The sequence below is a fragment of the Oryctolagus cuniculus genome, chromosome 7 (genome assembly GCF_051225735.1).
Source record: "Oryctolagus cuniculus isolate XC-2025 breed Fujian yellow rabbit chromosome 7, ASM5122573v1, whole genome shotgun sequence".
Classification (NCBI taxonomy): Eukaryota; Metazoa; Chordata; class Mammalia; order Lagomorpha; family Leporidae; genus Oryctolagus; species Oryctolagus cuniculus.
Genome location: NC_142873.1, coordinates 82,473,683 through 82,617,861, shown reverse-complemented (window position 1 = coordinate 82,617,861; position 144,179 = coordinate 82,473,683). Strand labels below are relative to the sequence as shown.

General features: G+C 41.9%; 3 protein-coding genes and 1 long non-coding RNA gene across 6 annotated transcripts; 2 read left to right on the top strand and 2 right to left on the bottom strand.

Moving 5' to 3' along the window:
• Positions 1–31,260: 31,260 nt before the first annotated feature.
• LOC100358539 (guanylate-binding protein 2) lies at positions 31,261–45,221 on the bottom strand. Of its 2 annotated transcripts, XM_002715873.6 has the most exons (11): positions 45,020–45,221; positions 42,415–42,622; positions 39,647–39,774; positions 38,703–38,812; positions 37,303–37,499; positions 36,482–36,724; positions 35,466–35,746; positions 34,615–34,827; positions 33,721–33,823; positions 33,326–33,519; positions 31,261–32,266 (listed from the first exon to the last, which is right to left on the bottom strand). In XM_002715873.6, the coding sequence occupies exons 2-11, from the start codon at positions 42,602–42,604 to the stop codon at positions 32,150–32,152; spliced, it is 1,776 nt and encodes a 591-aa protein (XP_002715919.1). In that variant the 5' UTR covers positions 42,605–42,622; positions 45,020–45,221; the 3' UTR covers positions 31,261–32,149. The 2 variants fall into 2 exon arrangements, with proteins under 2 accessions (XP_002715919.1, XP_069934227.1); XM_070078126.1 differs by lacking the exon at positions 39,647–39,774 and having other exon boundaries at positions 45,020–45,196.
• A 13,136-nt stretch (positions 45,222–58,357) lies between these two features.
• On the top strand, positions 58,358–79,637 carry LOC100349257 (guanylate-binding protein 5). Its single transcript, XM_002715513.5, has 11 exons — positions 58,358–58,620; positions 59,667–59,875; positions 60,385–60,512; positions 63,706–63,815; positions 64,039–64,235; positions 64,582–64,824; positions 65,860–66,140; positions 67,734–67,946; positions 74,531–74,633; positions 74,921–75,102; positions 78,409–79,637. The coding sequence occupies exons 2-11, from the start codon at positions 59,686–59,688 to the stop codon at positions 78,523–78,525; spliced, it is 1,764 nt and encodes a 587-aa protein (XP_002715559.3). The 5' UTR covers positions 58,358–58,620; positions 59,667–59,685; the 3' UTR covers positions 78,526–79,637.
• A 35,698-nt stretch (positions 79,638–115,335) lies between these two features.
• Positions 115,336–116,609, bottom strand: LOC138850617 (uncharacterized). The gene is made up of 2 exons (XR_011390593.2): positions 116,130–116,609; positions 115,336–115,620 (listed from the first exon to the last, which is right to left on the bottom strand). It is a non-coding gene; the product is annotated as an uncharacterized LOC138850617 (long non-coding RNA).
• A 23-nt stretch (positions 116,610–116,632) lies between these two features.
• LOC138850612 (guanylate-binding protein 3) lies at positions 116,633–138,697 on the top strand. Of its 2 annotated transcripts, XM_070078114.2 has the most exons (11): positions 116,633–116,732; positions 120,500–120,695; positions 122,926–123,053; positions 124,804–124,913; positions 125,525–125,721; positions 128,414–128,659; positions 129,627–129,907; positions 131,128–131,340; positions 136,634–136,736; positions 137,039–137,232; positions 138,051–138,697. In XM_070078114.2, exons 2-11 carry the CDS (start codon positions 120,506–120,508, stop codon positions 138,273–138,275), a joined length of 1,887 nt encoding a protein of 628 aa, XP_069934215.2. In that variant the 5' UTR covers positions 116,633–116,732; positions 120,500–120,505; the 3' UTR covers positions 138,276–138,697. The 2 variants fall into 2 exon arrangements, with proteins under 2 accessions (XP_069934215.2, XP_089156560.1); XM_089300434.1 differs by lacking the exons at positions 122,926–123,053; positions 124,804–124,913; positions 125,525–125,721.
• The last annotated feature ends 5,482 nt before the right edge of the window (positions 138,698–144,179 follow it).

Genomic DNA, 144,179 nt, shown 5'->3' with positions numbered 1-144,179 from the left:
AGGAGTGGGATGGCTGCATCATATGGTAGGTCTATATTCAGATTTTTGAGGTATCTCTATACTGTCTTCCATAGTGGATTTACCAGTTTACATTCCCACCAACAGTGGATTAGGGTACTATTTCCCCCACATCCTTGCCAACATTTGTTGTTTGTTGATTTATGTATGAAAGCCATTCTAATGGGGGTGAGGTGAAACCACATTGTGATTTTCATTTGTATTTCCCTGACAGCTAGTGATACTGAACATTCTTTCATGTGTCTATTGACCATTTGGATTTCCTCTTTTGAAAAATGTCTGTTTAAGTCCTTTCCACATTTCTTAACTGGGTTGTTAGTTTTGTTGTTGAGTTTCTTGGTCTCTTTATATATTCTGGTAATTAATCCTTTATCAGTTGCATACTTTGCAAATAATTTATCCCATTCTGTTGGTTGCCTCTTCACTTTGTTGAATGTTTCTTTTGTAGTATAGACGCTTCTCAATTTGATATAATCCCATTTGTCAATTTTGGCTTTGATTGCCTGTGCCTCTGTTTTTTTTTTTTTTTTACAAGAAATTTTTGCCTATACCCATGTCTTGCAGGGTTTCCCAAATATTCTCTAATAATTTAATGGTATCAGGTCTTTAATCCATTTTGAGTGGATTTTTGTGTAAGATGTAAGGTAGGGATCTTGCTTCATGCTTCTGCAGGTGGAGATCAGTTTTCCCAACACCATTTGTTGAAGAGACTGCCCTTGCTTCAGGGATTGATTTTAGCTCCTTTGTCAAAGAAAAGTTGGTTGTAGATGCGTAGGTTGATTTCTGGCATTTCTATTCTATTCCATTCATCTATCCATCTATTTTTGTTTCAGTACCAGGCTGTTTTGATTATAATCACCCTATAGTATGTCTTGAAATCTGATATTGTGATGCCTCTAGCTTTGTTCTTGTTGTATAAGATTGCTTTAGCTATTCATGGTCTCCTGTGTTTCCATATGAATTTCAACATAATTTTTTCTAGAACTGAGAGGAATGTTCTTGGTATTTTGATTGGTATCGCATTGAATCTGTAAATTGCTTTTGGTAACATGAACATTTTGATGATATTGATTCTTCCAATCCATGAACATGAAGATTTTTCCATTTTTTTGGCTCTTCCTCTATTTTTTTCTTGAATGTTTTGTAATTTGCATCACAGAAATCTTTGACATCCTTGGTTAAATTTATTTCAAGGCATTTTGATCTTTTTGTAGCTATTGTGAATGGGTTTGATCTTAGAAGCTCTTTCTCAGCCGTGGCATTGTCTGTACACAAAAGCTGCTGAATTGATCCCTTAATCATTACATAATTTTTGGGTCTCTTTTAGCAGTTTTTGTGTTAAAGTCTATTTTGTCTGATATTAGGGTGGCCACAACGCTGCCCTCCTCAAGCATCTTTTTTAAGGCTGAATGAGTAGTGACAAATTGGTCCAATTTCTGTTTGTTGTGGAAGGTCTTTATTTCACCTTCATTCATAAATGAGAGCTTTTCAGGGTACAATATTCTGGGTTGGCAGTTTTTTTCTCTTAAGACTTAGAATATATCTTGCCATTCTCTCCTAGCCTGTAGGGTTTCTGATGAGAACTCAGCTGTAAGTCTAATTGGATGTCCTTTGAAAGTAATCTGCCATTTCTCTCATGGACATTTTAGAATATTTTCTTTATGTTTTACTGTGGTGAGTTTGATTACAATGCGTCATGGTGAAGATCTCTGGTCATGTCAATTAGGAGTTCCATGTGCTTCCTAGACTTGGATGTCCCTTTCTTTCTCCAAATTAGGGAAGTTTTCTAATTATTTTATTAAAGAGGCCTTCTAAACCATTCTCTCTTTCAACACCTTCAGGAACTCCTAAGACCTGTATGTTGGGTCATTTGATAGTGTCCTGTAGATCTCCAACAGTGTTTTTACTTTTCTAGTTTCTTCTTTTTTTTGGTCTGACTAAAATTTCCAGATATTTGTCTTCTAAGTTGGATATTCTTTCTTTTGCTTCACTGAGTCTGGTATTAAGGCTTTCCACCACATTCTTTATTTGTTCTGTTGAATCCTTCATTTCCAGGATTTCATTTTGATTTCTCTCTAAGATCTCAATTTCATGGGAGAAATTTTCTTTCATGTCATGTATGCATTTCATTAGTTTGTGGACTTGCTTCTGATTACTTCTAAGTAATCATATGATCAATTTTTTAAATTCCATTTCTGGCATTTCTTCAATCTCTTCATCTTCACATTGTAGTATTGAAGTGTTGTGTTCTTTGGGGGGCATCATATAGTCTTCCTTATTCTTGTTTTTTGTGTTGCTGCATTTATATGACATTATAGAGATACCTGTTGGTTTCTTTTTTGCTTTTTTTTTTCCCCCTGTGATGGCTTTTATCTTTGGACTAATCCTCTGTGGCTTAGTGGAGTGTCCAGTTTTTCAGTGAATACCCAGAGGTGTGAATTGGGTGTGGCTAGGGAGCTCTGTTCAGTGCTCCAAGGAGAGGGGACACCAGGTTGGGTTTTGTAAGTCTCATTTTTTTTTTTCAATCAGAGGGGAGGTTTGTTCTGCTCTGTTGGTGTAGTCTCATGCTCACCTCCTCTCCTTAAAGGAGACCAGTGCCTGGGCTCTACTCCCAGTGGATCCAACATTCATATGTGCTGTCTCAACAACCACAACAAGGATCTGTGCAGTCCTTGGTATGAGCATGGATCCTTCAGCAATTACCCTCACCTGGGAATCAGGGAACCCTGAGTGTGTGGAGCTGCCCACAGTGACTGCCCAAAGTCCCAGCTGTACCCTACACCCTCCCAGCAGGCACAGTGTTCTCACACACAGTGTTCCCGGCACTCAAGCCTCTCTCAGTCACAAGCACCCAGCCCTCTGTCAGTTCTCCCAGCCACACTCAGGCATCTCCCTTCAGCTGGTTGCTGGGCATGCAGACACAAGCTGAGGCAGCTGTTACATATGTCCAAAAGGGTGCCTTCCCTCTCTCAACTTGATATAGGATGCTGGTGCAGTGTGGTCAAGGAGAGAGAAATGTGCCTCTTTTTTTTCTCCCCTAGTTTGGCAGGTACACTGTCCCCCACAGGGCCCCAAACCATGCCTATGCCAGGCTCTTCCCACAGCTTTATTGCCAGTAGTTTGGGCTGCTACAGACTGGTCTTACCCCACTCTCCAAAGCTGGTGCTGAGGCTCTCAGCTGCTGTGGTCTCAAGTTGTGTGCATCCATACCCTCCACATAGGTCCATAGCATTCCTCTATTTTGCGTGAAGTTTCCTCTGCTATTTTCTCCCTAACTCTTCCCTGAAAGCGTACTCTCTCCACTTTTTTATTTATTTATTTTTTTACAGGCAGAGTGGACAAGGAGAGAGAGAGACAGAAAGGTCTTCCTTTTGCCATTGGTTCACCCTCCAATGGCCCCCGCGGCTGGCGCGCTGTGGCCAGCGCACCGCACTGATCCAAAGGCAGGAGCCAGGTGCTTCCCCTGGTCTCCCATGGGGTGCAGGGCCCAAGCACTTGGGCCAACCTCCACTGCACTCCCGGGCCATAGCAGAGAGGTGGCCTGGAAGAGGGGCAACCGGGACAGAATCCGGTGCCCCGACTGGGACTAGAACCCAGTGTGCTGGCACCAGTAGGCGGAGGATTAGCCTATTGAGCCGCAGCGCCGGCCACTCTCTCCACTTTTTTAAAACTATCTTTCCTTAGACAAGAGCAGTAAGCTCACTCCCTATTCTGCCATCTTGTATCTGGAAAAGTAATTTATAGATTCAATACAATTCCTATCAAAATTTCAAAAACTTTTTTATAGAAGTAGAAAAATCTGGTTAATCTCATAGGAATTCTCAAGTGATTCCTAAGTATCCAAAATAATGTTAAAAAAGAAGAAAAAAGGTTGGAAATCTCACACTTTCTGAATATTGAAACTAGTAAAATGATGGGAATTGAACAGTGTGGTAGTGGCATAAAGAGTGACAGATGTGATAGGATAATGATCCCAGAAATAAGCTCTCACATATCTGGTCAAATAGTTTTTGATAAGAATGCCACATACATTCAGTGAATAAAGGAGAGTCTCTTAAGCAATTTATCTGGGAGAATTGTGTATCTACACACAAAAAGCAAAAACAGTTGGAGCATTATTTTATATGATATAAAAATTGGGGGCGGAGCCAAGATGGTGGAATAGTGAGGGTGTGCACTGATAGTCCGGGAAAAGATAGTTCAATAAATGTGGAGATACTGTAGTCTTAGGAAAAGGCTCAGGAAAAAATTGCAGGGGAAACTCTTCTGGATCTAGTGGATGTGGCATGGAGGACCTTCGGGGAGAACAAGGACACCCATGGTGTGGAAGACCAGCCTCAGAGTCTGCACGCAAGCGCTGGAAGGGGAGGTGAGACAAAAACCTCGGTAACCTGAGACATTGGCGGGGAAAGGCAGAAAGAGCCTAGAGGGAATGAGGCTTGAAGCCCCACTGGGGAAAGTTCACCAGGCTGACTGGAGGAGAGAAAAATAAAATGAATAAATTAGGGGAACTGGCACGGACACTAGCCTCTCTCTCCACTCACCTTACAAAGGTGAGCAAGACAAAGAGTGGGCACCATTTTGGACATATGTAAAGTGGCGCCCGCCATCAGCCAAGCAGAAAAACCTGACTCTGGTGGGGAGAAATAACAGGAGGTTAGGACCTAGTGAAAGTGTGCAGATAATGAACTGAGACTGAAAATCTGAGGGTGGGCGAGAGAATTCACTGAGTACACAAACTCGGTAACCTTGGCAACCAGGTGAGAGACTGCTGAGAAATTTGAGACCACACTGAGGGCTGCATAAACCCTTTGTGTGGTCTCTGGGGTAGAGCAGCTGAATACCCACAGGGGCCAGATTTCATACATTGACAACCCTCAATTCCACTCAGCTGTGTGGAATTACTTCCCTTCTGAGTCAAAAAAAAGAGAGAGAGTGAGTGAGCGAGAGAGAGAGAACAACCTGGTTGAGTCACCTTTGGCACACCATTAACCCTGAAGAACCAAACAGAGCTCTCTGGCCACACCCATCACAGCCTCTAAGGATCCATCAAAAGCAGACAGTCCACTTAATCTAGGGTCATAGTATAATGAGAAAAAACACGAAAGCGAAGAAACCAAAGAATATCTCCAATATGCCAAACAACAAACGCAGAAACTGAGGTAACAAGAAAAGGAAGACAGTATGACGCCCCCAAATGAAAAAGACATCCCAATTCAAGATTATGAAGATGATGAGATAGAAGAAATGCAAGAAGCAGATCTCAAAAAATTGATAAAAACATTAAGAAGTTCTCAAAAACAAATTCTTGAACTACAGAAATCCTTACTGGACAGGATAGAAACTTTCTCTCGCAAAAATGAAATATTAAGGAGGAATCAAAATGAAATAAAACAACTAGTAGAACATGAAACTGTGATATTGAAATCATAATGAAATGAAGAATCAATAATGAAATGAAGATCAAATGATAAACACATTAGAGAGCCTTAAAAACAGAATGAGTGAAGCAGAAGACAGAAGATTGGACTTAGAAGACAGAGCACAGGAAAGTATACAGTCAAACCAAAGAAAAGAAGAGGAAATTAGAAATCTAAAAAATATTGTTGGGAATCTACAGGATACTATTAACCCAACATTCAGGTTCTAGGAGTTCCTGAAGGCATGGAGAGGGAGAAAGGATTAGAAGGCCTTTTTTAGTGAGATACTTGCACAGAACTTCCCAGGTTTGGAGGACAAAGACATCCTAGTACAGGAAGCTCATAGAACCCCTAGTAAACATGACCAAAAGAGATCTTCACCACGACACGTTGTAATTAAACTCCCCACAGTGAAAAATAAAGAAAAGATTCTAAAATGTGCAAGAGAGAAACGTCAGATTACTCTCAGAGGATCTCCAATTAGATTCACAGCTGACTTCTCATCAGAAACCCTACAGGCTAGAAGGTAACAGCAAGATATAGCCCAGGTATTAAGAGAGAAAAACTTCCAGCCCAGAATATTATATCCTGCAAAGCTCTCATTTGTGAATGAAGGTGAAATAAAGAGCTTTCATAGCAAACAGAAATTGAAAGAATTTGTCGCCACTGGTCCAGACCTGTAAAAAATGCTTAAAGATGTGCTACACACAGAAACACAGAAACACGGCCATCACTATGAAAGAAGGTAAAGGAAGAAAACCTCCCAGTAAAAGATCACAGGAAGCTCAAGGCATATACTAGAAAATATCTTTGGCAAATGGCAGGGCAAAGTTACTACTTACCAATAGTCACATTGAATGTTAATGGCCTGAACTGTCCAGTTAAAAGACACAGACTGGCTGAATGGATTAAGGAAGAAAACCCATCTATTTGCTGCTTAAAAGAAACACATCTTTCCAACAAAGATGCATATAGACTGAAAGTGAAATACTGGAAAAAGATATACCATGCCAACAGAAACAAAAAACAAAAAGCAGGCGTAGCCATCTTAATATCAGATAACATAAACTTTAACACAAAAACTGTTAAAAGAGACAAAGAGGGGCACTATATAATGATTAAGGGATCAATTCAACAGGGAGATTAACTATTATCAATGTATATGCACTTAACTACAGGGCACTGGTTTATTTAAAAGATTTGTTAAGGCACTTAAAGGGAGACTTAGATTCCAATACAATAGTACTGGGGGACTTCAATACTCCACTCTCAGAAATAGGCAGATCAACCAGACAGAAGATCAACAAGGAAACAGCAGATTTAATCGACACTATTGCCCAAATGAATCTAACAGATATCTACAGAACTTTTCATCTTAAACATAAAGAATTTACATTCTTCTCAGCAGTGCATGGGACCTTCTCTAGGATTGACCACATACTAGGCCATAAAGCAAGTCTCAGCAAATTCAAAAGAATTAGAATCATACGATGCAGCTTCTCAGACCACAGCAGAATGAAGTTGGAAATTAGCAACTCAGGAATCCCTAGAGAGTATGCAAACACATGGAGACTGAACAACATGCTCCTGAATGAACACTGTGTCATAGAAGAGAACAAAAGAGAAATCAAAAACTTTCTGGAAGTAAATGAGGATAACAACACAACATATCAAAACTTAGGGGATACTGCAAAAGCAGTGTTGAGAGGAAAGTTTATATCAACAGGTGCCTACATCAAGAAATTGGAAAGGCACCAAACAAATGAACTTTCAACGCATCTCAAGGATTAAGAAAAACTGTAGCAAACCAGACCCAAATCTAGTAGGAGAAGAGAAATAATTAAAATCAGAGAAGAAATCAACAGGATTGAATCAAAAAAAAAATTACAAAAAAATCAGCCAAATGAAGAGCTGGTTTTTTGAAAAAATAAATAAAATTGACACCCCATTGGCCCAACTAACTAAAAAAAGGAGAGGAAAGAGCCAAATCAATAAAATCAGAGATGAAAAAGGAAACATAACAACAGGCACCGCAGAAATAAAAAGAATCATCAGAAATTACTACAAAGAGTTGTATGCCAGCAAACAGCAAAATCTATCAGAAATGGATAGATTCCTGGAGACATGCAACCTACCTAAATTGAACCATGAAGACATAGAAAACCTAAATAGACCCATAACTGAAAGAAACTAAAACAGTAATAAAGGCCATCCCAACAAAGAAAAGCCCAGGACCAGATGGATTCACTGCTGAATTCTACCAGACATTTAAAGAACTAACTACATTTCTTCGCAAACTATTCAGAACAATCAAAAAGAGGGAATCCTCCCAAATTCTTTCTATGAAGCCAGCATGACCTTAATCACTAAACCTGAAAATAATGCAGCATTGAAAGAGAATTACAGACCAATATCCCTGATGAACATAGATGCAAAAATCCTCAATAAAATTCTCGCCAATAGAATGCAACAACACATCAGAAAGATAATCCATCCAGACCAAGTGGGATTTATCCCTGGCATGCAGGGATGGTTCAATGTTCACAAATCAATCAATGTGATACACCACATTAACAAACTACAGAAGAAAAATCATGATTATCTCAATAGATGCAGATAAAGCATTTGATAAAATTCAACACCATTTCATGATGAAAACTCTAAACAAATTTGGCATAGAAGGAACATTCTCAATACAATCAAAGCAATTTATGAAAAACCCATGGCCAACATCCTATTGAATGGGGAAAAGTTGGAAGCATTTCCACTGAGATCTGCTACTGGACAGGGATGCCCACTCTCACCACTGCTATTCAATGTAGTTCTGGAACTTTTAGCCAGAGTTATTAGGCAAGAAAAAGAAATTAAATGGATACAAATGGGAAGGAAGACTCAAACTCTCCCTCTTTGCAGATGATATGATTCTTTACTTAGGGGACCCAAAGAACTCTACTAAGAGACTATTGGAACTCATAGAAGAGTTTGGCAAAGTAGCAGGATATAAAATCAATGCACAAAAATCAACAGCCTTTGTATACACAGGCAAAGCCACAGCTGAGAAAGAACTGCTAAGATCCATCCCATTCACAATAGCCACAAAAACAATCAAATACCTTGGAATAAACTTAACCAAGGACGTTAAAGATCTCTACAATGAGAATTACAAAACCTTAAAGAAAGAAATAGAAGAGGATACCAAGAAATGGAAAAATCTTCCATGCTCATGGATTGGAAGAATCAATATCATCAAAATGTCCATTCTCCCAAAAGCAATTTATAGATTCAATGTGATAATAATGAAAATACCAAAGACCTTCTTCTCAGATCTAGAAAAAATGATGCTGAAATTCATATGGAGACACAGGAGACCTCGAATAGCTAAAGCAATCTTGTACAACACAAACAAAGCTGGAGGCATCACAATACCAGATTTCAGGACATACTAAAGGGCAGTTGTAATCAAAACAGCATGGTACTGGTACAGAAACAGATGGATAGACCAATGGAACAAAATAGAAACAACAGAAATCAACCCAAACATCTATAGCCAACTTGTATTTGATCAAGGTCTAAAACTTATTCCTGGAGTAAGGACAGTCTATTCAATAAATGGTGCTGGGAAAACTGGATTTCCACATGCAGAAGCATGAAGCAAGACCCCTCCCTTACACCTTACACTAAAATCCACTCAACATGGATTAAAGACCTAAATCTATGACCTGACACCATCAAATTATTAGAGGGCATTGGAGAAACACTGCACGATATTGGCACTGGCAAAAACTTCTTGGAAAAGACCCCATAGGCATAGGCATCAAAGCCAAAATTAACTATTGGGATTGCATCAAATTGAGAAGTTTCTACTGCAAAGGAAACAGTCAGGAAAGTGAAGAGGCAACTGACAGAATGGGAAAAATATTTGCAAACTATGCAACAGATAAAGGGTTAATAACCAGAATCTACAAAGAGATCAAGAAACTCCACAACAAAAAACAAACAACCCACTTAAAAGATGGGCCAAGGACCCCAATAGACATTTTTCAAAAGAGGAAATCCAAATGGCCAACAGGCAAATGAAAAAATGTTCAGGATCACTAGCCATCAGGGAAATGCAAATCAAAACCACAACGAGGTTTCCCCTCACCCCAGTTACAATGGCTCACATACAGAAATCTACTAACAACAGATGCTGGCGAGGATGTACGGAAAAAGGGACACTAACCCACTGTTGGTGGGAATGCAAACTGAAAGCCACTGTGGAAGTCAGTTTGGAGATTCCTCAGAAACCTGAATATAAATAACCCTACCATACAACCCAGCCATCCCACTCCTTGGAATTTACCCAAAAGATATTAAATTGGCAAACAAAAAAGCAGTCTGCACCTTAATGTTTATTGCAGCTCAATTCACAATAGCTAAGACCTGGAACCAACCCAAATGTCCATCAACAGTAGACTGGATAAAGAAATTATGGGACATGACTATAGAATACTATACAGCAGTCAAAAACAATGAAATCCAGTCATTTGCAACAAGATGGAGGAATCTGGAAAACATTATGCTGAGTGAAATAAGCCAGTCCCAAAGGGACAAATATCATATGTTCTCCCTGATCGGTGACAACTAATGGAGCACCAAAGGGGAAATTTGTTGAAGTGAAATGGACACTATGAGAAACAGTGCCTCGATCAGCCATTGTCCTGACTGTTGATGAACAACTTAATACTTTATCCCTTTTAGCGTGTTTTTTTTGTTGTTGTTGTTGTTCTACTTAATACTATTGGTTGAACTCTGTGGTTAACATACAATTATTTTTAAGTGTTTAAATTAAACTGAAAAGTGAGGTCTGTTACATATAAGAGTGGGAATATGAGGTGGAGGAGATGTACAATTTGGGACATGCTTAATTGGACTTGCCCCAGTTGATAGAGTTAGAAACATGCCAGGTGATTCCAATAGAATCCCATCAAGGTGGCATGTACCAATGCCATCTCACTAGTCCAAGTGATCAGTTTCAGTTCACAATTGATTAGAATGATAGGACTAAGAGTCAAAGAGATCAGAAACAAGACTAGTGTCTGCAAATACTAACTGATAGAATAAAAAAGGGAGTGAACGATCCAACATGGGAAGCAGGATACACAGCAGACTCATAGAATGACAGATGTCCTAAATAGCACTCTGTCCTCAGAATCAGCCCTTAAGGCATTCAGAACTGGCTGTGGAGCCCATGAGATTATTTTAGAGATGGAAAGCCAAGACACTGTGGCAAAAAAAAAAAAAACAAAAACAACAACAACAACAAAAAAAAACAAAAACACAACAACAACAACAAACCAACAAACCTAAGTGACAGATCTCCGTGAGTGAGATCCCAGTGGAAAGAATGTGCCATCAAAGAATGAGGTACCTTTCTCTGAAGGGAGGAGAGAAATTCCACTTTGACTATGACCTTGTCTAAATAACATCAGAGTCTGCGAACTCCAATGGCCTCCATAGCCTTGGCAACTCATGACAAGAGCCTAAGGTGATTACTGACGCCATAAACAAGAGTGTCAATTTGTTGTCAACAACAGGAGCCACTGTGAATTTACTCCTCATGTAGTATCTCTGTCCTAAATGTGCTATACATTGTGATTTAATGCTATAACTAGTTCTCAAACAGTATTTTTCACTTTGTGTTTCTGTGTGGGTGCAAACTGTTGAAATCTTTACTGAATATATACTAAATTGATCTTCTGTATATAAAGATAATTGAAAATGAATCTTGGTGTGACTGGAAGGGGAGAGGGAGCGCGAGAGGGGAGGGTCGTGTGTGGGAGCAAAGTTATCGGGAGGGGGGAAGCCATTGTAATCCAAAAGCTGTACGTCGGAAATTTATATTCATTAAATAAAAGTTAAAAGAAAGAAAAGCATACCCAAAAAATTGCTATTCTAAAGAGAAACCAGAAATACTGGAAATTAAAAATTCAATTGACCATATAAAAAAAATGCTGTGGAATCTCTCAGCCATCGAACAGATAAAGTAGAAGAGTGAATATCAGAAGTCGAAGACCAACTACCAGAAATGATACAGTCAGACCAAACACAAGAAGAAGAAATGAAATTAAAAATCACAGTTGGAGATTTACAAGATTCAATCACTGGGGCTGGCACCATAGCTCACTTGGTTAATCCTCTGCCCATGGTGCCGGCATCCCATATGGGCGCCGGGTTCTAGTCCCAGTTGCTCTTGTTCCAGTCCAGCTCTTCATTGTGGCCCAGGAGGGCAGTGTAGGATGGCCCAAGTCCTTGGGCCCCTGCACTCGCATGGGATACCAGGAAGAAGCACCTGGCTTCTGGCTTCAGATTGGCATGGTGCCAGCCATTGCAGCCATTTGGGGAGTGAACCAACGGAGCAAAGACCTTTTTCTCTGTATCTCTCTCTCACTGTCTATAACTCTACCTGTCAAATAAATAAAACAAAAACAAAAATAAAAAAAAACAAAAGATTCAAACTTTGCAATGTCTCAATAATAGGAGTCCCTGAGGATGTGGAAAGAGAGAATGGATTAGAAGGCCTTCTTAATGAAATAATATCAGAAAACTTCCACAATAGTCATAGAGACTTCAAAATACAAGAAATACACAGAACTCCAAACAGACACGACCAGAAAAGGAATTCACCACAACACATTGTGGCAACACACAGCTCAGTGAAACACAAAGAACAAATTTTAAAATGTGCCAGAGAGAAACAACAAATCACATTCAGAGGTAATCCAATCAGAATCACCCCGGACTTATCATCATCAACCTTACAGGTAAGGAGGCAATGGCATGATATATTCCAAGTTTTAAAAGAAAAACACTGTCAACCCAGAATACTGTACCCTGCAAAGCTATCATTTATGAATGAAGGGGAAATAAGGATTTTCCATGACAAACAGAAATTGAAAGAATTTGTATCTTCATGCCCAGCCCTACAACACTGGCTCAAGGATGTGCTGCGCACAGAAACACAGAAACAGGAACTTCACTACAAAAGAAGATGAATGTAGAAAATGACCAGCTAAAATACAAACAAAAGCCAAAATACATAAACTGCTCACTGAAGGAAACACTGCAGGAAAAAAAGACAGTATTTAATAATAGCCACATTGAATATAAATGGTCTCAACTCTATAGTTAAAAGACACAACTAGCTGAATTGATTAAAAAAGAAAACCCATTTATCTGTTGCCTTCAGGAATCACACCTCACCAGCAAAAATGCACACAGACTGAAAGTGAAAGGATGGAAAAAGATATTCTAAGCTAACAGAAACCAAAGAAGAGCCAGTGTGGCCATTCTAATATCAGACAAAATAGACTTTAATACAAATGCTATTAAAAGAAGGACACTATATAATGATTAAAGGATCAATTCAACATGAAGACATTACTATTATAAATGTATATGCACCTAATTACAGGGCACCTGGCTATTTGAAAGAATTATTAAGGGACTTAAAGGGAGATATAGACTCAAATACAATTGCATCGTTGGGGCAGGAAAAAGGGGCGATGAGCTTGGTGGCCAGTGGCTGTCACAATAGTGGCCTGTCTCTAGGAAAGTGGCCCCATGATTTGGGTCACTAATGAATGTTTCACTCCAGTGTCCACCATGAAGTCAATGGTCTGGCCCCCCATTGTCATTCTGATCATGGGCTTCTGGGGGCCTAGTAAAATGGAGCCTGGTCTGTCTTAATCATAGTTTTCCATAGCGGCCAGGCCCACAATGTCTTCTTCAGAGGTCTTGTTGAGTCATTGTTGTGCAGACTGATAGCATCCCTGGATCACCTGTCCTCTCTCTCAAGGCTGGTGTGTGCAAAGATAATTTTTTGTTCGCTGAGGACATTCACTTTTCCAATGACTTTTTGGTAACAGTATGCACATTGGTTTAGTCCCAACTTGGCCTCTGGATGTTACTGTTTCTCCCACCAACTTTTTTTTTTTCAGCCTTGCCCGGGACCCACTGGAGCCCTTTTTAAAAACTGTTCTTGAAATTGACTAACTTATTAATAATTTCAATATTAAAATCTTGAGGGTCCTTCCTGTGTATTCAGAAAAGACTTCTGAAGATCAGCTCAAAGAAAACAGGCAACATGGTAAGTTTTTTTTTTTTTTTTTAGTATATGTGCTGCCTAAGTGAGCACAACATGTTAAGTTTTTAGCATTTATTCAGTGAGAGAAATACACAGGAAAGTGGGCTCTGTTTAGGGGAGAAAGAAGTCTCGAGGAGCAAGCTGGGTCCATACCAAGCAGAGAGAAGGTCCGGAACCAAGTAGAGCAAAGTGTGCAGTTAGGAGCAGCCATAGGTAGTGTAGCCTGGGCAGGAAAGCTGAGGCAGAGAGGTGGCCAAAAGGCCACAAACCTGAAGGTATGGGACAACAAGGGAAGGCCCACCATGCTCCAGGCCTCTTATTCACTTCCTGAGGGGAGTGGTTACATCTTCCGGTAGGTGTGCATACAGGTTAAGTCAGCTAGGGGCATGAGAAAGAAAGGAGGCAGGGTGAAGATATGGCCTCCAGCACACAAATCTAATCAATTTAATCCTATCTGCCTGCCTAGATCATTCTGATTGTTCCACCAACGCTTCAGCAAATAGGTCAGCTTTTTTGTTTTATGTTGTTTTGTTTTTGTTTTATCTTGCAGGCAGCTTCTTGGCAGGCCTCCTAGTCCCAATTGACAAATACTTTGGAAGCTACCTCCGGTAGTGTTCATCCCAGAAAAACCTTCTAGCTTTTTCAGTTTGTGCCTAATGTCTCCATGGCCTTGGCTGACAAATGCAGCATTAATCATCCTCTGATTCTCTGCTGCCTTGGGATCAAAGGGAGTTTAGAGACAGAAGGCCTCACAAAGTCGCTCATAGAAAACACTCTGACTCTCCCCAGCTCTTGCAGGACTTCTGAGACTTTGCTCGTGTTTATAGTCTTTTTTCCTCCTTCACACCCTTTATGAGAGTCTCTTGATAATACTCAAGCTGTTGGAGTCTCTGGTCTTCTCCAGGGTCCCATTGGGTTTCCTTCTCAGGGAACTGTTCTTGGGTGTAGACCTGAACATTCATGGCTTTTTCTGGGGCACTTTCTTCTAACCATTGTATTGTCACCTGGGTAACCCAGGGACATTCTTCAGTATTGAACAAGGTCAGTAGAAGCTGATGACAGTCCACCCAAGTGGGCCTGTGAGTTTGAATGATGGACAACATCAGATCAATGGTAGCCTGAGGTTTCTCATGAACAAGTGGATGCGATGTTTTCAGTTTAGGAGGTCAGGATAATAAAAGGCTGATATATAAATATGTGCTGTCCCCCTTGAACCTGGCTATCTTTATCATAATAGGCCCCCAGGTCTCTCTTAATGACATCTATAGGGTGCTTTAGCATTTTTTTTTTTTTTTAGTGGGAGGTAAAACAGCAAGGTTTATTAGGGAAGGGACATCCGTAAGGACGGATGGGCACCTCTTCAGACAGAGCCTGAGAGGGTGCCCAGTTGCTTGGACTGGGCGGGGGAAGGAGTGAGGTTACATGGTTGAGTGGAGAGATTACACCTGGCCAGGCCAGGTGGGTGACTCAGCAGAGAGGCAGAGGGCTGAGTGTGCAGTCCGGTTGAGGCCATGGTTTTTAAGGAGATGGGTCTTGCTTCCCCACCTGTTCCTCTTGGAACAAAGGGATTTTTGGATGCAAATGTTAAGAAACTTCTCCCTGAGTTTTGCAAATGTTAAGAAGCTTCTCCCTGAGTTTTCTCTTGAAGGTCTGAAACAAAGGACTTTATGGATGCAAATGTTATCAGACTGGAGGAAGGGAGCAGGGTGTTTGAGATGCAGATACTGGGCTGCACCTGGGCGATTGTGGAAGATTTGTCAGGCAGAAGGGGTGGGGACCCCCCCACCTGGCAGGTTATCAGGTGGAAGGGGGCAGGGCAGGGCAGGATGTGAATACCAGGCTGCCCCTGAAACACCATCGGGATGACCTTGAGATGCAGCATATGCTGGACATAGATGTCTTCTCTTTAGGCCTTTATGTCACACACACATAAGCTCATAACTGACTTCCTACCTAACATTCCCCCCTCAAGAGGTAATACCCAAAATTCTCCTTTGGGATTATGGATGGAGTTTCGTTTTCTGGAACTTCTTCAAAGCTGGCATATGGGCATCGAGGGGGATTTGGGTATTTCCTCTTGCTATCTGTCTTATGGTGTGCAACAGTGGCCTTGGAAAGACTGTGCTGCTTGGTCCAGAGGGCTGCTCAGGTCATCCAATGGAATGGGCTGGAAGCCTTGTCTGACGACCATTTGGAGTTCAACAGCTTTTAGTCTGTTAGAGACAAAATGAACAAGGGCATTAAAAACACTCAGTGCAAAGAGAAGCAGCAAGATTACAGAAGTTATTGGGCCAAGGAGAGGAAATAGCCAGGATTTCCATGGCCAGATGTCAGGCCAGAAACCCCAGGCCTGCTTTGCCTGGTCCTGGAGCTGTTTGGCTTTTTCCAGGAAAAGTACGAATTTGGATTTGTACCTGTCTAGTCTGATTGACCCAGAGACAACATTCTTCCTGGAGCATGGCACAGATACCTCTCGGAGCAGCAGTTAGCATGTCCAATATTTCTTTCTTTCATAACCTCTTGTGACTTCCACACACCCTCTTCAACTTACTTGAAACATTCCATCATTTCCATTCCAATCTAGAGTAAACTAGCCATCAGGATGAAGTCATTCTTACAAACCATGTCCTTTCCTTATTAAAAAACTCTTTCCTTCTTATCTTTATCATTCTTACCAATCCCACATTTCTATACTCGTGATGTTTTCCATAGAGTCTGGTTGGCTCTTTCTACCTTACTGGAAGACTGAGGTCTCCATGCAGTGTGAAGGGCTGGGTTATTCCCAGGGCCTTACAAATCCCTCGTGTAATCTGGGAGATGAAGGAAGGCCCATTGTCGCTTTGTAAAGATTTTGGAAGACCAAAGCGTGGAATAACTTCCTTCAGGAGACTTTTGGTCACTTCCTGAGCTGTTTTAGTTCTGGTTGGGAAGGCTTCTACCCATCCAGTAAAGGTGTCTATAAGTACAAGCAGGTACCTATAGCCTTGACAGAGGCTGTGTAAAATCTGTTTGCCAGCCTTCCCCGGGGTAAGTTCCCTTTTGCTGTATGGACCTCTGGGAGTTATTTTCTCTTGCCCTTACCTAGTTTTAGAGCTCTGGTTAAGGTGATCAATTCTGCTAACTGAGCAAAAGTTCCTGGGGGCAGAGCACGCTTCAATAACATGCCATGCCATAACTGTTGCATACCCTGAGAAGCAGGTCCCATCTGACAAAGCCACTTCCATCTATGAACCAAACTTCATCTGCATTAGTCAGGGGGCTGTCTTTTAGGTCCCTTCTGCTGGCATAGATCAAGTCTGTAGTCTCAGCACAAGAGTGGAGGGGACCACTTTCCCCTGGAACTGGCATTAAAATAGCTGGGTTAGAGTAGAGCAATGCCTTATTTTTACCTGAGGGTTTTCTAGAAAGAGGACCTGATATTTTAGTATTCTACTATCTGCGAGCCAGTGAGAGCCCTTTTGCTCTAATAGAGAATTTATTTGATGTGGGGTATAAAGGGCGATATCTTGTCCCACTGTAATTCTAGATACCTCCTCTGTCAGCAAGGCAGCTGCTGCCATTGTCTTTAGGCAGCGAGGCCATCCTTGTGCAGCCATGTCTAAGGTTTTAGAAAAGTAGTCCACAGGTTGCTTAACAGGTCCCAGATCTTGAGTTAACCCTCCTAAGGTGACTCCCTGCCTCCCAGTGAAGTACAGCTGGGAGGGTCTCTCTGGGTTTGGCAGTCCTAGCACAGGGGTTATAGTCATAGCATCCTGCAGCTGAGCAAAGGCTGTGGTTTGCTCTTTCCCCCAAAGGAGGGGGCTCTGCTTTAGCTGCCTGTTGAGAGCCTGGTTTAGGAACTGTGCTGTTTCCCTGTATCTAGGAACCGGATAGAGAAAACTGGGACTGCCTGAAGTTTGCAGAAGTAGGAATTTGCTGCATGGCCCATATCCTCTCTGGGGCAGGTTTTCTCTCCCCAGGGGGTGAGGATAAGGGTTAAATAATTAACACTCTAATGGACTGTCTATGCTCCCCCCCCCCCCCCCCGGATATCTAGTAGCCAGTTTTGCTAGGAAGTTAAGCCAATGCACAAGACTAGAGTCTCAGGCTGGGAAAGGAGACAGACTAACAAATCATTTACATTTAACCATCTACATTATGGACTATTGTGCACCCCCTTCAAGAGATAGGCCCTTTAAGTCCTCAGTGAGGACCTGTCCAAATAGGTGCAGGACTATCTAAGTTAGCTGTTACGGAAAGCCCTGTTTTTAGGAAATGGCAGGGAGGGCTTTCTAAGCTTAATACTATTGGATAGACTTTAAAGGCCTAGCTAAGTGTGTGAGGCCCAGACCTATCCATGGGGTGCTGGAAGAGAATTGCAAGAGATGCAACTCTCCTTTAAGGGAGGCACCCTGTTGACTTGCATTACATGGCTGGACTAGGAGGAGAGCTGAATAGGAGGCTGATAGAAATAGGCAACTTGCATTTCACTGACCCTAGGCCATCCCCTCAATAATAGTGGCTGGAGCTGGAAGCTGGGCAGAGGCTGGGCTGTTAGAGTCCGAAAAAGCCCGCCGCCCAAGGAATGACTCCAAGAGACCTTTCTCTCATGCAACCAGCAAAGGGTTAAAGATTTATTGATTATCCAGCATGCTGGGGCTGTCTGATCATACATGAACAGAGCAGCCCCGAATAACCAAAGGTTAGGGTTTATAAAGGCAAAAACCGCAGAACCAGGAAGGGGGGGAATGCACGGTTACTATACACAGTTGCTAAGATCAAAAGAGAGTACAAAAAAAAAAAAAATCCAAAGAGAGTACATAGTTACTGGGGTCAACATAACCTAAGACCTAGGTGAAATTAATATCCATCATAATCTTGACAATACCAGTTACAATCGTACAATTATCATTTATGATCTTGACATTAATTCAAATTATGTGTAAGACATAGACAAATCACATCTTTATCATTAACCCAGGTGCAACCTTTCTACTTTCAAGCTTGAGCAAGCATGCTAGGGGGTTTTTGTGCTCTGCCAAGGGTGATGTAGTGCACTGCTATTGTCCGACTATTTGAGATCATGGTTGCAAACCAGAGTCTCACGGTGGGGGTTACTTTCCCAGAATGCAGTCTCAAGTGCTTCAAAATGGAGTCCCTACTGTCAAGGTGCTACTTCAGGGAAGAGCCAAAGGCTTTTTAGCTTGGGGCCACAAGGTCTGCAGTTCTGAACCAGGAGTCCTTTGACACCCAGGGCAGTTCCGCGTCCAGTGGCCTTGCTCTTGGCAGAGCTAACAGAAGGCAGTTGCTGTCATGACAGCTGCTTGCCCAATGCCCTGGTTCCTTATATCAGCAAGTTTGGGGTGCACTGGCCTTGCTGGGTCTCCTTGACGGCAGATCACTGTGTAAAGCAGCCATTAATTGGCCTATTGCGTATCCTCTGCTGCTAGTTTGCTTCTCGTTCTCCTGGTCTCTAATAAAGTAGACCAAGGAGGCAGCCTCTATGATGTCAGTCAAGGGGGTGCTCAACCCAACTCTGATTTTGGGAGATTTCTTTTAATATCAGGGGCGGCTTGAGTTAGGAACCTATCCCCTAATATGGCATTTCCTACAGCAGAATCAGGATCTAAATCAGTATACTTATCAAGACCCTCTTTGAGCCTTTCTAGAAAGGCAGCTGGATTTTCCTGTGGTCCCTGTTCTATCATTGATAGCTTATTAAAGTTCTTTGGTCTTGCCTTACTTGCTGCCCTTAGACCTGCTAAAAGACAAGCCAGCATGTGGTCCCTTCTTTTTCTTCCCTCAGGGGTATTATAGTTCCATGAAGGTTCCTTAATTGGGACTGCTGCCTCCGCGATTGGGTGTCCCTCATCCTGCCTATGCAAGGCATTTGCATAATCATTGGCATGCTGCGACACCATTTGCTTTTCCCCATGAGTTAGGGTAGTGTTTAGAAGGAATACTACGTCCTTCCAAGTAAGCTCAAACATGCCGGTAATCTTATGCCATCCCTCTAGCCACCTGTTGGGGTCCTCAGTGAAGCTTTGCATTTCTGCTTTCATCTCATTTAAATCCTGCATTTTAAAGTGGACTCGTATTTTGGTGGGGCCATTGGGTCCTATCACTTCCTGTAAGGGAAACATTCCTGCACCCTCCCCCCTCACGCTGAGCTCACACCTGTGCTCGGGCTCCTGCTTGTGCTCAGCCTCAGGCTAGGGCTCTGGCTCGGCCTTGGCCTCAGGCTCGGGCTCTGGTTTGGCCTCGGGCTCCAGTTCAACCTTGGGCTCAGTCTAGGGCTGGGGCTCCGGCTAGGCCTCGCCCTCGGCCTGGGGCTGGGACTCCGCCAAACCTCTGGGCAAGGTGGGGCTGTTGGCTCCACAGAAGGCTGAGGGCGTGATGGCTCTGGGGCATCTAGGGGAGTGCTAGATGGTGGCTCCTTTGGCTTAGCTTTACAGTGGACTCCTGATAATAACTCAAATGAAGTTAACATTGCTGAGTCCAGTCTGCAACTTTGACAGAGCTCATGATCTTTCCTGAGTGCCATAAAGACCTGCACATAAGGGATTTCTGTCCATTTACCGTGCTCACGGCAGTATAGATATAAACAAGAAATGGTATTAGAATCTAGAGTCCTGTTTCCTGGCCACACTCTCTGATCATTTAGTTTGTATTGTGGCCACACGTTGTTACAGAGAGAAACTAGCAATTTCTTCTTTAAGACCCTTGGGTGGAACCGAGACCAATTTCTGAGACTGCATCCTAGTGGTGAGTCATGTGGTGGCAAGGAGAGCTGGTTTCCCATCTCCGATGTCTTCTCAAACTCCCTCTGTGGTAGCCAAAAATGTTACCGGAGAAATTGCAGGCTTCTTGTCTTCGCGCAAGAAAGAATTCAGGTGTGAGACAGAGAGTAGTGGGAGGTAAAACAGCAAGGTTTATTTCGGAAGGGACATCCGTAAGGACGGATGGGCACCTCTTCAGACAGAGCCTGAGAGGGTGCCCAGTCGCTCGGACTGGTGGTGGTGGGGGATCGAGGTTACATGGTTGAGTGGAGAGATTACACCTGGCCAGACCAGGCGGGCAGCTCAGCAGAGAGGCAGAGGGCTGAGCGCCGCTTTAGCATTTATTAAGAGAGGTGCTGCCAGCTGGTTCCTCTTCATTCGGAGGGTATGGGGTTAAGACAGGTGGCTCCAGGATGGCTACAGTCTGAGGTATCTCTAGTGACCTCATGAGAGGGGCAGCTTTGAGAGAGTAACCTCTGGTGAGGTTCCAACCTCAGGGGGAAAGGTGGTCCCTGGCACAAGTGCAGGGGTGCATTTGGTAGCGGATGGTATAGTGGTGCATAAGGAGGGGAAACTTCTGACTCCTCCAATACAATGGGCTTCTTGGCTTGGTTCCTGGTATTTGGAAGGGGCCATGTGATTTTACAGTTGTTTTTTTTTTTTTTTTTCCAACAAGTCTTCAGCCAAGCTATGGGAACTGATTGGGGTGGCCTGGTTTTTTAACCATTACCTGGTATATCTTGCTGACTACCAACTTATCTAGAGTCCTCAGATGGCCATCCCACCCTGAAGGAGGACCAACCTACCTCACAGAAGGTTCAAAGTTTGTCAGGGAGCAACTTTACACCATAGTCTGCTGAATGTCCCTTTTTGAAAATTTTTTTACCATACATTCTAAAGAAGTACATGTGCTCTGTTTGCTACCCATTTCCTCCCTCTAAAAAAAGACACTCATGCACAGAGAGGAAGAAGGGGAGGGGTGGATACCAATGGAGGAAACGCACACCTGCTTCGTCTGTCATGGAGACTACAGAACTGTGGTTCAAGACTCTGCAATTGCTTTGGCCTTTTAGGTGAGGCTCAGCTCCCCTGATGACCGTCTCGTTCAGTCATCATCTACACACACTCAGACTACTTCTCCAGCCCGTTGCCCAGTGCCTTAGAGCTGTGGTTTCATCTCAGTGCTCCACTCCAGTGTCTTATGAGATTAGTAGGGCAACTCTGGGAGTTGATCAGGCTCCCCTCTGCCATCTATGGCAGGTCCTCCAAACCAACTGAACCTGAGTTTCTGCCAGATCCGATGGACAGTGCTCCTGAGACAAGTTCCTGTGCCCGTGGGTTCCATTGTGCTTGCAGGGTTGGGGTCCCAGCATGCTGAGAGAGAACCATTCCCTGAGTGGTCTGCTGGTGTCAAGAAAGTTCACTCTACCCCCAGTGCCAGGGGCCCCACACCCCTGAAAACAAAGGAAGTGGAAAACCCACATCTGATCCTAGAGAAACCCCCAGAAAAATGTAACATGATTCATGTACTGAGATAAGACACCAGGGCCTTTTGACAGGAAGTAGACTTTTATTATGCTGGCATAAGGCCCAGGTGGAATTTTGTATCCAAAAGCCTGAACCCTAAACAAAGAAGGGTTTTTCCTTGTATATGGATTTAGCCTCTTTGTCTCCCTTATATGGTTACATGCATACATTTGATTGGATATTCTACTGTTCCACGGTGGCCACAGGAATTGGGACAGTACTTCACATGGGTACATAGTTATTTATGATGTTTTTCTCCACACATATATTGAGCCATGTGCTATCTGGCAAGTGTTAACATCATTGTTCTGTACTAACAAATAGAATTTGAAGTGATTACACATAAGCAGGTAGTAACTACAGCTAAAGTATTTATAGGCAAGCAGCTAACAACTGCCTTTCATTTCCAGGGCAGTGCAAGGTGTCTGGTGTAGTAACAAATCTTCCCAGCCAGATGAATCAATTTACAGGCTTTTATTGGGATTCTGATCTCAGGCGAGGTTCCCCGGTCCCAACAGGGTGGGGGCCAGGGAAGTCCTGCGTCAGAGGTTGGGAGGGCTCCTTTTATAGACACAGGGTGTGGGGGTTAAAGGTTGAGGCAGGTCTGATCCTCATTGGTTGATCTTTAGGCTCCCGCGGGGACCTTGGCAAGGACTTTTCATTCCCAGAAGTGCGTGTAGGGACTCTCCATTCCTGGAAGTGTGGGCCTTCTCTCCTGCGGATCCCGAAGCTACCAGACAGGTGCCTCCCTTATTCTTTTTCTGACCTTTCGAAAGCTTTACCACAGCTTTAATCATGTCAGAAGCAAGTTTAATTAAAATACAGAGGCTTCACCACAGTCCCAATCCTCCTCCCTCCCTCCCCTCTGTTCCTTTCATCAGTTTCTGCAAAAACATAATTTTATTTATTCATTATTTATTTATTTATTTATTTAAGCGGTAGAGTTACAGACAGAGAGAGGGAGAGACATCCACTGATTCACTCCCAAATGGTTAACAATGGCCAGAGCTGAGCCTATCTGAAGCCAGGAGCCATGAGTTTCTTGCAGGTCTCCCACGCAGGTGCAAGGGCCCAAGCACTTGGGCCATCTTCTGTTGTTTTCCCAGGCCATAGCAGAGAGCTGGTTTGGAAGAGGAGCAGCTGGGACTAGAACCAGCACCCATAAGGGATGCTGGCATGGCAGGTGGAGGCTTAGCCCAATATGTCACAGCATTGGCCCTGTAAAAACATAATTTTGATCCACTCTCTATTCACAGGTTTAATTCACCACTAACCATAATATTCAAAGAGAATATCTGTATTTCTAGCTGATACACTTTAGGTTCTCAGTTTTTCCATTTGGTGGATAAAGAGGAAGAGAAATAGGAAAAGACAGAGGAGTGTGGATGTGGGGAGCAACTCGGACTAGACTAAGTTACTCGAATTAAGACTTATTCTATGCATCTGCTCTCCCACAATATGGCGCTGAGAAGGGAGTAAACAGCTTCTACACAGCTGCCTCTCGCCAATTTGATTGACTGAGATGCAGGAGCTGATCTTGCTCCTGATTGGAGGAGAGCAGCGTACTCGGCGTGTGGGTAGCAGAGTTGGGATTGGTGGAAGAGGACTATAAAGGAGGAGAGAGACACCATGCACCGGGAACATCTAAGGGGAACATCCGAATAACATCTGAGCAGCCCCCAAGAGAGCCGGCCGGCGGTGTGCCGCTCCCCCGCGGAAGTGGGGAAAGTGGTAGGGGGAACCGCCCTTCCACGGAGGTGGAAGGGACGGTAGCCAACCCGGGAAGAACCAGCAGCAAACCTGGGGAGGGCCGAGCAGACAAAAGAACAGCGCAGGGTCCTGTGTTGTTCCTCCGTGAAGAGGGGGAGCGACAGTGGAGTTGGGGGAAATGTAAGGTGGACCTGTGAGAAGAGAAGGTGGCGAAAGTAGCAGGTGAATGTAGCAGATCAACTGGGAGAGGAAAGCCTAGATGGTCAAAATCATATGAGGGCTTGGGGAGGTCAAGGAAAACAGAGATCTTCCTTTAGTGATGCACCTTAGGGGGCTCTTTAAAAGGTAGCCCTCTGGTAAAGTAGTGGGCCATATCCTACCTAAGGGGATAAGGAGTGGGGAGCACTAAGATATTAACCAGTCTGAACTCTTTAGCTAGGGAGAAATCCACTTTGAAACAAAGTTCCCATGAGTGGTTAGAGAGCCTGCTGGTCTAGGGGGTGGAGAGGTAGGGGTTAGGGAGGATTGCCTTTAACCCCTCAGTGGGCTGCACTGTTCTTGCTCTGTCATGAAAATAACCCATAGGCAGCTTTTTAGCAGGAACACTGAGCAAGCTCCCTCTCTAGCACTGGTCATTTGTGCCCCTCATCAACACAACAATGACAACAAAGAGAAAGCCATCATGTGTTTCAAACTCCAGTTTCACCCATATATCTGAAGCCTACTTCCCCAGGAATACAACAGTGGCTCTTGGCAGGGTATTGCCCCCAGGTGACACCAGGATTTCATCCAACATCCTGGGCTACCTTGGGCTCAGCTTCAGTCTCTCTTGGTTGTGGCTGTTTTTTAACTAAATGAACTGATCCTAATTAATCCCTTCCCAGCCTGCTTTACAGGTGGAATAAAGATGGTCTGAGAGAAGCAGGAAGATTGCAAAATGTGAATGGAATGGCTTCTTTGCTCTCTCTTCAAAGGGAGACTTTTATTTGACTCCTCCACTGTCAAATTTCCTTAGATTTTCCCCAGTGACCAAATAATGGGGAAAAAACAAGTTCTGTAACAGATAAAAAGTAATGTGAAACTGAAAGTACTTAGTGCAACATCCATTTTAGGAGTTTCCCAAACTGTGCTAGGGACACAGTTTGGCCTCTCAAAGAAATATACAGCTGTTATGAAATATAAAGACAATATTGCTACATACAGTATAAAATAGTAACAAATAAGTAGAATGTGCTGTGTGATGCTCATTGTTTCATCAAAGAATAAGCTTTCTTGTATCTGAAGCTGTTGAATACTTGAGTGTTTTCAAGCTATGTTTTCTTTTCGGGTGAATCTTGTAGAAGGAATGTTTTAAGCACACAGGTGAACAACTTTTTCTAATAACTTACATGGGCTGTCTGCCTCTGGTTATGAGAAAGGTAGAGAAATCTAGGATGGAAAATGGAGGAGGGCAATCATGAATATCTTAGGGTTGTTGGATAAGTTGCAGGAGCAAAGTGTGTGTATGCTACTAACTCCTGTGTGTTAAGTCCTGCATATCATTGGAGATGGTCACTAACCTGAAGACATGGCAATGAGTTGAGTTTAATGTAGGGCACAGTGATCAGAGCAGTGAAGGAGTGGTCTGTGTCAAGTGCATCAGATGCACTGACTCATCTTCTCAGTCTCACCTTTGACTAGCTGGGGCTTGGTGGGCAGTTCCCTGGGGACTGGGGCTCATCTCAGATTGATAGCATCCTGCTCTAAGACATGTGACACTCATGTCATCACAGCAGAATACATGGGTTGTGGGATTGGTATTCCCCACCTTGTAACTATCCCTCCTGGCCTCTCAGACATGTTGAGTTTGTCTTACCTTAGGGCCATTACACCTGGTATCCCCTCTGCCAGTTGTGGTGCTTCCCTAGATACCCATGTGACCTACCCTCCTACTGCTTGAGGTGTTCACTGAAATGACACTTCATTGATGATATATAACACTGGTATACTCTACATGACCAGCTCTTATCTCTTGTCCCTGCTTCTCTTTTCTGCGTAGAACTTGTGGTCATTAGCCATTCTGTGTGTTTTAAATTGTTGCTTGTGGCTTGCTAGAATGTTATCATCCAGAAGGCAGGAATTTTTGTCTCTTTTGTCTATAATTTTTTTGTCTTTGTTTTAATTACTAGCACCTCAAAACCCTGCCTTACAGGGGCCAACATTGTGCTGCAGCAGGTTAAGTTGCCTTTTTTAATATCAGCATCCCATACTGAATCACTGGTTTAAGTCTTGGCTGCTCCATTTCCCATCCAGCTCCCTGCCGATCAACTGGGAAAGTAGCAGAAGATGGCCCAAGTGCTTGGGCCCCTGACATCCTATGGGAGATTTGGATTGAGTCCCAACCTCGTGGCTTTGGCCTGGCCCAGTCCTGGCCATTGTGGTTATTTAGGGAGTGAATCAGTGGATGGATGGTCTCTCTCTCTCTCTCTCTCTCTCTCTCATTCTCTTTCAGTCTTTAGTTTTCTGTTACTCTGCCTTTCAAATAAGCTAATCTTTAAAACAAGTGTCTGACATATAATAAGCCTTCGATAAGTGTTTGTTGATTGAATGAACCAAAATTGTGGAAGTGAACATGTGGGGTAAAGGTTATGTTTTTATTAAAGATTTTAAAGACATATTATAAAATTTGACTCTCAAATTGTGTCCTGACCCTCTCACTCTTCCAAGTGTTTATCTGATCTTCACCTCCTCCCCAATAGATGGGATCATGCTTTTTAACCTTACCTCAACTGACACAATGTTGTTTAAATAGGATCCTTTCAATTACTACTGAAGAAGAACATAAATAAGAATATATATTTATTTCACCACATTTTCATCTCATAGTACAAAAGCATCCTTGAGGCAATGAAGCCTGAATTGCTGTTATATTCAGAAGTAAAATGCATGTGGTATCTACTGCATAGCAATGTGCTATTCTTTCTTTTCTATGTGCTTAAATTGTAGGTTGTAGTATCTACAATTTACAGATCAACAAGCACAGTTAAAGATGTTTAATGGCTTTTCAGTAGGAGTTTATGAGGCCACAAGGTGCTGACAGTTGGTTTGCTGACAGTTGATTTGGGGTTTCTTCAAATGACAAGTCACTGAGCTAATAGAAGATCAAATTAGGTTCATTTATAGCTCCATATTCTGCCAAAGTGGACTGAAACTTTCTGGTTTCCATGCATTCAAAGACTTGTTAGTCTTATGAATGAAAAGTCTGGGTCCTACTCCCCTTTTTTTGTGAATAAAGGATTTCTGGTGTTAATTTGGGACAAAATGAAGCTTTTATTTATTGTTTTTGAACCTGATGTTGTATTGAGACTGAAAGTAGCAGTAGGCTCTCAGTTTCTTGGAAATAGACTGGATGTTAAGAAAATGGCTCCTTCCTGAGTACTATAATAAACTGTAAATTTTGTGTATTTTGTTTTTATATCCAGGGACTTTTTCTTCTGAAGCCTGAATATGAGTGAGCTAATTTCCTCCCTTTCCAGTTGAGTTGGTTGTAGTCTATGGAACCTTTGTATCCTTCTAATAGAAATATGTGGATCATATTAACTCAATTGAGTTTTATTGCCCTATAAAATCATATCTATATCTTTGATAACTGGTTTCAAATGCTGTTATAAATATTAGGGTTTCAAGGATGGATTCAATTTCAGGAATGAACTGTTTTTATAATCAGCTGCTTTCATGTAAAAGACAGCAGGCAGTAGGCTCCTGAGTGCATAGCAGTAGGAATCATTAATTCAAAGGGTCACTGGGGTAAGATTGAATGGAGTCAGGATCTCCAAGTTGGAAACACAATTAGCCGTGTGCATGTGGGTATATAAAGAGCAAAAATATGAGGACTACATTGACTCAGTAAGTGCCTTAAGTAGAACTTACCTGAGTGGATAATTTGTTGAGTTTTATTATATGTGGATTTTTCTGGAACAATCTGTAATCTTTTGTTATTCTTTGTATTTGCACTGTGGTGATTTACATTAATTGGTTTTTGAACCAACCTTGCATGTCCAGGATAAATCCCACTTTGTAGGAGCACATTGTTTTTTATATATTGCTTGATTAGCTTTGCTAATAATTTGTTGAGGATTTTTGCATCTATGTTCATAAGAGGTAATGATCTATATTTTCTCTCTCTTTTCTGGTATTGTGTTTGTCTGAATTTGGTATCAGGATAATTCTGCCCTCATAGAACACATAAGGAAATTATCCCCTATCTTCTATTTTCTGAAAGAAACTGTGTAGGGTTGATATTCTTTTTTTCTTTGAATTCTTAGTAAAATTTGCCAGCTAAGAGAAGCCATCTGGATCTAGAAAACTTATGTTCAGATTTGTTTTCCTGCAAAATTGTCTTCTTTATAAGTTACAAGGTAATTGTAGTTATCTGTTTTATCTTGGGATTTTTAGTAGTTTGTGCTTTTAGAGACATTAGTCCTTTCATCAGAATTCTCAACTGATACACACAGAGTTGTCAGATTGTTAATTCTAGTGTGCCGGTTTGATGTATCAAAGATGAAAAGGATTTCCTAAATATTTTTTTTAGGATTTCCTGAATATTTATGTGTGTTTTTATTTTTTTGGTAGGGGTAGCTTCTTCGGCTTAGTTGGTTCTTTTTTTTTTTTTTTTAGTTTTTTTTTTTAACTTTTATTTAATGAGTATAAATTTCCAAAGTACAGCTTATGAATTACAATGGCTTCCCCCCCATAACTTCCCTCCCACCCGCAACCATCCCCTTTCCCACTCCCTCTCCCCTTCCATTCACATCAAGATTCATTTTCAATTCTCTTTATATAAAGAAGATCAGTTTAGCATACATTAAGTAAAGATTTCAACAGTTTGCTTCCACACAAAAACATAAAGTGTAAAATACTGTTTGAGTACTAGTTATAGCATTAAATCTCAATGTACAGCACACTAAGGACAAAGATCCTACATGAGGAGTAAGTGCACAGTGGGCTTAGTCGGTTCTTGAGCCTGGACATTTGAAAGGCAGATTTCTCTGGAGGACTTATGGGCTTCGGTCACGATTTCACTGTTTGGTGAGTTTCCTTTCCCTAAATAAGGGGAAACTGTATTTCCTGTTGCTAAACCCATAGGTTAAAGCATAAGTAGTTATCACTTACCAACAGAAGACTAGTGTTCTAAACTCATGACTTCTTTTAAAAAAAGATTTATTTATTTATTTGAAAGGCAGAGTAAGAGAGAGAGAGGGAGAGACAAAAGAGAGATCTTCCATCTATTGGTTCACTCCCAAAATAAACACAACAGCCAGGGTTGGGCCAGGCTGAAGTCAGGAGCCTGAGATTCAACAAGCTCTTGAGGCCCACTCTGCTGCTTTCCCAGGCACATTAGCAGGGAGCTGGATTGGAAGTGAAGCAGCTGGGACTGAAACTGGTGTCCATATGGGATGCCAGCGCTGCAGGCCATGGCTTTAACCTGTTGAGCCACAATACCAGAATCTCAAATGATTTTTGAAAAAGGAACACCATCAGGGTCATGAAACATAGGTCTCAACCTGTGGTAGCATTGGCATATTGAGTATGTGTCATCCTTCTCTTTTTATTGTTGCAACCAATGAAGTACACCAACTCATAGTCAGAGGCAGGGAGGGGTCAGGGAGTCTTTCTATTTAATGAGTTGCTTTTAACATGCAGCAGGACTGAGGAGCACTGGTGACAGCAATAGGCATCTATGGAGAGTGAGCTTATTGTTGCTGTTCCTGGAAATACTGTTTAAAAAAAAATCATGAAACCAATAGTCACATGACTTGGAATCTGTACTGGACTTTGATGTTACCAAGCTAGAGAAGAAGTAGCAGTTTCGCTGAGTCTCAATTTTCTTATTTGTATGTGGTTAATAAAGAAACCATTATACAGTTTTTTTTAAATTTTTTAAATTTATTTATTTTTGACAGGCAGAGTGGATAGTGAGAGAGAGAGAGACAGAGAGAAAGGTCTTCCTTTTTGCCATTGGTTCACCCTCTAATGGCCGCCACGGCTGGTGCACTGCAGCCGGCACATCATGCTGATCCGAAGGCAGGAGCCAGGTGCTTCTCCTGGTCTCCCTTGAAGGTGCAGGGCCCAAGCACTTGGGGGTCCTCAACTGCACTCCTGGGCCATAGCAGAGAGCTGGCCTGGAAGAGGGGCAACCGGGACAGAATCCGGCGCCCCGACTGGGACTAGAACCCGGTGTGCCAGTGCTGCAGGCGGAGGATTAGCCTATTGAGCCATGGCATTGGCCTATACAGTTTATTTTTTAAAAAATTCATTTTATTTGAAAGGGGGTCACACACAGAGAAATTTATATTCCATCTGCTTGTTCATTCCTCAAATGCCCCACAAACCAGGGTAGGTAGGGCCAAGCTGAAAACAAGAACCTGGAACTCCATCCAGGTCCTCCACGTGGGTGGTAGAGACCCAAGTACTATAGCCATCACTTGCTGTTTATTAGCATATTAGCTGGAAACTGGACTGGAAGCAGCTTAGTGAAGACTCAACCAGGCTTTCTGATATGGGACATGGGTGTTGTAAATGGCCACTAATGACACTGCACCAAACATCTGCTCCCCATTATTTTTAGTTTGAAGACAGTTTATTTTTATTCTATCCCTGAGTTTCTTCAACTAATAAAATATATTTCCTATATTTCTCTGTAGCATCTAGCTTAAAAAAGAAAACAAAGTATATCTACATAAACATTCCATCTAATATGCTGTCTTATCGGGTCTCTTGTGAAATTTCAGTTCAAGGGAGCAAATACTGTTTGCCAGTCTCAGACCCAACTGTGCAAGGAGGAATTTGCCATCTGATGGGCACAGGAGAGGTTCAAAGTGATAAAATGAGAAAAAGGAGGGTTGTTCATGTGGAGTTAACGGCAGTTGCTGCTTCCCTGACCTTTTCTGAGCAGGTAACATTTTCAAGATGCTAACATATACAATCTAATCCATGTGATTCTTTTAAGTAACACAGGCAGGGGTATAAAACTTTAATCAGTGCTTCTAGAAAGCAGAATTCTGCAAACGGTGGCTTGTGAGTGCTTCCTGTTTTTGATAAAAAGGTTTTACTGGAATGTAGCCAGGCTCATTCATTTCTATATTGTCTCTACAGCTGCATTTTCTCTATGTGCATGGTTGGGTAGTTGAGACAGGGGCTAAATGATCTGCAAAGCCATAAATTGTTGCTATCTAGTATTTTGCAGAAAAGTTGGCCAATCATTGCTAGGAAGACTAAAACCTTATTGTTTTGTAAGAAACTGTAAAGAACACTCAATTAGGGATAAGGCTAGTGAAATATGTTTTATTTTCAGCTTGAAAATAATTACTAATAACTTTAAGAAAAGACAATTGTTCACCTAAACTTTTTTTTTTTTTTCATTTTTCTCTCTTCTTGAGAGGGAGAGTTACATACAGAAAGAGGGATAGACAGAGAGAGAAGCTGGGATCCAAGAGTCTCCTCCAAGTCACCCATGTGGGTGCAGGGGCCCAAGCACCCAGGCCATCTTCCATTGCTTTCCCAATCCATTAGCAGAGAGCTGAATTGGAAGAGGGGTAGCTGGGACACAAACCGGCACCCATATGGGATGCTGGAGCCACAGGCAGAGGCTTAACCCACCACACCACAGTGCCAGCCCACCTAGACTTTTGGCAATTGGATATAGTCTACAAATACCAGGTAATAACAAGAGCAACACTTTATTGGTGAAAAATATAGAAAACATTTCAAATACATGCTCTTTGAAGAAAATCACAAGGATGTCAATTGTTAAGATGAACCACTAGGAAAACACTAGGCTAAACTTTAGTATTGTAAGTCATCAAGTCATTAATACTTTTGTTTTCTCACATGCTACCCATAATCATTTAAATTCAGCCTTTGAAAATTATGCATTCCTAAATACTTCATGTATAAGTGCCATCATGTTACTGAGCTTAATCCAGTGTCATTTATCCTAAATTCTAAAGGGTTCCATTAAAGTTATAATCTGGGTGAACCGAGAAAGAAAGGGAAGCTTCTTGCCTTAGCTCATGTGACCCAACTCTCCATGTTGATGATTTCTTCCATCTTCCTGTGGAAATTATTCAGACATTCTAGAGCTTATATAAAGTAGTTTACTTTGGCTTGGAATCCATTAGTGAAGATTATCCACTGCCCCTACCCTATATTATTGCTCATAGACTATAGCTTTAACATAACGCAGAACTTCATATTATCTTCAGAAAAAATTAAGATGGCTATCCCTGCTTCTGTGACCATGGTAGAGTTTTCTAAACTGATGTCCAACTACGTCCCAAGTCTTTTATCCATGACTTAGCTCAGAATATATTTGTCAACCGGAAGAATAGACATCTCCTGAATGATTCCTCTGTGGTATCTCCTGTATTGGTAGTGAGGCAAAATCATTCTTTGCTACAGAATTTACAATCTTTTTTGGAAGAACATGATTTCAACTGTTATACTTCTATGTCTTTGGTGTTGTGATGCAAGGCCTAAGGATTTGCAAGTGAGGTAACACATGACACTATGCCTTGGGTTAGGGAGACAGGAAAGACCCATCCCTAAGGTCCTTAGCTTATAACACATCTTCTCCTTGGTGGTCTCATCTGCCTGCGGAGACTCTCTATCTCATTAGTAAGTCGTTTGCTCTCATTTGCAAATCCCTCATTCATTAGTCGAGCTTGTTCCTAAAAAGTGAAAATGAAACAGAATACAGTTAGTTTTAAGCAAACCCCTCTGTGTAATTTCTGCACTCATTGAGTTTTTAGTTCTTAATTTCTCTTTGAAACTTTCCCTACCCTACCCCTAGTAATCAGTGCACTTTTTCTTGGGCATCTGAACTCTGTGATTATTTCTCCTGGGTCCATTGACTAAGAGAGAGTTTCAGCTACCACACCTCCTGACCCACTCATGAACCTCATTACCAGTTTTGCTTTCCCTCCTATTCATCGTACATGATGTTAGTTGGAAACCTCAGTCATGCATTTGGCTTCAAATCTCATCTCTGCATTACTGAACTCTGTTACTCATCCTCCTACATACATGTTTATATCTCTACACCTAACCCTGAAATAAAGTATTCTCAAAATCTGATGAAGCACCTGATGTGTATCAGGATGTTAGCCCTCTAAAATGTGGTGGCAGGGTTGGCAGGAGATAGGCAAGAAACTCAGAGTCCTAGAGTGGCCACATTGAATTTCTGCATGTGATTTTCTGCACAACATAGACTCAGAGCAAGAGGGCATTGCAGACTCACCCAGGTGCGAGAACTAAGGAGTCTTGCTCAGAAAATTCTCATGGAGTGACAGTCACATCAGATGCAACATAAAAAAAAATTACTGTGGACTCCACTAAGTGGTGGATGTTTTACTAACTCTATGATATTAGGAAAGTTATTTAGTCTTTTCTGAACCTCTGTGTGCTTTCCTGAATATAGGGATCTAGTCATTGCTTGCATACGATTCAGTAAGAGACACAGATTAAGACAATTTTGTGATACATCACAGATAAGGGCAACTGTTAACTGAAGGACTCACCAGTAAAGCATGGATATGGCACAAACACTGATGTGTTAGTTATCAGATAGGGGCACAGACAGGCCAGTAGGCAGGCAGGGATTGAAGAGTGCAAATGAGCAAGCAAGGTCTGTCTTTGGGCTTTGTGTTCCCCTTCTGCACAGTTTTTGTGGTCAAGAAGAAGGAGAGAAAGCAGAAAAGCAGAAACCTGAAGGTGATGCCATGGAATACCTGAAGTTTAAGGGCCAGAGTCCTCTCCTGCTCTTGTAGCATCTGGACCCGGTCTCTCTCCATCTTGTCAGTCAACTGTTTCACATGCTCCTGATAACTCTTCTCTTTCTGCTCCATCATCTGCTGATTCTTTTTCTGTAATTCCTCCAACATTTTTACGTTAGCCTCTGCAGCCTCAGCCTTCACACGTTCCACTGCAAAGGAAAAGGAAGAAAGAAAATGTTCATGGGGTTATCATTGCTGCTGGCTAGATAGCCCCTCCTCAGATGTGACTTCCACTTGTAAGACACATCTCTGCTCTTCTTTCTCCAGTTTAAAGACATCAGGTTCATGCAGTCAAATTATATAAATTGTAAGAGATTATGTGAGTATCTACACTCTTTTGAGTCACTCACCTTCAATATCCTTTTCTTTCTCTGTGAGGGTCTGGTCTGTCTGCAGAATTGCATCAATGGCCGATTCCTTGGATTTCAAGTATTTCTGCAGAGTCTCTTCAGCCTTAGAACCCAGAGGATAGAGTTGGCATAGGAAATGACTGGAAGCATTTCTCCCCGTCTCTCAGCTCTTTTTCTATAAGAATTGCTGCTCTTGGCCCCAGTGAACCCAGTGTTCAAGATTCCATTTCACGATGCAGACTCAAACTCTAGGTTGGCTAATCAATCACAACCCCACCTCCCTAATCAGTTCCTAAAAGGGAGCCGATACAGATACTGGGGAAAAGTGACTCTGTGGTTTTAGATTGCGGGCTTTAAGTATGGAGCTGTTGGTGCTGTGGTCCCATAGGAGTGAGTTTGCTGGAGAATGAAGCTATCCAGGAGAAGGCAGATCAGAGTAGGAGGTGGAGGATGTGGGGAGGGAGGGAGGCACATGTGGAGGTGTGGGAAAGCAATGGGCAGAAAGACAGATGATGACATAGTTGAAAATCTTGGATCCAGTTGGCCTTCATTGCCAGTTTGAACCTCAGACTGATGAATGGTCATTTTTGTTTAAGGAATTGTTTTTGAGTTTCTCTCCCTTGCAAACCACAATCCAGCTGTAATAATGGACGATAACAGCAGTTTCATTGTTAATCTCATGAGTCAGTTTATAAATCTATTGCTAATTGCATGTACTTTAATGAGTACCAGGTACATATCTGGTGTAACTGAACTCTTGTATATGTCATTGAATAAAAAGATGAATGCTAGGCAGACAGTAATGTATGTCTCTTTGCAATTATACTTGGTCATATTGATGTTTCAAGGAGGCATATTAACAGTTTCCCATAATCAAAGAAAACTCATGGTTACCTGTATCCCTTTCCCAGGTGCCTGATAGTATTGTTCTTTCAGTTCTTGCATCCTCTGAATCAAGAGGCGATAGCCCTTCGGTTTAGAAAAGACCCCTTGCTTCATACTTTCTTCTAGAGGTTGGAAAATGTCCTGAAGTAAAGCTGAGCAACGCTCTGATGATGCTTCCATATTCTGATTTACAAAGTCATTCTGCTTTTTTTCTAGCTGGGCCTTTCATGGAAAAATAGGAAGCAAAAAGAAGAGCATGGAAGAGAGGTTAGCCTGAGCTCAGAATTTTGAAAATACTTCTTTGAAAAAGGTCTATTTCCCCTAGAAAATTATAGGTACTGTCTCAAGACTCGATTCTTCCTCCTGATCCCAATTCTGTACTAAAGTGTCTTTCTCGTGGGAGGTGAAGTTCACAGTAGAGATTGCTAGCTTCATGCCACATCTTAGGAAGTAAAGGTCAACTTTTTTTCAGATTGGACAAATGACTGCATGTAGAATAAATGTAGTGCAACATAAGCCTTCTCAAGAAACTAACAATAAAATTTTCTTTGGCCTTGGCTAGACTTTCAAATCAGTCTGATACCAGTGGGTATGTAATCTGATTATAGGTTTTGATTATTACTTATATGCACTGAATCCAACTAAGGGGAGGAGTATTAGCTTATTCGTGAAAGACACATGTTTCAAAGCCTTATGTCTGTATAAATAAAATTCTCATCTGATTATTATTATTATCAAAAGATAGCTCTCACCATTTTAAAATCTATTGATAATCACCTCTTTCAATATAAGAACCCATTTCACTTCCTAGTAGTACTTTGCTTTCATCTATATCTACATGAACTTAGGAGAAAAGTTACCGCTAATTCCTTTTGAAATGAATGGTCAACATCTTTGAAGGAATTCTTGATGAAGACTTCAATGGCTTCTCTCTCACTGGTCCTATGCAGATCCAGCAGCTCCTGGAGGGTTTCTGTGGGCAGCTGCACCTTCTGGCTCATCTGCTGGTCATAGTGAGCAATGGCTTTTCGCACTGCAGCTGAGTTCTCTATCTCGGCCAAGGCCAGCACTGCGTTCTCCATGCAGGGCAGATCCCCACTGCTGATGGCACTGACATAGGTCAACACCAGGTTCTCCAGACCTACAAATGAAGCACAAATGGTGATGTTTGTTGCAGGTTGAGTGAAGACAATGCTGCCATTCTGTGTAATTCTGAGCATTTCATTTCCCATCCATTTGCCTCACTGCATCAGTGTCCACAGGGTCACCTGGAAACTCGCTAGAAATGCAGAATCTTTGCTTCTGCTCAGATTTCCTTAATCAGACCCTTCTGTTTAGCAAGATCCCCAGATGATAGGTATTGTAAGCACAGCAAGCATAGGGAATCTGGTTTCTAGATTACATAGGCCTGTGGTTATTGCATATTTGCATCCATTTTAACCTCAAGCATGGTTGTGTTGGGAGGCATACCACTTTCATTTCACCATCAGCCTTGTCCATAGTAAGCCTGTTTTGATCACTATTCATGGAATAATTGATGCTATGCTGTATAACAGAGTAGTCACAAGCCACATCTAGCTAAGAAATGTAACCATGTGACCTGAATTTTTACTTTGCTTTCATTTTAATTTATCTACATTTAAATTTAAATAGGCACACTAGTCTAATGACTCTCAGATTGGATAGTGCATGTCCAGGTTACTTGGAAAGTTTTGAGCAATACAGCTTTTCATTGGTCCTTTCTGCCTTTCTCACCAGGGAATTCTACCAACAAAATCCATTAGAAATGCAGGTGACATCTGAAATTTAACACAAGAATGGTGGTAGATTTGCATTTTTTAAAGCTGAAGCTGGAGGGACCAGAAAGGGGACTTACGAGGGCCATCAATCCTGATGCCTCCTGAAAGAGTTTTAGTCTTGGAATTGCTGAAGATGTAGGAACAGAATTCGGCCACTTGTCGCACAAATTCTGGATCTAGTTCATCATCGTGCATTGTCTCGAGCTGGCCAAGCTTCTTCCGGTGCGTAGGTCTATCGAAGATAAAGCATTTCTTCTTTGGGAAGAACATCCGGATACAGAGTCTTGGCAGATTAAAATTTTTAATTTTTTCACCGGTGCCTAGGGAACATAAAAGGATTTGCCTAAAATAAGTGTTTACAAACTTTCTGTGAAGAGCCAAATATACATAGTTTAGGTTTTTCTGGTCAGATGGGCTTTCTTTATGTACTCCATTCGAGTATTATAACATGAAAGCAGCCATAGACACTACATAAATGAATGGGCATAGCATTTTGCAATGAACCTTATTTAAGAAAAAATGGCATCACTGTATTGATAATATTACTTGTGTGGTGTCATTGATCAGTACTTGGACAAATATTCTCTTCATGCTTTAGTTGATTTTCTTCAAATATATGGATTCATTTTACTCTGTATTCTTTAGATAAATACAGAATCACAGACCCTAAGCAAGGAGACAACATTTACCAAGTCATAACAAAGTGAGATGTGAGATAAAAAGAAAGTTGCTTTTAGAACAAGGGAGAAAATAATTTAAAATCAAATTGATATTAAACAAGCATTATTTTCTTGGAATTACTAGCTGGAAGAAATAAAAAGCTGTAAATATAAGAAAACTCAAAAATTGTAATGTCTGGTGTTCTGTCATCCCCATTTACTGGCCACACATCCATTACCATGCTTTAGCTTGAGTGAATTCTCCAGATACTGGTCTGCTGAGATGGCTTGTCCATCTACTTCCAAGTCCAGGGAAAAATCTCTCAGTGTCCACACAAAGTCTGGGAAGAAGCTCACAAAGTCAGATGAATCCTCCACCTCATTTGCATCAGGTGAGGATTTTGCTCTTATGCGATCTGTCAGTTCAGTCACATAGCTGAGTGTTAACTAAGGAAAACTGGTGAAAATAACCATATCCCAATTCTGTATTAGTTCCACATCTTCCCAAACATTCATTGTGCCTTTGTTCTCACCTAGGTATCAATTCTTCACTAAATACTTGGCTTCTTTCCCTTGATTTGAATTGTTTTCTTAAATGATTTATTTATTTAGGTAAAAGAGTGACAAAAAGAGATGCAGGGTAGGAGGGAGGGAAGGAGAGAAAAAGAGAGAGGGAGATATATCTTCTATCCACTGGTTCAATCCCCAAATGGCTGAAACAGCCAGCACCAGTCCAGGCTAAAGCCAGGGACCAGGGATTCCTTTCAGATCTCCTATACAGATGGCAGGGACTCAAGTACTTGAGACAAAACTTGCTGTTTCTGACATGGGATAGACAGGTAGTTAGATCTGCAAGGCTGGAAGCCATAAGCCTTCCCCAACTCCCAACCCCTTGACAATCAAACCACCCCCTTCCTGGGATGAATCTCCTTCACCTGGGACCTGGGAGGTAGACACCATGTAAATAGTCACTCTGCCCTACAGCCTCATAAAAGAGGTTCACATCTGGACATCTCTTTCTCTCTCTCTCTCTCACCTCCCCCTCTTTTACCCCCTTTCTCTTCTGGTCCCACTTCCAATTCATGATGGGTATCTCTAGGTGTGGGGCATTCCATGTTCACATGTGTTTATGTTCACTTTCTCATCTTCTGATTAAAATTTATCTTATATATGCCAGCATTAAGAATCCCATTATGCTTGGCAAGAGCCTGTAATAAAAATTAAACCCTATTTTGTCTAAAACATAATGGTGTCTGTCTGCCAGGTCCCAGGTGAAGGAGATACATCTTGGGACAGGGTGCTTGATTGACAAGAAGGAGGGGACATGGGCAGGAGGGTGAGCAGGCTATAGTGGCTTCTGGCTTCCAGCTTCACAGACCTAACTAGCTGCCTCTCCAATATCATTTCCAAGGTGCATTAGGAGGAAGTCGGGTCAGAAGCAGAGTGGCCAGACTCAAAACCAGGCCCTCAAATATGGGATGTGGACATCACAAGCTGGGGCTTAACCTGCTGTACCTTGAATTACTTTTTATGTTTTTTGTTTTGTTTTGTTTTGCACTTGCTTTAAAATCTCACAGCTGGATTATTAGTGCAGATCTCCTCTCGGAATCTGTGCTAATTTGGACCACAGAAAGGATACTGCAGTTGGTCCATGGCCTGCTGGTTGATGGTTCCCATGCTATTGTAAACAAAGGTGCTGCTCAGGAGGATTGCCAGGGCAAAGATCCAGGAGTCATTCTGATTGTCCCCCTGAAAGTCAGAACACATTCCATCAATTCATTCTCGTGGCACTTTCCAGATCAGCAGTAAAAATATACTCACCTAATTGGAGTGTTTTTTTAAAGACTACCTATAAAAGGAACCTAAATCCAAAGAAAAATGGTTCTCTGTTGAACTTTGACTTTTGATATCTTTTGTTAGAATTTTTGGTTTACACTAATTCTCATGAGGCCTTCTTATGATTATTGGCGGACAATTATAAAACAGACATTCCAAGACTTGAAACATAATTAAAATTTATAATTTTATATTTGTATAATAAAAATGATTTAAGTAAGATTTATAATATTTGTAGCTATTTAAGTGTGAAGTCATTAGGCATTTTAACACATTAGTAATCTTATATAATACCCAAAACAATACTGCAAAGCAAATATAGATCTTTTATATCCATTTTACAAATCAGAAAGCTGAGGCTAAAGAAGTCAACTTGCTAAAGCCAATGAACTAGTGAGACTGTTTCAATTTAAACACAGAGTTATGGGGCTTTACAAGCCAAATCCTTAACTGAAGGTCTCTGTCAAGTAAGACAGCTTATTTGTGGTACCTTTTGGCACCTGGGTAAACTTGCTTAGTTTATAGCCTGTTAATAGTTAGAACACTCTCAACTGACCACCAGGCTCTTCTACTAGGATTTTGCCTATGAATATTTTCCTCACCTCTGGTTGCTGAACTAATTCTCATGCAGGTAAAAAGAAACAGATTTATGATGGTTGAATGCAAGCTCTTATTTAAGGAAAACCACGTATTTTAGAGGATGTTCAGGAATGAGGAGTTAATCCAAAATTGATGCCCATTCTTTACCTTCTCTACATCTCCCAAACCCTCAGTGTCAAGCAGAACTAGGGCATGGTCTGGCTTCTTGGGGTGGGGCACACACCACATCCAGATGCCCTTGGTGTGAGACTGTACCGTGGATCCCAGAGAGAAGCCTGCAGAGAGGAGAGGCATCAGAAAGGACACATGCATGGTTAGGAGCCAGGAGTTAGGGAAATTGAGATAAATGTTAGTATAATAGAAGTTATGAGAGATATACATATCCACAATCAGTATTTATGTCACATATAATAATCAGAGCAAAAGGAAAATTAAGGTACCCAACATATGAAAAAAATGCAGCACACATTCATGATAAAAAACAATCAATGAATTAGAAATAGAAGGAAGTAAACATAACATAGTAAATGCCATATATGAGAAATTTGCATCACATTCAATGATAAAAACAAGAAAGCTTTTTCTCTGAGATCATACATAAGAAGAGAATGATGTCTTTTGCCATGTTGTTCAACATAATACTGGAAGCAAAAAGGAAACTCTGTAAGAAAATTTAATAGAGGGCATAACAATTACAAAGGGAAAAATGAAACTTTCTGTTAGCAGATGACCTGCTCTTATATGTAGAAAACGTTAAGTAGACCACAAAACCCTGTTGGAACTAATAAGTGTACTCAGCAAAGTTGTAGCGTACAAAATCAGTGTATAGAAATGAGTTGCTCTGTGAACAATCAGATCAGTCTTACCAGATGTCATGACAGTGTCTTCAGCATGAAACCACAGGATTAAAAACAAATTACAGGCTCCTGGCTCCAAACATTTTTTAACCTATTAAACCTTGACTCAGTTTTGGACCCTCAGCCACATGGTGGTGGTCGAAGCACCATATGACCTCAGCAGCACATCTGCCATGTTGAACCAATCAGAAAATAATCTTTTTTCGTATAACATCAGAAGAATAAACTACTGGATCTGGTGTTATGACATAGCAGGTAAAGATGCTATCTACAACAATGGCATTCCAATTGGGTGTTGGTTCATGTCCTGACTGCTCCACTTCCAGTCCAGCTCCCTGCTGATGGCCTGAGGAAGCATCAGAGGGTGGCCAAGTGCTTGATCCCTTCATGGAGACTCAGTTGAAACTCCTGGCTTCAGTCTGGCCCAACTCTAGCTATTGTGACTATTTGGGGAGTAAACCAGCGGACGGAAGATTTCTGTGTCTCTCCCTCTCTGTCACTCTGACTTCCAAATAAATAAAGAAACCTTTTAAAAATTTATTTTTATTATATATTTATTTTTAGGCAAAATCCTTTATCCATGGCATGGTCATCATGAATTGGTTCAAGCAAGGCCTGCTTTGAGTTATTTGTTGATTTTTTTTAAAAAATAACACTCCTGGTGGACAAACCAGCTTCAACAAAAGCCAAGCCCTAGATAATAGCCTACATATATCCATGCAGCCTATCCCACTCCTTCTCCTTGACTCCCTATCATGCAGAATAAATAGGCACATATAGATTTGAGGCATTGTTGACATAGGTAATGAGATTTCTGGAATTTTGCTTTACTGAGCTAAAGATTATTTCTCCAAAATCACTACTGGCCAATCTCATGATTTTCATGAAATTTATTTAATCAAATTTCAGAAGTGAAATTGGAGAAGCAGTAGGGCTGTTTGATTTAAAGCCTCATATTCTAGAGTCAAGTTGACTTTGGTTTTAATTCAAGAGCTACCATTTATTATTACTACTTAAACTTTTACTCAAGCAAGTTTCATAACTTCTGAAAACAATAATTTCATCCTAATAAAGGACAACAATAGCTTGTATTTTATGTGATGATATAATTATGAAAACTAGCCTAGTGCCTATGGCAGAGAAAATGCTTGATATATAATAAACCTTTTTTTTTTAAAAAGATAAACTACTTAGGCATAACCTTAACTAAGGATATGAAAGACTCATATAGATAAAACTTAAAGACCTTCTTGAAAGAACTCAAGACATAAATAGCTGGAAAGATATCATTAATGGGTTGGCAGCTTTTGTATTCTTAAAATGTAACTACTACCCAAAGTAATTTACAGATTCAATACAATGCCCATCAAAATTCCATAGATTATTTTTTTAGAAGTAGGAAAATCTGTATAATTTCAAGGATTCTCAAGAGGGATCCCTAAATAGATGGGTCTCGATCTGGTACCCATATAGAATACTGGTGTAGTAGGCAGTGGTTTTACCCACTACACCAAAGTGGGGCCCCTGAGTACAGATTTTCTGTCTCAGAAGATGAGATGAAAAAGTTGTGTAGATTGATGGAGGTGATGGCTGTACACCAATGACCATTTATTAATGCCATAGAATTGTACCTTAAATACAATAAGAAGGCTAAATCTTATGGCACATATATTTTACATAATAATAAAAATTTCAGTACAGATTGAACAATGTTTAACCTTAGACATCTAATCAAACTTGTCACTTCAAGAACATTTTGAATGTTCTGTAGTTTATTATGCATGATTATTGTGTACATTAATTATTTTATTACTGTCTAACTCTAAAATATGAACAATTTTTGCTTGTAGAAGGAAAAACTAAGGCATCCTGGGAAGAGGCAAGGAGCCGACTCTCATCTCCTGGTTCACAGTCCAGATAAAAAGACCAGCTGTGGTCCAACCATTGACTTTCAGTGTTCACCCCCGTCCTCATCCTGCTTGCCTCACTTCCCCAGACTGGGTGGTGACAGTGTGAGTGGAGAGAGAGGAGAAAAAGAGTTTAGCTGCTGCCACTCACCCTTTTTCTTCCCAGCCAGCTTGTTCATCAGGTAGGACTTGCCCGTGCGGTAGAGGCCCACAATAGCCACCACCACCACAGGCTGCTTGATGGCAGACAGGATCTTCAGAGCTTCCTGATTGACCAACAGTTGTCCATTAATGTTTTCAATGAGGCACATGGGGCCTGGCATGTGGATCTCTGAGGTCATTTTGGAGTATCACTTTGTCTGCAAGGGAAGAGGTGAAATGAGTTAGAGTTTCCAGTCTTTTGTCTTCACAAAGTGGAGTCATAAAATTCCATGGCATGGCCAAAGGTTTTGTGTGAGCCAACAACATAGACAGGGGAAAAATATGTACTATTTTAGAAAATCATGTAACTGTTATCAAAGCAGTTCATTTTAAAAATGTAGTATGACAATGGATGATCAACATTTAATCAGTCCATAACTCAAAGCTTCTATTTGACTTACTGTGTAAAACTTTTGGATTCTTATTTCAAAATTTAGGGATGGGTATTTTGCCTATCAGTTAAGTTGTTGGTTAAGATATTCATTCCTCACTGGAATGCCTGTGTTCAATTTCTGGCTGCGGCTGAAACCAGACCCTGGAAGCTATTGGTGGTAACCATAGTCATTGGATCCTTGCAACCCATGAAGGGTACTGAGATTGAGTTCTTGGATCCTGGATTTGGACTGCCTTAACCCTGGCTATTGCAGGAATGTAGGGAGTGAACCAATTAAGTGAGCTCCGTTTCTCTCTGTCTCTCTTTTCCTAATCTCTCTGCCTCTCTCTAGTAAGTATATTGTTAAAAAAATATTTATTTATTTGAAAGGCAGAGTTACAGACAGGCAGAGGTAGAGGGGGGGAGAGAGAGAGAGAGAGAGAGAGAGAGAGGTCTTTCATCTGCTGATTCACTCCCCAAATGGCTGCAATGGCCATAACTGGGCCAACCTGAAGCCAGGAGCTAGGAGTTTTTTCCAGGTCTTCTGCGCGGGTGCAGGGGCCCAAGCACTTGGGCCATCGTCTACTGCTTTCCCAGGTCATAGCAGAGAGCTGGATTGGAAATGGAGACCCCAGGTTGAACCAGCGCCCATATGGGATATCAACACTGCAGGCACTGTGACCTGGTGAATATATGAGTAGGCCCCCATCCACAGCCTTGGAAGGAGCTTATGACAGAGCAGTGCCCTGAAATTTGAGGTTCATATGCTTCATAATAAATTAACTTCTAACTCAGTGGAAGTATGAATGTACAACTGCATATATTGAATTGCTGCTTTTAAAAAAGACTTTTCAATAAGGATCAAAAGATCAATCTGCAGATCAAGAAAAGTAGACATAGGAGTAGACATTTAATTTACCAGTCAGGATGCCTGAGTTTCACATTGGAATACCTGGCTTTGAGTCCTGGCTTCAGCTCCTGACTCCAGCTTCCTGCTAATGCATACCCTGGGAGGTGGCAGGTGATTGCTACAGTAGCTGGTTCCCTGCCATCCACCTAGGAGACCTGGGTTGAGTTCCCAGTTCCTGGTTTTCACCCCAGTCTATCTCTAGCCATTGCAAACTTTTGGGGATTGAACCAGTGGATGGGAATACTTGTTGTCTCTGCTTCTCAAATAAATTAAAAAATTCAAGAAAAAAATCTAGATAGGAAGTTATTCAAAGAAAATATCTGTATTTCCTGTCATTGCTTATTTTATTATTTTTAAAACATTTTATTAATTTAAAGAGAATACATTTCATGTATTTTACCGGTACAATTCTAAGAAGATAATCATATTTCCTTCGCTTCCTCCCTCCCTTCTCTCCCCCTCTCAAATCCCTAGTCAACACTTAAAGTCTCAATTTTTCCATTTGGTAGAGAAGGAGGAGAGATAGGAAGAGAAGGAGTATATCTGTGTGTGGGGGTGGGTGGGTGGATGGGGTGGATAGGGAAAGGAGAAAGCGGACCTGTGAGAAGAGGTGAGAATAAAGCATGTCCCTGCCAATGTACTGGAGGAGGGGGCAGTGGGCAGCAGTGCCTGGGTCAAAATTGTCTGGGGTGATGTGTGGTCAAGGTAAACAGAGATCTTGCCTCCAGGGATGCTCTTTAAATAGAAGCACTCTGGTAAAGCAGTAAAAAGGCATAAGGAGTGGATGGGCCTTTCTGAGGGAAAAAATCCGCTTTGAAAACAAAGGTCAGCAGTGTGATTAGAGAGAGGGCTGGGCACCTGAATCTTCTCAAACCCTGGGTTTCAGGGGTTTTTGCATCTCAGTGACTGTTCTTTGTCATGTAAATAACCCAGGGGCAGCTTTTTCAACTATAGGAGTACTGAGCAAGCTCCCTGTAGCTTAATGGGTTTAATCCTGCAATGATAATAAAGAGAAAGTCAGTCCTCCTGCATTCAAATTCCAGTTTAGCTTGTGTCTCTGCCACCTGGTTCCACAGAACAGTAGTGGCCCTCAGGCAAGCATTGCCCTGGATGACAGATACCCTGTGCCACCTCGGGTTCAGCTGCAGCTTCTCTAGGTTTCATTCACTTTCCAGGAAACAAACTGATTCTATTCTACCCCTTCCCATGCCTGCCCTGCTTGCTTTATAGCTGGGAGGAGGCTGCTCTGAGAGAAGTCAGAAGAGCTCTTACCTGTTCTTTGCGCAGCGTAGACGGAGTGGCTTCTTCCACTGCTCTATCTCAGTGGATTGCTGGATTTATATTTCACCCCTCTAACTGTGACACTCTCTGAGTTTTTTCAGTGAGCAAATAATGAGGAAAAAGCAACATCTGTCATAGGTTTAGAGTAATGTGAAACTGAAAGTACTCAGTGTAGGCAGTGACTCAACAACCATCAGGAATTTCCAGGGTTGTGCAAGGGACAGGATTGGTGATTTTCTCAACCATGATCCTTACCTTATGTCGTAAGAGATCGCAGAGACATTTTGCTGTTTTCACAATGCCCATCAGATATTGAATATCATGGAGCATGTTTCCTGATTAGGGGTCACTTCAGAAATCCCAGTACGAGGAGCACCTTATTATGTTTTGAGGTCTGATCTAAAATCATTGATCCACAGTAGGTGAGGCTGGTTTTCCCTTAGAGAGGCTGTGTGAGGGGCAGGACATGCCTAGCATATTGATGGACTCCCAGCTCTTGCACTTAACACCAAGCATGCAGTTAAGAGAGGGTGCTGTGTATCCTGTGGGGGTTCCAGGCCCCATGCTGGCTGCTTCACATGGATTATGGTAGCTTTGGGATCAGCGAGGAGGGAAATCCTATACTTCTGGGAATGGAGAGGCCTACTTCTGGGGAAGAAAGTCCTTGTAAAGGTCAACCAATGAGGATCAGACCCACCTCAACCTTTAACCCCCATGCCCTGAATCTATAAAAGGAGCTCTCCCAATCTCTGACATGCGACTTCTCCAGCCCCTACTCTGTTGCTCTGTTGGGACCGGGGAACCTCACCCGGGAGCAGAACCCCAATAAAAGCCTGTGAATTAATTGATTCGTCTGCCTGGGAAGATTTGTTATGTGCCGGACACCTTACAGATTACACACCTTAAATCTTAAAAGAAATATTTCCCTATGGCTTTAGAGAAACCAATGCACACACAGATTTTATCCTTTATCTGAAATCATAGCATCACAAATAATTTGAACCCAGGCAGTCTTGATCCCATATCCTATTCTTGAACCACCTCACTAAGCTGCCTCTCTCTGTAGCTAAGTGACTAATGTGAAAACAACAGCTTTTATGATTGAATTGTTTCCTGCATAAATAAGTCAATGTGTCTAATTCAGTCCTGACTATAATAATACAGAGTAAGTGAAATTGTCTCTGTTTTATAATGAAAATAAGACTATCAATATGGCTGCAAATTTTAAACTCTGTATACTCTTAGACTCTATGCTGTTCTTTAGCTTCCTGATTGCATTTCTAAGGGAAGAAGAAAGGAAGAAGAGACACAAGGTTCTCTGCTGATCCCACAGTACCCTGGTATTGCTCAACATGCAGAGGCTGGAGGCTGCAGGGCCAGATTACTGGCATGTCTAGCCTTCTCCTCTCTGGAAGCATAGGGACTAAATTCCTGGTCAGTGGGATCAGAGGTTAAGTTCTCCCATCCTCCACCCACAGAGTCAAAGCCATGGTCCGTGCAGAGCAGGCTCGGAACACCTGTCCTGATTACCCTTCCTCTGGTTCACTTTTATGCTAAGAGAGGCAAGAGAAGATCAGAGATTACCACCACTGTCCAGTGGAAGGAGCGTGACTCAGACTCACAGAGGGAGGTTGCCCATAAAATTGGAGCTCTGAAGTGCTCTTCAAAGGAACTGACTGTATTTGAAACTGTGTTCAACTCTAGAGGCTTGAAAACATGTATTGCTTTCAGATGTAGTTGATAAAAAAATACTAACAGAAGGTTTACAGGCAGAATGCAAGTGATCTTAGATGTAAATACCAATCCATATAGAAACATGAGGAGCATCATTAAGGAAATGATATAATTATAAAAAACAGTGTAATGCTTTTTTTCTTCTCTCTCTTCTTGATTTTACAGAAATCTATTGCATAAAAGGCTTTATCATCTTTATTGCAGAGCCCATAACATATAGAAATATATTTGATGATAATAGCACAGAGAAGGCACATAGGAGCATAACTGTATTGGAGTGAAAACTGACACCAGATACTAACTCAAATACAGGTGAATTAATGGACCACAAATTGTAAGTTAAACAGCTTTATAAATTTATTTTATCTTCTCCAATTTCTTTTTTATTTAAGATTCATTTAGTTCTTTGAAAGGCAGAGTTACAGAAAGGGAGAGAGGGAGAGACAAAGAGAGATTTTCCATCTGCTGATTCACTACTGAAATGGCTGCAATGGCCAGAACTGGGCTGGGCTGAAGCTAGGAGTGAGGAGCTTCACCCACATCTTCCATGTGGGTGCAGGAGCCCAAATATTTAGGCCATCTTATGCCTAAATGGCTTTCCCAGGCCATTAGCAGGAAGCTGGATGGAAATGGAGCAGCTGGGACTCAAACTGGCATCATACGGATGCCAGCACTGCAGGCGATAGCAACTGTGTGCCAACAAATGAAGTTATATGAGATGGACAAATTGGTAGAAAGACACAATCTTCTGAAATGGCCTCAAGAATACATTGATGATCTGAATAAACCAATAATAAGTAAGGAGATTGTGTTATTAATTAAAGAGTATCAAAAATTTCAGGCCTAAGTCTATGAAGTATCTAATGAAGAATTAATACAAATTCCTCACAAATTTGACAAAAACATGGAAGTGGATGGAATAATTTATAAGTCAGCATGAGACAAATACTACAGTGCTACCCCATGTAGGGATATCATAATTAAAGTGATGTAATAAGCCAATAATTAATATCTTTATTATCTACATTTACTTTGTTATGAAATGAAAGACATTTCATTCAGGACTTGTGGGATGTTCTGTTGTCATTCTTGAAGTTCTTTAATGTGAAGCACTGATATTACTTTAGTTGGGCCTACTTATGTCTGCATTTGGCTTGAGATAATACACAGTATTCAAATTTTAAAATAATTGAAACATTTGAGATCCTGGACAGCCTATTCAAGAACCAAAAGTCAGCATATAGTGTTCGCTTAGTAAGTTGTTTTCATCAGAACAAATTGATTTACAGCATATATTTTTCAAAATGAATAATCATATCACAAACTTTCAAAACATGTTGAAGACTCCACAGAGCTTAAGAATGCTTGAGTTTATTTGGATTCATCTAAATCAAATATAAAGGCAATTACCAGTGTCTTGAGGAACATTTGCCATTATTTTGGATGAGTAGTGGTAATTATTACATGTTAAATGAGGCTTGCTCAATAGGAGGTCATGATTAAAAGTTACATTCTTCAAATAATGGAAATGTCATGAGAATCATAAAACTACTTGGTGAATTTGATCTATGTTTGGATGAACACTTGGAAAATGCAGAAGTTAAAGAAAAACACAACCAAATGTGGCATTTGATCAAAATAGATTAAGACAAAGTAACCAAAAAAGTAGAAAACATGAAAACATGTATTAACTGTTAAACCATTAAACCAGATTTTAAATACTATTCCATTATTGTAGATCTTTTTTTTTTTTTTTTTTTTTTTTTTTTTTTTTTTTTTTTTTTTTTTTTTTACAGGCAGAGTGGACAGTGAGAGAGAGAGACAGAGAGAAAGGTCTTCCTTTGCGGTTGGTTCACCCTCCAATGGCCACCACGGCCGGCGCACTGCACTGATCTGAAGGCAGGAGCCAGGTGCTTCTCCTGGTCTTCCATGGGGTGCAGGGCCCAAGCACTTGGGCCATCCTCCACTGCACTCCCGGGCCACAGCAGAGAGGTGGCCTGGAAGAGGGGCAACCGGGACAGAATTCGGTGCCCCGACCGGGACTAGAACTCAGTGTGCCGGCACCGCAAGGAGGAGGATTAGCCTATTGAGCCACAGCGCCGGCCTATTGTAGATCTTTTATAAGTTTGAACAAATTTAGATCAATTAATAACCATTGTGAGCTGAATTTCTGATAGCAAACTGTGAAGATTTGCATTTTTTTCATCTGAATTACCTGAGATGTAATACAACTAAATACAACAATTTCTATGTGACTGCAATATGCTGGTTTTTTTTTTTTTTTTTTTGACAGACAGAGTTAGACAGTGAGAGAGAGAGAGAGAGAGAAAGACAGAGAGAAAGGTCTTCCTTCCGTTGGTTCACCCCCAAAATGGTTGCTATGGCTGGTGCGCTGCGCTGATCTGAAGCCAGGAGCCAGGTGCTTCCTCCTGGTCTCCCATGTGGGTGCAGGGCCCAAGCACTTGGGCCATCCTCCACTGCCTTCCCGGGCTACAGCAGAGAGCTAGACTGGAAGAGGAGCAACTGGGACAGAATCAGGTGCCCCGACCGGGACTAGAACCCGGGGTGCTGGCGCCACAGGTGGAGGATTAGCCTAATGAGCTGCGGCACGGGCCTGCAATATGCTGTTTAACTGTACTTGTGGGCAGCGGAATGACTGTCATGTGAAGATACAGCTGAAATGAAAATTGAAGACAATGTGATACTTGCACTTTTTATAAAATGTAAGTAAGTAAGCAGAATGTGCTGTATGGTGCTCATTTGTTTTTTACCAGAAGCTAAGCTGAGCTTCTGGAGCTACCTGGAGCCATTGAATAGTTTTTTCCAAGCCATGATTCTTTTTGGTAACACTTGTAGAAGGAGTGCTTCCAGCACACAGCTCAATCTTTTCTTCTTTTTCCAATAACTTACATGGAACATCTGCTTCTAGTTATGAGGAAGGTAGAGATATCTAGATTGGAAAGTGGAAGAGGGAGATGCTGAATATATTATGGTCTTGGGATAAGTTGCAGCAGCAAAGTCTGTGAGTATGCTAATAACCCTTATGTGTTAAATCTTGTATAGATATGGCCACCAACCTGCAGACATGGCAATGAATTGAGTTTAAATGTAGGGTACGGTGAACAGAGTAGCGAAGGGGTGGACTCAGTCGGGTGCCCCGGATGTACTGACTTATCCTTTCAGTCTCACCTTTGATGTTATCTGGGGCTTGGTGGGCAGTTTACAAGAGGCTGGGACTCATCTCATACTGATACCTGATTGCAGCTTGCTCCAGGCCTTGCGATACTCGTGTCTTTACAAGAGAATATTTAGGTTATAGGATGGGGATTGGTGTTACCCAACGTGTAACTGTTCCCTTCTGTTCTCTCTGAGACACGTTAAGCATCTATTAACTTTGTCTAATAAAAACTAATCCTTGCTGGTGCCGTGGCTCAATAGGCTAATCCTCCACCTGCGGCGCCGGCACCCCAGATTCTAGTCCTGGTCGGGGCGCCGGATTCTGTCCTGGTTGCCCCTCTTCCAGGCCAGCTCTCTGTTGTGGCCTGGGAATGCAGTGGAGGATGGCCCAAGTGCTTGGGCCCTGCACCCCACAGGAGACCAGGATAACTACCTGGCTCCTGCCTTCACGTCAGTGCGGTGCGCCGGCTGCAGCGTGCTGGCTGCGGCGGCCGTTGGAGGGTGAACCAACGGCAAAGGAAGACCTTTCTCTCTCTCTCTCTCACTGTCCACTCTGCCTGTCAAAAAAAAAAAAAGAAAAAAAAAAAAAAAGAAAACTAAACTAATCCAACCAAGCTAAGTATATAACAATGGATGAATGGATGAATGGATAAAGAAAATGGGTGTGGGTGTTTGGTGAAGCAGTTGAAGCAGTTAAGAAGCTTTTTAGGATGCTGCATCTCATGCCTGAGTTCAAGTCACAGCTCTGCTTCTGATTCCAACTTCCTGGTAACACAAACTCTGGGATGCAGCAGATGATGGCTCATGTACTTGGGTTCTTGTCACCCAAACGGGAGATCTGTATTGAATTCATGGCTCCTGGCTTTGGTCTTACCCAGTCTTGGCTGTTATAGGCTTTTAGGGAATGAAGGAGAGAATGGAAGATCTCTGCTTGTCTGTCGTCTGCATTTCAAACAAATAAAAAGTAAGTAAGTAAAATAAATTAAAAACAAGGGATATATGCTGAATGGAATATTATTAAGCAAATAAATCAATACAAGAAATTTAATTTGTGTCATATACGTATATATATATACACACACACACCCAATGAAATATTATTAAGCTTCATTGTGATACAGTGGGCTAAGCTGTTGCTAGGGATGCATCTCATATTGCAGTACTGATTGAGTCTTAGCTACTCCACTTCCTATCTGTCTTCCTGCTAATGTGCCTGGGAAGTAGCAGATGATGGTTCAAATACTTGAGTTCCTGCCACACACATGGAAGACCCAGATGGAGTTCTTGGCTTCTGGCTTTGGCCTGACTAAGCCCCAGCTGTTCCAGCCATTTGGAGAGTGAACCAGCAGATGAAAGATCTCTCTCTCTTTTGCCTTTGTCTCTCCTTTTCAAATAAATAAATAATATTTTAAAATAAGGAAATTCTTATATTTGCAAGAACTTGGGTGAGAATGGAAAACATTATGGTAAGTGAAAATAAGCCAGGAATGAGAGGAAATATTGCATAATTTCACTTACATTTGGGATATAAAAATGTTGAAATTATAGAAGCAGGGTTGATTACAAGATGTGGAGGAAATTAGGTGATGTTGATTAAAGAACACAAAGTTTCAGGTAGACAACAGAATTAATGTTGCATTTTCTTGCATAGCATAGTGATGATATTTAATGATGTGATGTGTGTATCAAAATTACCTCAAAGGATTGTATCGTACAAAAAAAAACCTCTGGAGGGTAACATCATAATCAGTTCAATTTAATCATTCCATAACATCTACCTTTGTCAAACTACATTTTTTTCTCATAAATATATACAATAATTACTTGTCAAGCCAAAACAAAATAGTTTAAAACTCCACTATCTAGATCAGAGACAAATGTAATAAGGAGAAGCTCTGACTTTAGGAATCTACAAGTTTATCAAGTTCAAATATAAAATATGAAAAGTGTTTGTTCAAAGGGTCAGGAGAGGTAAGCAATGCTCTATAAGAACTGTTAGGGGATTTGGCAAGTAGTGGAAAATAACTAGCAGAGCTTGATAGGAGAAGTATTTCATTGTTGTGAGGCATTCTTAGCAAAAACTGATCAGGGAATATGTTTAGTTTTGTTGTTTGCTGTCAAATGAACAAAAAAAAAAGAAAAAAGAAAACAAGTTTTGCAGTTAATTCTCATAGTACAGCTCATTAAGGACAGAGGTTCTATATGGGGAGTTGCACAGTGGCTCCTGTTGTTGATTTAACAATTGACACTCTTATTTATTTATTTATTTATTTTTTTATCTTTTTTAAAATTTTTTGACAGGCAGAGTGGACAGTGAGAGATATAGAGAGAGACAGAGAGAAAGGTCTTCCTTTGCCGTTGGTTCACCCTCCAATGGCCGCCGTGGCTGCAACGCTGCAGCCGGCGCACCGCGCTGATCCGAAGGCGGGAGCCAGGTGCTTCTCCTGGTCTCCCATGGGGTGCAGGGCCCAAGCACTTGGGCCATCCTCCACTGTACTCCCTGGCCACAGCAGAGAGCTGGCCTGAAAGAGTGGCAACCAGGACAGAATCTGGCGCCCCGACTGGGACTAGAACCCGGTGTGCCGGCACCGCAAGGTGGAGGATTAGCCTAGTGAGCCGCGGCGCTGGCTCGACACTCTTATTTATGATAGCTACAGCTATCAAAAGGAAATTGGGCTGAGAATTTCGTGTGACACAGTTTAGAAAATAGCACAAATAGCAAAAAAAAAAAAAAAAAAAGTGGTAAGAGACAAAAGTCAGTGTAAAATCACTGCTAAGAGATAATCCAAAATTTTGGTTAAGACAAAGCAGGGAGTAAGAAATGAGCAATTGTGGACCCTTGGTTCCTTTCTCACTTACTAAGGGAGGAAATTGGTACTTCTGCACATGCCTTACCTTCTTTTCATTGATGCCCAAATCTGGCTTTGCAATCAAAGAATATTTCACTATGGAAATGAAGGATTTGACCTAAGAAGGGAAGAGCAAAGGTTTTTAATGACCCCTTTGATGACCCCTTTGCAAGTCCTGGTTATATTTTGAAAGAACAGAAGTTGGATCTCCTACTCCTTCTCTGGAAGGTGAATGTGAGGAGTTTTCCCAGGCACTCATAGTCCACCCTGACTTCTCATGATGTCCTCAGCATGTTTTACTCTTTCAGTAAAAGTGTTTACTGCCTTGATCATGCATTTTTGTATTAACTGCAGGCAGGGTTCTCAATATATTCTACCCAACTGAGGTGTACTCTAACTGCAAAACTTGTTTTCTTTTCTTCTTTTTTTTCATTTGACAGGTAGAGTTATAGACAGTGAGAGAGAGACAGAGAAAGGTCTTCTTTCCATTGGTTCACTCCCAAAATGGCCGCTTTGGCTGGCGCTGCACTGATCTGAAGCCAGGAGCCAGGTGCTTCCTCCTGGCCTCCCATGCGGGTGCAGGGCCCAAGCACCTGGGCCATCCTCCACTGCCCTCCCAGGCCACAGCAGAGAGCTGGACTGGAAGAGGAACAACCGGGACTAGTACCTGGCACCCCAACCGGGACTAGAACCTGGGGTGCTGGTGCCACAGGCGGAGGATTAGCCAAGTGAGCCATGGCACTGGCCGAATTAACTGTAAAACTTGTTTTCAAACAGTACTTCTTGATTGGTGTGCCTGTGTGCGTGCAAATTATGGAAATCTTTATTTAGTATAGAGTTGATCTTCTGTATATAAAGTTAATTAAAAATGAATCGTAATGAAGAATGGGATGGGAGAGGGAGTAGGAGGTGTGATGGGAGTAGGGGTGGGAGGGTGAGTATGGGGGCAAGTACTACTATATTCCTAAAGCTGTACCTATGAAACTTGTATTCATTAAATAAAAGCTTTCTTTAAAAAAACAGACCTTATCTTCAAAAAAATAAATAAAATAAAATAAAATTTATGCAGAGGAGGGAATGCGAAAGGCACAATTTTGATAGGCTTAGGCTGGCCTTTGAGTACTTTCCTACCTATTTATTTATAAGGTCTTTTCAGGAAGTTCAGGCAGGAGTTTGTTGGGAGGTTTTGTTTTGCAATTTTCTTCACCAATTGAATTATGACACCTGACTTAGTTAAGCATATACTAGTTCTCTTGGGAATTCAACTTCATCACCAGGTCTTCTGTTGTTAGCTTTTACACACCCAAGGAAGAAATGGAGAACTCAACAGATGCAAAATATACAAGCTAACTTTAGTTAAAAATCACCTCTAATTCTCAAACTTTACTTCTTACATTTCTCTCCCAGTGGTCTTTCTGCAGATAAATATACCCTTCACAGAGCTGTTTCCAATGTCTATTTACAGATAAGTTTATTTTTGCTACAACACTCTTACTTATGACGTCAGTGATCACCCGAGGCTCTTGACATGACCTGCCAAGGTTATGGAAGTCTTTTTTATCTACACTCTGTCAGTATTTAGACAGGACCATAAGCAAAATAGAAGCTCTTTCCTCCCTTCAGAGAAAAGTACAGCCTTCTTTGATGGGCCCTTCTTTCCACTGGGGTCTCACTCAAGAGATCCTTCATGTAGACAATTTTTTGCCACAGTGTCTTGGTTGTCCATGCCTGAAATGCTCTCATGGGCTTTTCAGCCAGATCTGAATGCCTTAAGGGCTGATTCTCAGGTCAGAGTGTATTTCAGAGTGTTTCTCATTCTATGAGTCTGCTGTTTGGATTGCTTCTTGGGTTTGGCCTGGCCCAGCCCCTGCCAATGTGGCTGTTTGGAGAGTGAATCAGTGTATGGAAGATCTCTCTCTCTCTCTCTGTAATTCTGCCTTTCAATTAAATAAAAAATAAATCTTAAAAGAAGTCATCTTAGTTTCTCATCATAATCAGGGTAACTTAAAATCACAATAGGCAGGCTGGTGCCTAGGCTCACTTGGCTAATCCTCCACCTGCAGTGCCGGCACCCGGTGTTCTAATCCCAGTTGGGGCACCGGATTCTGTCCCGGTTGCTCCTCTTCCAGTCCAGCTCTCTGCTGTGGCCCGGGAAGGCAGTGGAGGATGGCCCAAGTGCTTGGGCTCTGCACTCATATGGGAGACCAGGAGGAAGCACCTGGCTCCTGGCTTCGGATTGGTACAGCACGCCTGCCACAGCGTGCCAGCTGTAGTGGCCATTTGGGGGTGAACCAACGGAAGGAAGACCTGTCTCTGTCTCTCTCTCTCTCTCACTGTCTACCTCTGCCTGTCAAAAAAAAAAAAAAAAATCACAATAGGCAGTCAGGTTGGTCCCAGAGGAAAATGAGGAACTGGGAGAGTCCCCCTAAGAAGGTGCTATATCCTACTCCATGTTTCTCCCCAAAAGTAGCCTTCAGCAAGAGAAAAGTGCCCATTCAACCCTTCTGAGTTTCTAGTTGTATCATGAGAATAGAAAGACATTATCTCTCCCACCCTTCTGAGGACTCCTTTGTTTTATCATGAGCAAATCAGATTAAAAATCAAGACTTTTGATGGATTTTGTTACTGATTGTTAACTGATTGAAAGTTTTTTCTGCCAAATTGTGCTTAAAATCCATACTACAATCCTATGGGTTTTGCCTCTCTTGAAGCCCCCTTCTGGCCATTTTGCCAGGAAGTCTCTGACTTATATAAATTTTGCTTTTCTCTCTTCTGCCTCATCTGCACGGAAATTCTTCTTCCACATGAGACAAAGAACTACGGTAATCTTTTCCCTGCTGCCATTTCACCATTAACATAAGCATTTGCAGCATGATAAAATAGATGCCTTGGAACTATCTTTTCCCTTCCAGGAATCTATTTTAAAAGTAATTAAAGAGGAGTGGCAGCATATTGACAGGCAACTGCTGTCACTGGCATGCAAGTGTCTGATTTCTTCTAGTGAGGCAATATGTATATTATCAGTTCCAAAAGTAGGTGATGAAATCCTAGGGTTTGTTTGAAACTGTTGTGGGGTAACCTTAAGCCAAATTTTAATATTTTGGGTTCTTGTCTTAAGCTTAGAGAAGCATTCTAAGCTCAGGCACAAAAGAGACAAGCAACATGGTACACTTCAGGATTTGTTTGGGGAAGTGGGAGAAATACACAGGAATGTGATAGCTTTATGAAGGGAGAGAGGAGTCAGAAAGATTATATGGGAAGTTCCATACTGATAGGATAGATAGGATTAAATTGATCAGATTTGTGAGCTGGAGACCATGCCTTCACCCTGCCCCCTTTTGTGATCTCATGCCCTTACCTGACCTCACCTGTATGCTTACCTGCCAATCAGATGACATAACCACTCCCCTTTGGAAGTAAATAAAAGGCCTGGAGTGCTGGGGCCCCTGTCTTGTTGTTCAGGCCTCCAGATGCTCAGCCTTGTGGCTGCCCCTTTCTCTGTTTTCCCGCCCATGCTACATTACCTGTGGCTGCTCCTAACTGCACACTGTGATCCACGTGGCTCCTGGCCTGCCCTCTGCCTGATATACCCAGCCTGTGTTTCTAGACTTCTTTCTCTCCTAAATAAAGCCCTCACTTTCCTGTGTATTTCTCTCCCTAAATAGATGCTAAAACCTTACCATAGTGTCTGATTTATTTGAGTTGATATTCAGAAGAATAGACAGTAAGGACCCTCAAAATATTAATCTTAAAATAATTAATAAAATTTTGAGTAAAGGTCCCCAATTTCAATACTAAACTCTCAGGAGGCAGGCCAGGGGCCATGTATGAGAGTCTGTAGGCCAGAGGCACGCAAAGGAGCCCTTCAGGCAGGAGAAGGGCCAGGAGTGGCTGCAAAAATGGGCAGTACAAAAGAGGCATGCAGGAGAACAGGGGTGGGCCCAGTGTGCTCCCCAGAGGCTTATCCACTTCCTAAAGGGGAGTGGTTACACAGCCTGATTGACAGGTGAGATTATTAGGTAGGAAGTCAGAAATGAGCCTATGTGTGTGTGTGTGACAAGGGCCTAAGGAATTGACATCTACAGCAATCCAGCATCCACATCTCAAAGTCATCCTGATAGCCTTCCAGTATCTGTACTTCAAAGTCCCACCCGGATCCTGATGACCTTCCAGGGAGTCCTGCCCCTTCTACCTGGCCTGATAAACATCCCTCCTCTAAGACATGACACCAGCCAGGCTTCCCCTGACTGATAACTTCGGTGGGAAAAACTCAGAGAGGAATTTTTCATATTTACACCCAACAAGTCCTTTGTTCCAGAGGAGAAGAAGGAGAGGGGGAGAGAAGAGGCTAGAAGGCAAGACCCATCCCCCTAAAAACCCCAGCCTAAATGTGAACTATGCACTTCCTCTCAGGTCCTGTCTTACAGATGTCTCTACCCTAATAAACCTTGCTATTTTGCTTTCTACTGCTATCTCACACCTGAATTCTTTCTTGTGGGAAGACAAGGACCCTCTGCTTCTCCAGTAACAAGATCAGGTAGGGGCAAGGGGGCGTGGTTTCCAGCTCATGAATCTAATCAATCTAATCCTATCTCCCTGATTGGGCCCCTTATCAAAACCACCCCAAAAGTAGGTATTCAGACATCCTCCACTGAACTTTGTGATAAACACTTTGACTTAGTGCTCAGTAGAGCATACAAAGCTGCAGCAAATGATTCATGGGTTATATCCCAGTCCACGGACAATACTTTGAGAAACACTGCTCTAGATGATAAATATTCTGGGATGGTGCATTTTGTCAGGTGAACTGAAAAGATGGAGCTTTCTTTGATTTTTAAAATACTTTTAAGGTATTGTGTTTCATGGATGATTAGGCTTAATCTATACTCTAAAAGCAAATTTAAATGACTTTTTTTAAAAAGCAATAAGAAATAAACTACTGTATAAAGTAGGATTTTATTCCTGTTTTCATTTCTGTGATTGTAAGATAAGGCACTCTAATTGTAGAGGCATTGTGGAAAATAGTAGTCCTAAGCATATCAAAATATGGTCCTTTGGGTATCCCTTTAGCCATTATCATATTCTTAGACTACACATGTCCATTTTTGAAGCTTTCTGGGAGTGATTTTGTTTGTTATTTGTCTTCTGAGCTGTACATGTATACAAGTACCTACTAAGTACTATGTGATTCTTTTAAAGTGTGTTACTGTAGAGTGCTTCTGAAAATTCAATAAAGTTGTTAAATCAGAAAAAAAAGCAAGAAACTTGACCCTATGTAAGTGTATCAAACATTTCAAAAAATTAGACCCCAAAAATTTTATGAGGTTTCTTCCTGCCCTGCTTCTAAGCTGAAGATAAATATCAGATTTCAAGCTAGGTAAAATACCATACACTTAGAAACATTATCAAGAACCTCAAAGTTTTCTTTTCAGTAGCAACATAGAATTTCTGAGAAATCCGACCAAACCCTCCAGCCCAGCAATTGTCAATATTCAGAAAATATTGTTTGTAACTGCCTTTGCTTTGCAGTTTCAGTTTCCTACAAGCAAGTTTCCCAACGTCATTTCCCACTTTCGGTTTCCCTGTGCTGCACAGTTAACTGTTGGTGGGGAGTTGGTGTGATGTGGGGAGGAGAGGGGATGGGGAATCCCAGGAGGTGGGTAAGGATGAAGTACATTAGAAATCATTTCAGCTACACTCACACTGGGCACAGCAGTTAGAACTCTCATTAGTTCTCGTCAAAGCAGTTTCTTATCAAGTCCTCGTCTAAGCTGATTCCTTGTCTGCTCTGAAAGATCTCTGCTCCCCGCTGATTTTATTGCTCCAGTTAAGGTAAGACTGGGCAAAGGTGGGAAGAACTGTACAAGGTTCCCTTTAGTTTTAAAATTGGTCTGTCTGGGATAGAAGGAAGTCTAACTGGGTGTGGTGTATTGGGACTCAGAAAATATTAAGTCATGGTGTTATCAGAGCAGAATCCATCAAGTGCCAATTACATTCGCTTCTTGCTAAATTAAATATACATATATGGGGAGACCAACCTGTGAGTTTAAAATATCCTGAAACCGCTTTTCTCCCTTTGCCATCTCATGACTTCTAAGCGATTATAATTGCTACTTAGGCTACTTTTCTCTTTATTAAAACCTGGTTAAGCTGGTTCAAACTTTAGTCTGCAAGTCTGATGAGCTATGATTGTTATTTTCGTGAGAAAGAGTAATGAATGAGATACAAAGTAAATAGCTTGCTAAACTGCTAATATGAAGATTCTTCATCTCCCCCCAAAAAAGAAAGAACAGGAAAAGTGAAACCCAGTCTGAACAGTGAAGAGGTTTCCAGACAGTAATGTATTTTGAGCCTTGATCTTGCTCTTCCAAAGTGGGTTTTTCCTATAGCTCTGAGTTTTTTGTTTCTTAGTACTTGTTAACCCTTTATTGTGCTGAATTCTGTCTCTACTCTGCTATTGCCTCTAATATCATGATTTTTAAAGCAAATTTTATTTATTTTTACTTATTTACTTGCTTAAAAGGCAGAGAGAGGCAGACATTGTAGGGCAGTGGATAAGTCACTAGTCCACTCCCAAATGCTTGCAATGGCCAGGGCTGTGCTAGTCTGAAGCCAGGAGCCTGGAACTCTACCTGGGTCTCCCACAAGGGTGGGATTTCCCTTTGTCCACCAAATAGCTAGGAGCCAGTAAGGTGGTCAAGAGTATGAAGGATGTAGTGTTCTACTGCAACCCACATTTGCTAAGCTATTTTCAGCTTTTAGAAAATTCTTCAGCAACAGGCCATGCTGGGGGAGCATATGCCCAGGTTCAGTAGACAAAATGATTTTCTCGGTTTAAACACTAGATATTCTGGCCCAGCTCATCTCTTCCCTTGCAGACAAAGTAACGTCCTGGACATGGCCTTGGAGATCCTCATGGCAGAACCCGTGTGCCTCATTGAGAACACCAGTGAGCAGTTCATGGTCAATGAGGAGGCCGTGCAGATCCTGTCGGCTGTTACGCAGCCCGTGGTGGTGGTAGCTATCGTGGGCCTCTACCGCACGGGCAAGTCCTACCTCATGAACAAGCTGGCTGGGAAGAAGACGGGTGAGCGGCAACAGCTATGCTCTGAGGGTCTCCTCTGTCCACCCACACTGTCACCACTCAGCCTGGGGAGGAGAAGGGAGAAAGGCGGGGAGGGGGAGGGGCACTGAAAGCCAATGTGTGGAAGGCACTGGTCTTTTTATCTCCTGGGAGACAAAGGGCAGCTGTCTGTCCTGATGCCTCACACTGTGTTTTTCATTTGCCCTTAACAAGTCTCTGGGAAAGAGCATAATGTGCACCCCTCATAAAGAGTGAGCTATCAGGGAAGTAATTTCCATAAGTATAATTATAAACTATTGACATTTTAGTAGTATGGTGTTCTTTAAAAAATAAAATTTCCAGTCTATGATGTTTGATGTTATTTTTCTATTCCTTTATTGTAATTCAGAACCAGATTAGTTGTGCCTTCCGTTGTTTTTCCATCTTGCTTCCCCTAAATCCTTTTTCAGTGATCAAGACAATCCTTATTTCCAGAGCCCCTCCCCTATTACAACATCTCCACTTCTCTGCAGGCTTCTCAGTTGGGTCCACCGTGCAGTCTCACACCAAGGGCATCTGGATGTGGTGTGTGCCTCATCCAGAGAAGCCTGACCACACCCTAGTTCTGCTTGACACAGAAGGTCTGGGTGACGTAGAGAAGGTATGGCTACGGGATTCCTTTTTGAATTACCTTTCAGCATTCTTTATCCAGGGAAGTTTCGGTTTTCCTAAATTTATATTCCCACTTGACCAGACAATGGCCTTTAAAACAATTATTTACTTGAAATTAGATAGGCAAGGATCTCTTACCTGCTAGTGCACTCCCTAAATGCCAACAACCAGGGATGGGCCAGGTTGAAGCCAGGAGCTGGGAACTCAATCCAAGTTTCCCAGATAGGTGAAAAGGATCCAACTATTGGATCTTCAGCTACTGCCATCCAGGTTACAGAGTTGGAACTGGAGGCGGAGCTGTAAGTGGAACCCATGCACTCTGATATGGAGTGTGGACATCCTAAGTGGTGGTTTAAATGCTACACCAAAACACCCACCCCAGAATATACATTTTCCTTTCCTTTTTTTTTTAAGATTTTTATTTATTTATTTGAGAGGTAGAGTTACAGGCAGTGAGAGGGAGAGAGAGAGAAAAAAAGGTCTTCCTTCCGTTGGTTTACTCCCCAGATGGCTGCAACAGCTGGAGCTGTGCTGATCTGCAGCGCAGATGCTTCTTCCCCATCTCCCATGTGGGTGCAGGGTCCCAAGCACTTGGGCCATCTTCTATTGCTTTACCAGGCCATAGCAGAGAGCTGGATTAGAAGAGGGGCAGCTGGGACTAGAACCGGTACCCATGTGGTATGCCGGTGCCACAGGTGGAGGAAGCATTGTTTTCAGATGCATTGTTGGCAATTGTTTCACAATCTTTAACTGAAAAAGCAACCTTAATTTTTTTTAACTTTTATTTAATGAATATAAATTTCCAAAGTACGATTTATGGATTACAATGGCTTCCTCCCCATACCGTCCCTCCCACCCACAACCCTCCCCTTTCCCACTCCCTCTCCCCTTCCATTCACATCAAGATTCATTTTCGATTATCTTAATATACAGAAGATCAGCTTAGTATACATTAAGTAAGGATTTCAACAGTTTGCTCCCACACAGAAACATAAAGTGAAAAATAATAGATGATTTTTTTAAATGATGATGAAATCAGATCAGACTTATTGTCATGTTTAATCCCAGTGAGAGTTGATAATTTCTTTCTTTTTTTTTTTTTACAGAGGATCAGTTTAGTATGCATTAAGCAAAGATTTCAACAGTTTGCACCCCCATAGAAACACAAAGTGAAATATATTGTTTGAGTACTCGTTATAGCATTAAATCTCAATGCACAGCACATTAAGGACAGAGATCCTACATGAGGAGTAAGTGCACAGTGACTCCTGTTGTTGACTTTACCAATTGACACTCCTGTTTATGGCATCAGTAATCTCCCTATGTTCCAGTCATGAGTTTCCAAGGCTATGGAAGCCCTCTGAGTTCTCCGATTCTTATCTTGTTTAGACAAGGTCATATTCAAAGTGGAGGTTCTCTCCTCCCTTCAGAGAAAGGTACCTCCTTCTTTGAAGACCTGTTCTTTCCACTGGGATCTCACTCACAGAGATCTTTTGCCAGAGTGTCTTGGCTTTCCATGCCTGAAATACTCTCATGGGCTTTTCAGCCAGATTGGAATGCCTTTAGGGCTGATTCTGAGGCCAGAGTGCTATTTAGGACATCTGCCATTCTATGAGTCTGCTGAGTATCTCACTTCCAATGTTGGATCACTCTCCCCTTTATTTATTCTATCGGTTAGTGTTAGCAGGTACTAGACTTGTTTATGTGCTCCCTTTGACTCTTAGTCCTTTCATTATGATCAATTGTGAACTGAAATTGATCACTTGGAATAGTGAGATGGCATTGGTACATGCCACCTTGATGGGATTAAATTGGAGTCCCCTGGTATGTTTCTAATTCTATCATTTGGGGCAAGTCAGCTTGAGCATGTCCCAAATTGTACATCTCTTCCCTCTCTTATTCCCACTCTTATGTTTAACAGGGATCACATTTCAGTTAATTTTCAACACTTAAGAATAACTGTGTATTAATTACAAAATTAAACCAGTCATATTAAGTAGAACAGACAAAAAAAAATACTAAGAGGCATAATGTATTAAGTTGTTCATTAACAGTCAGGGCTATGCTGATCAAGTCACCGTTTCCCATAGTGTCCATTTCACTTCAACAGGTTTCCTTTTTGGTGTTCAGTCAGTTGTCACTGATCAGGGAGAACATATGATATTTGTCCCTTTGGGACTGGCTTATTTCACTCAGCATGATGTGTTCCAGATTCCTCCATTTTGTTGCAAATGACTGGATTTCGTTGTTTCTTACTGCGGTATAGTATTCTAAAGAGTACATATCCCATAATTTCTTTATCCAGTCTACCGTTGATGGGCATTTAGGTTGGTTCCAGGTCTTAGCTATTGTGAATTGAGCTGCAATAAACATTAGGGTGCAGACAGCTTTTTTTGTTTGCCAATTTAAATTCCTTTGGGTAAATTCCAAGGAGTGGGATGGCTGGGTCGAACGGTAGGGTTATCTTCAGGTTTCTGAGGAATCTCCAGACTGACTTCCATAGTGGCTTGACCAGTTTGCATTCCCACCAACAGTGGGTTAGTGTCCCTTTTTCCCCACATCCTCGCCAGCATCTGTTGTTGGCAACCTTAATTTTTACAAAAAGTCAACAACATATGGGTCAGTATAAAATTATTCAGGCAAACAAAGAGTTTTCAAAGTTCACATATCAGTCATTATTATTCATCTGGTTTAACATTTGCAGGTAAGGAATCTGTTTTTGATGACTGGTATTCTGTGAATGTTATAAAACATGATTTGGGGCCTGCACAGTGGTGTAGTGGGTAAAGCCGCTGCCTGCAGTGCTGGTATCCCATATGGGTGCTGGTTTGAGGCCCTGCTGCTCCATTTCAGATAAAGCTTTCTGCTATGGCCTGGGAAAGCAGAAGGAGATGGCCCAGGTCCTTGGGCCCCTGTACCTGCCTGGGAGACCTGGTGGAAGCTCCTGTCTCCTGGTTTTGGATCGACACAGCTCTGGCCATTGTAACCACCTAGGGAGTGAGCCAGTGGATGGAAGACCTCTCTCTTTCTCTCTCTCTCTCTCTCTCTCTGCCTCTCTGTAACTCCGCCTTTCAAATAAATAAATAAATCTTTAAAAAAAAAGAAAAGAAGTGATTGGTTACCACCAGGTGACTCTGGGTTGCTTTAAGAAAGAAATGATTTAAATTTGTTCTCACTTCTAGGCTGATGACAGCAATGATATCAAGATCTTTACACTGGCGATCCTATTGAGTAGTACCTTTGTGTACAATACCATGAGCAAAATTGATCAGGGATCTATGGACCTACTGAAGTATCCTTTTGTAGAGAAGTTTTAGTTTCAAAGTCTATCTGTGTGACCTCATGAATCCTCAAAATGAAATATAACAAAAACACTGAAAGTACCAAGACAAAAGCCCATATATGAGGGCCCCATGTTTATTGATTAAAGCAAAATCAAAGTCTGGGGATACAGTCAACTGAAAGGGGCTCAGCTGCAGTCCTGTCACCACCACTTTTCCTTAGCTGCGTGTCAGCAATGTGACAGAACTGACAGATCTGCTGAGGGTGAGAACCTCACCTGACCCAGATGTGGGTGAAGACGCTGCTGGCCATGTGAGCTTCTTTCCAGACCTGGTGTGGACTCTGAGAGATTTCTTCCTAGACCTTCAAATAGACGGGCAGCTCATCACAGCAGATGAATACCTGGAGAACTCACTGAAGCTGAAAGAAGGTGACAGGGACTTCAGGGTTGGGAATGGGGAGTTTAACCCAGGAAGTGATCCGTTTAGGACAGGTGGTTAAATGTAAACTTTCTCATATTGACTCACCTATCTCTTTCACAAAAGAAGTTTAAAATACCATCAATTTAGAATGAATTAATATTAATAATAAATTGCATTAGTCCCATACACTTGGAACAAATTTCTTTTTTTCCTTTTCCTAATTATTCACTTTTTTTCTTAAGATTTCTATCTCTCAGTAACATCAGATGGAAAGGCATTAACTTGATGTATTTAGATCATTGTTCAACACGATGTAAATCCTATGCTAAATAAATACCATTTTTCCATATTTAGGTGATGATCAAAGAACTCAGTCCTACAATTTGCCCCGTAAGTGTATAAAGAAGTTCTTTCCAACAAGAAAATGCTTTATCTTTGACTCACCCACTGACTTGAAGAAGCTTTCCCAACTTGAGACACTGAGTGATGATGACCTGGAACCTCTATTTGTGCAACAAGTGGCAGAATTCTGTTCCTACATCTTTAATCATTCTATGACCAAGACTCTTCCGGGAGGCATCAAGGTCAATGGACCTCGTGAGTACCTTTTGTAGGATTTTCCTTCAATTCACTCTCTTGAGTAAGGGACACATTTAAGACAAATGTGTAAGCAATTACAGTCATGGAAATCATATGTATCACATGTCCCAATGGTTGTCAAAGTCCCAATAGATATTTCTATTATTGTTTTTAGAAAGGCCTCAAACATAAAATAGGTATATCATTTGATGATAGAACAAGTGAAATACATTTTTCCCATAAGTGATCCACTATTGAAATAGACTAATCCACACAAGTTGGCAGTATTTATTCAACAAATATATTGGTTCCTTATTATGCATCATGTCCTTTGATAGGTATTGTATGAGCAAGAGATCCATATTCTCTGTAGAAATAGTTGGTTGATGCAAAATTAAACAAAGGCCCAAAAGTCTAAAGCCCACGAAGAGGTTTAAACAGATTTCTTGTTCTAGTATTTTCTAAGAATTCTGTCTTAGAGCTCTGTAAATAATTGCTAGATCATAGAGGGAAACAAAAAAGTGCAAACAAAAAAGTGTAAATGATAAGGAAGTTAAACAGGAAAGACTCAACAAGAATATGGAAAACCAGTTCCAAATTACTCGCTTCACACTTTATTGGTGAAGGTTAATCCTGCATAGCAGTGAGCCCATGTTAAAGTGAAAAAGAAAATTGAGTTCTGAAGAGAATAGAAAATTGAAGAAAAGGAAAAGAGAGGGCAGATTAAAAAGAATAAGGCATTGAGTATTCTAATAAAATGAGTATGCACGACTTTTATAAAATTATTTTCTTCATGGGAGAAGAATGAAATATGGATGAATCGTCTCATACATCTTGAGATTTTCTTCTTTACACATTATTTCTTTTCCCAAAGAAGGAAACACTTGCCTTGTTGATCACACTATTTCTTACAGGAACCTATTTTGTCCACTTGATCAAAATACTGAACAATTTCATAAATAGAATGTTAAATTAACATTTTCAGAATTATTCAGTATAGTTCATGGCCTCTTTTTCTGCAAATTAATGAAAGCCTGGTTTCACTCTGTGAAGGTCTAGAGAGCCTGTTGCTGACCTACGTCAATGCCATTAGCTGTGGGGATCTGCCTTGCATGGAAAACGCAGTTCTGACCTTAACCCAGAAGGAGAACACGGCTGCTGTGCAAAAGGCCATTGCCCACTATGACCAGCAGATGAGCCAGAAGGTGCAGCTGCCCACAGAAACCCTCCAGGAGCTGCTGGACCTGCACACTGCTTCTCGGAGAGAGGCCATCGGAGTCTTCATGAAGGACTCCTTCAAGGATGTGGATCAAAAGTTTCAGAAGGAATTAGAGGTAGTTATTTTTTGGTTTTAGTTCACAAATATTAAGTTCCAGATCAAGGCAAAGTATTGCTATAAATAGTAAAACATGACTTCATTAAGAAAAGGAATTTCTACTACACTGGGAAATAATGATAGTCAACCACATGTTTATGATGCCACTTTTACTGTAAAAACAAACAAGCAAACAAGTAATACTCTGTGCTCTACATATTCTGAGCTTTTTGATACCAGCTCAAGGTTTTGACTACTTGTAATAGAAATTAGCAAGGAGCCATTGTTGAACCCAGACAAGGCCTATTGGTGCTTATACCTGAGCACAACAAGAATATGCCACTGATGGACTCTCCAGAGGGAAGATGAATGGGAGATGTATCAGGCTGGGGAGATGTAGTCATGTGCTCTTGAACTCTGACTTAGCCACCTTGGTACTGGGCACTTCATTGTTCTCCACAGGCTCACTTGCCTCTTTTGTACACGCCATATTCAAAATGTCAGTGCTGCTCACTACCACCTCCACACGAAGGTCATGTATCCACAGTACTGGTCACATATCCACTATTCACAGCATGCATAGATTGAAGAAGTCACTAACAGGGCAGTAGGGGGTCTTTTGCAATGAGAGTCTGGATGCTCCCTGCTCCTGATTGGTTTGGAGTTGGGTCGAGTAACCTTTGGTGGGAGATGGATACACATATGGCTTGGGAGATGGATATGTGTTCAAGACGGGAGGGGCTTGATTTAGTGAGCCCTATTTCTGTTGTCTCTCATTTTCCCATATGCAAACTACTTTATCATGTTATAGCCATGGACTTATTTGAACTAATTTTAAACCTATAAATGATTGTATTTACAAAGTATTAAATTGGCTTTTAAAAAAATCTAACATAAAGAATTGTAAATTCAATACATTAAAATGGTACAAATGATGTATCTGAGTTTTATAAAATAAACTACTATAAGTCCAATTAGTTTAAAGCACTTTAAAATTTATTTTTTTGGTTTGAAAGGTGGGGGGGGGGAGAGATTGAGAGAGAGAGAGGGAGAGAGAGCAATATCATCCATCTAATATTTCACTCTCCAAAGAGCTTCAGTAGCCAGTAGCCAGGACAAGGGTCATGGCCAAAGCCAGGAGCCAGGAACTTCATCCTGGTCTTCCACAGAGGTGGCAGGGGCCCAAGCAGTTGAGCCATCTTTCACTGCCTTCCCAGGCACATCAGCAAGAAACTGAATTGGAAGTGGAGCAGCAAGGACTTGTAGCTTTACTATGATGTGGGATCCCAGGTTCAGTAAAACATTAAAACGAGAAAAATTGTGAAACAGTAGGCTAAGTTTAGAAACAGAGCAGAAGACTACATGTCTGTGGTCTGAAGATCACCCATAAAGGAAAAATAACAAGAAAATGGGATTTCAGGAAATTTGAAACTGAAAAGTAAATGCTAGTTTTCTAAAGTATCATCATTGGAACTTTTCCAGGTTTCATGGGATGGTTATAGTTTTGTTTGTATTCCTCTGTGCTTCTAGAAAAAAATATAGATTCTTTTTGAAAACCCATCCAGAAACACTGAAATGATGCTAACATCTTCTGGGTTTTGTCTCTTTGTAGGCACTACTGGATGCAAAGCGTGATGACTTTTGTAAACGGAACTTGGAAGCCTCATCGGATCTTTGCTCAGCTCTGCTTCAGGATATTTTTGGTCCCCTAGAAGAAGCAGTGAAGCAGGGGACTTATTCGAAACCAGGAGGTCACAATCTCTACCTTCAGAAGACAGAAGAGCTGAAGGCAGAGTACTATCAGAAGCCCAGGAAAGGGATACAGGTATCCCTGATTCGATTTATTAATTATGGAAAATGCATGGGGCAGCTGTTTATAAAAATTGAGGACAGGAGGAAAGACACCACTGTAAGTTCAGATGAGGTTTTTGCCTCTGCCAGAGGTTACTCTTTCATTAAATGAACATGCATAGAAAAATATGTGCCTGGTACTGGTGTTCCTAAAGCCAAAGTTATGCTTGAATGATATCCCTGGAATTGCATGGAACCATTACCATAGTCATCAGACCTCTGCTCAGCCATCAGCATTGATTGCCACAAAGGGATCTTTTTGGTTACCCAGGACAGAATGCCAATAATTGAAACTAATTCTAGAAAAAAAAAAAAACCCAGTAATTGATTAGCTTATAAAAGCCCAAAGCAAAGTTTTAATTTTGTTTCAAATGTAGATACAATTCAGAATGTAAAGTGTCATCAATTTCCCTTTGTTTTGGTTTCCAATCCCCCACTTCTTATTTCTGTTCCCTTTCCATGACTAATGGCTTCACTGTCAGGCAGACTTAGCCCCATGACAACAGCATTGACAGTGCTAGGTCCAACTTATTATTCCTTTTTTAACCTTTATTTAGTAAATATAAATTTTCAAAGTACAGTTTATGCATTACAGTGGCTTCCCCCCCCCTATAATTTCCCTCCGACTCGCACCCCTCCCATCTCCCGCTCCCTCTCTCATTCCATTCACATCAAGATTCATTTTCAATTATCTTTATATAAGAAGATCAATTTAGTATATATTAAGTAAAGATTCATCAGTTTGCACCCACACAGAAACACAAAGTGTAAAATACTGTTTCAGTACTAGTTATAGCATTACTTCACATTGGACAACACAATAAGGACAGATCCCACATGAGAAGTAAGTACACAGTGACTCCTGTAGTTGACTTAACACTTTGACACTCTTGTTTATGGTGTCAATAATCTCCCTAGGCTCTAGTCATGAGTTTCCAAGGCTATGGAAGCCTTTTGAGTTTGCCGACTTCGATCTTATTCTGACAGGGTCATAGTCAAAGTGGAAATTCTCTCCTCCCTTCAGAGAAAGGTACCTCCTTCTTTGATGGCCCCATTCTTTCCACTGGGATCTCACTCGCAGAGATCTTTAATTAAGGTCTTCTTTTTTTTTTTTTTTTTTTTTTTTTTTTCCAGAGTGTCTTGGCTTTCCATGCCTAAAATACTCTCATGGGCTCTTCAGCCATATCTGAATGCTTTAAGGGCTGATTCTGAGGCCAGAGTGCTATTTAGGACATCTGCCATTCTATGAGTCTGCTGTGTATCCTGCTTTGCATTTTGGATCGTTCTCTCCCTTTTTGATTCTTCTATAAGTTAGTATTAGCAGACACTAGTCTTGTTTGTGTGATCCCTTTGACTCTTAGACCTATCAGTGTGATCAATTGTGAACTGAAATTGATCACTTGGACTAGTGAGATGGCATTGGTACATGCTACCTTGATGGCATTCCATTGGAATCCCCTGGCATGTTTCTAACTCTACCATTTGAGGCAAGTCCGATTAAGCATGTCCCAAATTGTACATCTCCTCCCTCTCTTATTCCCACTCATATTTAACAGGGATCACTTTTCAGTTAAAATTTAAACCCCTAAGAATAATTGTGTGTTAATTACAGAGTTCAACCAATAGTACCAGAACAAAAAAAAATACTAAAAGGGGTAAAGTATTACATTGTACATCAACAGTCAGGACAAGGGCTGATCAAGTCACTGTTTCTCATAGTGTCCATTTCACTTCAACAGGTTTCCCCTTTGGTGCTCAGTCAGTTGTCGCCAATCAGGGAGAATATATGATATTTGTCCCTTTGGGACTGGCTTAATTCACTCAGCATGATGTTTTCCTTAGAAGTTCTTCCTCAGCCATGGTATTGCCTGTGTATACAAAAGCTGTTGATTTTTGTGCATTGATTTTATATCCTGCTACTTTGCCAAACTCTTCTATGAGTTCCAATAGTCTCTTAGTAGAGTTCTTTGGGTCCCCTAAGTAAAGAATCATATCGTCTGCAAAGAGGGATAGTTTGAGTTCTTCCTTCCCAATTTGCAACCCTTTAATTTCTTTCTCTTGCCTAATAGCTTTAGCTAAACCTTCCAGAGCTATATTGAATAGCAGTGGTGAGAGTGGGCATCCCTGTTTGGTACCAGATCTCAGTGGAAATGCTTCCAACTTTTCCCCATTCAATAGGATGTTGGCCGTGGGTTTTTCATAAATTGCTTTGATTGTATTGAGGAATGTTCCTTCCATACCCAGTTTGCTTAGAGTTTTCATCATGAACGGGTGTTGTATTTTATCAAATACTTTCTCGGCATCTATTGAGATAATCATATGGTTTTTCTTGTGCAGTCTGTTAATGTGGTGTATCACATTGATTGATTTGCGCACATTAAACCATCCCTGCATACCAGGGATAAATCCCACTTGGTCTGGGTGGATGATCTTTCTGATGTGTTGTTGTATTCTATTGGTGAGAATTTTTGAGGATTTTTGCATCTATGTTCATCAGGGATCTTGCTCTGTAATTCTCTTTCAATGCTGCATCTTTTTCTGGCTTAGGAATTAAGGTGATGCTGGCTTCATAGAAAGAGTTTGGGAGGATTCCCTCTTTTTTGATTGTTCTGAATAGTTTGAGAAGAATTGGAGTTAGTTCTTTTTTAAATGTCTGGTAGAATTCAGCAGTGAATCCATCTGGTCCTGGGCTTTTCTTTGTTGGGAGGGCCTTTATTACTGTTTCAATTTCTGTCTCAGTTTTGGGTCTGTTTAGGTTTTCTATATCTTCCTGGTTCATTTAAGTAGGTTGCATGTGTCCAGGAATCTATCCATTTCTGATAGATTTTCCTGTTTGCTGGCATACAAGTCCTTGTAGTAATTTCTGATGATTCTTTTTATTTCTGTGGTGTCTGTTGTTATGTTTCCTTTTTCACCACTGATTTTATTGATTTGGGTTTTTTTTCTTTTTTTTTGTTAGTTGGACCAATGGGGTGTCAATTTTGTTTATTTTTTCAAAAACCCAGCTCCTCGTTTGGCTGATTTTTTTGTAATTTTTTTTTTTGATTCAATCCTGTTGATTTCTTCTCTGATTTTAATTATTTCTCTTCTCCTACTAGATTTGGGTCTGGTTTGCTGTGGTTTTTCTAGATCCTTGAGATGAATTGAGAGTTCATCTATTTGGTGCCTTTCCAATTTCTTGATGTAGGCACCTATTGATATAAACTTTCCTCTTAACACTGCTTTTGCTGTATCCCATAAGTTTTGATGTGTTGTGTTGTTATCCTCATTTACTTCCAGAAAGTTTTTGATTTCTCTTTTGATTTCTTCAGTGACCCAGTGTTCATTCAGGAACATGTTGTTCAATCTCCATGTGTTTGCATATGCTCTAGGGATTCCTGAGTTGCTAATTTCCAACTTCATTCTGCTGTGGTCTGAGAAGCTGCATCGTATGATTCTAATTCTTTTGAATTTGCTGAGACTTGCTTTATGGCCTAGTATGTGGTCAATCCTAGAGAAGGTTCTATGTACTGCTGAGAAGAATGTAAATGGTTTCTGTGTAGGATGAAAAGTTCTGTAGATATCTGTTAGATTCATTTGGGCAATAGTGTCAATTAAATCTGCTGTTTCCTTGTTAATCTTCTGTCTGGTTGATCTGCCTATTTCTGAGAGTGGATTATTGAAGTCCCCCAGTACTATTGTATTGGAGTCTAAGTCTCCCTTTAAGTGCCTTAACAAATCTTTTAAATAAACTGGTGCCCTGTAATTAGGTGCATATAAATTGATAATCGTTATATCTTCCTGCTGAATTGATCCCTTAATCATTGTATAGTGCCCCTCTTTGTCTCTCGTAACAGTTTTTGTGGTAAAGTTTATGTTGTCTGATATTAAGATGGCTATGCCCGCTCTTTTTTCATTTCTGTTGGCATGGTATATCTTTTTCCAGCCTTTCACTTTCAGTCTGTATGCATCATTGTTGGAAAGATGTGTTTCTTGTAAGCAGCAAATAGATGGGTTTTGTTCCTTAACCCAATCAGCCAATCTGTGTCTTTTAACTGGACATTCAGGCCATTAACGTTCAATGTGACTATTGATAAGTAGTAACTTTGCCCTGCCATTTGCCAAAGATATTTTCTAATATATGCTTTGAACTTCCTGTGATCTCTTGCTGTGAGGTTTCCTTCCTTTACCTTCTTTCATATTGATGACCGTATTTCTGTGTTTCTGTGTGTTACACATCTTTAAGCATCTTTTGCAGGGCTGGACGAGTGGTGACAAATTCTTTCAATTTCTGTTTGCTATGAAAAGTCTTTATTTCACCTTCATTCACAAATGATAGCTTTGCAGGATATAATATTCTGGGCTGGCAGTTTTTCTCTCTTAGTACCTGGGCTATATCTCGCCATTCCCTTCTAGCTTGTAGGGTTTCTGTTGAGAAGTCAGCTGTGAGTCTGATTGGAGATCCTCTGAGAGTAATCTGACATTTCTCTCTTGCACATTTTAGAATCTTTTCTTTATGTTTCACTGTGGTGAGTTTGATTATAACGTGTCGTGGTGAGGATCTCTTTTGTTCATGTTTACTAGGGGTTCTATGAGCTTCCTGTACCAGGATGTCTCTGTCCTTCTCCAAACCCAGGAAGTTCTCTGCAAGTATCTCACTAAAAAGGCCTTCTAATTCTTTCTCTCTCCATGCTTTCCGGAACTCCTAGAACCCTAATGTTGGGTTTTTTAATAGTATCCTTTAGATTCCCAACATTATTTTTTAGATTTCTGATTTCCTCTTCTTTTCTTTGGTATGACTGTATACTTTCCTGTGCTCTGTCTTCTAAGTCCGATATTCTCTCTTCTGTTTCACTGACTCTGTTTTTAAGGCTCTCTAATGTGTTTGTCATTTGATCTATTGAATTCTTCATTTCATTTTGATTTCTCTTCACTATCACACTTTCCTGTTCTACTAGCTTCTGCGTTTCATTTTGATTCCTCCTTAATATTTCATTTTCGAAGGAGATTTTCTATCCTGTCCAGTAAGGATTTCCGTAGCTCAAGCATTGATTTTGAAAACTTCTAATTGTTCTTATCATAAATTTTTTGAAATCGGTATCTTGCATTTCTTCTTTCTCATCATCTTCATAATCTTGGCTTGGGGTGTCTGTTTCATTTGGGGGTGTCATAGTGCCTTCCTTGTTCTTGTTTCCTCGGTTTCTGCGTTTGTTGCTTGGCATCGTGGAGATATTCTTTGGATTCTTCTTCCCTTGCTGTGGTGTTTTTTCTTGTTATACTATGACTGTATTAAGTGGACTGTCTGCTTTTCATGGAGGCTTAGAGGCTTGAGATGGGTGTGGCCTGAGAGCTCCGTTTGGTTCCTCAGGGTTAAGGGTGTGCCAAAGGTGTCACTCCCAGGTTAGGCATGGTAAATCTCTCTCTCTCTCTCTTTCTTTCTTTGATTCAAAAGGGAAGTAATTCCGCACAGCTGAGCGGAATTGGAGGTAGTTAGCAGGTGAATGATATACCCACAGGAGCCAGAGATCGGAAGCTCTTTCCCAAGGACCATACAGGGAAGCTGTACTGCCCTTAGTGTGGACTCAAATTCTCCTGCAGTCTCCCACTGGATTGCCAAGGTTACTGAATTGTAGCATCTCTGGAGAGTACTCACATGAATTCCATGAGTTCTCTCACCCACTGTGTCTTTTTTCACAGTCTCAGTTCATTAGCACCACACATTCACTAGGTCCTAATCTCCTGTTATTTTACCCGCCCCAGAGTCAGGTTTTTCTGCTTGGATGTGGGCAGGCGCAGCCCTGAGGTCGCCCCGCTTATGATGTATGTCCAAAATGGCGCCTGCTCTTTGTCTTGCTTGCCTTTGAGAGGTGAGCAGAGAGAGAGAAACTCGTGTCCATATTGGTCACTTTTTTTTCTCTCTCTCTTCTAGTTAGCCTCTTGAACTTTTCCCCAAGGGGTTTAAAGCCTCGTTCCCTCTAGTCTCCTCTTTCTGCTTGCCCGCTGGTGTCTCAGGCTATTGAGGTTCGGCTCACCTCGCATTCCAGTGCTGGTGTGTTGATTCTGCCACTGATGTCCGGAACCATGGGCTCCCACGCTCTCCACGCAGGTCCACTGTGAATCACTAGTTCCGGAAGAGTTTCCTCTGCTGTTTTTTCCCCTACTCTTCCTTGAACCTGCAGTATCTCCAATTTTATTAAACTGTCTCTTCCTGGACTATCAGTGTGCTCCCTTCCTATTCCACCATCTTGACGCTCTCTCACTTAGTTATTCCTTAGTGCCCTCAGTCTCAGGAGGGAGTAAGAGCATCTTTCCCCAGAATCCATAACAGTTTTCCAAACACCTAGTAACTGTATTTTTCTATCTGTGAATAAATCCTTTGCATATGGTGGCCTTGAGTGCTCAAAGGGGCCTGTTGGGGGTTTATGTCCACCTTGTGGCAGGAGCAGCTTGGTGGATAGTTCCAGCAAGCACAGGTTGAGCACCTCCTAGGAGGAAGAGAGTTGAGAAGATGAAGAAATAGACAGCATTGATAATTTATCACCATTCCCTATGCCTGACTGCATGTTTTTGGCCTCCTAGGCTGAGGAAGCTCTGCAGGAGTATTTAAAGTCCAAGGAGTCTGTGAGTGCTACAATTCTGCAGACAGACCAGGCTCTCAGAGCCAGAGAGGAGGAGATGAAAGGTGAGAAGGGATGGAAGCAATGTAAGATGAACAGAAATGTCTACATTTGAACTTGGCCTGGCTCGCCTGGGATAATTACACTGCGGTGGGAATGGCAAAGATGCATCTTAGCCCCTCAGGCCACATCTGAGTGTGGCATGAGGAGTGCATTCTGGTTACCTGGGATGGAGAAACAGGCCCTGGGGACTTTCCCAAAGAAGTCGGACAATGAACAGGGAGATGTGGGAGGCAGAGGGAAGGGGCACGTTCATCCTGGAGGGGTCTGACCTTCTCCACTCTCTCCTCAGAGGCACGCAGGCAAGCGGAGGCTGCAAGGGCTGAAGCAGAAAGGTTGGAGGCCATTCAACGGGAGAACCAGCGGCTGATGGAGGAGCAGGAGAGGCGCCACCAGGAAGAGGTGCGACAAATGGAGATGAACAGAGCACGGATGTTGCAAGAGCAGCAGAGGGCCAAGGAGCGCCGGCTCCAGGTACTCATCAGTTATTTCATCTCGGGTTTTTTGCCATCTCTCCCCATACTGTGATGATGGGTGAACCACTGGGCGGGGTGAGAGGGTCCAATGTGGTAGCTGAGAGCCAGGATTCTGGAGCCATCCTGCTGCATGTGCATCTGAGCCCCACCTCCTGTTCAATAACAGCGACTTCTAAAAGTTTATGGGGAAATGGAATGAAAATACAAGTTCATTTTGATGCAAAATATTTTTTACAAGCCATGTTTAGTTTTTTTTTTTTTTTTCTTAGATTTATTTATTTAAGGCCGGCACCACCACTCACTTGGCTAATCCTCTGCCTGCGGTGCCAGCACCCTGGGTTTTAGTCCCGGTTGGGGTGCCGATTCTGTCCCGGTTGCTCCTCTTCCAGTCCAGCTCTCTGCTGTGGCCTGGGAGTACAGTGGAGGATGGCCCAAGTGCTTGGGGCCCTGCACCCACATGGGAGACCAGGAGGAAGCACTTGGCTCCTGGCTTCGGATCAGTGCAGTGTGCCGGCTGTAGTGGCCATTTTGGGGGTGAAGCAGTGGAAGGAAGACCTTTCGCTCTGTCTCTCTCTCTCTCCCGCTGTCTAACTCTGCCTGTCAAAAAAAAAAAAAAAGATTTAGTTATTTACTTGAAAGTCAGAGCTACACAGAGATAGGAGAGAAGCATGGAGAGAGAGAGAGAGAGAGAGAGAGAGAGAGGTGTTCTATCTGCTGGTTCACTCCCCAGCTGGCCGCAATGGCTGGAGCTATGGCAATCCGAGCCAGGAGCCAGGAGCTTCTTCCAGGTCTCCCACATGGGTGCAGGGACCCAAGGACTTGGGCCATCTTCCCCTGCTTTCCCAGGCCATAGCAGAGAGCTGGATCGGAAGTGGAGCAGCCAGGACTAGAACCAGCGCCCATATGGGATGCTGGCACTGCAGGCGGCAGCTTTACCCACTACGCCACAGTGCTGGTCCCTCCATGTGTAGTTTTTTTAAATTTTTTTTGACAGATAGAGTTAGACAATGAGAGACAGAGACAGAGAGAAAGGTCTTCCTTCCATTGGTTCACTCCCCAAATGGCTGCTACGGCCGTGCTGCACTGATCTGAAGCCAGGAGCCAGGTGCTTCCTCCTGGTCTCCCATGCAGGTGCAGGGCCCAAGGACCTGGGCCATCCTCCACTGCACTGCTGGGCCACAGCAGAGAGCTGGCCTGGAAGAGGAGCAACCGGGACAGAACCGGTGCCCCAACCAGGACTAGAACCCAGGGTGCCGGCACCACAGGCAGAGGATTAGCCTAATGAGCCAGGGCGCTGGCCATGTAGTTTTTCATAATACACATTTTCCATGGAATTTTTGAAGACTGTGTACACATATATTTTAAAATTTCTGGCAGCCAGATAAGCTTATCTTTTAATTCGCTTTCCAGAAACTTGATGTACCATCATACTGTGTTAAGCACGTTGTCTGTCTCCTGTCTTCCTAGCTTAACAGAGTCAGTGGTGATACTCAGTTATAGGGTTACTTTTGTAATCAAGTGAGTTATATTTATGTTTAAAATAGGACTATGCGCAGAGTAAATAGCGTAAACTATTGAACAAAGACATTTCTAGAGCACAATAATAGTTATTTTGATCAACTTGCTAATTCCTATTTTTTTAAAAAAGGTTTTACTTATTTGAGAGGCATAATTACAAAAAAAAAAAAAAAAAGAGCAGGAGAGACAGAGAGGGAAAGGTAGAGAGAAAAGTCTTCCATCCACTGGTTCACACTCAAAATGGCCACAATGTCTGGAACTCGGCTGATCTGAAGCCAGGAGCCAGGAATTTAGTAATCAAAACCACATTATGATTTAAGATGCTGGTGTTCCAAGTAGGGTTTAATCCACTGTGCCAAAATGCTTTGATCATAGATATCTTATTAAATTAACTTTGTATTACTATGTCTATACCCAATCCTTGCCTTGACAATCTCTAGTTCTGAAGGTCTGAAGGCCTTTAACTTGCAGAAGTTGTTCTTATCCAGTCCTGTAGTTTTTTCATCGCTCAATACACAGTGGCTTTTATTAACCAAGCATTGTACCAAGCACACTGAATGCATTCTTTCCTGTAACCTATTCACTGTGGAACAGAATCCTGACTTTCCCCCTATTATTCAGGATCTACTCCAATATACTTTTTAAAATATTTATTTGAAATGCAGAGTTTTAGAGAGGCAGAGAGAGAGAGAGAGAGAGAGAGAGAAAGTCTTCCATACACTGGGTTCACTCCTGAAATGGCTGCAATGGCCAGAGCTGTGCTGATCCAAAGCCAGGAGCCAGGAACTTCTTCTGGGTCTCCCACGCAGGTACAGAGGCCCAAGACTTAGGCCATCTTCTACTGCTTTCCCAGGCCATAGCAGAGAGCTGGATCAGAAGTGGAGCAGCCGAGATTCAAACCAGTGCCTATATGGGATGCAGGCACTGCAAGCGGTGGCTTAGGCCCCCTATGCCACTGTGCCGGCCTCCAAGATATTTTTTAGATTTCAGCACTTTCCTGAATGACAAGATGGGCAATGTAGGGCTTTTGATCTCCAGAATCTTTTCTTCTACTTCTGCTTCCAAAACTGTGCTGACCTAGCAGAAATTCCCTCATCTGAGGCTCAGACCTCAGTGGATCCCAGATGTCACTTAGAGTTGCTAGTTTTCCATCAGCGCTGCTGTTGTAATGCAGCACGTCAAGCCGCCAGTTGCAGCTCTGGCATCCCATACTGAAGCACAGGTTTAAATCCCAGCTGCTCCGTTTCCAATCCAGCTCTCTGCTAATGCACCTGGGAAAGGTGGAAGTTGGCCTAAGTACTTGAGTCCCTGCCACCCATGAGGAGGCCCAGGTGGAGTTCCAGGCTCCTGGCTTTGGCCTGACCCTTTCCCAGCTGTTGTGACCATTTAGGGATCTCTCTTTCTGTCTCTGTTACTTTGCCTTTCTCTCTATGTATAGATTACATTCTCTCATGTGTAAATGAGAACTAAAGTCACACTGTGACTGATTCTTCAGGAAATCGTACAGTGTAAAGAGAAAGATAATGTTGGGATGGAATACTAAGGACAGTAAGGACAGCAACATTTTGCAGATTGAAAGATGTTTCTGGAGGTAGAGAAAGAGAAGCAGATTGGATAATTACAGGAGTGGGTTGGAAGTACACACATGGAAGAGAGAGATTTGGGGCCTGTCTACTGTTACTGTGAGTTAAAATAAAGAAGGACAAGTGAATGATGTAGGCCACCAGAAAGAAGATTGATTTCACTTTTGTGCTAAGTTTAATATTTTCTCATCATCTCTCTTTAGGAAGAGGCTCAGAGGCTGAATGCAATACACCAAGCTGAACAAGCACGACTTCAGGAGGAGCTCCGTAGACTCCAGCAAGTTTCTCGACCTCCAAATGATGATTGCATCTTACTCTAACACGGTGAACACCAGACTTTCTTTTCCACCAAAGAGACAAAGGAACAAAAACACTGTAGACACTTAGAAATCTACACTTAAACAAGCTAGTAATTACTACACTGATGTTTTCTATCGAGTTATAATGTTGTGGTGCTGATTATACAACAAGGGTGATTTTATCACTGCCTTCATTTACGGATGATACTAGGCTACATGAGAGGCAGCTTTCTCCTGCATCCCAGTGCCACCTGTCTAGTCTTCCCTATTTCTCTCAAGGACATTTTCAGTTATGGAGAGGGTCAGTCATGTATAGTCAGGTCAGTCACATAGAAGGTCAGTCACATAGGCTCAGTCAAGTAGAGCTTAACCAATCAAACCTGGGATTAGCTGGACATCACTCCTGTTGGTGGGCATGTGTTGGATACATGTACAGTTCTCCTGGGTGGAGGCCTGTTCAAGGGGGCTGACGTGGCTCTTCAGCTGAGCCATAGCCCATCTGCACAGAGACACAGCGAGCTGAACGCCGATGACGATCTTGTGAGATGAGTGTTTTAGAAGGTGAAAGCAACTACCAACATGGAGATCGTGTTGTGAGCTTTAAAGCTAAATAAAGCTTTTCTTTTTGTTCACCCTGAAAAAGGGCATGGCATTAGCAGACTCTTTGAAAATCTGAGATAATGTATATTGTGGTTAATCAGGTTGCATTCCATGTTTTTAGTTTTTGAGAGCTGATACAGTGGTGGTATAAGGAGTGCAGAATGAGGTGCCAACAGATCTGATGGGGTTAATTCAATTGGATTTTTGGTCATAGTGCTACAGTTAAATGATCTTAAATCTTTGCAATCATTTGTAAAAGTCACTGGTTTTTCTCTTAAAAGTATAAATTATATGTCTGTATATATTTGCAGCCACAAAAACATTTAAAAATTATAACCCAGTATTATCTTGTTTTTATTTTCCTCAGTAGTAAAATTCCAGAAGGAAGTCTGAATTTCCATGAGGAAATGAACAATTACTTTAACACTTGAATTAAAACACGTTTTCCTGTATCTTTTTATTGTGCTGTTGCTGTTATTATTGGTGCCTTTTTTATTTATCTCCAGTAAAATATGTTTTAGAAGTTACAGAAACATGACATTGTGCTGTCATTTGTCCTCCTTCTAACTACTTACTCATGTAAGGAATTTTCCAGTTATGCTATAGGAGCTTGAATTTTTCTTAATTGCCTAAAGCATGTTATTTATTCACAGGAGAAAAGGAGATGAATTTTCATATCTGTCCTTTTTTCTTTGCCATGAAATTTATCACATTGAACATCCTACATCAGGTAGAGTCTATGCTGCTCAGTTGTATTTCTAGATTTGAATTTCAGAACAAACTAATACATTCCTCTGAGCATTTGTCTAGCTGTAATTAACCTTGCAAGCTAATACAACCAAGAGGAAGTAACACCCATTTTCACACTGGAGAAATGTCATGGTTGAAAAGAACAACCACATCTCCAAGTTAAATATTGGTGTCACTGCTACTCATCTTAAACAGATTATTACAACCCTGAGGCCTAGCAAAATTAAGTCACTTAACTACTTGTTGATGTTGCTAGCCTAGACCATATTGCAAAGAACCTAGTTTCTAGGCCAATACTTCTGTTATATTTGTGACTTCGCCAAAAATCAAGGTTTTCCTTTCTTTAGTAACCCCCAGAGGAGTATGTTGCCTCCATCATGACCTATCACCATGATCATGAACGTTCTTTCCCATTGGCTCCCTTAGCTTCCTTTCTTCCTCAGATGCCCTGATATCTCAGGACAGGGGACTGACATTAGGTGCAAAAGGATAAGAAAATGTACTTCTAGGTAAACATTAGCCATTCCTTGAAATTTCCAAGAAGTAGATGAAGTCTTCTGATTTTCTTGGTCTCACAGCTGTGAAATTACCTGATTGTATTGTAAATGTACTGAAAAACAAAGAGATTCTCCCCAAAGTCTCCATGCAGAGCACAACACCCCTAACACTTGTATTTTATCTCACAGAATTGGGATTTCCCCAACTGGAAAGCATAAGCTTCTGCTGTTTGAAGCTACTAAGTTCATGGTGCTTTCTTATGGCAGCAATGGGAAGCCAATATACTGTGTTTAATAATTAACACTCTGTGGGAATAAGAGAGGGAGGAGATGTACAGTTTGGCACATGCTCACTAGGACTTACCCCTAATGGTAGAGCTAGAAATGTGCCAGGGGATTCCAATTCAGTCCCATCAAGGTGGCATGTACCAGTGCCATCTTACTTGTTAAAGTGATCAGTTTAAGTTCATAATTGATAAAAAAGATAGGATTAAGTGTCAAAGGGATTAAATAAATAAGACAAGTGTCTGCTAATAATAACTGATATAATTAAAAAGGAGAGAACTATCCAACATGGGAAGTGGGATACACAGCAGACTCATAGAATGGCAGATGTCCTAAACAGCACTCTGGCCTCAGAATCAGCCCTTAAGGCATTCAGTTATGGCTAAAAAGCCCATGAGAGTATTTCAGGCATGGAAAGCCAAGACACTGTGGCAAAAAAAAAGACCTAAATGAAAGATCTCTGTAAGTGAGATCCCAGTGGAAAGAACAGGCCATCAAAGAAGGAGGTACCTTTCTCTGAAGGGAGGAGAGAACTTCTACTTTGACTATGGCCTTGTCTAAATAAGATCAGAGTTTGTGAACTCAAGAGGCTTCCATAGCCTTGGCAGCTCATGACAAGAGCCTCAGGTGATTACTGACGCCATAAACAAGAGTGTCAATTGTTAAGTCCACAACGTGAGTCACTGTGCACTTACTCCCCATGTAGGATCTCTGTCCTTAATGTGTTGTACTATGTTCTACTCTAAGTTATACATTAAGTTACATTAAATACTACTCAAACAGTACTCTATACTTGTGTGTCTATGTGGGTGCAGTCTATTGAAATCTTTACTTGGTATATACTAAGTTGATCTGTTTATAAAGATAATTGAAAATGAGTCTTGATGAAGAATGGGATGGGAGAGGGAGTGGGAGATTGGATGGTTGAGGATAGGAGGGAGGTTAAGGGGGGAAAAGCCGCAATAATTCAAAAGTTGTACTTTGAAAATTTATATTTATCAAACAAAATTTGAAAAAAATAATTAACAACCTGAAGAGACATTAAAACCATCTGGTATTTATTCAGGATTCATTCTGTACCAGTTGTGGTAGCTATAATAACTCATCTATGGCTCACAAATCCCCAGTGAGCATTTACTATTGTCTTATAATTGTTAGCACAATCATTAACAAAGATAATTAAAATTACCTTTTCTGAGACATTGAAATGAAATAAATTGTCTAAGGACAATATCTCAGAGGCCTTTTGAGTCTAGACCTCACCTTAGTAACTACCTTCTGATTCTTTCCTTGCGTAGGAAAACAAAAATATTTAATAATGTAAAACTTAGGGGCATTTGTTAAAATAACTGAAATCAGAAATAACACTTAAAAATTCAACACTTTTTATGGTATTTTCATGAAAAGAACATCTCATTTATTTTTCATTTATTCTTTAATTTTTATTACTATAAAGAGAACAGAGTTCATGTATTTCATAGGTACAGTTCTTAGAGAAGAACCAGACTTCCTCTCCTTTCCTCCCTCCCTCCCTCCATCTTCTTCCTTCCTTCCTTTTCCTTTTTATGTTAATTTTTTTGCAAAGACATAATTTCAATCTACTCTATAATCAATCACAGGCTTAATTCTCCACTAACCATAATATTCAACAAGTAAGAGGTAGAAAGACCACAAGTCCACAGGTGTCCAACAAAGGGCTAAGAAAAGCAATCATATCACAAGATGTTCATTTCATTACTATACATTTTTTGTATTCTATATTGACTGCCACATGTCAGAGAAAAACATTATCATTTTAATGTATTCAATATTTTACTTTATGATTAGTGCTGTGTGTCTTTGAGTGTGTGTGTGTGTGTATGTGTGTGTTGTATAAGGATTCTTTATCTCAAAATAAATTTCCAAAAAATAGTGAAATGGTAGTAATGGGGGCCGGCCCTGTGGCACAGTGGGTTAATGCCCTTGCCTGAAGCATCCCATATGGGCACTGGGTTCGAGACCCGGCTGCTCCACTTCTGATCCAGCTCTCTGCTATGGACTGGGAAAGCAGTAGAAGATAGCCCAAGCCCTTGGGCCCCTGCACCCATGTGGGAAACCTGGAAGAAGCTCTTGTCTCCTGTCTTTGGATCTGCTCAGCTCTGGCCATTGCAGCCAATTGGGATAGTAAATCATCGGATGGAAGACATTTCTCTCTCTCTCTCTCTCTCTGCTTCTCCTCTTTCTGTGTAACTCTGACTCAAATAAATAAATAAATATTTTTTTTTTAAAAAAAGAAATGGTAGTAATGACTTGTGAATGTGCAGATCACTGAAAGAACAGAACAGAAATTCCGCAAATAGACTGCATAGGGGTTATAGGGTTATGCAGGGTGAAGATGAACTTCTTCTTCTTCTTTTTTTTTTTTTTTAAGATTTATTTATTTATTTGAAAGGTAGGGTTAGATAGAGAGAAAGAGAGAGAGAGGGAGAGAGATCTTCTATCTGCTGATTCACTCCCCAAATGGCTGCAATGGCGAGGCTAGGCCAGACTGAAGCTAGGATCCAGGAGCTTCATCTGGGTTTTCTTTTTAAAGATGTATCAAAAAATTTATTTGAATGACAGAGTTATAGAGTGAGGTAGTGCCAGAGAGAGAGAGAAAGAGAGAGAGAGAGAAAGGTCTTTTATCCACTGGTTCACTCCCCAAATGACCTCAACGGCCAGAACTGAGCTGATCTGAAGACATGAGCCAGGAGCTTCTTCCGGGTCTCCCACGTGGGTGCAGGGGCCCAAGGGCTTGGGCTATCTTCCATAGCAGAGAGCTGGATCGGAAGTGGAGCAGCCAGGACTCGAACTGGCGCCCAAATGGGATGCTGGCACTGCAGGTCGCAGCTTTATCCTGCTATGGCCCCCATTTGGGTTTTCCATATGAGTGTAGGGGCCCAAACACTTGGACTATCTTCAGTTGCTTTCCCAGGTGCATTAGCAAGGCGATTGATTGGAAGTGGAGTGGCTACAACTTGAACCAGCACCTGTTTGGGATGCTGGCATTGCAGGCACTGGCTTTACGTGCTGATCCTCAACACCAGCCCTCCAGATGGACTTCTTAATAGGTTGAGACAACTGAATGGTCATTTATACAAAGATCAAGTTGGAGCTAGATCTCACAAATACAAATACAAAAAATTCAAATTGGTAAAAGGTTAAAACGTAAAAATATATTTAAGGATAAGAAAACCCTGTGAAATGTCTATTGATCCCATACCTTGATCAATTAAAATATAATCATTTGGTCCCTGTAAAAGCAATAGTTTAACAAATTATATCCATTTCTTTCTGTTTTCAAAATGCGGAAATATAACACATGCAGAAGTCTATATATAAAACCATAAAATGTCAATGTTATGTATCATATTATATGTAGGTAATTATATATGTGTAATTCTAAAATGAACTTATAAATCACAATCCTGGCACATAAACTCAGCATTCCTAAAACCCTAAAAGTGCTTTTTATAACCTCTGACAACACTGCTAGACCCAATCAATTTTATAACTGCTCCAAATTTCTTCTACAACTTCATCATATACATGTAGGGTCCTAAGTAATCTAATCTAGTTTTACCTGCATCAATGTTTATACAAATGGAATTACATTGTGCATGTTCTGTTGTGCCTTGCTTCATTTGTCACTGAGATATTTGTAAGATTTGTATAGTCCATTGCATGGAGCTGTGAGTTGTGCATATTGCATTATATGAAGTCAAAGACAATTGACTCATTCTGTTGTAGATAAATATTTGGATTTTCAAGATTATCTTTTAAGAAATGTTACTGAGTTATTAAATGTTATTAATGTTTTGAACTTGTACACTTGTATATGTATATAGATTTCCTGTGTAACACTAGGGAGACTCTAGGGCATGCAGGATGTGGGGCCTCAGACTTCCCAGATCAGATTTATCATCAAATCAAAGACTGCTTAGCAATTTACATATTCACCAGCAGATTGGCCTCAGCCTCAACAATTTTCACTGCTGTTGTGTGATGGCTGAGTGGTGGTGTCTCTTTTGGGGAGTTATTTGTATCTTCCCCATATAAACCAAATGAAACACTTTTTCATAAATTTCCTTATTAGTTCTTTTTCATTTTTTTGTGAGAAGACTGTTGATATCTTTTGCTCTTATATTATCTTTTTCTTAATTTTTAAGAGTTTTTAAACATATTCTGGATGAGTATTGTTGGTTAGATGATTCGACAATGTCATTTCCATTCTGTGACTTTTAAAAACACTTTTTATAGTATTGTTATGAAAAGAAGTTCTTAATTTTAATGTAAATAATAATTAATGTAAATAATGTAAAATGATATTTTACTTTATGATTAGTGGTTGTGTGTGTGTGTGTGTGTTCTTCTATAAAAATTCTCTGTCACCCAAGATCGTGATACTACTTACCCATTTATGTTTTAAAGTGGGTGTCATTTTAGCAGTCACATTTAGGACTATATAAGAATTGAATTTCCGTATTTTGTGAAGTATGGGTGCAAAGTCTAGTATATTTCTGGAGAAGAATAACTCATTTTCACAAGATAAATAAATCAGAAGATAATCTTTTTGCCAAACTTATTAAGAAACCATGCTTGCAGTAAGTCAAACACCCATGTATGAGCATATCAGTTTTGGGGTTCTCTCCATGGGTCTCTTGATCTATTTGCCCTTCCAGGTACAAATATTACAATGTGTTACTCAATTTCTAATAAACTTGTATTTCTGCTACAATCAGTTCTTGGATAATGTTCTTCAAAAGTATTTTAATTTCAAGTGAACATTTGCATTTACATTGACATAAATTTTAGAATCTTTTTATATCCTACAAGGTTTGAATTTTCATTGGTATTACACTGAAGCCATTCAAATATTTTTCTATCAGATTTATTTAGACAAATTTTATATTTATATTCATTTTGAAACTTCTTCATTTGGTAGGGAATTTGAGGTTGACTCTTTTTACTGCCTTAGAAATATTTGTCTATTTTTTCTAACTTGCATGGTTTCAAAGAAATCTCTCACATTCTTACTTTGCTCCTCTGCATGGAATATTTGTTTTTCTCTAGCTGCCTTCAAAAGGCTTTCTTTATATTTAGGCTTCTCACTTCTCCTATAGTGTGCAGAGGTGTGTTTTTCTGCTTGATGTTCTCTAAATATCTCGACCTATTGTTTGTTGCATTTCAGTAATTTTGGAGATTTCTCATCTCTGTTCTCGTTCTCTCCCATTTCTTCCACTGATATTCCAGTCACATGCATAGTGAACCTTTCTATGGCATTTTATTGTTTTGTGGGATGTCTGTGCTTACTTTTATTTGTTTCACTCTGGAATGTCTTCAAATCTCAGCTTGGTTAATTTCCATAGGTCTATCTCAAGGCCTCTGATTCTTTCCTTGGCTGTGTACACATTCAGTCTTTTGTTAAACATATTAAAAGAATTCCTCTTCTCCAATATGATCCTTTGCATTTACAACATTTCCAACTATACAAATAGTTTCCATTTTTTGGCAGAAAACCCACCTCACATATACTGATCAGCTTTCTACTAGATCATTTAACGTAAGAATTGAAGTGATCTTAGAGGTCCTCCATGGTTGTTCCAACACTTGATCTATCTCTGTTTCTGTTGCTTGCTTGTTTCTGTTGCTTTATTCTTTCAAAATCAATAGTTTTTACATGAGTTTTTCATAATTTTTTAACAGTATTTCATAATTTTTAACTGGATGTTGGGTATTGCTGAAAAAACAAGTTGGGTTTGAGATCATAATATTTCTGTTTGGAAGCAGGCACCCCTCTTTGATGTTCTGAGGTTTGGGGCGAGTGTCGCTTCAGTGTAGTCATGGTTCAGCTGAGTTTAGGCTTTGTTTGTTCTCCAATGGTCTTCCATGCATCACAAGCCTAAAATCTCACCAGTTCTTTTCTCCAACAGTAGTGTGTTTAGGTACGGCCAGTAGTGGCATTTCACTCCCGGTTTCACAGGCTGCATGGCCCCTTTCTTTTTTGTGATTTTGTTCTTTCCTCACAGTGGGCTACTGTTTACTTGTTGCTCAGTTCAAGGCTCCTAGTGAAGGCATGGGTCATCTCTGTTCTCCCAACACTGCTGTGTAATCTCGACGCTTTTTTTTTCTAAGAGTTATTTATTTATTTGAAAGTCAGTTACACATAGGGAAAGAGAGGCAGGGAGAGAGAGAGAGAGAAATAGAGAGAGAGAGAGAGAGATCTTCCATCTGCTGGTTCATTCTCCAATTGGCAGCCACAGTGGGAGCTGTGCTGATCCGAAGCCGGGAGCCAGGGGCCAGGAGCCAGGAGATTCCTCAGGGTCTCCCACATGGGTGCAAGGGCCCAAGCACTTGGGCCATCTTCCACTGCTTTCCCAGGCCATAGCAGAGAGCTGGATCAGAAGTGGAGCAGCCGGGGACAAACCGGTGCCCACATGGGATGCTGGCACTGCAGGTGGCAGCTTTACCCACTACGCCACAGTGCCGGCCCCTAATTTCAACCCTTGAGATGCTCAGCCGAGGGTCTCACTCTTGTCTCCTGCTCTGTACCTGTACTTTCCTGTAAGCACCCGATGGAGGCCAGTGTCATGATCTTTCACCAAATATTATATAGCAGGATGTCAAAAAATAGCACTCTGCCTGTTTGAGTATTAACAACAGGTGCCAGAGCTGAGTATGCTAAGTGTCAAAAAACCAAGAACGAAAAAACCAACCACAGTTTCTAACAGAATATGCCAGGTTGTTTCCGGTGTTCAACAAACAGGATGTGAATGAACCTCATTTCAGTTAAATAAAGCCTCACTGACCTCCATCACTTTGGTGAACCGTTTCAATGAATCTTCCTCTAGCAGCATTAAACTCTTGTAGTAGAGATTTCCTGAATCTACTTTACAAAGATATTCTTCCCTGCAGCAGTTACAAACCGTGGGGACTGGAGGAAAGACTCCAACTTCATTTCTTCCATTATCAAATAATTAAAAAAAAAAAAAAAAAACAACCATCTTGCTTGTGGTCCAAAAGGAGGAAGCAGCCTAGATTCTTCTTTAGAGTTGTATCTTAATAACTGCATTAACAAGATGAAGCACAGAGGCCAATGCTGCGGCATAGCAGGCTTGGCTTCCACCTGTGGTGCCGGCATCCCATATGAACACCGGTTTGTGTCTTGGCTGCTTCTCTTTCCATCCAGTTCTCTGCTGTGGCATGGGAAGGCAGTAGAAGATGGCCCAAGTGCTTGGGCCCTGCACCCATGTGGGAGACCCAGAGGAAGCTCCTGGCTCCTGGCTTTGGATAGGCCCAGCTCCAGCTGTTGTGGTCACTTGGGGAGTGAACCAGTGGATGGAAGGCCTCTCTCTCTCTGTCTCTCCCTCTCTGTCTATAAAACTGTGCCTCAAATAAATAAATAAAAAATCTATGGAATGGCACTGTGGCTCAGTAGGTTAATCTTCTGCCTGCGGCACCAGCATCCCATTTGGGCGCTGGTTCTTTATCTGGCTGCTCCTCTTTCCATCCAGCTCTCTGCTGTGGCCTGGGAAAGCAGTGGAAGATGGCCCAGTTGCTTGGGCCCCTGCACCCGTGTGGGAGACCCGGAGGAAGCTCCTGGCTCCTGGCTTTGGATTGGTGGAGCTCCAGCCATTGCAGCCATTTGGGGAGTGAACCAGCAGATGGAAGACCTTTCTCTCTGTCTCTCCCTCTCATATAAATCCATAATATCTTTAAAAAAATAAAAAAAAATAAACCAAACAAAAACAAAATGATGCACAAAGACATGAGAGAAACAGGGGCTTCTTGAATTGAATCTAGAGAAAAGACTATTGTCACTTAGATTTGGGTCTTGAGCCCATCCACTACTGGGTCAGAAGTTGAGTAACTCGAACTAGAACGAGTCATTCCAACGCAGGTGCCTGACCAACCCCCCAGAGATATATCAGTTCTTTGAAACAAGAACAAAAAGAAAAGCAAAGAAACATATTTTAAAGAACATGCACTATTTTGTAAGCTCATACATATTCCTTCTCCAAAATCTCTTGAAATATTAAAGAATATAAAAAATTCTCCTTCTTATCTCACACAAGAAAAGAGTCAAGTTTTACTTTGTTAAAATGTTGGCTCAGAGCTGCCTCTGAATGTAGTGAATGCAGCCTGATTTAAGTGTGCTTATGAATACACTCCTGTTCTTCTAACAGCTGCATCTCAGCCCATCATAGCTACAACTGATCCGATCACATCCGTTTAAGGTAGTTGTCTCTTCCAACCATGCTCAAATAAGGCAAATACCAAGCTGTGGGCGATCAAGCTGTTTCTGTAGGTCACCTCCTCTTCCATAGGCAAATACTGCCTGCCTGTGTTGCTAGGAGTAGCTCTCTGAACCTCTACTGGTTTGGGATACTGACCAATGGATGAGCCATCCAATAAACTCCGCTATGTTTAATCTGCCCAAGTTCTGTTTTTCTTCCAACAACTTTTTGCTGCTCTCCAACAGTTACAGAGAAAGAATAGAAACAGTATAGAGGAAGTCTGCTAAAAATAATTTCATTTTTTTCTGACAGAAAGATTTTCAGCTAACCTAGACTTCTTGATGATAATTCCCAGCTTTTTGGGACATATGGCCTTAGAGCAACTCATTGTCTCACTTGTTCATTGGCGAAATAGTCTATCAATCCTGGGAAATTACAGAGTTTGTTAAGTAGCTACGTGTTATTAGCCTGTTCAGTATTGAATCCAGAAGGAGTACCTTGCTGGATGTCCCTCCCCTTACTATAGAAAGAGAGCTACCTTTCTTTTTTTTTTTTTTTTTTTTTTTGACAGGCAGAGTGGACAGTGAGAGGGAGAGACAGAGAGAAAGGTCTTCCTTTTGCCGTTGGTTCACCCTCCAATGGCCGCCGCGGCCGGCGTGCTGCGGCCGGTGCACCGCGCTGATCTGAAGCCAGGAGCCAGGTACTTCTCCTGGTCTCCCATCGGGTGCAGGGCCCAAGCACTTGGGCCATCCTCCACTGCACTCCCTGGCCACAGCAGAGAGCTGGCCTAGAAGAGGGGCAACCAGGACAGAATCCGGCGCCCCGACTGGGACTAGAACTTGGTGTGCTGGTGCCGCAAGGTGGAGGATTAGTCTAGTGAGCCGCAGCGCAGGCCTGGAGCTATATTCTTTATCTTTTTCTTCTCTCACAAACTCTCCTCCGTTCAACCAGGCAGCCACTCACGAGATTTCCTAACTGCCCTCCTGAAACTCACTGATCCCCTTCATCTTGTCTCTTCCTCTGAATGTCCTACATATAAATTCAATCCTTAAATTCTCCCTGTTTTCATTTCCTGCTTAGTTCCTGCATCTAACATGAACATTTTTTGTTTTCCTTTATTATCTGTGTCCCTCCACTGTAATGAGGTCTCATGAAGCAGGAATTTGTATCTGTAGTATTCTAAGTTCGATACTGAGTACCTACAATTGTGCCCCATTCAATTTCTCTCCACGAAGAACTTTTGACTCTTCCCACCAAATTTTAACCTCCACTCCAAGTGTCCATTAGATCTTATGCTCTACTAGGTCATAAAGAAGAGTTCTATACAAATGTTTCTTCCTTTTTTTGTCTTTAAAATAAGCCAGATACAGAAAGACAAACACCTCATGATTATTCTCACATGTGGAAGTTTATATATATTTATATATATATATATGTGTGTGTGTGTGTATGTGGGCACATGCCATATTATTTTGTATTTGGATATTATAAACGCTGTCTTCACCAAATTATTGTCCTTATATAATAATAATATATCTTTCTTTCCACATTTTATGATCTCTTTCATGGATTGCACTTTGTGTGATATTAATATATACATCCCTGCTATCAAGATAGTATATATATGTGTGTATATATATATAAAAAATGTTTGTATGTAAAGTGAATATGACAAAATGTTAAAAAGTATTACATCTATATGTGCCCATTGAACTTTTCTTCTTTTTTTTAAAATTTACTTAAAAGGCAGAGTTACAAAAAAATAAAAGGCAGAGGCCAAAGCCAGGAGCCCAGAACTTCTTCTGGGTCTCTCATGTAGGTGCCAAACACTTGAGTCATCTTCTGCTGTTTTCCCAGGTTCATTAGCAGGGAGCTGGATTTGAAGTGGAGCAGCTGGGACTCGAACTGGTGCCTACATGGGATGTGGGCACTGTAGACTGCAGCTTTACCTGCTAAGCCACAGCGCTGGCCCCTATTCACTTCTTTTAATAGATAAACTAAAGCTCTCAAGGGGCTGGCTATGAATATAAAACATTAGGTAAGAATTTTGGATTGTCTTGAAATTTTTATTCAAAAACTTTTGTCTTACTATTCAGCTGTATTTCTTTTTGTTTTTCATTTTACTTTTTAAAAATATTTTGTCATATTTGCTTTATATGCAAACATTGCATGCATGCATACATACTATTTTTTTTAATTTTTTTTTTATTTTTTTGACAGGCAGAGTGGACAGTGTGAGAGAGAGACAGAGAGAAAGGTCTTCCTTTGCCGTTGGTTCACCCTCCAATGGCCGCCGCGGCCGGCGCACCACGCTGATCCGATGGCAGGAGCCAGGAGCCAGGTGCTTTTCCTGGTCTCCCATGGGGTGCAGGGCCCAAGCACCTGGGCCATCCTCCACTGCACTCCCTGGCCACAGCAGAGAGCTGGCCTGGAAGAGGGGCAACCGGGACAGAATCCGGCGCCCCAACCGGGACTAGAACCCGGTGTGCCGGCGCCGCAAGGCGGAGGATTAGCCTAGTGAGCCGCGGCGCCAGCCCTATACTATTTTTGAAATCAGTCCTGAATGTATTAATATCACCTGATGTAAGTTTCATGACAAAATCATAAAATAGGAAAGAAAAGCATATGATTATGTAAGGAGTATAACTGTGAAGACAGCATTCATAGATATCTGTGAAATACACTTTCATCTGAACTAGTGAATGAAGAGTTAGAGGAAGGAAGCGCTTTGCTGTACTGTGCATTCTGTACCTGAAGAATGACTCGTGGATCTTTGCCCTTGCTGTGCTTCTGAGCAGCACCTTGGTCCACAAGCTTGGCACCATCAACCACATCAACCAGGGCAGCCGCTGTCTCCTTCCAGGAGCTGAGACACCACACTTTATTGCACTGATGGGAATGGCAGCTGAAATGACATCTCCTTTCTAGTCACTCAATCGCCATATTCGAAGAGAAGGAGACTTGGGGCAAAACTGAATGTTTAAAAGTTATTTCCCAGTGGGGTTGATGTGGGCAAGCAGGGAGCTAGTAAAGAGGAACTGAGGGCCTGCCAGCAGCCTCGCACCACCTAAAACCCCACCTGCTATCTGCTGATGCAACACGGCTGCAGGCTCGGCACACACATTCCCGGTTGTGCACTGAACCTCACTTCCCATCACCTGTGAGATGCTGATGCGTCTTCCCTAGAGGTGACGCCATATATGTTGAAGCCATGCATGGAGATGCCGTGAGACCTCTGAGATTCCTGAAAAAAGGGACCCAGAAATAGTAAGTACTCAAACTCCACCCCAACTACACCATTTGAATATTCATTTATGGCACCACCCTCACCCTGTAAAATGACCACCGACCCTAACTTTAGTGGGGGTGGTCACACTTCCTTCCTCATGAAGAGAGGTAGCTACACTGATGTTTGAGTGTGTGCTTGCCCTTTAAGTAAATCCTGCTTTCCTGTGCAATTTACATCTTCTTGCATTTTTTCACCTTTGGAGAAGAGAGCTTCAAATAAGCCCAACAGGGGTCCCTGTTGCCCACAACAGGATCTGGAAGTTGTAGTATAGGGCAATGCTCACTTCTTGGATAAGATTCCAGCTGTGTGACTGAACCAGCAGTTGGTCAGGACAAAATCCTTTGGCTCCTGATGGAGTAGATGACGTGAATAAGTACATGAGTTTCCAGATATTGGATAGTACTGGATTTCATTCTGAAGCTGATCTTAGATGGATGGCCCAGCAGTGAAGGTTAATACTTATGGGATGTCTTGAAGCAGAATCCAGGTAACGGAGCATATCCTGGATTGGGGATGGTGCAGGGATCATTCTATCCCAAGTTTTGTTTGGGACTGGATTGATGCTAATAGTAATAGCTACTGGTGATATTTTTTGTGGGTTATAATTATTTGAAAGATTCTAGTGGTTGGAGTTTCAATTCCTGTGGGGAGCAGCCCGGACTGGACTGAGTTACTGGAATTAAGACTTATTCTATGCATCTGCTCTCCCACAATATGGCACTGGGAGAGAAGTAAACAGCTTCCACACAGCTGCCTCCAGTTCAACTAATAAACTGTAGGACTTGCTCCTGATTGGAGGAGAGCAGCGTACTCGGCATGTGGGCAGCCGAGTTGGGATTGGCGGAGGAGGACTATAAAGGAGGAGAGAGACGGCATGCACCAGGAACATCTATGGGGAACATCTATGGGGAACATCTAGCTGAAGGAACACCTGTGCAGCCCCCGAGAAGAGCCGGCCGGCGGTGTGCCGCTCCCCTGCGGAAGTGGGGAAAGCGGCCAGGGGGAACCGCCCTTCCACGGAGGTGGAAGGGATAGTAGCCAACCCGGGAAGAACCAGCAGCAAACCCGGGGAGGGCCGAGCAGACGAAAGAACAGCGCAGGGTCCTGTGTCGTTCCTCCACGAAGAGGGGGAGCGACATAATGGTGCCGTGACTCGGATATGAAGCCTAGGCAGGGTTTAGTGTTGCTCCTCCACGAAGAGGGGGAGCAACATAATGGTGCCGTGACTCGGATAGGAAACCTAGGACGGATATGAAACTTAGGAGGGAAGAAACGGGAAGAACTGGGAAAATACCGGAGAGAGAGACTAGCAAACAGCCTAGGGAAAAGCCGGACGAAAAGGGTGCCGGAAGAAGCTATTGAAAGCCTAGGCATAGACTCAGATACGGACTACGGGGGGAAGCTGGGAGAAATCTCTAAGGTCGAAAGCGAAAGTGAACGCTAGAACAGACAGACTCGGACGCGGACTGTGGGGAGAGGCCAGGAGAAATGAGGGAGGAATATCGTTGGAGGAAAGTTTGGGGAAACATACCGGGTAGAGAAAAATGTTAGGGAAATTGAAGCCGTGGGGGGCAGGCCAAGGCGGACACGAAAGCCACTTTGGGATTCTCAAGTTAGCCCGGGAATAGGGGGTGGAAAAGTTGAAACCAGAAGCTGAAACGTAAGCCAGATTGGGATCCGTCTGATTAGCCCGGGGAGCAAAGGACAGGAAGCCAGATCGTGGGGCGGAGACGTAAGCTGGGTTGAATTCGCCAGGCTAGCCCGGGGAACTTAGATTGAATGCTAGTGGCGGACACGTAAGCTACGCTGTGTTACTCGCGGAAGCCGCCGCGTGCAGAGAGAGCACGGGGCGTGAATAGATAGGGAACGGGGCTGGCGTAGGCTGTGGTGCAGACGCGAAGGGCGTGGAGACCGCGGAGCACGCGAAGCCAAGCCGCGCAAAGCCGGGAAGCTGCGCAGATGAGAGAGGCGCGGGCTGAAGCGGCTCAGCCGGAAAGCTGCCGAGAAGCAGCCTCGGGGCGGGCGCAGCCGGGAAGCCGCGGGGATAAGAATGAGAGCGGGAAGCCGCAGGGATAAGAGAAACAGAAGTTTTAGAAGTAAAGTGAGAGAAATAGGAATGCTGGAAGATAGAAGTGGAATGGGAGAAATAGGAATGCCCGGAGATAGAGAAATAGAGAAATAGAAAGGCCTCCCCTCAACATGGCAATAAGAAAGCTTGGATTCGGTCTGCCTGATTAAGTGAGGCGATGAGCACCTGGGCGGCTAGCAGCTTATGCGCCGCAGGTCACCGAAGACAGGCACGAATTAACATCAGTAAGGCTTCCCCCACAATACAACAATTAGGAGGCTTGGATTCGGTCTGCCTAATTAAGGCGGTAAGCGCCAGCAGGCGGCTCGACCAGAGTGTGAGCCGCAGGTCACCGAACACAGGCACGCATCAGCGCCTAAAAACCTCCTCACAACATGGCGAAGAGAGGACCCGGATTCGGTTTGCCTGATGGATAGGACTTGTAAGAGCCTGTGGCAACTCTAGCAAGTAGAGCAGAGTGTGTGCTGCGGGACACCGAAGACAGGCGCGTATCAACGCCAAAAATAAAAAGAAAGGGGGATCTGTGGGGAGCAGCCCGGACTGGACTGAGTTACTGGAATTAAGACTTATTCTATGCATCTGCTCTCCCACAATATGGCACTGGGAGAGAAGTAAACAGCTTCCACACAGCTGCCTCCAGTTCAACTAATAAACTGTAGGACTTGCTCCTGATTGGAGGAGAGCAGCATACTCGGCGTGTGGGCAGCCGAGTTGGGATTGGCGGAGGAGGACTATAAAGGAGGAGAGAGACAGCATGCACCAGGAACATCTATGGGGAACATCTATGGGGAACATCTAGCTGAAGGAACACCTGTGCAGCCCCCGAGAAGAGCCGGCCGGCGGTGTGCCGCTCCCCTGCGGAAGTGGGGAAAGCGGCCAGGGGGAACCGCCCTTCCACGGAGGTGGAAGGGATAGTAGCCAACCCGGGAAGAACCAGCAGCAAACCCGGGGAGGGCCGAGCAGACGAAAGAACAGCGCAGGGTCCTGTGTCGTTCCTCCACGAAGAGGGGGAGCGACATAATGGTGCCGTGACTCGGATATGAAGCCTAGGCAGGGTTTAGTGTCGTTCCTCCACGAAGAGGGGGAGCGACAAATTCCCTGAGATTTATGGTCCAACATTGAACTGGTTTATACCAACTAGTATCATAAATAAAATTTTTGGGGTTGGCATGGTGGTGTAGTGGGCTAAGCCTCTATGTGAGCACTGGTTCATGTTCTGGATGCTCCTCTGTGGTGGAATGAGAAGGCCATGCCAAGATGGCCGCTGGCAAGTGAGCGTCAGTTAATCAGGAATGGCTTTGAAACCCACCTGGCAATGGAGCCTGCCTGGCAACAGGCTGTGATTGGATGGCTTTGAAAACCACATGGCAAACGAAGCCTGCCTGGCAACAGGCTGTGATTGGATGGCTTCAGAGCCTGCCTGGCAACAGGCTGTGATTGGATGGCTTTGAAAACCACATGGCAAACGAAGCCTGCCTGGCAACAGGCTGTGATTGGTTAGGGCATAAACCGCCCCTTGACCAGATTGGCTGTCTTGGCTATATAAGCTGTTGTACCAACTGAAATAAACGAGTCTGCAGGCTGCTTGCCTCACACCTGCTTTCACCTGACTCCCAGGATCTGTGTGGTGACTCTGTGCCTCTTGCCCCCACCACACTCCTCCTCTCAGAACAAACCATCTCAGAACAAATCAACCTCAACACTCCTCCTCCAATCCAGCTCTCTGCTTATGGCCCGAGAAAGCAGTGGAGGATGGTCCAAGTGATTGGGCCCCTGTTCCTACATGAGAAACCAGGAAGAAGCTCCTGGCTCCTGGCTCCTGGCTCCTGGCTCCTGGCTTCAGATTGGCCTAGCTCTGGCTGCTGTGGCCGTTTGGGTGTTGAACCAGTGGATGGAAGACCTTCCTCTCTGTCTCTCTCTCTCTCTGTCTGTAACTCTGTTTTTCAAAAAAATAAATAAATTGTCATTAAAAATAAATAAAATTTTCCAGGGTACAGTCAGTGCTATAATTTCCTCAGGCCCATATATTTGGGTTTCTTATTAGATGTTCTGTTCATGTATACTGAAAAAAAGAGCTGAGCAGATTGGAAGTTGCTGATGTACAATGAAATCAAATGGTTTTTAAAAATGCTTTTCAACTGGAGCCAAGATGGCGGAATAGTGAGGGCGCGCACCAATAGTCCGGGAAAATTTAGTTTAATAAAAGGGGAGTTACGGTAGCCTCAGAAAAAAGAAGCAGGAAAATATTGCAGAAGAAACTCTTCTGGATCCAGTGGTCGTGAATCGGAGGACCTACTGGGAGAACAAGGTCGCCCACCGCGCGAAAGCCGAGCCGCGGGACCGAGCCGCGGGACCGAGCCGCGGAAGCCGAGCCGCGGGACCGAGCTGCGCAAGCTGCAGGGTCTGCGCGCAAGTGCTCGAAGGGGAGTGCGTGCCACACAGACAACAGCGGAGAGACTTGGGACGTCTAGGGCTCCGAGTCCACACATCGGCGCTGAAAGGGGAGCGGACCTGCGTGGAGAGTGTGGGAGCCCACAGTTCGGGACACCAGCGGCAGACTCAACACACCAGCGCTGGAACGCGAGGTGAGCCGAACCTCAATACCCGAGACACCGGCAGGCAAGCGGAGAGAGGAGACTAGAGGGAACGACCCCCGGGGGGGGGACTTCACCAAGCTAACTGGAAGAGAGAGAGAGGAAAAAAAAAAAAGGTGACTGGTACGGACACGGGTTTCTCTCTCTCCGCTCACCTCTCAAGGGAGAGCAAGACAAAGAGCAGGCGCCATCTTGGACATATGTCATAAGCAGAGCGACCTCAGGTCTGCACCGGCCCTGAGCCTAGCAGAAAAACCTGACTCTGGGTGGGGCGAATTAACAGGAGATTAGGACCTAGTAAATTTGTGGTGCTACTGAACTGAGACTGTGAAAAAAGAGACGGTGGGGGAGAGAACTCACGGAATTCACGTGAGCACTCTCCAGAGACGCTACAATTCTGTAACTTTGGCAACCCAGTGGGAGACTGAAGGAGAATTTGAGCCCACTCCGAGGGCCGAACAGATTCCCTGTGTGGTCCTTGGGAAAGAGCTTCCGATCTCTGGCTCCTGCGGGTATATCATTTGCCTGCTAACTACCTCCAACTTCGTTCAGCTGTGCAGAATAACTTCCCTTTTGAATCAAAAAAAAAAAAGAGAGAGAGAGAGAGAGAGAGAGGTTTACCACGCCCAACCTGGGAGTGTCACCTTTGGAACACCAAACAGAGCTCTCAGGCCACACCCATCTCAAGCCCTAAGGCTCCATCAAAAACAGATAGTCCACTTAATCTAGAGTCATAGTATACCAAGAAAAAGCACCACAGTGAAGAAACCAAATATCTCCAATATGACAAATAACAAACGCAAAAACCAAGGTAATAAAAACAAGGAAGTCACCATGACGCCCTCAAATGAAAAAGACACCCCAATTCAAGATTATGAGGATGATGACATAGAAGAAATGCAAGAAGCAGATCTCAAAAAATTGATAAGAACATTAAGAAGTTCTCAAAAACAAATTCTTGAACTACAGAAATCCTTAATGGACAAGATAGAAAATCTCTCTCGTGAAAATGAAATATTAAGGAGGAATCAAAATGAAACGAAACAACTAGTACAACAGGAAACTGGGATAGTGACTGAAGTGAAGAATTCAATAGATCAAATGAAAAACACATTAGAAAGCCTTACAAACAGAATGGGTGAAGCAGAAGAGAGAATATCGGACTTAGAAGACAGAGAACAGGAAAGGATACAGTCAAACCAAAGAAAAGACGAGGAAATTAGAAATCTAAAACATATTGTCGGGAATCTTCAGGATACTATTAAAAAACCCAACATTCGGGTTCTAGGAGTTCCTGAAGGCATGGAGAGGGAGAAAGGATTAGAAGGCCTTTTTAGTGAGATATTAGCAGAAAATTTCCCAGGTTTGGAGAAGGACAGAGAAATCCTAGTACAGGAAGCTCACAGAACCCCTAATAAACACGACCAAAAGAGATCCTCACCACGACACGTTGTAATTAAACTCTCCACAGTGAAACATAAAGAAAAGATCCTAAAATGTGCAAGAGAGAAACGTCAGATTACTCTCAGAGGATCTCCAATCAGACTCACAGCTGACTTCTCATCAGAAACTCTACAAGCTAGGAGGGAATGGTGAGATATAGCCCAGGTACTAAGAGAGAACAACTGCCAGCCCAGAATATTATATCCTGCAAAGCTATCATTTGTGAATGAAGGTGAAATAAAGACTTTTCATAGCAAACAGAAATTGAAAGAATTTGTCACCACTCGTCCAGCCCTGCAAAAGATGCTTAAAGATGTGTTACACACAGAATCAAAGAAACACGGTCATCAATATGAAAGAAGGTAAAGGAAGGAAACCAAGGAAGGAAAGCTCACAGCAAAAGATCACAGGGAATTCAAAGCATATATAAGAACTTATCTTTGGCAAATGGCAGGGCAAAGTTACCACTTATCATTAGTCACATTGAACGTGAATGGCCTGAACTGTCCAGTTAAAAGACACCGATTGGCTGATTGGGTTAAGGAACAAAACCCATCTATTTGCTGCTTACAAGAAACACATCTTTCCAACAAAGATCCATACAGACTGAAAGTGAAAGGCTGGAAAAAGATATACCATGCCAACAGAAATGAAAAAAGAGCGGGCGTAGCCATCTTAATATCAGACACCATAAACTTTACCACAAAAACCGTTAAGAGAGACAAAGAGGGACACTACATAATGATTAAGGGATCAATTCAACAGGAAGATATAACAATTATCAATGTACATGCACCTAACTACAGGGCACCGGTTTATCTAAAAGATTTGTTAACAGACTTAAAGGGAGACTTAGACCCCAATACAATAGTACTGGGGGACTTCAATACTCCACTCTCAGAAATAGACAGATCAATAGGACAGAAGATCAACAAGGATACAGTAGATTTAAACGACACTATAGCCCAAATGGATCTAACAGATATATACAGAACTTTCAATCCTACAGCTAAAGATTTTACATTCTTCTCAGCAGTACATGGAACCTTCTCTAGGATTGACCACATACTAGGCCATAAAGCAAGTCTCAGCAAATTCAAAAGAATTAGAATCATACCATGCAGCTTCTCAGACCATAAAGGAATGAAGTTGGAAATGAACAACTCAGGAATCCCTAGAGCATATGCAAACACATGGAGATTGAACAACATGCTCCTGAATGAACAATGGGTCATAGAAGAAATCAAAAGAGAAATCAAAAACTTTCTGGAAGTAAATGAGGATAACAGCACAACATACCAAAACTTATGGGATGCAGCAAAAGCAGTGTTAAGAGGAAAGTTTATATCAATAGGTGCCTACATCAAGAAATTGGAAAGGCACCAAATAGATGAGCTTTCTATTCACCTCAAGGATCTAGAAAACCTACAGCAAACCAGACCCAAATCTAGTAGGAGAAGAGAAATAATTAAAGTCAGAGAAGAAATCAACAGGATTGAATCCGAAAAAAAAAAAAAACATTACAAAAAGTCAGCCAAACGAGGAGCTGGTTTTTTGAAAAATAAACAAAATTGACACCCCATTGGCCCAACTAACCAAAAAAAGAAGAGAAAAGACCCAAATCAATAAAATCAGAGATGAAAAAGGAAATGTAACAACAGACACCACAGAAATAAAAAGAATCATCAGAAATTACTACAAGGACTTGTATGCCAGCAAACAGGGAAACCTATCAGAAATGGATAGATTCCTGGACACATGCAACCTACCTAAATTGAACCAGGAAGACATCGAAAACCTAAACAGACCCATAACTGAGACAGAAATTGAAACAGTAATAAAGGCCCTCCCAACAAAGAAAAGCCCAGGACCAGATGGATTCACTGCTGAATTCTACCAGACATTTAAAAAAGAACTAACTCCAATTCTTCTCAAACTATTCAGAACAATCGAAGAAGAGGGAGTCCTCCGAACTTCTTTCTATGAAGCCAGCATCACCTTAATTCCTAAGCTGGAAAAAGATGCAGCACTGAAAGAGAATTACAGACCAATATCCCTGATGAACATAGATGCAAAAATCCTCAATAAAATTCTTGCCAATAGAATGCAACAACACATCAGAAAGATCATCCACCCAGACCAAGTGGGATTTATCCCTGGTATGCAGGGATGGTTTAATGTGTGCAAGACAATTAATGTGATACACCACATTAACAGACTGCACAAGAAAAACCATATGATTATCTCAATAGATGCCGAGAAAGCATTTGATAAAATACAACACCCGTTCATGATGAAAACTCTAAGCAAACTGGGTTTGGAAGGAACATTCCTCAATACAATCAAAGCAATCTATGAAAAACCCACAGCCAACATCCTATTGAATGGGGAAAAGTTGGAAGCATTTCCACTGAGATCTGGGACCAGACAGGGATGTCCACTCTCACCACTGCTATTCAATATAGTTCTGGAGGTTCTAGCCAGAGCTATTAGGCAAGAAAAAGAAATTAAAGGGATACAAATTGGGAAGGAAGAACTCAAACTATCCCTCTTTGCAGATGACATGATTCTTTATTTAGGGGACCCAAAGAACTCTACTAAGAGACTATTGGAACTCATAGAAGAGTTTGGCAAAGTAGCAGGGTATAAAATCAATGCACAAAAATCAACAGCCTTTGTATACACAGACAATGCCATGGCTGAGGAAGAACTTCTAAGATCAATCCCATTCACAATAGCTACAAAAACAATCAAATACCTTGGAATAAACTTAACCAAGGATGTTAAAAATCTCTACGATGAAAATTACAAAACCTTAAAGAAAGAAGTAGAAGAGGATACCAAGAAATGGAAAAGCCTTCCATGCTCATGGATTGGAAGAATCAACATCATCAAAATGTCCATTCTCACAAAAGCAATTTATAAATTCAATGCAATACCAATCAAGATACCGAAGACCTTCTTCTCAGATCTGGAAAAATTGGTGCTGAAATTTATATGGAGGCACAAGAGACCTCGAATAGCTAAGGCAATCTTGTACAACAAAAACAAAGCCGGAGGCATCACAATACCAGATTTCAGGACATACTACAGGGCAGTTGTCATCAAAACAGCATGGTACTGGTACAGAAACAGATGGATAGACCAATGGAACAGAATTGAAACACCAGAAATCAACCCAAACATCTACAGCCAACTTATATTTGATCAAGGATCTAAAACTAATGCCTGGAGCAAGGACAGTCTATTCAATAAATGGTGCTGGGAAAATTGGATTTCCACATGCAGAAGCATGAAGGAAGACCCCTACCTTACACCTTACACAAAAATCCACTCAACATGGATTAAAGACCTAAATCTACGACCTGACACCATCAAGTTACTAGAGAACATTGGAGAAACCCTTCAAGATATTGGCACAGGCAAAGAATTTCTGGAAAAGACCCGGGAGGCACAAGGAGTCAAAGCCAAAATCAACTATTGGGATTGCATCAAATTGAGAAGTTTCTGTACTGCAAAAGAAACAGTCAGGAGAGTGAAGAGACAACCAACAGAATGGGAAAAAATATTTGCAAACTATGCAACAGATAAAGGGTTAATAACCAGAATCTACAAAGAGATCAAGAAACTCCACAAAAACAAAACCAACAACCCACTTAAGAGATGGGCCAAGGACCTCAATAGACATTTTTCAAAAGAGGAAATCCAAATGGCCAACAGGCACATGAAAAAATGTTCAAGGTCATTAGCAATCAGGGAAATGCAAATCAAAACCACAATGAGGTTCCACCTCACCCCGGTTAGAATGGCTCACATTCAGAAATCTACCAACAACAGATGCTGGCGAGGATGTGGGGAAAAAGGGACACTAACCCACTGTTGGTGGGAATGCAAATTGGTCAAGCCACTATGGAAGTCAGTCTGGAGATCCCTCAGAAACCTGAAGATAACCCTACCGTTCGACCCAGCCATCCCACTCCTTGGAATTTACCCAAAGGAATTTAAATTGGCAAACAAAAAAGCGGTCTGCAGCCTAATGTTTATTGCAGCTCAATTCACAATAGCTAAGACCTGGAACCAACCTAAATGCCCATCAACAGTAGACTGGATAAAGAAATTATGGGATATGTACTCTTTAGAATACTATACCGCAGTAAGAAACAATGAAATCCAGTCATTTGCAACAAAATGGAGGAATCTGGAACACCTCATGCTGAGTGAAATAAGCCAGTCCCAAAGGGACAAATACCATATGTTCTCCCTGATCGGTGACAACTGACTGAACACCAAAAAGGAAACCTGTTGAAGTGGAATGGACACTATGGGAAACGGTGACTTGATCAGCATAGCCCTGACGGTTAATGAACAACTTAATACATTATCCCTCTTAGTAGTTTTTTTTGTCTGTTCTACTTAATATGACTGGTTTAATTCTGTAATTAATACACAGTTATTCTTAAGTGTTGAAATTTAACTGAAATGTGATCCCTGTTAAACATAAGAGTAGGAATAAGAGAGGGAAGAGATGTATAATTTGGGACATGCTCAAGCTGACTTGCCCCAAATGATAGAGTTAGAAACATACCAGGGGACTCCAATTTAATCCCATCAAGGTGGCATGTGCCAATGCCATCTCACTATTCCAAGTGATCAATTTCAGTTCACAATTGATCATAATGAAAGGACTAAGAGTCAAAGGGAGCACATAAACAAGTCTAGTACCTGCTAACACTAACCGATAGAATAAATAAAGGGGATAGTGATCCAACATGGGAAGTGAGATACTCAGCAGACTCATAGAATGGCAGATGTCCTAAATAGCACTCTGGCCTCAGAATCAGCCCTAAAGGCATTCCAATCTGGCTGAAAAGCCCATGAGAGTATTTCAGGCATGGAAAGCCAAGACACTCTGGCAAAAGATCTCTGTGAGTGAGATCTCAGTGGAAAGAACAGGTCTTCAAAGAAGGAGGTACCTTTCTCTGAAGGGAGGAGAGAACCTCCACTTTGACTATGACCTTGTCTAAACAAGATAAGAGTCGGAGAACTCAGAGGGCTTCCATAGCCTTGGAAACTCATGACTGGAGCATAGGGAGATTACTGATGCCATAGACAGGAGTGTCAATTGGTAAAGTCAACAACAGGAGACACTGTGCACTTACTCCTCATGTAGGATCTCTGTCCTTAATGTGCTGTGCATTGAGATTTAATGCTATAACGAGTACTCAAACAATATATTTCACTTTGTGTTTCTATGGGGGTGCAAACTGTTGAAATCTTTACTTAATGCATACTAAACTGATCCTCTGTAAAAAAAAAAAAAGAAAGAAATTATCAACTCCCAACTTGACTCTCACTGGGATTAAACATGACAATAGGTCTGATCTGATTTCATCATCATTTAAAAAAATCATCTATTATTTTTCACTTTATGTTTCTGTGTGGGAGCAAACTGTTGAAATCCTTACTTGATGTATACTAAGCTGATCTTCTGTATATTAAGATAATCGAAAATGAATCTTGATGTGAATGGAAGGGGAGAGGGAGTGCGAAAGGGGAGGGTTGTGGGTGGGAGGGACGGTATGGGGAGGAAGCCATTGTAATCCATAAATCGTACTTTGGAAATTTATATTCATTAAATAAAATTTTAAAAAAATGCTTTTCATATAATATCTTTTATTAGTGTCTGGCTATTTATATCTTTCATAGAAATGGTAGACACTAAATGGTCCAAGAAACATTGACATATCTTTCCAGTAAGACTATGAAATTCTGCATTTTATGTTTTTCATATCACATGTTATTCTAAAGTCTGACCCAGTAAGTTATGTTAATAGTATAAATTTAACAAATATTATTTTTCAGAGTGGATAACTGATAGCATCTGGAGGGAATATCCATTTTTATTTATTCATTCATTAATTAATTTTTTCAAAAAATTGTTTACTGTACATCTGATGTGTGATACAGAAAGAAATGCTCTGTAAGGCTTGATCAAGACTATGCATTTACTACAGCAAAGTGAAACGATTCCCAAGTCACATGGAGGTCAAGTTAAAGAAAGATTCTAAATATAGTCATGGTGTGTGTGTGTGATGGTGTATCTTGTTCAGGATTATAAGGCATTCTACACTGATGTGGGTATCATTTGTCCTGCTGACATTTTCCCTTGCATTATCTCATCATTATTTCTAGCATTATTTTCTGTTCATGCTGGTATGGAGATTGTAAGATCAGAGATGTGCTTCCAAGCTTCTTAAAAAATTAATCAATCATTCAAACATATTTAAGGAACAAACAATATACCAGACACCACGCCAGCACTAGGGGAATCAGCAGCACATTTCTTCCTTTTGTATAAATGTTTCTTTTTCCTCTTCCTCTAGAAGTACTTGCTTGACTCTCTCTTCTGAATAGAGATGGACCTTTTCTCAAGTGATGGTCCCAAGGCTGATTTCCAGTGAGGCAACATGCAATGGCCTTGCAAGTGATTTACAGGAACAGGAGCTGCAATGATGCAAGGACTCCTGGGAATGGAAGACTCCAGCCCATTTGGATGAATGCTGTTCTTTCGTTTATGTCATTTATATTTCTTGAGTAATTTGTCTCTTTTTTTTATTTTAAAGGAGAAATATTTTTCCAGGAAGCTCCTAATCTTATTTCTGAGTGCCAGGAACTTATTTATTTATTTATTTATTTTTAAAAGATTTATTTATTTATTTGAGAGGCAGAGTTACACACAGAGAGAAAGAAAGGCAGAGAGAGAGAGAGAGAGAGAGAGAGAGAGGTCTTCCATCTAATGATTCATTCCTCAAATGGCTGCAATGGCTGGAGCTCTGCCAATCTGAAGCCAGGAGCCAGGAGCTTCTTCTGGGTCTCCCACGTGGGTGCAGGGGCCCAAGGACTTGGGCCATCTTCTACTGCTTTCCCAGGCCATAGCAGAGAGCTGGATCAGAAGTGGAGCAGCCGGGACTCAAACCGGTGCCCATATGGGCTGCCAGCACTGCAGGTGGCAGCTTTATCTGCTACACCACAGCGTCAGCCCCTGTCAGCAATTTAAATTGTAATGTATGAACTGGAAAATTATAATAGATTGAATAGTCAAGACAGTAATATTATTAGGTGGTATATTAATAAAAAGAGAAAAGAAAATATTCTGCTACACAGGGTTTTTGTGATTTTCAGAGGGAGATCCATAACCCCAGTGAAACAATGAGTGAGAAATTGTTATTTATCCTTGTATTTGCTGGCTCATTTGGGGATGAGGAGTGAGTTGGTGGCCTATATGGATACCATCAACAGTGGAGCCATTCCTGGTCTGGAGAATACAGTGAGAACTCTGGCCCCTCTCGAGAACTCCGCAGCCCTACGGAAGGCAGCCGACTGCTCCAATGTGCGAGTGAGGTTCCCCACAGACACACTCCGGGAGATGCTGGACGTGCATACCGCCTGTGAGAAGGAAGCTCTTGCAGTCTTTATAGAGCTCTGCTCTAAGGAGGATAATCAGGGGTTGCAGAAGAATCTTGCAGTGTGTCTGAGAATTTATCTTTCTTGATTCCTGCCCTTCTGGAATAATGCTTAGAATCTAGCTTCTCTATAGTTAATACTGTATTGTATTCAGGACTTTTGCTAAATGAGTAGATTAAAACCACCATTGCTATAACATTGATCTTTTCCTGTGGTGGTGGAGTAAATATGTCTAGACTTTAATCTAAGTAAGCAGACAACTACTTACATGCTCATTTTCTCATTAATGCAATCATTATACATATATAACATACAGATTCTTATTTAAATTTCTTCTTCTTTGTTTTTGTCTCTTTAAAGATTTATTTATTTATTTATTTGAAAGAGTTACTGAGAGAGAGAGAGAGAGAGAGAGAGAGAGAGGTCTTCCATCCACTGGTTTACTCCCCAATTGGCTGCAATGGCCAGAGCTGCGCTAATCCAAAGCCAGGAGCTTCCTCCAGTCCCCCATGCAGGTGCAGGGGACCAAGGACATGGGCCATCCTCCACTGCTTTCCCAAGCCACAACAGAGAGCTGGATCAGAAGTGGAGCAGTCGGGACTCGAACCGGTGCCCATATGGCTGCCTTCCGTAGGGCTGCGGAGTTCTCAAGAGGGGCCAGAGTTCTCACCTGCTGGCATTGCAGGTGGCAACTTTACCCGCTAAGCCACAGCACTGCCCCTTTAGTTTCTTCTTAATATTTGCACAGTTGTCTTAAGTCTGTAACATTGGATTACCTGGAAGGGAAGTGTGTTGATGGAGTTAGGTGTTTCATTCCAAATCATTGCCAAGATTAAATTGTCACTAGTGGATTTCTTTCTATTGTTGTTGAGGAAGGAGGGGAGCAGATTTCCTGATGCGAAAAATGGACTTTATTTAGTCAAGAAAACCATAGCTGATGTCTTGTCATTGGTCCTATTTCAAAGTAAAGGGATAAGTTTTGTCTTGAAACAGGCACCAGAACCATTATATTCTTGAGAAGTGTCAAAGAATGAGGGCTTTATAATTTGCAAATGTTTAATAGTCAAACTGAAAAATCAGAAAGAGCAAAAGGTGACACTTATAGAGGAAAAGTTGCAGAATCATCTTCCATCTGTTCCAATAGAAGTTTCCCCAAATTCTGTGGTCAAAGTGACTACTTATTTTAGAATCTGAGCCACTTTTCTGGTAGTCTGGGTAAGATTTTGAAGTTTGGATTATGTTTTGTATCCTGCTATTCTGAAAAAAAGGTCAGTTTCATTATGATGACTTTTTTTTAAAAAGGAGATGAGATGTCTATGTTATTTATCTGCAGAGTAATATAGACATCCACAACATGATTCCTGTACCCATGGGTGGCACAAGGAAGGACAAACGTGAAAGGCCTTCTTGCACACACTACAGCTAGCATCAGTCAAGAGTGCAATCCCCAGTCCCTGCTGTCATACAGTTTCTAGATTTCCCTTTGGCTGGTGTTTGCTGAAGGTTTCCTGCTCCTCAACAGACAGCACTATATCTATAGGTGTGCGGAGAAGTTGCTCCAGCCTTATTTGATTTATACTGTGTGGACATTCTCAAACGTTCCAGGAAATTGTCAGTGCAAAGGAAACAAGAATCTAGTCAAGTAGAAAGATCATCGTAGTGGAGGAAACTGTACCTGTATTTACAGGAGAGGTGGGAAGTTTTCTCAGACTTTAATGTATTAATTCTCCATTGCACAATCCCTAATATGTGAGAAATCAATAATAAAAACAAATATTTATTTTTTGCTCATGTAACACAAATTGGTTGCAGAAAGTTACGCTGTAGACCTCAGGGTAGATTCAAGCTTCTTCGGGTGTAGTTTTCAACTGCGATTGGCTTGAAAGAGTCATTCTCACCTGAGATTTGCTGTCCTCGTTGTAGGGTGCAAATGCGGATGATGGGCACCTATAGCAGCTTTTGAAACCTCTGCTCTAAAATGTGCTGGGACCTCCCAGGCTGGCTCTGGGTTCCCCTTGCCTGGCCACACCCCTCACACTCCCCAGGCCCCCACCGCAGTCCCTGTCTTCTCCCTGCCTTCCCCTGGCTGCTCATCCCTTTGTGGAATGCACCCTTCCTTCATGGCTCAAGTCCCTGCCTCCACACTCACCTTGGCTCCAGCTGTTTTTCTCTAATGCCAATCCTTCAACCTTATCTGGAGTTCCATCCTTGCTATTTCCTCAGATAATCAAAAAAGCAAAAACCGCTTTACAAAGTGTTACTATGTATCAGCACCATTTTAAATATGCATAAACATTATGAGGTACTTAATCCTCCTGGGACCTAATGAAGTATTACTTCTCGAATTTCCATTTTAAAGAGAAAGAAAAAGAGGAATAGAGAGCCAAGGGTCTCTGAGCTAGTGAAAAATAGATCCCGTATTTGAACCCAAGTAAATGAGTGGCAAACACACTATAGCTTGGGAACTCTCTTTAGTTTGTCAGTTACTCCTCTCTTTCTAGAATCTTCAGCCTTCAGTCTCCCACCCCCACCCCTGCCTCCCTGCCTCTCTCCCTCTCCGTCTCCATCTCATCATCTCCCTCTCCATCATCACCTCTACCTCCACCTCCACCTCCACCTCCACCTCCACCTCTACCTCTACCTCTACCTCTACCTCTACCTCTACCTCTCTTGCTCACTTACCCTCAAACTTTGCTTTCACTAGTTCCAGCCTTCCTGGAGCTCCTTTTCATTATAATCAATGCCCTTGGGCAATCCAGGTTTTACTTATTTACCTTTTTAATCTCTCTTGGGAGAAATAAGTGAGGAACTGTAAAAATAAACTTTTACAATTCTGATGTGGAAATAAAAAATCTAACGTATTCTGATGTAGTGAAGCATAGCAGTCTTCAAATCACACTCAAGCTACTGGAGTCACTTTAGGGAAGGCCACCTTATCATTCTGGTCAGGGATACAGTAAGATCGGAAAAGCACTCTCATCCTTCTATTCCTGACCATTCAGTAAACATTTGTTAATGACTTAATCCATAGGAGCTCATACAAGCACTGAGGAAAACAAGTAGAACTTCTACCCCTTCCACTATGGATCCATGCTCCCTCCTGCTCTTCAGAATGATACCATTACCTTTGACCTCTGATAAGAAATAGAATTTTCTATGCCTCAGAAAAGTGGCACAAGGTTGAACTGCAATGACTTCTCACACAATAGAATTAAAAAGGTACAGACAAAGGAACTGCAGGGATGCAGCAGTCTCCGGAAATGAAAACCCTCCTGAAGGAATCCCCCTTCCCGAAGGCTGAACTCTCAACGATTGATTTTTGTTTATCGCTTTTGCAGGCGGGAATCCCAAAATCCAAAACTCCAACTTGGCTAGGGAGTGTATTAAGCGACTCTTCACCGAACAGCAGTACTGTACCTTTGATTGACCTACAAAAGAACAAGAACTCTTGGTGCATATTGAAGATGTGGCAGAAGCTCACAGGATCATGACTCAGCCTTATCCTGGTTTCTGAATTCCTTTTTAGGGAAATTGCCTAATATCTCATATTCTTGTAAGTTTATAATTTCAACTTCTTCAAGATGAGAGGTAATAAAACACTCTTGGGTTAAGCCCTGATCATACTAACTGGGCTCTCTGATGCTCTTGGATCACTGTTTTACACTGTCCCTGACACTTGCAGGGGCTTTTGCAGATGGTACCTTTGTCCTTTGCATCCACTTTAGTGTTGAAGAAGTTACATGGTCATTGGCAGATGTCAGGTTTTTTGGGTAACATTAGTAACCCTGGTGGTTAGAAATCAGGGACCCTAAGTTCTGAAAGCCACAAACTGTGCCTAACAGTACAATGTGTATGACTGTAGCATACACATGGCACCAGGGGATAAGACCTTTTAAACAACCTGTCTGCACCTGGGGAGGTCCACTCTATGAAACAGGAGGCACAGTTATGTTCTATGGCAGGAATGCTGGTCTTGGCGGGATTCTCTGCGCACTGGGGAGAAGGAAAACTGCAGGTACAAGCCCAGAACTTGGTTTGGCAGCTGGAGAGGGATACTGCACCTGTTGTTCCTTGCGCTTTGTGCCTTGTTGGTTAAGCACCCAGGACATATTCATTTCTCCTGACGCATCCCTTTGTTGTTTCTATCAACTCTTAAGCCAATGAGCAAATGCTTTTTTATCCATTTATATGGATAAAACAATGTTCCTTTGCATCCTCTTAAGGTAATTCTAGGTAAGGGTACAGCACATTGCTGAAATACTCTGAAATATGTAAAGCAAATTACCACACAAATACAATAATAATTTGCTCCAGCTTGCTCGGTCTGCTCTTGGCATTGAGTTATGTCTTTCTGATATATTAGTAGGAGAAAGTTCTTCTTTTAACTCCGGAAACTGCAAAACCTAGTTTCTGCCCAACCATGGGATCAGTATGACTCTTCCTTCCAAGAAGCCCTTTCCATCTGAACTATCTTTGTATGAGTCAGACCCTTGTGCCCAGTGAACTCTAGTATAACAGTTTCTTGCCCATAGCTGGTGCTTACGAAACATGTGTCAAACAATAATTGAGCAGTTGAGAAGAAACACCCAATACCTAGAAGTTATCAAAATATTTTTTTGAAATGCATGATTTTCTTCTCCAAATGGGAAAATCTTTATTGTTATGTAGGTGTATTTCTATGATTATAAAAATACTTTATATTTATTGAGCAAAAATTTATAATTCACAGAAACTAATGAAGAATCATTAATCCATTCACTGATACAGCAATATTATCTCATTGGAGTATCCTCATATATTTTTATATATATACATATACTTATATTGAAGTATCTTCATATATTTTATATGTAAACATATACTTATATGTTTATAAGCATTTTTTATAAATGGAATCATGCTGAATATGCCTGAAGTTAAATCACTCAACCAAAATTTCCGATTTCCAAATTTATCTATAGATAATAGAGTTATTTAATTTGGAAAGTACTTTATTTGTACTTAGGAAATTCCCTTATTACATAAACATTTTTTTTGACAGGCAGAGTGGACAGTGAGAGAGAGAGACAGAGAGAAAGGTCTTCCTTTTGCCGTTGGTTCACCCTCCAGTGGCCGCCGCGCTGATCTGAAGGCAGGAGTCAGGTGCTTCTCCTGGTCTCCCATGGGGTGCAGGGCCCAAGCACTTGGGCCATCCTCCACTGCACTCCCGGGCCACAGCAGAGAGCTGGCCTGGAAGAGGGGCAACCGGGACAGAATCTGGCTCCCCTACCAGGACTAGAACCCGGTGTGCTGGCACCGCAGGCGGAGGATTAGCCTATTGAGCTGCAGGGCTAGCCTTATTACATAAACATTTACAAAAACATTCAATTGTCCTTGAAACTATGTTTTGGTTCCCTGATATAAACAATAGATTGTACTGGTCAGAACAAAAGGCAGCTGATTTCTTATCATTAATTCTGTTTCAAAGAAAACTTCTCTACTTTCACTTTCAATTTCATTTGTGAGAAGAAATAAAGCTCCCTTCTGTGTCCTGTAATAGATACTGGTGTTCACTTTCGTTTCACTTTCAAAAAGCAGTGGACAACTTCAGTTTTTATAATTTCCAAAAATATTCAGCTGCCAAGACTGAGAGGGTGAGAGAGAGCAAGAGAAAAGGTTGGCAGAAATAGTGAGTTCTTGTCCAGTTTGTCAAATTCTTTTGATACTTTGGCAATTTCAGGATCTGAGTCTCCATCGATGATACCTGTGTAAGATCCACTTTTGGATCAGGTTTTAACTTTACAATGATTACAAAAAAAGCCCAAATTCTACTAAGTAACTGTATCATAAAAGAGACAAGAGTCTTCCTTTTAACCTCAGACCTGAGGTTTTTCTGTGTGTGCACTATCTAAGAGAGGAAGCAGACAAGATATACTCTGGTTGTCCAGCTATTTTGCTCAACATAATGGCTTCAGTATTCATCTGTGCTGTTTGGTGTATAAAAGGTTATAATTTTCATTGCTATCAATATTTTCATTTAACGAACATACCACATTTTGTTCACTTATTCACAGGGGGATGAGTGCTTGGAATCTATGCATTTCTGCTATGGTCAGATTTGAGGCCTTGGATGTGCCTATGAACATATTTCTGTCACAGGCATTCTCAGGAATCAAAGGGTTACATCAAAATTACATTTGTAGAGCTGCTATTGTGGAGTAGCAGGTTAAGCCTCTGTCTGTGACACTAGCATCTCATAAAAGCACTGGTTCGAGTCTTGGCTGCTCCACTTCTGATCCAGCTCCCTGTTCATGCACCTGGGAAAGCAGCAAAGGAAAGCCCAAGTGCTTGGGCCCCTGCACCTATGTGAGAGACCCAGAAGAAGCTCTGGGCTCCTAGCTTCACCCTGGGCCAGCCCTGGGCATTGCAGCCATTTGGGGAGAGAGTCAGTGGATGGAAGATCTCTTTCTTTCTGTCTCCTCCTCTATCATTCTGCCTTTAAAAAATGTTAAAAAAAATACATTAGTCACATTGGCAAAGATTAAAAAACATTTTTTATGACAGGCAGAGTGGACAATGAGAGAGAGAGACAGGGAGAAAGATCTTCCTTTACCTTTGGTTCACCCTCCAATGGCCGCTGCAGCCGGCGAGCTGCGGCCAGCACACCGCGCTGATCCGAAGCGAGGAGCCATGTGCTTCTCCTGGTCTCCCATGCGGGTGCAGGGTCCAAGGACTTGGGCCATCCTCCACTGTACTTCTGGGTCACAGCGGAGAGCTGGCCTGGAAGAGGGGCAACCGGGACAGAATCCGCTGCCCTGACCAGGACTAGAACCTGGTGTGCCGGAGCCACAAGGCGGAGGATTAGCCTATTGAGCCATGGCGCCGGCCAAAAAACATTTTTCCAAAGTGTGCTTTAAATCATCACCCAACTTGCAACCATTTCTAAAACATAAATAGCTTTAGTTCCTGAAACAGAAATAGTTTTAAGGGGGGTATTACTAGTCTGAAACAATTCATGTATATTTAATGATTTTACTTCCTCATACTCAGTAGGTCTTCATGTTTGAAAACAATGCATGTATTAAAAAGTAGCAAAATGATATATAGACCAATCTTTATTGTGCATAGAAATTTCTGGTTCAACTCGTTCTGTAAGCACCCTGGGTTATCCCAGTTTTCATCACAAAACAAAATAAAACAAAACCATCCTGAGCAGGCTATTTATGAGGAAAAGAAGTTTATTTGGTGTACACTTTTGGAGGTGCACAGTTTTGGAAGTTCATAAGCCTGGTGCTGCTTTGGCTCAGCTCTAGTGAGAGTCCTTGCAGCAGCATGCCATCGTGTCAAACAGCAGTGACGAGAATCATGGAAAGGGCCTGGCTTGCTCACTTTATAAAAACCCTCTCCTGAGAACTAACCCAGAGAAATAACTTAATCCTTCTGAGGGAATGGCCCCAGTGACCTAAGGACTTCCTACTAGGGATCCATATTGTGGCGCAAAGGGCTAAGCCTCTGCCTGCAACGCTGCCATCCCATATGAACACAGGCTGCTCCACTTTTGATTCTCCTTTCTTCCTGTTAATGTGCCTGGGAAAGCAGTGGAAGATGTGCACGGACCCTATGACCCGTGTGGGAGGCCCAGATGGAATCTGTGCAGACTTGACTATTGTGGCCATTTGGCAAATGAATCAGTAGATGGAAGTTTCTCTCTCTCTCTCTCTCTCTCTCTCTCTCTGTCAAATAAATAAAATAAGTGTATTTTTTTTTTTTTTAAAAAGGACCTCTTACTAGATCCTACCTCTTTAAGGTTACACTGAAGATCAAGTCTCCCACTCCCACACATGGATTCTTGGAGTGCAAACCACATCCAAACCACAGAAAACCTCAGGAAGAGGAAAAGCAGACAGAAAGCATGGAGAGAAGAGGAGGAGGAGGGCAAGGTAGCTGAAGGAACAGAGGAGCAAGTCAGGGATAAAGGGTGTGGATTTCGCCATACTTGAGTGAAATGTGCCAGGCAGTCACAAGAATAAGCACTATGGTAAATACAAAAACTCTCCTGTTTGGGTTCCTGAATTCACATGGAAGACTCAGGTTGAGTTCTCAGCTCTAAATTTGGGCCTAGTCCTGGCTGTTAATGGAATTTGGGCAGGAAAACACAGTATATCCATGGCAACCCATTCTGTCTCCCTATTTGTCTCTCTCTTGTTTTCAGTCTCCCTCCTTCTCAAATAAATAAAATGTAAATATACAAAAACAAATTCATATAACAAATAACTATCTTCATGTAATAATTTCTTGGAATTTTTCTATTATTCACAGAAGAATGTAAATTTACCTGTCATAGTTCCTACACGTGGAAAGTAGAAATGATACCATATTCATCTCTGTATCCTCCGAAAGGAAATAAAATATGAGCAGTGGTTTCTTTTTTTTTTTTTTTTTTTTTTTTTACAGGCAGAGTGGACAGTGAGAGAGAGAGACAGAGAGAAAGGTCTTCCTTTTGCCGTTGGTTCACCCTCCAATGGCCGCCGCGGCCGGCGCACTGCGCTGATCCGATGGCAGGAGCCAGGTGTTTCTCCTGGTCTCCCATGGGGTGCAGGGCCCAAGGACTTGGTCCATCCTCCACTGCACTCCCTGGCCAGAGCTGGCCTGGAAGAGGGGCAACCGGGACAGAATCCGGCACCCCAACCGGGACTAGAACCCGGTGTGCTGGCGCCGCAAGGCGGAGGATTAGCCTAGTGAGCTGCGGCGCCGGATGTGAGCAGTGGTTTCAGTTACAATAAAATCCCTGTGCACAGACATGGTACAGAGCTCAACCAATTAGGAATGTGTTGCTGCATGCACACAGCCAGGTGTCATTCAAGGGTGTATCTCTGTCCCTGAATCCAAAGGCTTTTCAGACATCATTTTGGTTGTCATCTAGTCATGATTTTGCCTTGTCATCGGACAGAGCCACACCTACTGGTGCTCAGGGAATTGCTCTATTGTCCTCAGACTTGTTCCCATTCCCTACAACACCCCAGAAACTTGCCGAAGCACAGAAAGTGCAGTGATGTGGGAAAACACATCAGGTAGATAGTTCATGAGCTGGAGACCATACCTCCCGGCCCCCATGTGATCCCACTTGTATCCACCCACCTGTCAATCAGAGTATGTAAGCACTCCCCTGTTGGAAGGGAGTAAGAAGCCTGGGGAGCTCTGGGCTCTCTCTCTCTCTCTGGCTTGCTGCCTCTCTCTCCTGGTGGGCCCAGAGAAAGACTGGTATGGAGGTCCCTGTTTACCCTTCCTGGCCCTCTCTCCCTTAATAAAGCCCTGGTGTTCCTGTGTATTCTGCTCACTTTCTAAACAAACCTTATCATGCTGCATGGTGTGTTTGAGGCCTTACTTAGAATTCTTCTCTAAGTAAAAGACAAGATCTGGAAATAGAAGTTTGAGGCTAACCCAGCCCACAACAGCAGTAATACTCTGTAGCCACCCAGCAAGACTGAACTGATGGCAGAAGGTGTGCATGCTTGGGGGAGAGGCAAGAAAGATGCTTAGCCAGCTGCTATTGCAATACTATACACCATAATCCTGGATATGTGAATGGTTTGAAAAAATTCACGTTTATTTTTTGTGAAGTAACTCAAATTTGCCACAGAATTCGGATCCAGATTTAAGGTTAGTTTAAATTCTATTTTTGTGTTCTTTTCATCTGGGATGAATTTAAAGAAGCAATCCCTTTGAGCAGTTTGTATCCTCATTGTGGATGCAAATGCACAGGCAGGCTGGTGAGACTCTGAAAGGTCTTCACAAATGCTTTCTCTTCCACTGGCATTTCATTTGCAAAGCAAGTCACATGGTCAACCTCATAAACACAGTGGGGAAATACCTATGAGAGAAGAGGCAAGAGTGAATAACCATGAATAATCACATCTACTACACTGGCAAATTGACCTAACCAGAAGCAGAGTTATGACATGTGTATACAATTGGTGATGGACTATAACACATTGTGTGGTCAGGGTTAATACTGACTGGTACATATGAGTGTACCTTTGCTTTTATCATATGCATACTATCTCTAAAGCCAAAGGTAGCACTCATTTCCTTAGCACGATTTAAGGTAAATACCACCGCCCTTTATGGGGATGGAGGGAAATAAATGCTGACTTTATGAAGATGCCTGCCCTCTCTAATGGAGCTGAGAGGTGCGCTGAGAACTGACCTGACAGCAGGTCCCTGCTATTTTGAAAACTTCAGTCTCATTCCTTGAGAGAGAGCAGACTGGAGCTAAGCTAAAAATCAGATGGTGAAGCCTTGCGTAGATGAATCTGTCCTTTAAAAAAATGGGAATTTCGGGCATTTGGAGTAGTGAGAGCTGAGCCACCTTCAGCTTACCTGAGCCACCCTCACAGGGCTGCGCATACGTGAAGGGGCCCTTTCTGAGGTCTGCCTGGAGCCCAGGGTGCTTGCCTGTGTGTCCTCAGCAATCCCCAGCAGCAGCCAGAGCAGGCGCCCCCTCCAGCGATCCCACTGATGGACTTCGGAGGATGTGGCGCTTGTCCCTGCCAGGCTCCTGTGCAAGTCCCTGGGCCTGTTCTCCAGGGCAGTCAGCTTGCCCAGGAGTGTGCGGTGTAACCCAGGCAGTGCCATCAGGGATGCCACACAGCAGTGGTGTGGCACGGGTGGCTCCTGATTCAAGCATGGCCGAGTGGACACAGGGATGGCTCTCTGTCTGTGAGGAGAGGGGCGCAGAAGTTCAGAAACTGGCCGGGATCCGCGGACTTTCCTGGGTTTCCTGACACTTTGCAAACCACGCAACTATGGAATGTGGTTTTGGTTTCAGTTTCCGTTCTCCTCCTCTCTGCCCTATTTCAGAGGTCGGATAGGCTTTGTTTCCCAGCTCAACAGTGGGTTTCCGAGGAGCCAGATGAGAAGCAGACCTCAAGAGGTGTGTGCGGGCAGCAGAGAACTTGGCCTTGACTGAGGCGCCCAGACCCGGTGAGTGCGCGCCGGCGCTTGGTTGTCCTTGCCCCTTCCCTTCACTGACAGCGACCACAACGGATTCCTAGCGCAGGCTGGGCGCGGGCGGTAGGCACGGACAGCGAGAGGACGGCGCCGGGACCTGGGCGGGTGTCTTGCGAGCGCTTTCTCCTGGCGGCTCAGCGTCTCTGCGGGGTGTAGAGGCGGCGGCGGCTCGCCGGGTGTCCCTCGCACGCGCTGCTCCTGCTCCGGCTTCCTCCAGGGGCTGCAGTCCAGCCGCGCGCCGGGCGCGGAGGAGGGATGGATCCCCCTCTCTTTAGCGCACAGGGACCCAGATCCAGCCCCTGGCAGAGGCGCTGCTGTGGAGTCCCTCCCTCCTGCCTCCCTTCTCCTGTGTGCACACCTCTCCTGGCTGTCCCCTGCTGGACCTTGAGAAACAGAGAAAAGATCCTTATCTTAGACAAGTTAAATCCTTGAAGTTTCACTTGATTTTTTTTTTTAAAACCACATTTAATATTCCAAAGAGACCACAAAGTTAAATTTCATGGAATCCTAATCTCACTTTCACTAATCAACTGTTTGAATAACTGTGGTCTAATCACACGCGCGTAAGTACACTTTTAGAGTGCACAGTGCTTACAAGAACTGCATCAGAGTGATCCGAGGGACTTGTGAGAAGTTCCTAATTCAGGCATTTGCAGCCCTCAGCCCACGTGACCCTGCTGGATAGTAACCTTTGGAAACCATTGGTCTACAGCCATCTAACAGAGCTGTTTTCTCCACCTGTTACTTGGTGTTGCAAGTTTCCTGATTTGTGCTCTATTGTATATTTGTGCAGTGTTTTATCTACCCTTCATCTGGACGGACTCTTACGTTTCCGTGTACTGGTTATTGTGAACAGTACAGCAGATGTCCCTTCAACACGCTGGCTTCATTTCCCTTGCATATATACCCAGTGATGGAATTGCTACATCAGATGGCAGTTCTCCTTGCAGTTTTTTGAAGAACTTCCAAACTGTTTTCCACAATGACTGTCCTAATTTACATTCCCACCTACAAAAGGCAAGGACTCCCCTTTCTCCACTTGTTGGCCAGCACTTGTTATCTTTTGTGTTTTGATAATACTCCATCTAACTGGAGTGAGGTGATGGCTCTTGGTGGTTTTTGATGTGCATTTCCCATGGTTCTTAGTGAGGAGGTTGAGCTTTCTCCATGTGTCTGATGAAATCTTGTCATCTGCAACAACATGGTTGGGACTGGAGGTGATTATGTTATGTGAAATAAGCTAAGGACAGAAAGACAAGCCCATCATGATTTCACTTACATATGGAATCTTAAAGTATCATCTCATAGAAGTTGAGAGTATCATTTCTAGAGACTGGGAGCTGAGCAGGTAGGAAGGCATGGGGAAAGGTAATTTAACAGATGGAACATTATGGTTGGATAAGAGTAAGAAGTTCTGGTGTCTGTTAAACATAGGGTCACTACAGGTAGAAATATACTATATATTTTTCTTAAAAACAGAATAATCTAGAAGAAAAAATTTTGAGTGCTTTATCCATTAAGAAATGATAAATGTTTGAGGAGGTATGTATGTTTAACTTGATTGGCCATTATACAATGTATACATGTATCAACATATCACAAGGCACCCCAAACTTGTATAATTTTAAAAAAGCTTTATTTATTTGAAATGCAGAGGGACAGAGAGATAAAAGGAAAGAGAGAGAAAGAGAGAGAGAGAGATTTCCATCAGTGAGATCACTCCTCAAATGCCTGCAATAGCCTGTTTAACCTGGGGCACCACAACATACATCCCAAATATGTACAATTTTTGTGTCAGTTAAGCATTTGAAAAAATAAAAAAATTCTTGATTTGAATAATTAGAATGTTTTGCATTAAAGAAAGAAACAAAGGAAACATTGTAAACTAATCTATGCCTACCCCAAATCAAAATTTACATTCTGAGAAAAATATTCTATAATTCCTCTGGTTTATTACACAGCAATAAAAACCTCATGTTTCACTGCTCTGCTTCTGCTCCCAACCACCTATAAAAAAGAAAAGAAATTTAAGGAAAATGTTGTTAAAAAACAAATTGATGCTTTTATCTAGCAGAGATCCTGGATATTTATAATTTCTTGATAATTTTCTGCTTAGAGAACATATAGGTACATATTAGTACATTTGTTTGTTCATTGTATGAAAAGTATTTTAATTATGGAAATTAAAAATTTCTCCTTGAGAACATTTTTCTCAGCGTTATTTTACTGAATCAGGCAGTGATTAAAATCATGATATTCCTATCACTGATAGGAAAGTCCAGGCTCACACAGGAGAGTCGTTTTCAAGATCACCAGACGATGAGTGACTTGTACTCCAGGGTTTGAACCCTTGAAGTCCAAGTCTAGCATTGTGCTTTGACATCCCAAGACATCTCTAGAGTCCCCTTGCTTGATTCATTCTCCCTCTGTCATCCCTTCTAACTGGGTGCTCCTGCCTGTTAATCCTTGCTTGCTGGAGCCTTGGGGAGCTGTGTCACTGTTTCTGTACAAAGCCAGTCCTTCACCTTCCTTTAGGAATTATACCATCTGCCTTCTCAGGAACTATTTTTAAGCTTTGCTTATATAGGAATGATTACAATACAGAGATTTTAAGAGATATTTAATAATCACTGTATTTTTCCTTATTAGTATATCCATTTTATTGAAGGAGAACTAGAGGCACAGAGAAGTTAATAATATCTTTGGTGGTCACATAGGTAGTAAAGTTATATGAACATGCGAATGCTGCTTAGCATTGTTTTCAAGAAAGAAAGTGACAGTCCAAGCTGACTATTTTCTGAATCTGAGTTTCATGCTATGCTCTACTTATTACATTTCACCCAGGTGTGGGATTCTGTCAGATCTGGCCAGATCCTAGATACCCAGGCTCCTGAATCTCCTCCCTATCACCGATAGATATGAAGTATCTGTTTCCGACAGAATAAAGTATTGAAATACAAATAAAGTATTTGTCTAGTTACTCTGAGAAAAGCTGAGGTCTTCATCTCACTTCCATCTTTAATGGTCCTCCTCCATGCAGCCTGCTGTGCTCCCACGTATTTCTCAGTCTGTCTTCATCCGATTCATTCCTCCCTTTCTCGGGAGGTCCTCCTTGACTACCATATATGTGTGATTTAACCCCCAACCCTCCCCATTCCTCTTTCTCTGCTAATTTTCTTCTGAGAGCATACCATTATTTTAACATAGTTTGTTTTTATTTATTTTATGTATTTACTATCGTCCCTCACTAGAACAGACCTCCATGCAACAGGAATTTAAGTCAGTTTTGTTCACTGCTTGATACTGTGTACTTAGAACAAGGTACAGGACATAGCAGCTACCATGAAATATTTGGTGGATTAATGAGAGACATAGTTTTCCTGGAATGCCTTTACTGACCACTCTTTATCTCCTTATTATCATGTTCTGCCCCTACGTGTCTCAAATGTTTGTGTTCTTAGGGATCTGACATCAGCACTTTGCCTTTCTTGTTCTATTCTGAAAAAGCCTGGGCAAAGTTTTTTTGAGTTCTCGTAGAAATTGTCAAGTAAAATATGTAAGGCATCTGTGCTAGACCTTGACATGCTACGCAAAGTATTTTTTCGTTTAGAGATGTATAAAACATAGGAGATTGATATACACATTCCACAAGCAAAAAGCTCATGTGCATTTGTCCCCCAGAACCACTAGAGATGACTGCAGGATCCCATATTCCACTGAGTGGTTTTTCTGGGTTACAGGTTACCATGGCAACTGATATCACCATGAAGACCCCTATCTGTTTAGTGGAAAATTGGGAAGAGAAGCTGACAGTGAATCCCAAAGCACTGGAGATTCTTAACCAGATATCTCAGCCTGTGGTGGTGGTGGCCATTGTGGGATTGTATCGTACAGGAAAATCCTACCTCATGAATCGTCTGGCAGGACAGAACCATGGTGAGTGTGGGTCACAGTAGGGGTCAACAGTGACAACATAGGGTGGTCACTCCTTGTCTCCAGTCACTGTAAAGAAGAACATGACTCCTCCAAAGAAGAAACTTCTCATTCTCCCCTCCAAATGTACAACCTCAGCCATGCGTGTCCATTCTTTAGTCCATTACTGGAGAGTTCCCTCTTTCAAAAGATCCACTCCACTAGTCTTCCTTTTTGTTACATTTGTATAATTCATTTTTATTTATTGAAGGGCAGAGAGACACACAAAGAAGGAGAGATACAGAGACAGACAGAGATCTTCCATCCATTGGTTCAATCCCAAATACTCTCAACAGCTGAGGCTGGGGCAGGTCAAAGGCAGGAACCCAGAACCCCACCCAGGATTCACAGGCATCCTAGTACTTGTGTTGCCACTTGCTGCCCACCATCTACTAGGAAAAACAAAAAGAAAGAAATTTGCTTCCATTTCAGGTTCATGAGCAGGATCAGATTACCACTTCCTCTCTTTAGGTGTGACTCACTGTGTGTGCAATTTTTTTTTTTTTTATGAAGTAACTTTAAAAGGTTTGCAGAAAATAGAACCAAAAGGTAAGTTTATTTTTGTGCAAAAGTTTTTTTCAAATCCATGCATTTCAGAGATCTTCAAGATTCATGGAAACTGTATTATGAAAAAATACACAGGACTTTAATTTTTTTTGTGCTGAATTAAGTTACCATTTAATTCTGTTTTTCCACAAATTTTTGAAGTATCACTTCCATTCATACGCTGTCCTTTTTGCAAGTGGGATTACAGGGTGTTGGATTCATCCCTATTGATCAGGGAGCAATAAGATATTTCCACGGTGTAGGAAAGAGCAGACCATCTCAGACTATCCTCTCAGTGAGAGCATCCTGGGAGTCAAAGGGGATTGACCTGAACCATGCAGATGATGAACTTGGAGGTACCCAGTGACATCCATTTCTCTTGTCAGTTGAAGGAAGCATTGACATATGGCAGATGGTCAAAATCCAGGACTGCTGGATAGCAAATATCATCCACTGGTTCCTGGGCATGATCCTCGAATTATCTCCCTATGGGTTTCAGCCTTTGGAAAGCACAGCTCTCTTCTGCCTTTCCTTAATTTATATCTCCCTCCTGAGGCACAGAACACGGGATTCATCTTTAGCTTTAAGAAGAAAAAGCAGCCGGCGCCGTGGCTCACTAGGCTAATCCTCCGCCTAGCGGCGCCGGCATACCTGGTTCTAGTCCCGGTTGGGGCGCCGGATTCTGTCCCGGTTGCCCCTCTTCCAGGCCAGCTCTCTGCTGTGGCCCGGGAGTGCAGTGGAGGATGGCCCAAGTCCTTGGGCCCTGCACCCCATGGGAGACCAGGAAAAGCACCTGGCTCCTGGCTCCTGCCATCGGATCAGCGCGGTGCGCCGGCCGCAGCGCGCCGGCTGCGGCGGCCATTGGAGGGTGAACCAACGGCAAAGGAAGACCTTTCTCTCTGTCTCTCTCTCTCACTGTCCACTCTGCCTGTCCAAAAAAATAAATAAATAAATAAATATAAATAAATAAGGAGAGAAAGCAAAAGGTTAAAATGAGGAGGGAGAGATGGGATGAGTAAAATCACAAAAGCTATTGTATCAGTCTAAGTTCTGGCAGGACACACATGGCCTGCTCAGAAAATAAGTGAAGAGAGCTCAATGAGGGGACTACTTATAAGGGCATAGACTGTGTAAAAGGAACCCATAAGAGTGAAAAAGCACACATAGAATAGCAGTAACAACAGCCAGGTGGACATTACCACCCCTGCATCTAGGCAGACAAGCAAAGAGTAGATGCTGGGATTCGGTGAAGACCAGAACTGTTGCATGGAGCTGCGTGACCTGACAGAGAGGACTGAGCCACTGGGATGCTGAGGCCCAGCAAGGTGGAAGCAGAAGGAACACGTGCCTGCCTTCCTGTCTCCTGTGAGGCTTCCCACTGATGGAACCCTAGGAGAGGCTGGGATGTGAGAGAGCTCTTTAGTCTCACATAAAATGGCATAATAATTAGACTTATATTAATTCTATCATGTGGCATAGTTTGGGTCTTTGAAAGAATGCATTTTTCTTGAGAAAATCATATATATAAAAGTAGTTTTCATTGGTGAAATAGAAGTAACCCCTTTTATGACCAGCACTTACATTGCTGCAGGTTTAATGGGCATTTGGTCAGTCTGCTGTCAGGGTTTGTTATTCCTTTTCTCTTCAGGCTTCCCTCTGGGCTCCACGGTGCAATCTCAAACCAAAGGCATCTGGATGTGGTGCGTGCCCCACCCCTCCAAGCCAAACCACACCCTGGTCCTCCTGGACACTGAGGGCCTGGGTGATGTGGAAAAGGTAAGGCCTAGAATGTTCTCTACTCCCAATTTCCTCTTACAGTTTAACTTGGCACATCACTTCACCTTCTCTAACATAATTCTCTAAACTGCAAATCCAATAATGAGCAATGAAGTTAAGTTGCTTCCTCAGATTTCTTTAGTAACCTCATATTGTGATATATTATGGAGAAATATTATTATTTTTAATGCTGGCATAAATAATTTAATTTATTAAATATGAATGAACAAGTGAGTTCCAGGACACTGCACTAAGGACCACAGATATAACTGTAAATAGGGTAATGGGTAGATGCTAGTTGTAGAGACTACAATGTAATCTGGTCAGAGTACCACCAGTGCAAAAAGTGGAAAACAAATTTGATCATTTGAGTTAGGGAGAGCTTCCTGAGAAAGCTCTATTCTATTGGATCAATGGGCTCTACTGAAGTGTATGGTGTTGATGGTGTTGATGGAGTTGGAGGCACTGATTGTGAAAATAGACAATCGGTGATGAAATCTATTTATATCATCTTTAGAAAAACTGTTTATCATTACACAGTTTTTTAAACCAAGTCTCTGAACGTTGGAGATGAATCCTTCACTGACTTCTTTGAAAACATAAGGAAGATCCAAAAAACATGTTCAATCAAAATTTCCTCTTCATAAATGAGTCTGAGTATAAATTGAAAGAAGCAACAATAGATCTTTGGTTTCTCTTACTATAAAAGGATGGGAGGGACACACAGAAATTGTGAGCTTAAAAATTTAGTTTTAAAGACATTTATTATCTATGTATAACCAATATAGACTGTTGATTTTTTAATAAATCATGGCCTACACCAACCTTCTATTCATTTAATTACATTTGTTAAGGATCAAAGGATGCCAGAATATTAAGTGATGCAAGAGGTACTACTGGCTGACCCTTTGACTTGCACTGTGATAGGGTAAAGCCTTTCATAGCTTGAGGTGAATCTCATTTATCCTCCTCTTCCACTCCAGCATGTATACTCACTGCTTCCATAAGTGGGATCATTCTGTACTTCCCTGATGTGATTGGGAGCTGACAGTTCTAGCTTGCCTTCTGTTGGTTCTTTGCCTGCTTGATCCCTTCATGTCCACAAGTCCATTTTCTGCCTATCAACCGTTTAAAGCTGAGCTATTCTCTACTTGCTGCTATCATGCCCCAGTCACACAGAATCCTTTCTCACTCTGAATTCAGAACCATTGTTCATATACACAGGCCTCCCTCTCTCCACTATTATTTGTGAGTACAACTTTGGATTCCACTCATGGCAAGGATTCTAAGTTTGTTTACATTTATATGTTGGTCTGTTTGTGGCTCTAGAAAGTCATCCTCTTGAGGGTAGGGATTGTCATATGGGACTTCATATGCACAAAAACAAATGCAGGGTCTGACCCAGTGAACAGCTAATGAACTTAATTGCATAGGATGTGTACCCTTAGTATAGCCATTATTGAGAAAAACATTACAATGGAATATTTGTACACTTATTAGTTGACATGTGTTAAATACTTTATTAAATATTTTATGCATGTTGACACTGTCATTCATTTTTTTCATTAAACAAACTTAAGCCCTGCATGTTGTACATATCAAAAGACATTTTATTTTTAGCATTATGTTTAAAATTTGTTTTTAACCCAACTATTCAACTGTAGTACAGACAAAAGAGTGAATGAACAACCAAAACAATGAATGGATGAAGAGTACATGTCTAAGTCCCTTGCTCTATTGTCCTTTCTAGGGGGACCCCAAGAATGACTCGTGGATCTTTGCCCTGGCTGTGCTTCTGAGCAGTGCTTTTGTCTACAACAGCCTGGGCACCATCAACCACCAGGCCCTGGAGCAGCTGCAGTATCCTTGCAGAAACAGAGCCGCTGTATATCATTGAGTTTAGGACATGGCAGCTGAGACTGTTTCTTCTTTATGTGACTCAATTTTCCTGGTTGAATTAGAGTGGACCTAGGAATAAAGGGAATATTTGTCCAGATTTTTTTAAAGATTTATTTTATTTATTTGAAAGACAGAGTTACAGAGAGAGGTAGAGACAGAGAGAGAGGTCTTCCATCCACTGGTTCACTCCCCAGATGGCTGCAACGGCTGGAGCTGTGCCGATCCGAAGCCAGGAAGACACACACACACAGAGGGCTTCCATCCACTGGTTGACTCCCCAAATGGCTGCAATGGCCAAAGCCAGGAGCCAGGAGCTTCTTTGAGAAGCGAGGAGCTTTTTCCCAGAATATGGGTACAGGGGCCCAAGGACTTGGGCTACCTCTGCTGCTTTCCCAGGCTCATTAACAAGGAGCTGGATTGGAAGTGGAACAGCTGGGACTTGAACTGTTGCCTATATGGGATGCTGCAGGGCGGGGCTTTAACCTGCTGCACCACAGTGCCAGCCCCCCAACTTGCTTTCCAATGAGATCTGGAATTTGTAGTAGGATCTTTTCCCTTAACTAAGATCCCAGCTACGTAACTGAACTAACAGAGTTAATCAGGGCAAAATCTTCCCCAACATCTCATGAAGTAGAGGACTCCACAGAGTTTGTGAGCTTCTTTCCAGACTTCATTTGGGCTGTACGGGATTTCACCCTGGAGCTGAAGTTAAATGGACAGCCCATCACGGAAGACGAGTACCTTGAGAATGCCTTGAAGCTGATTCCAGGTATCAGAATGTACTCTGGGGATGACGAGTTCAGTAGCAAGGGGGAGATCAACAGAGCACTGTCCTATAGCATTTGAAATGAATATTTATTTGGGCCTGGATTAAGGCCCATGCTCATGGTGACTGGTGATTGGTGGTCATGATTTTAGCAGTTATTACTGAAAATTTTCAGAATTTGAGATTTACACTTGGTGAGGAGTTTTTTAATTTATAAATTTATTAATAAAAGAGAACAGATTTCATGAATTTGTTGGTGAGGAAATTCAGAGCTAAATGTTGTATCAAACAATTTTAGGCCAATCAATACAATGAAAAAAAGTGAGGATTACTGAAGAGTTAAAATTGTATATGTGTAGGTGTAAAAAGTTAAGCTTAAGCTTACAGGTTTAAACCTTCCTGGTGCAGCTGTGAAAATAAGACAGAGTGAAGTAGCACCTTGACAGTAGGGACTCCATTTTGGAGCACTTGAGACTCCATTCTGGGAAAGCACCCCCCACCCCCAACCGTGAGACTCTGGTCTGAAACTATGATCTCAAATAGTCAGACAATAGCAGTGTACTACATCACCCTTGGCAGAGCACAAAAACCCCCTAGCATGATTGCTCAAGCTTAAAAGTAGAAAGGTTGTACCTGGGTTACCTGGGCTAATAATGAAGATGTGATTTGTCTATGTCTTAAGATCATAATTGCTGATTGTAAGATTTTAGCAACCGTTTAGCAACCGTGTATTCTCTCCCCTCTCCCGATTTTGCGGTTTTTGCCTTTATAAACCCTATACTTTAGTTCCTCGAGGCTCCTCTGTTCTTGTATGTTCAGAGAGCCCCAACATGTTGGATCAATAAATCTTTAACCCTTTTCTGGTTGCATGAGAGAAAGTCTCTTGTTCCTCAGGCAGTGGGCATTTTCAGACCCTAACATTACCATCAATGCTATCACTCCTGAGACTCAACTATTTGTGTTACTTAATAAATTTAAGCATTTCTCTTACTCTATTTTGAGAAAAACAACTCAATTAGTTAGTAAATGCAGAATCACTTGAAAAAAATGACCTAATTCTTAAAATAAATTTCACTTGATTTGCTTTATTATCCTGACTGTTCCATTCTTCATAGGAGCATTTTTATATCTCAGTAGTAAAGGGGGAAATTGCTGCTGTGTGCCTCCAGCACTATGGTTGAATCCTTCAACTGGTCTTTTTCATAACACTATGTTCACCCTCCAGCCTTAGGCAATGTCTTATTATTTTAGTATTGCAATTTTATTACATTCCATTTAGAAGAGTAGAGAAGTGGCAGTTAGAGGGGCCATACATTTAGTTAATTATTTTATTCATTCTTTCAATAGGCAGTTACTTTTTTAAAGGTTTATTTTATTTATTTGAAAGAGTTACAGAAATACGGAGAGAGAGAGAGACAGAGCGAGAGCGAGAGCGAGAGCGAGAGAGAGAGAGAGAGAGAGAAATATTGTCCACCCGCTGGTTCACTCCCCAAATGGCTGCAAGGGCTGGAGCTGAGCTGATCCGAAGTCAGGAGCCAGGAGCTTCTTCTGGGTCTCCCACATGAATGCAGGGGCCCAAGGACTTGTGCCATCCTCTGTTGTTTTCCCAGGTGCATTAGCAGGGGGCTTGATTGAAAGTGGAGCAGCTGGGACTCCAGCTGGTGCCCATATGGGATTCTGGTGCTTCAGGCAGGGGCTTTAACCCACTGTGCCATAGCGCCGGCTCTGGCAGTTATTTTGAACAAAGTATATGCCTTGGAATCCCTCATCAAGATACTACCCAGTCCAATATAAACTGCCTTTGAAAAGTAATGAGATCCCCCAATTATATTTAGACTAACTTTACTTTGAAGTTTACTGCTGAAGTAGTCTATAAACATAATAGTGACTTGAATTTTATCTGTTCTCATGCTATTTTTTCAGAAACATCTCATCTTTATTTCTAACAAGTTTTTAAAGTCTATGTTTCAATTCTAATGTAAGACTGCAATACCAGGAATGTATTTCTGAGAATTTTTATAATCAATTATTTGAAAACATTTTAAAATAGTCACTATGGGGCCAGCTTTTTGGTGTAGTGGATAAAGTCATCACCTTCCATGCTGGCATCCCATATGGGCACCTGTTCATGTCCTGGCTGCTCCACTTCCAGTGCAGCTCCTGCTAATGGCCTGAGAACAGCAGACAAAGATGGTCCAAGTGTTTGGCCCCTGCCATCCACATGGGAGACCCAAATGAAACTCTTGGCTCCTAGCTTTGGCCTGGCTCAGCACTGGCCATTGTGGCCATCTGGGGAATGAACCAGTGGATGGAAGATTTCTCTCTCTGTGTCTCTCCCTCTCTCTTGGTAACTCAGACTTTTAAAATAAATAAACAAACAAATAAATAAATAAATAATTTTAAAATGCAGTCACTCTACCTACCACAATACAAGGGCCAAGGATCCATGATAGGTTTCTTTACTCACAGTGAATGCCTCCCATTCCTCTCCAGAGTATTTCCTTCACCACCAGTTCTGTACAATAACGGATTCCCAATGCTTTGGGTCAGTTAGCCTAAGGCTGCTTTTCAGGATGGGATAAAGGAAAATTTCCAGGCACAGGGGCTGCAGTAATGCAAAAATTCCTTTAGAGGTCCTCAGCCCCTTTGTCTGTAAGCTGTCTCTTCAATGAGTGCTCTTTTTATAATTCTACAGGAAAGAACCCCAGAATCGAGAATTCCAACAAGCCTAGAACATGTATCAGGTATTTCTTTCCAAAACGGAAGTGCTTTGTCTTTGACCGGCCCACAAGTGATAAAAATTTATTAATCTGTATAGAAGAAGTGCCAGAAGACCAACTGGAATTAAATTTCAAGGTGCAGTCAAAAAAATTCTGCTCTTACATCTTCACACATGGGAAGACCAAGACCCTGAGACAGGGAATCATTGTCACTGGAAATCGTGAGTTTCTTTTGTCTCAAAACATGTCTCCCTGTGGTTCAGTGTGTGTGATGAAGCTGTGATTCTTCTGTGGGCTTGTCAATCATTTCATTTGCTTCTGTATAAGAATATAGAGAAGGAGATGCTCCTACCACACCTACAAATGATGTTGTTTAGTTAAATTTTCCCCAAATGGTGGATTACCGAGGCTTCAATTATCTCATGAAACGAACCCAAGATCGATGGAAGCATAAAAATCTATTACAGAAGCAAATCTGCACGTGAGAAGTCCTATAGGATAAGAATTCCTTGGTGAAGAAGCAAAAAATTAATACCAGAAATTAATACCAATCAGAACATAAACAATAATCCGTGAGTCCAATGCAAACTCATCAAGAGTTTGAAAAACAAAAATTAAAACTAATCTTACATACTAGGCTGGCTTCATCGACATGTGACCAAGTCAGTCACACAGTCCTCATGCTATGATTATCAGGTCATGTTTGGTTCAATATGCTACAAGGTTGGATGCTAACTTCCGAGAATTTTTTTATCAAAGAATTAGCATTTTATTTGGAAGGAAGTCTTGCAAATTATGTAATTTCCTTTCCTAGTTTAATAAATTTTTATTTTATTAAAATGCAAAAGTACTTTTCTAGGAAATTCTAAATGATATTCCTTATAATCAAGTATTTAATTTTGAATTTTGGTGAATTTGAGAACCATAATAGAAAGGGTGAATAGCAATAACACACATGTTATTGTACAAGAAGGATTCACAGAACAAGATTAGAAAGGAAGAGTGCAAGGAAAAGAAGGAGTGGGAGAATTAGAAGAAAAGGGAGAAGGAGTAGGAGCAGCAGGAAGAAATAAAACTTCAAGATAAATAGAATTTTTGTGATTTTTTTTAGAATGCTGATTCTTAATTCCTGTGAAAGCAATGAAAGAGAACTATCTACTTACTTTCTAAACATTATGCGTTAATCAGGGCTGGGCCGTCTGGTGGAGATGTACGTAGATGCCATCAACAGCGGAGCCGTCCCTTGCTTGGAGAACGCAGTGACGACTCTGGCTGAGCGTGAGAATGCTGCAGCCGTGCAGAAGGCAGCCGAGCACTACCTGGCACTAGTGGCCCAGCGAGTGAGGTTCCCCACAGACACGCTCCAGGAGCTGCTGGACTTGCACGCAGCCTGTGAGAGGGAAGCCATTGAAATTTTCATGGAGCACTCCTTCAAGGATGATAACCAGAAATTCCAGAAGAAACTTGCGGTACATATCTTAGCGTTTATCCTTCCTCATCTGTCTTTTCTAGAAAGATATCTTATGACCTCATGATCATCTCCCAACCGTAGTAGAAGTTATCTGGATTCTTGAGACTAAAGGAGCTCTGTGGGCCTCCTTTACCCATTTTCTAAAGAAAGGACACTTTATCTTTTGGTACTACAAAATGAGTTCTCATGAGTTTAGTAGCTAAAAACAGCATGCATTACTGTCACACAGTCTGTAGGTGAGTCTTCCATATCAGGGTGTCTGTGTCCTCTGCTCATTGTAGACAGACTGGAAGGAGGTGTCCAATGAGCTTGGTCTGCAAATGAAGGCTTGGGGCAGGGGACCCCTCTATCTTTAAGCTAGGAATGTTGCATCAAATCCTTCTCCTGTTCCTAATTTCTCTGGTTTCCTTTTCTGACATCAGCTAAAGAGGCTGATGTCAGAAAAGGGCTTTTCAAGGGCTCATGTGACTGGATAGTAGGAGATAGAGTATTTTCCATTGTAAAGGCAACTTGTGCTGTATTATGTGATCTAATCAAGGAAAATACCCATCATGTTCTCAGGCTTAGGGACTATGCACAGGATGCACACCAAGAGGAGAAAAGTCTTATAGGAAATCATAATTCTGCTGACCATAGGCACCTTCATAGAAAATGTATCTATTCATCTGTCTAGGCCTGAACTCTATAAGCAACAAATATCTCTCAGTTTGTATTAAGGAAACCCAGATGGATTGCAACTTTCAAGGTCAAACAAAAAACTTGGTTCTTATGTATTCATAGTTTGAGCCATCATCAAAGGAATTCATAAAATTTTCATAAATTGGTTCAAAATATATTTAACCAATTAGATTCCATTTCCATGTATTCCTATATATTCATATTTCTGTCTGTAACAATCCATGTGCTCTGAGGACATTTTAATTTGAGCCAAGTAACAACTTTCTTTTGTTCAGTCTTGGTGACTAAGTCCCTGTGAATCATATTGTATAGTAAAGAACCCCAGAGCTCAGGTCTTCTGACCTGTGTTTTACGGTATGGAGACTGTCCCCTAGAGAATTAAGACTTTGCAAAGGTTAAACAGACAATGATCAGAAGTGGCACTGAAACAAGACTCCAGACTACTGGTCCACTCCATGTCCTCGTCCACTCTGTGGCCATCCTCGTGCTTCTCCCAGTAACAGTTTCTTTCTAATGTTTGTCCTTATGGTTCCCTGGCAGGAAACCATAGAGAAGATGAAGGAAGAGTTCCTGCTGCAGAATGAAGAGGCCTCTGTCAAATACTGCCAGGCTGAGCTTAAACGACTCTCAGCGTCCCTGATGGAAAGTATTTCAAGAGGGGTTTTCTCTGCGCCTGGAGGCCACCGTCTCTACTTAGAAGCAAGGAAAAAGGTTGAAGAGGAGTATGAGCTGGTGCCCAGGAAGGGAGTGAAGGTGAGGAATGGGGTGGTGGGTAGGGTGGGTCAGCATAATGGAGGCGGGGTCTTGGCTGCTCCTTCTGAAAGTGAGGACCACAGATTCATCTGAGGACAGAGAGCAGGGACTGTCAGTATCCATGGTTTGGATGTGCTTTGTCCTCCAGTGGTTGATGTGCTGGGGGCTTCATCTTCGGTGTGCCCATGTGAGAGGTGATGAGACCTTTGGGAGATGGGGCCTAGCGCGAGGTTCTTAGGTCTTTGAGGGCTGCCTTCAGAGGAGGTTAATTAAAGTAGTAGTTCTTGCGGGACACTGAGTTGGTTCTTGTGTGATCAAGTTGTTTTAAAAGCCAGGAAGGTCCCTGAATCACTCTCTGGCTTCCTATCTGGTAATATGATCTCTCCATTTTACGTGTTCCATTGGGATGCCATTCTCTGTGAGAACCTGAGCCATCTTGGCCAGAGCCATGTTCAAGCAGGTGTTGTGCCCTTGAACCTCCAGAGTGTGACTTAAACCTCTTATAAAGTAGCCCAAACTCAAAGATTTTGTTAGAATTATAGAAAACAGACTTATGACAGAATAATGCAGTAATATTTTGATGCTATAGGTTTCTTTATTCCATATATAATTAGATATTCCTAGATAAATTGTAAATAGTTTTCCTCAGAAGTGGATCTGGAATCATGCATCCAGGTGCGACAGTATTTATTTTATCTATCAAACAAAAGAATAGTTTTTGTTCTGGATACATAAAATGTTTCTCAGTATGCCTGTGATTTCACCTGAGGTGGACAAATTCTTAGTGATTTGGGTATTGTGAAAGATACAGCTGTCATACTGGTATGCACTGATAATAATAACGCTGATAATGGTGACCTTCATGGCTAACAGTCTGCACATTCACTCCTAATCCTGGGCATGGTTTCAGATTATTTTATTGAATACCAATTTAATTTTCAGAATACTTTAAATTAAGTACTAACGTATTTCCCATTATAGAATTGGGGAATGTGATGCACAGAGAAGCTACTGAGTTACCTTTAGAGAAACCCTTGGCTGGTAGCAGGGCTGACCAGGATGCTCCATGTATGTGATCATTAGAATCTCATTTGTTTCCTTTTGTGGGAGCTTCACATGGATCCCACCAACGGTTGTACAAGGGTTCACTTCTCTCAACATTCTTGCCAGCAGTTTTACAAATTGAATCATGGATTATAGCCATTGTTTTCAAGATTTATTTGTATTTGTTTGAATTGCAGAGTGATGGAGCGAGGTGGGGGGAGAGATCTTCTGTCCACTGCTTCACCCCCAAGGTGGCTGTAAACCCAGGGAGGTCCGTGCTGAAACTGGGAACCTCCATCCCAGTCTCCCATATGGGTGGCAGGGGCCCAGGCGCTGGGGCCATCTTCTGCTGCTTTCCCAGGCACTTTTTAAGGTAGCTGTATTGGAAGCAGAGCAGCTGGGACTTGCCCTGATAGGAGATGCCAAGGTTGCAAACGGCTCAACTGTGGCACAATGCTGGCCCCGAATAATAGCCATTCCTACAGGTGTGAACTGATATCTCATTATGGTTTGATTTTTATTTCCCAGATGATTAGTGACATTTAACATGTTTTTATATACTGGTTAGTCATTTGAATGTCTCCTTTTAAGAAATATCTATAAAAACTACTTTGTCCATTTTAAATTCAGATAATTTTTTCCTTATTTATTTTGTGTGACTTATTATATAAGCTGAATACTAACCTCTTATGAAATATATGGTTTGCCAATGTGGTCTCTCATTCTGTATGTGGCCTTTTAATTTTGCTGATTGCTTCTTTAGATGAGCAGAAACTTTCTAGTTTAACATAGCCTGGTTGTTTCTTTTGTTTTTCTGCTTGTGCTTTTAGTATCAAAGCCAAAAAATCATTGTCAAGGCTAATGTCATAGATCTATTCCCTTATCTTTTCTTCTAAGAATTATACACTTTCAGGTCATTAATATTTAGTTGATTTTTGCACATGATGTCGAATTAGGGGTCAATCTCATTCTTTTGTGTATCCAGGTTTCCCAGCACCATTTCTTGAAGAGAATATTTTTCCTTGATGTGTCTTCCTGAACATTATTCAAGCTATTTGATCATAAAAACATGGGCTTTTTTTCTTGACTCTCTATTTGTTCCACTAGTCTATGTATATGTTTTAATACCAATATCAAAACTACCCTTGGGGGCCAGTGCTGTGGCTCACTTGGTTAATCCTCTGCCTGCGGTGCCAGCATCCCATATGGGCACCGGGTTCTAGTCCTGGTTGCTCCCATTCCAGTCCAGCTCTCTGCTGTAGCCTGGGAATGCAGAGGAGGATGGCCCAGGTGCTCGGGCCCCTGCACCCACATGGGAGACCAAGAAGAAGCACCTGGCTCCTGGCTTTGGATCAGCACAGTGCTGGCCGTGGCGGCCATTTGGGGGGTGAACCAACAGAAGGAAGACCTTTCTCTCTCTCTCTCTGTCCAACTCTGTCAAATAAATAATAATAAAAAAAAATAAAAAAACAAACAAACAAAAACCACCCTAGCTTTGCTGTAGACCTGAGATTCTGTAGCAGGATTTGTGTACTGAGGCAAGACAGGAAGGCCTCTTAACTGGAAGTAGTCTTTTATTATGACAGCATAAAGCACAGGTGGAATTCCTTATTCAAGATCCTGAGCCCAGAACAAAGAGTTTTTCCCAATATTTGGTCTTAGCCTCTCTTTCTCCCTTATATGGTTACATGTACACATTTGATTGGATATTCTAGTGTATTAGCCTCAGGACTGATGCAGTACTGCACATAGGAACATAGTAACTGAAGATATGTATTTTTACACACAGTCTGAGCCATCTGCTGTCTGGCAAGAGTTAACATCATTGCTCTGTAGGAACAAGCAGAACCTGACTGGTTACATGGAAGCAGACAGGGCCTGCAGCTGAAGCTTTCACAGGCAAGCAGATAACAGCCACATTCCACTCCCAGGACAGAAGCCTCCCTTTTCCTATTTCTGCCCTTGGGAAGGTTTCTACCACAGCTTGAATCTTGTCAGTTAGAAACACGTCTAGTGGAAAGACAGAGGCCTCTGGCACAATTCCGGAAGTGCGGTATCTGCAGCGTTGTTTTTGTGGTTCGTGGCTGTTTCAGCTGCTCCGTATACATTTTTTTTTTTTTTCCGTAAAAGCTGTCATTGTCACTTTGATAGAAATTGCACTGAAGCTGTGTGGCACTTTCAGTGGCACGAGCGTTTTACAGCATTAATTCCTCTAAGCAATGAATTTTAGAAATAGCTCCATTTGTTTCATCTCTCTAATTTCTTTTCATCACTGAGTTAATCTTACAGAGCATAGATTTTCACGTCCTTGGTAAATTTATTCTTAAGGATTTTATTTTTTGATGCTATTGTAAGTAGGATTGTTTCCTTGATTTCTTTTTCAAATCCTTAGCAGTTAGTGCTGTGGATTATTTTATGTTGATTTTATATCCTACATATTCATCAAAAATTTTTTATTAGTTTTAATAGCTTTATTTAGTTTTAATAGCTTTTAGTGGTCTTATATTTCCAAAAGTAATAAAAACAGCAACTTGAAGAGCTATTTATATTCTTATGTCCAATACAGCATCATTCACAACAACCAAGACAGGGAAACAGCCTAACCTCTCAGCAGTGGATGAAGAGATGGAGGAACTATTATGTATGTTTACACACATGCTAACACATACCTTTATAGGAGTTCTATGCAGTTTTAAAAAGAGAGAAATCCTGACAATGTGAATGAACATGGGGAATATTATGCTAATGAAATAGGCAGACAAAAAAACAAATGCTACATGACTTAGTTTTTTTTTTTTTTTTTTTTGACTGGCAGAGTTAGACAGAGAGACAGTGAGACAGAGAGAAAGGTCTTCCTTCCGTTGATTCACCCCTCAAATGGCCGCCACGGCCGGTGTGCTGCGCTGAGCCCAAGCCAGGAGCCAGGTGCTTCTTCCTGGTCTCCTATGCGGGTGCAGGGCCCAAGCACTTGGGACATCCTCCACTGCACTCCCGGGCCACAGCAGAGAGCTGGACTGGAAGAGGAGCAACCGGGACAGAATCCAGCACCCCAACCAGGACTAGAACCCTGGGTGCCGGCACTACAGGCAGAGGATTAGCCAAGTGAGCCAGGGCGCCGGCCAGCTTTTTTTTTTTTTTTTTTTTAAGATTTACTTATTTATTTGAGAGTCAGAGTTACACAGAGAGGAGAGGCAGAGAGAGAGGTCTTACATCTGATGGTTCACTCCCCAGTTGGTCTCAATGGCTGGAGCTGCACTGAGCCAAAGCCAGGAGCCAGGAGCTTCTTCCAGGTCTCCCATGCAGGTGCAGGGGCCAAGGACTTGGGCCATCTTCTGCTGCTTTCCCAGGCCATAGCAGAGAGCTGGATCAGAAGAGGAGCAGCAGGGACTAGAGCCAGCACCCATATGGTATGCCGGTGCTTCAGGCCAGGGCTTTAACCCTGATTTTTTTTAACCTCATGATTTTCTTTTATACTCAAGAAAAAAGAGAGGTTGGGCTCATATTAACAGAGAGCAAAGGGAATGTTATCATTTCGGTCGACAATTACAAACATTCATCTATGAGATGAATAAGTTCTGTATATCTACAGTACATGAGGGTGATAGCAGTTAAACTGGCATATTATACACTTGCAATTTGCTAAGAGAGATCTCAAGTATACTCACCTCATAAAAACAAAAGGTATATGAGGTTATAGATATTAATTAGCCTAATATAAAGAACCTCATGATGCATGCACACATACATCAAAACATCCTTTGTTTATATCTTAAACATACACAGTTGTTATTTGTCCATTATACCACAATACAACCTCAGAGAAAAACCTCAGAAGGCAGCTTAGAAAATCTTCCTGTTGGAGGAGGTAAGAATCATATATTGAAGTATCCATGGATGTTATCCTAGATAAGAAAGGGTAGAAGAGCATCCAGGCAGAGGAAAACCAATGTGCAAATCTTGCAAGCCAAGTGGACACGTGTCTGTAAACTGCACGTAAATCTCGTTGGCTCTGGCCTCGGAGTGGGGCTGGGGGTGGTGGGCAGCATTGCTGGGAATGGAGACTGCAGAGCCAGGAAGAAAGTTGCCCTAGAGGAAGTTCTTGCCTCACCAAAGAGCTTGGAGTTTCTGCTATGACCGATGAAGATGCAGGATTCACAGGGTCAGATTTGTACTTTTATTAACAATAATTTCCACATCAGAAGACTTAGATACTTGCTGTCTAAAGTATTTTTACTCCTTGTTTCTCCAGGCAACTGAGGTGCTCCAGAGGTTCCTGGAGTCTCAGGCAGCAGCAGAGAACTCCATCCTGCAGGCAGACAAAGCTCTCTCTGATGGAGAGAAGGCCCTAGCAGGTACGGGGCCGGGCTCAGCTCACAGGACGGTGGGGCGGGGCGGGGAGATTCCTATGATGCCCTCTTATAGATTGGACAGGGTGGTTTTTCTGAAGCAAGAGGCTTCCTCTGACTGTGGAGCATGTACTCCGCTAGACTTGAACATAACAAGGGCTGTTGGGCTGCACACCAAGCCTGTCAGTGCCTTTCTGGCACATTCTGAAACACGCTCTTGCTGTTTCAGGGGAAATAGCATTGCTGTCAAAGCTGCCTGGTCTTGAACTCAACGGTTTTTCTTCCCTTGTTAATGCTTTGTGAAACAGCTGAGGAGGCCAAGAGGGAGGCCGCTGAGAAGGAACGGGAAGTGCTAAGACAGAGGGAGCAGGAGATGCAGCAAAAGATAGAGGCTCAAGAGAGAAGCTTCCAGGAGAACATCGCTCAACTGAAGGAGAAGATGGAGCGGGAAAGGGAGGACCTCCTCAGAGAGCAGGAGAGGATGCTGGAGCACAAGCTGAAGGTGAGTCTCGGGGCTGGGCGGTGCCCCGGGGGACAGTGTTCTGGATCCTGGGAAGGGCGGGACCCAATGTCAAGCACAGGTGTCATCCCAGAGGGAACCTAAAAGACAATTGTCCCACTGCAACCTCAAATACACCTGGGTCCCCCTGAAGCATGGAAATCTAGGAGACTCCAGCCACTTCTGGAGTGTTGTACTTTGGAGGCACAAATGACATTCTCCTGGGTTTGGGGCCGGTAAGAGATGCTCTCCTTCAGCCCCATTTCTAGGGGATCTTAGTCCACTAGTGGTTAAGATTTCTGCAGAACTCTCAAAGAGACTTAAAACAAATATAGCTGGTCTGAAAGGCTCAGACTTGACCTGATAAGAGAACACTGAAAGCTGTGAATCTGCTCCATTTGTTTTGGACCTGCTGGATTCCTCCTGCACGATTAGAGTGTCATACATTCTTTGTCCCAGCGTGGCGCTCGGTCAGTACCAGCAACTCCTGCTATGTGCCAGATGAGCTCAGCTGTGCCACCTCAGTGGAAATGGGAGTTAATTAGAATTTAACCCACATTCCTTCCCAATGGGCTTTCTATGGGCTGTAACACAATCCCACCACCCTAGGGAAAATGGTGGTAAGAAAATTTCACAAAATATAACCATGGATTTTCCCACTATTCAAGCCAAAACTTCTGGGTATATTGGACAAATTCCTCTAAAAATACTCTAACATAGTAGAAAAATAGATGTACATGCTTAACTGCTGACATCATGAAATACAAATATTAACTTCTAATAACAGGGATTTTGAAGTGTGGATTCTTTCCATTTTATAGGTCCAAGAAGAAATGCTTACAGAAGGATTTAGAAAAAATGCTGAGGAGTTAAATAACCAGATAAGAGAGCTAAATAAAGAAATTGAAGCAACTAAAAACCGAGGATCCTCATGGTTTACAGGTTTCCTTGATGCGTTGGGTACCATATTCACCCTGGTACTACCTGGGCCTGCTAAGTTATTTGGTTTGCCTTTGAAATTTCTTGGTTCAAAATCTAAAGACTGATTTTTCTGGGAATGAAAATATAAAATTGGACTTCTTTTGTTTTAATAGCCTAATAATGTTGTTCATTTAAAAATTGTCATAGTAGTTTCTTTCAAGGAAATTTAAAAATGAAATGCAGTTTTTAAAGAATATCAGGTATTGGAGTCCACAGAAGACCAAACTGAATTTTTATTGAATTAATTATTGTGAAGAAATGGGAACAAAATTTGAAATTATTCATAAAAATAATTTGAGTGAAGCCAAAAGCCATGGCAAGATGAAGAAAAGATGTGCAATTTGTATTACACATTAGAGAGGTTATTTAAGTTGTGATGAGTCCTTGTACATCAGCGAGAGTAGAGCTACAACCACATTTTTGTTTAAATAGCTGAAATTGTGAAAAATTTGAAACTAGATGACAATAAAAGGTGTGCAAAGTAAAATTGTGTGGTGTGCCTTTTACCTCTAGGAAGGGCAAGAAAAAAATATCTGACAGCAGTTAACAAGGAAGGGTTTTGGGAAATATGAGAGTCACATATTTCTTAATGTGAATGTCAATAGTCATAATTATACATCAAAAAGTAAAATGTATGTACTTGAATTACCAATTGCACATTTGAGAATTTCTCTTAAAGATCTGTATACCAAGCTGAAGTGGCATATGTAATAGTCTGTTGGTTGCAGTGTCATTGTAATGCCAAAGCACTTTCTGACTACTCTGAGAGGACTTTAATGTCTCTGTTGTATAATAAAAAGTTAAATCCTGTATATTCTTTCAAAGGGATACTCTACTGTCACTAAAATGAAAGGGGGAATAAATAAAAACAATAAAAAAGAGAGAATGTGCATTTGGTGTGGCAGTTCAGCGGCTGCTTGACACACTCATTCCACATTTGCTCCTGATTCAAGCTTCTTGCTCCTGTGTACCCCCAGACGAAACAGGTGATGGCTTATGCAGTGGGGTCCTTGAAGTGCTAGGCTGAGTTCCAGGCCCTGCATTTGGACTAGCAGAGCCCCAGCTACTGTAGGAATGTGGGGAGTGGACAAGAAGATGGGAGAGTTACCACCCTTCTTGTCTGTCTCTCTGTCTGTGTCTGTCTCTGTCTTTCTCTCTGCACTTTCAAATCAATAAATGAAGAGGGTTTAAAAAATTAAAAAGCAAGCAATAATAAAAGAATATGCTAAGTCTATTTGGACTTAAATAAGAACTCTTTAAGATTGTCTAAGTGAAAAAATGATAGGAAAAGTGGATATATTTGTATGACTGAATTTCAGAGTATAATGTTTATGTGAATATTTTATTGTCTATTCCTGGAGAAATGTAACATAAATTCATATCCATGGACATAACCTGAAGGGGAAGGAAAGGTTGAGGTGAGGAGATGGAGAGAGAGGTCTTGTATCTGCTGGTTCACGCCCCAAGTGGCTGCAACGTCCAGGGTCAGGCCAGGCTGAAGCCAGGAGCCAGGAGCTTCTTTAGGATCTCCCATATGGGTGCAGGAGCCCAAGCATGTGGGCCATCTTCTACTGCTTTCTCAGGCTATAAGCAGAGAGCTGGATTGGAAGAGGAGCAGCTGGGATACAAACCAGCACCTATATGGAATGCTGGTGCTGCAGGCAGAAGCTTATCCTACTACCCACCATGCCAGCCTCTCTATCTTTTGAGAATTTAGGCTCTTTACATTCAAGGTTACTATTGATAAATAAAAACTTGGCCCTGCCATTTTCCCATAAATTTGCTATTGTTCGCTTTGGATTCCCTTTGTAGTTTATAATAGGAAATTTTTTGTTTTCACATTCTTTCATAGTATTGAATAATGTTTCTGTGTATAGCCCATCCTTAAGCATCATTTGTAAGGCTGGATGAGTAGTGACAAACTCTTTCAATTTCTGTTTATTTTGGAAGGTTTTTATTTCACCTTCATTTGTAAAAGATTATGTCTCTTCATGGTCTCCAAGCCTGTAGGAATTCTGATGGAAAATCAGCTTAGAGTCTAACTGGAGATCCTCTGAAGATAAGCTGATATTTCTGTTGTGCACATTACGGGATCTTTTCTTTATGTTTTACTATTGAAAATTGGACTACCATGTGTCTTGGTGAAGATCTTTTCTGGTCATGTCTATTAGGAGTTCTATGTGCTTCCTGCACTTGTATGTCTCTTTCTTTCCCCAGATTAGGAAAATTTTCTGTTTTCTTATGTGGCAACAACAAAACATTCTTTGTCTAGCTCTTAGTGGGCAATAGCTGAATCCCTGGGGTCTTGAAATGCAATAAAATCAAAACCAAGGAGGGTTTCTTGCAACCCAAACACTTTGGAGTAGCCCATAATATCCAAGGCCCATTCCAATTCAGTCTTATTGCCATTGTTATGAAGATTACCTCCATAAACCTTACATCAATGGATAGGTATCACAATGTATTTTGAGATCTTAGATTCGAAATGTGGAGACTCAACTCCACAGTCTCCAACACATCATGGCACTCTCTTGCAGCCCAGCTCCCATCAACATTCTTACCTGGCATCCACAAAAGGGCCACATTTTGATAACTTACTCTGAAAAACAGGAGTTAAACAGGAGAAAAAGTTTATAAGTTTACTCTGATTGTATGTATGGTGGGACTCATAAGATACAAGACTCAAAGAGAGGTAAGATCCTTGGGTTTTAAAAAGCATTTTGAGTACTGGGCCAAAGAGAGCCTTGTAGTTTCTGGTAGGTGGTCTGATAGCACCAGGGGAAGTCCTGCAGAGGAACTGCATGAGGAACAAAATCTGTCTTAGGCAGAGACGGTCTCAGGTAGCAGTCTTCAGAAAAGGCATGTATTTAGTGAAAATAGGCAAAGATTTTCAGTCTCCTTTTCTACGACATAGTCTTCCTTGTTTGCTTAGAGAATTGGCAGTCAATTCTTAACAATATCATTTCCTTTGGAAGATAGTCCCTTATTCAGAAAGGGAACTTCAGGCATGAGGCACCTGATAAAGGGGGCAAGAAGTTATAGAGACCTTGGACTTGCTGTGCCAATTTTGGTTCTTAGTATCTCAAAGTACTAATTTTGAATAGCATTTTTAGGATCCCAATATTTATGTGTCTGAAATTCCCCAAGATGTTTTCATACTACACATTGAGTTGGTAGCTGTGGAGGGAAGAGTCAGGTTAGTTGCTGAGTGACAAAGGAGCCATTATACCAGTCTCCCATTCCTAGTAACAGGCAGTCCAATTGAATAGTTGTGTTTCATGTCACAGAGATGGTGTTCCAAGTATGCCCCCACTAAAATTAGACCTTTATATGGTACCAGAAAGCGAATCTTAACAAAGAATTTCTGTTATACAATAACTCTTAAGAGTGGTTGGAGGAATTGTTATAAACCAGGTCCACTTACATGGTAACAGAAATCCAATCACAATGTCAGGATGGTGGAAGAAAGTAGGGCTTAATTTTGCAATATTCAGACAGGGAGTCAGGTAGTTATCACTGAGTTCCCAGATTTTCTTAAGAATTAAAGATGAGGAATCTTACAGTTGAGATTGCATAGCATGAAATCAGCTCATGTGCAGGTCTCTGGTTGGTTAACAGAAATCGTGGTCTTCCCTTGATCTGTCAGCAATAGGATGGAACATTGTTCCGAAAATCTAAGATGGCAAAGTGGGCTCCACCCCTTCTTGACTCATTGGTAGATTGGTTATTATTTATTTGATCAGGCTTAAAGTTCCTAATATCATATTTCAGGATGTTGGTTACAAAGGTGATTATTGAAATCTGAGTCTTTTTTTTTTTAATTTTACTGGGGCCAGCACTGTTGCATAGCGGGTTAAGCTGCCATCTTCAGTGCCGGCATCTCATATGAGCATTTGGATCCTACCTGCTCCATTTCCAATCCTGCTTCCTACTGATGTGCCTGGGAAAGCAGGGGATAATGGTCCAAGTGCTTGGGCTCCTGTATCCACATAGCAAGACCTGGTAGAAGCTCCTGGCTCCTGGCTTCGGCCTGGCTCAGCCCTGGCTGTTGCAGACATTTAGGGGGTGAACCAGTAATGGAAGATCTCTCTCTCTCTCTCTCTCTGCTTGTATCTCTGCCTTTCAAATAAGTAAATAAATAAATCTTTTGAAATTTATTTTATTTAAAAGCCAGAGTACAGAGAGTGATAGGAGAGAGATCCGACTCACTCCTCAGATTTATGTAACTGCTGGTGCTGAGCCAGGTTGAAGCCAGGATCCAAGAGCTCCATCTGGGTCTCCCACATGAGTGTAGGAGCCCAAGCACTTGGATAATCTTTGCTGCTTTCCCAGGCATATTATCAGAGAGGTAGACTGGAACTTAAGCAGCTGGGACTAAAACCAGCACCCAAATGGGATGGTGGCATCACAATCTATTGCTTAACTCATCACACCTCAGTGCTGGCCCTGAAATCCAAGTCTTTACATCCAGATTCCTGTGCCAGGCCTGACTCTGTGTCTTAATTTAGTGGATTAATCTTTAGCGAGGATTTGAGTTGGCATGATCACAGTGAAGACAGAGGAGCTGCAGTTTTAAGGAGAGCGAATGGGATCTGATCAAACCTACATCAAAGAAATCTTCCATCTGCTGGTTCATACCCAGATGGCTGAAACTGCCAAAGCTGAGTCAGGCCAAAGCCAGGAACCAAGAATTTCATCTGGGTCTCCCACAGGGGGGCAGGGGTGCAAATATTCAGGTTCAGGATTAGAAGTGGAGAAGCTGGGATGGTGGACATTGCAAGTGATGGCTTTACCAGCTATGCCACAATGCCAGCACTGGTACGGCAACTCTTCTGGTGTTTTTTTCATAAGTCTTTATCATGTCAAACAGCTTCAGCTTGCAGGGTTTCAGAAAACATCCATTTTATGTGTGTTCTTTTATTGTGTGTATGATGCAACATCAGAAACTTGGGACAAAATTGGCAATGTTAGTTGAGAGACTTTTTTTTTAAGATTTATTTATTGGAAAGGCAGATTTACACAGAGCCAGAGGCTGAGGCAGAGAGAGTCTTCCATTTGCTGGTTCACACCCCAGATGGCCACAACAGCCGAGGCCATGTTGATTCGAAGCCAGGAGCTTCTTCCATGCCTCTCACACTGGCACAGGGCCCCAAGGACTTGACAATCTTCTACTGTTTTCCCAGGCCATAGCAGAGATCTGGATCCGAAGTGGAGCAGCTGGGACTAGAACTGGCGCCCATATGGGATGTGGGCACCGCAGGCAGTGGCTTTACTGGTTACATCACAGCACTGTCCCTAGTTGTCAGACTTATAGTCAGTTATTGGAGGAAACTAAAGGAACTCAGGATTCAATCCAGATTGTATATAAATAATGAAATCTCAAAAACAATTAGCTAGAATCTAACAATGGCTATACAGTGCTTCCCTTCTGAAACATCCTCTGTCTCAATTTATCAATTCTAGCAAAGATAATCACACCATGTCCAATTTACTTGCAAAATAAATTTAATGTCATTAAACTTAACCTGATCAATTATATAAGAACAGTAAGAATGGCAGTTGGTCATCTAGATTCTTTTTTATATCTCTTTCACTGGACTTTGTTAAAGAATCTAAAATTGGAATTTTCAAATCTTTAAATGTTAGGAACTGTGTCTATGGACTCAGCATCATATTGTGCCTATGATATCTCAAGAGTTGGGCTGGGTGAATACGTCCCATCCCATGATCCCCAAAATATCTTGGTGTTCCTGCATTATTAGGAAGTGATGTTATATAGTCTCCTGTAAGCACACTGCTGTGGTTTGGATGTTGACTGCCCTCTCAAAGCCCATATTTTAAAGCCTTGGTCCCCAGAGAGGTGGTTGAACCTTTCAACTGTTACGCTTAGTGGGAAGTGTTTAGGCATTGGGAGCCTGTCCTCAGATGGTGGTTCTCACAAGATGGCTATTAAAATAGTCTGAGTTTGC

What these genes read in the sequence shown, in the direction of transcription:
- LOC138850612 (XM_070078114.2), top strand. Translation starts at nt 120,506, where the DNA reads ATGGCAACTGATATCACCATGAAGACCCCTATCTGTTTAGTGGAAAAT. An exon ending in CAGGCCCTGGAGCAGCTGCA is followed by an intron (nt 124,914 to 125,524) that starts GTATCCTTGCAG and finishes CTAAGATCCCAG; the next exon opens with CTACGTAACTGAACTAACAG. An exon ending in TGGAGAGAAGGCCCTAGCAG is followed by an intron (nt 136,737 to 137,038) that starts GTACGGGGCCGG and finishes TTTGTGAAACAG; the next exon opens with CTGAGGAGGCCAAGAGGGAG.
- LOC100349257 (XM_002715513.5), top strand. Translation starts at nt 59,686, where the DNA reads ATGGCCTTGGAGATCCTCATGGCAGAACCCGTGTGCCTCATTGAGAAC. An exon ending in GTCTGGGTGACGTAGAGAAG is followed by an intron (nt 60,513 to 63,705) that starts GTATGGCTACGG and finishes TCTCACTTCTAG; the next exon opens with GCTGATGACAGCAATGATAT. An exon ending in CAGAGAGGAGGAGATGAAAG is followed by an intron (nt 74,634 to 74,920) that starts GTGAGAAGGGAT and finishes CTCTCTCCTCAG; the next exon opens with AGGCACGCAGGCAAGCGGAG.
- LOC100358539 (XM_002715873.6), bottom strand. Translation starts at nt 42,604, where the DNA reads ATGACCTCAGAGATCCACATGCCAGGCCCCATGTGCCTCATTGAAAAC. An exon ending in GCTGGCTGGGAAGAAAAAGG is followed by an intron (nt 39,775 to 42,414) that starts GTGAGTGGCAGC and finishes TCCTCTCTGCAG; the next exon opens with GCTTCTCTCTGGGATCCACG. An exon ending in CATTTCAAAAGGAATTAGCG is followed by an intron (nt 34,828 to 35,465) that starts GTAACTTTTCTC and finishes TTTCCATGAAAG; the next exon opens with GCCCAGCTAGAAAAAAAGCA.